The 144,179-nt window shown below is 42.3% G+C and overlaps 5 protein-coding genes and 1 long non-coding RNA gene across 8 annotated transcripts; 5 read left to right on the top strand and 1 right to left on the bottom strand.

Moving 5' to 3' along the window:
* Positions 1–2,933: 2,933 nt before the first annotated feature.
* On the top strand, positions 2,934–17,837 carry LOC142663906 (solute carrier family 25 member 16-like). Of its 2 annotated transcripts, XM_075842744.1 has the most exons (14): positions 2,934–2,981; positions 4,505–4,634; positions 5,489–5,581; positions 8,354–8,475; positions 8,848–8,911; positions 9,758–9,876; positions 10,758–10,824; positions 11,861–11,994; positions 12,114–12,177; positions 12,642–12,763; positions 14,457–14,523; positions 15,351–15,513; positions 16,175–16,243; positions 17,593–17,837. In XM_075842744.1, exons 2-14 carry the CDS (start codon positions 4,553–4,555, stop codon positions 17,756–17,758), a joined length of 1,332 nt encoding a protein of 443 aa, XP_075698859.1. In that variant the 5' UTR covers positions 2,934–2,981; positions 4,505–4,552; the 3' UTR covers positions 17,759–17,837. The 2 variants fall into 2 exon arrangements, with proteins under 2 accessions (XP_075698859.1, XP_075698860.1); XM_075842745.1 differs by lacking the exon at positions 5,489–5,581.
* A 13,390-nt stretch (positions 17,838–31,227) lies between these two features.
* Positions 31,228–42,809, top strand: LOC142663905 (solute carrier family 25 member 16-like). The gene is made up of 10 exons (XM_075842742.1): positions 31,228–31,253; positions 32,220–32,349; positions 33,570–33,662; positions 34,323–34,456; positions 34,777–34,840; positions 35,252–35,373; positions 36,461–36,527; positions 39,420–39,582; positions 40,828–40,896; positions 42,592–42,809. Exons 2-10 carry the CDS (start codon positions 32,268–32,270, stop codon positions 42,752–42,754), a joined length of 957 nt encoding a protein of 318 aa, XP_075698857.1. The 5' UTR covers positions 31,228–31,253; positions 32,220–32,267; the 3' UTR covers positions 42,755–42,809.
* Positions 42,810–46,390: 3,581 nt separating this feature from the next.
* Positions 46,391–53,288, top strand: POFUT4 (protein O-fucosyltransferase 4). The gene is made up of 3 exons (XM_075841657.1): positions 46,391–47,705; positions 49,229–49,854; positions 52,529–53,288. Exons 1-3 carry the CDS (start codon positions 46,743–46,745, stop codon positions 52,674–52,676), a joined length of 1,737 nt encoding a protein of 578 aa, XP_075697772.1. The 5' UTR covers positions 46,391–46,742; the 3' UTR covers positions 52,677–53,288.
* On the bottom strand, positions 52,670–60,358 carry LOC142663203 (uncharacterized). 2 transcript variants are annotated; one of them, XR_012851057.1, is made up of 3 exons: positions 60,024–60,358; positions 55,357–55,382; positions 52,670–52,946 (listed from the first exon to the last, which is right to left on the bottom strand). It is a non-coding gene; the product is annotated as an uncharacterized LOC142663203 (long non-coding RNA). The 2 variants fall into 2 exon arrangements; XR_012851056.1 differs by lacking the exon at positions 55,357–55,382.
* CHCHD1 (coiled-coil-helix-coiled-coil-helix domain containing 1) lies at positions 59,928–63,588 on the top strand. Its single transcript, XM_075841658.1, has 3 exons — positions 59,928–60,137; positions 61,233–61,351; positions 63,062–63,588. Exons 1-3 carry the CDS (start codon positions 60,002–60,004, stop codon positions 63,167–63,169), a joined length of 363 nt encoding a protein of 120 aa, XP_075697773.1. The 5' UTR covers positions 59,928–60,001; the 3' UTR covers positions 63,170–63,588.
* An 18,967-nt stretch (positions 63,589–82,555) lies between these two features.
* Positions 82,556–141,652, top strand: LOC142663903 (neurotrypsin-like). Its single transcript, XM_075842740.1, has 15 exons — positions 82,556–82,856; positions 97,449–97,494; positions 110,227–110,469; positions 110,764–110,902; positions 112,838–113,010; positions 113,160–113,307; positions 113,664–113,842; positions 113,937–114,078; positions 117,523–117,725; positions 119,429–119,570; positions 120,366–120,565; positions 126,388–126,466; positions 137,300–137,422; positions 138,521–138,798; positions 141,093–141,652. Exons 1-15 carry the CDS (start codon positions 82,785–82,787, stop codon positions 141,401–141,403), a joined length of 2,478 nt encoding a protein of 825 aa, XP_075698855.1. The 5' UTR covers positions 82,556–82,784; the 3' UTR covers positions 141,404–141,652.
* Positions 141,653–144,179: the final 2,527 nt, after the last annotated feature.

Below are 144,179 nucleotides of genomic sequence, written 5' to 3'. Positions count from 1 at the left end.
ATTTGTACTTGGTGTGTGATCATTATTATTCTCTTTGGTTATATATTTGATATTTTGTCTGCAGTTTTTTGATGAAAAGTTGGCGTGTCATTTTTAATGAAAATATTGCAGGAACCTCCTGTTAACAGTTATTTTCTAATAAAGCAAATATTGAAAGGTTATAAAAAAAAAAAGGGAATTGTTTCCCTAATGGGAGATGTCCTATTTCTGCTGACATTCTGCTACAACTGAGTTCAATTTGCTCTAAGGGCATGTGCACACACACTAATTACGTCCGTAATTTACGGACGTATTTCGGCCGCAAGTAGTGGACCGAACACAGTGCAGGGAGCCGGGCTCCTAGCATCATAGTTATGTACGATGCTAGGAGTCCCTGCCTCTCCGTGGAACTACTGTCCTGTACTGAAAACATGATTACAGTACGGGACAGTTGTCCGGCAGCGAGGCAGAGACTCCTAGCGTCGTACATAACTATGATGTTAGGAGCCCGGCTCCCTGCACTGAGTTCGGTCCGGAACTTGCGGCCGAAATACGTCCGTAAATTAAGGACGTAATTAGTGTGTGTGCACATACCCTAAATGTCGCCACTCTGACTGTTTTCTGCAGCATTTGCTCTTATGTTTTTTGGTGCATTACGTATTGAGGAGCTTTTACCTAGAAATAAAAAGGACGTTTCTGGCTTGTTTTTATCTCAGGTTCAGGTTAAAAACTATTTTATGGTTTTATTTATTGCAAAATCAAAAACGGACCAAGAAAAAAAAAAAGGTGCTTGGTTGTGTTTGAACAGGTTGAAAGGGTCTTTAGTTTGTCCAGTTCTTTTGTTAAAGAAGTTCTTATTCGTTAGACCAGTAGGTCCGGATTTACTTTTAATTCATCAGGATGGTGGTAAGCTTACACAGTTTCAGTTTCGGATGGTTTTGAGGAAATGTCTTGGGGAATTAGGCTTGCTTAATCATCATTTTTCCTCCCATTCTTTCCGTATAGGTGCAGCTACAGAAGCCTATAAAGCTGGTTTAGTCCCTCTGGTTTTTAAAAGAATGGGTAGATGGGATTCTAATTGTTTTCAGCATTATTTTAGACCATCTTTATCTCTTTTTTTAATTTCTACAGGTCAAAAGGTTGCTTGGATCGTTGCCCATTCTTTCATCTACTGGGCTGAATGCAGAGCAGAAGACAGACGCTATAGTACGAATTTATCCTTGGATCCAGCATTGATGAAAATTTATTGGAGAGGAATTGGGGGTTTAAAATGTGAAGGTTTAATCGTGCAAGTGATGTTAATGAGTCATTTGTATCCAGACCCAGATGTGATTATTATACATTTAGGGGGTAATGATGTAGGTAAAGAGAGTACTGTTCATTATTTTTTTTTTTAAACAAAGCTTAATGTGAATTAAACACCTCTGTCCTGGGGTTAAGATATTTGTTTCTGACATGATTACTCGCCTATTATGGCTACGATCTAGGGATCTAAAGTTTTGTGAAAAAATTTGTAAACGTGTTAATAGATATATGTTCCAATTTGTGCCTTCGATTGGTGGTTTTTCGTTTAGACAGATAGATCTGGAAGGTGGTGAGCCCGGTCTTTATAGGAAAGACGCTGTACATTTATCTGAGATTGGCCTGGATATTTTTAATCTCAACCTCCAGGCAATGATTCAACTTACTTTTGGTGGGATGGGGCCAGAGATGCCTTAGTGCATTCTGGCATTTTGGGGTAAGTCGCTCAGCATTTTGCATATATATTATTTATGGTAGGCTTGAGCTTATGTCTAAGCCAGGTTAATAATTCAGGTTGACATGTTTAATGGTTTTTTATTATGCAATGTTTTATGGTAATTTTAATAAAAGGCTGTGGCCAAAATAAATTTTTTACCACCGTTCCAGTGTGGTGTCTGTTTATTTAATTTATCTTTATTTTCTTAAAGTTGATTTAGTTTATTGTCATTAGTATGTTTTGTAGTCCCATCAAAGAACCCGGACCCTTTAAGAGGGTTCTACATGGGATTACAGACATCCCTGGTTTATAGATAGATAGGTTTGGCGGGTATTTTTCCTTCCGATATCAGGGCAGAATAAGAAGTTTGCCCGGTGATGTCTGTCATTGGGCCGCATCTGTGGCGTATGTGACAGGATAGTTTAGGGCCTTAGCGATAGTCAGGGATTGGTGAAGGAGGTGTGGTCAGGTGATTAGTTATGGCAGATATAAACCAGGAATATGCGGTGGTCTTGGTAGACCATCTGACATATTCCTGGAAGAAGTGTTTTTGCTGCCCCCGTCCGCCCTCCCTATTTTATATATTGTACTATCATGGCCTTTTGTTGAAAGGGGTAAGTCGCTCAGCATTTTGAGTGGACATATATATTATTAATGGTAGGCTTGAACTTATGGCTCAGCCAGGTTAATAATTCAGGTTCATATGTTTAATGTTTTTTTTATTATGCAATGTTTTATGGTAACTTTAATAAAAGGCTGTGGCCAAAATTTATTTTTTACCACCACTCCAGTGTCGTGTCTATTTATTTAATTTATCTTTATTTTGTTAAGGTTGATTTAGTTTATAGTCCTTGCATTTAGTTGATTTAGTTTATAGTATGCATGTTACAGTGTGAACAAGTGATATGTTGGATGAACAGTATATGTGTATAGCTATGCTGTATAAAGTATATTCTCACTGCTTCATCCATAGCGGTGTAAGTCTGTCTGGTAGGGAAGATTGCCTTATAACATAATGTGAAAGGTATAGGCTGATCAGTATAATTTTTTCATGTAAATATCCCTTTCATTTTAATGGATTATTTTTTGTATATACACAGTAGTATATAATGGGTTCAACTGCATGTAATTTCCAACAAAATGGCTGCTGGCAGGCCGTGTTCTAGAACCTAGCACAGCTCGTGATATTATGACATCATGGTTACACATGGTCACTGCTCTTGTTAACAATCTAATCAGATTAGTAGAGGTAATCGCTGGACAGGTACGTGACATGGTTTACTGGTGGTCAGTGACATATAAAGTGACATGTAGACTTATCAGATCATAATAAATCTTCGTTCCTGCCATTGACATAACTTTTTAGTAAAGCATAGTCATCAGTCTAGTCAATTTGCATGGGACTTTTACTAAGGCTTGGCATCCTTTGGATCTGAATATTTTTTTTAATGTAATGAACCTTTCATCATTGCAGTTTATTTATGTAACATTGCAAAAGGTGGACATGCCATATGGGCAGTCTGTACAGCTAAGCAGGGGCCCTATAGACACTCCAGTGAACATTTGTTAGTGAATGGAGAGGCGTTCTATAGCGATCACCTCACATTTGACAAATCAGCTGTTGGACAGTTTGGGCCCACATACGGTTTCTGTACAGGGGTCCTCTTCTGCCTATCTTTGCCACTGTGGTAATATATAGCAGTATATAATGCATGTATCTGCAGTGTATCCAGCAAAATGGCTGCTGGCAGACAGTGTTCTAGAACCTAGCACAGCTCGTGATATTCTGACATCATGGTTACACATGGTCACTGCTCGTGCTAGCAGTCTAATCAGAATAGTAATCGCTGGACTGGTACGTGACATGGGTACCTGCCCTGTATGTAACTCCTGCTGCTGGACATTATGGGAACTTAAATTCTGATATCATAGTAAACTTTGATTCTGCATTGACAGGACTTATTACAGCATAGTCAATACTCTAGTAAATTTACACTTGACATGTACTGTTTCTGTACAGGGGCCCTCTTCTGCCTAGGTCTGACACTGTGGTAATATATAGTAGTATATAATGGGTGTAACAAAATGGCTGTGTGATTATTGTGAAGTGGAAGCATCTAGGAGTAAGAACAGCTGAGCTCACATCAGCACAAGAACTGTGCATAAAGCCACCACTGGACTCTGCAGCAGTGAAAACGTCTTCTATGGAGTGATGAATCACATTTCACAATCTGGCAGTTTGATGGAAGGAGTCTGGGTTTGGCAGATGCCAGGACAATGCTACCTTTCCAGAATGGACAATGTCTACTGTAAAATTTGGTAGAGGGATAATGGTATGGGGCTGTTTTTCTTGTGGAAAGCCTTCCCATTCGAGTGGAGGCTATTATAGCCACAAAAGGGGCCCAACTTCATATTAACGTCCCTGGTTTTGTAAATGGATGTCCAACAAGCTCATATAGATGTGATAGGTGTCCACATACTTTCGGCCATATAGTATATCTAGCTCATATACTTTACATTGAGAATTGGTCTTTGAATGTGGATCCTTGGGAACCCTGGATAAATCTGTGCTTGCTAACGGATTCTTGTCCATATAGAAACTTTTTTTTTTTCTCTCTTTCTTTGCATTCAGTAATGGATATTGGTAAGATCCACGTTTTGCTTCTATCACTTATAGTTATGAATTAAGAGTTTATGTATTAACTTTACATGTTCTTCATTTCAAGATAATTAATAGTAACGTAATATATCTTGACCTCACCTTCTGCTGCTGTTATTATTTTCCAGTGGTTTTCTCTATATTTTCTGCGAATAAAACTTTGACTCTTTATTACAATGACTGCGGAGACAGCTAAATCTCCAAACAGAACACCATCATGTGGAGACTACTACCTTCGTCGCTCTTTTGTAGCGGGAGGTAAGACATTTGCCTATTTTAACAGATAATGACTGCATGTTTATATGCGCTTTAAGGGTCCTTTTACATGGGCCAATTATCGGGCAAACAAGCGTTCACAGAATGCCCATTCCTTAACATTGCCCTGTGTAAACTGGGCAACAATCAGCCGATAGCTTCTGCAGCAGAAAATATTATTGTTGTCGGCAGCACATCTCCCTGTGTAAACAGAAACGTGCTGCCGACATGATAGAAATGTATGGGGACAAGCGATCATAGTAACAATCACTCATCCCCATACATAGCTCCTTGTGAAAGGAGCAAATGATTGCGGATCAACGACCTGTCTCGTTTATCGGCGATCGTTGTTACGGCCAAAATGGGCCAGTGTAAAAGGACCCTAAGACATAGAAGGAGCCAAAATCAGTGGCCCATCGGCAACCGTTACATGTAAAAACAGTGGTGCCAAGAGAATATAGGAGAAATGTGTGATGACAGATCATTAAAAACATGATAGATCCATTCCACTATTCAAGTGAATAGTTATTTATGGGTTAACATCTTTCTGGAAAACTTTGTTGATCGCTAAGGTTCCCCCCAATAACTTTGACCGTTTCCCCACAAATGTGAAAGATCAGGATCACCATACCAGTGACAGCTACAGCGTAGCATCAACAGCTGCAGGACCCCCCAGTAACAATAACAGGAGCCCCAGCAACAGCAGCAAGAAACCTACTAACATCCTCAGGACCATTAGTAACAGCCACATGGCCCCAATAAATAAGACTACCCAGATAATGTATTAGGTTACAATAAAGTAAAAAAAAAACACAAAGTGAGATTTTCTTCTATATCCTGTTTTCCTTTTTATATAGGTATAGCAAGCTGCTGCGCAAAGACAGCTGTGGCACCGCTGGATAGGATCAAGATCCTGTTCCAGGGACAGAGTGTCCATTACCGGCACATGGGTAAAAACACTTCACACTGGAATTCATGATATTCACTCATTTTGGTTTCGTATTATAGAAACTTCTCATATTATTATGAATTGTACAAAGAAAGAAACTTTTAAATATTTAATGGTTGCGATGACCGGTGTCAATCCAACACTTGACCTAGTGGGGACCCTGCTGACATTCCTTGGGCTGGGCAGTCTGGCAAAGGAGAAGTATCCAATCGAAATGGGAAGTAACCTGACTGGGCATGCACTTCTTTAAAATGCAAAAACATAGGCACTTGCTGTTGACAGTAAAAATAGTTTGGTTTTACCAGCCTCCCAATGCAAATACTGGCTTGGCCAGTGTTTTATTGGCTTGGTGGCAACCACAAGTACCATACTAGTCAGTATAATCTATGCAATGCTAAATCCTTAAGTGTCAAGACGGATAAAAGTGTTCTGAGGGTATGTTCACACTGAGTGTTTTCGGCAGAAAGATCGAAAAGATCCTCCAAACATCTGTCCATTGATTTCAATGGGAAAACAGCGTTCTGTTCTAACGGGGCGTTTTTTACGCAGCCGCTTTTCAAAACGACCATGTAAAAAAATGGCCGCGAAAAAGAAGTGCATGTCACTTCTTCAGGCGTTTTTTGAGTAGTTTTTCCGAAAAACAGCTCCAAAAAACGCGACTTTGATTAAAAAACGCCTGAAAATCAGGAGCTGTTTTCCCTTGAAAACAGCTCTGTATTTTGAGATGTTTTTTATTTTGTGTGTGCACATACCCTAAGAGTAATACCTTATTGGCTGTATACCATTTCTCTTTGTCTTATGGATTGACTTTCCCAGCAATAGTCGGGTTTTCTTCTTTATAAAACACTACAGATAATATTTTGCAACCAAATTAATGTGGGTATTTCAGATAACTGCTTACTTTAGTGAATTTCAGGACAGAATAAATATAATTGGCTGCGCTGTTCTAGTGATTCCAATATATTTCAATTTTGTCCTATATGGAACATACAAGGTTCACACACTGGAGGAATCCCCGACCATAATCACGGATCCACGTGGGATTTTAATCACCATAGTGAATTCTTCCGTATGGTAAATCAGTTTTGGATGGAAATTTTCAGCCAAAAACTAAGCTTATTTTCCCGCTTAATGGTGGGCAGTTTTGCTTAGGGTTAAGTAACAGCAGCTTATTGGGTCAAGACCTTTGACCCACGCGACTGTGTTGCTGATGAAGAATTCTCTCTCTTCCCAGTGTCTGGAGAATTATTGGACTACAAATCCAATAATCCTCAAGTTTTATCTACTGTATATACAGTAAGAAGCGGTCCTGGGGTCTGGAGTCTTCTACTAACCTCGAGACTGGTCGGCTGATGTTTTCCACCATCCCTCCCCTAATTTTATCAGTCTTTTTGAAATATTTGTTATTATGTTTTATTTTACTGTTTTGTCACAGCTCTTTATTAGGGCATGCCCCCACGTGGCGGTTTTCCTCCGCAACTGTCCGCATCAATGCCTCACAGAATCTGCGTTGCAGATTCTGTGGCGGATCTGCCCAAAATGTGCAGTAAATTGATGCGGACTGGCCGTTGCGTATTGCAGTGAAAGTACTTCCCTTCTCTCTATCAGTGCAGGATAGAGAGAACGGACAGCACTTTCCCTAGTGAAAGTAAACAAATTTCATACTTACCGGCCGTTGTCTTGGTGACGCGTCCCTCTTTCGCCATCCAGCCCGACCTCCTTGGATGACGCGGCAGTCCATGTGACCGCTGCAGCCTGTGATTGGCTGCAGCCGTCACTTAGACTGAAACGTCATCCTGGGAAGCCGTACTGGAGAAAGAAGCAGGGAGTTCTCGGTAAGTATGAACTTCTATTTTTTGACAGGTTGCTGTATATTGGGATCGGTAGTCACTGTCCAGGGTGCTGAAACAGTTACTGCCGATCGCTTAACTCTTTCAGCACCCTGGACAGTGACTATTTACTTACGTCGCCTAGCAACGCTCCCGTAAATACGGGTGCACACACATAGTCACCCGTAATTACGTGAGCCCCATTGACTTCCTCAGTTTGGCTGTAGACCTAGAAATACATAGGTCCAGCCAGAATGAAGAAATGTCATGTTAAAAAAGCAATACGCATCCGCAGCACACATAACATGTGCATGACATCTGCGGACTTCATTGCGGAATTTAGAATCTCCATTGAAGTCAATGGAGAACTTCCGCAATGAGTCCGCAACCAGTCCGCCACTGGTCCGCAACATCCATTGTATGCTGCGGATACCAAATTCCGCACCGCAGCCTATGCTCCGCAGCGGAATTTTCAGCCTCGTCTAAAGGAAGCCTACTAAAAAGAAGTGGAAGGCAATGGAGAAACGGGTCCGCTGCGGATTAACGCTGCGGAGTGTCCGCAGAGGAATTCAAGAGCAATTCCGCCATGTGGGGCTTTGCCCTTAAAAGGAAGGGTAAGTCGCTCACTGCGTGAGTGGACAGGTAGTTAGTCCAAGATTAGGATGTTGGAGTTCTACTTAAATTAAAGGTGTTGTACTCAGTTGATCTATTTATCTGGTTAGAAAGTAGTCCGAGCTTATGGCGACTTTGTTGTATTTTTTAACCCAATTACTTTGTAATGAAGATGGTGAAGGTTTATTTATCTCTATTAATTCTCCACGTGTCTTATTTTTACTGTTAAGGTATTGGTAAAAACATTAAAGGTCATATTCGGTGTGATTTATAACCCCATGAGTATTTGCGTTTTTTGTTTATGTTTTGTACGATTTTACTCTATTTTACAGGAATGCTTTCCACCATCACTGCCGTGAAACAGACCGAGGGGCTCCTCGGATTCTACAAAGGGAATTCTGCAAGGTTCCCATATGATTCCAATCAGTTCTTGGCTTTTGATGGGTACAAAAAGGTATTTTCATGTTATACATTTTTTTCTTTTATTTCAGCAGGTGTTTAACAAGTTCTTTTCGTATAAGGAGATATGGACTCTCAAAGGCCTAATTGGAAGTCCCTAATATAGTTTTGTTCTGTGTTTTAAATGCCATTAAATTTCCTTATATGTAAGCATGAGCAGTCATGTAAGGCTCATGGGTTCTACCATTACTGGAGCTATGACGGATCCGTTGTGTAATGGATGCTAACTAGGTTCTATAAGAATATACAACCCATACTTCTTACTATAAAACAGATTTCCCTGTCATCTACTCTTGTTTCGATAAGTCCTTGATATGTCATTGTGGACATGTACTGATATGAAACAATACATTTGTTTCAATTACAGTTGATACAACACAAGACTGGGAAACTGGATCACGTGGATAAACTTGTGTCTGGATCTATGGCAGGTACCGTATTATATTAATATATTGCACAGTTATGAAGGCTACAAAATACTTTCAGGAATATGTGAGATGTTGTGAAGAGTGAAAACGATCTACACAATCTATACCCTGGTCATGTGACTACATCTACTGAATCTTCTCCTTTCTTAGGGTATGTTCACACGGCAGCGTCCGTAACGGCTGAAATTACGGGGCTGTTTTCAGGAGAAAACAGATCCGTAATTTCAGCCGTCATGGCATGTTGAGGCGCTATTTCGCTGCGTCCATTACTGACGTAAATGGAGCTGTTTTTCCATGGAGTCAATGGAAAACGGCTCCATTTACGTCTGAAGAAGTGACAAGGCACTTCTTTGACGCGGGCGTCTATTTACGCGCCGTCTTTTGACAGCGACGTGTAAATATACGCCTCGTGGGTACAGACCAACGTAAAACCCATTGCTTTCAATGGGCAGATGTTTGTCAACGCTTTCAAGCCGTATTTTCGGGCGTAATTCCACGTGTAAAACGTCCGAATTACGTCCGTAAGTCCGTAAATAAGCCGTGTGAACATACCCTTAGAGTTTCTTGAAGCAGCAAAAACTTGGTCTACATGGTGTGTGCAGGCCAAAATTCCTCCTGCAACCATCAGTCACACAGCACACCGTAGACCTGCTATGTAATAATACCTATTGTTGATCCACAATTACAGACATCTGTATCTTCTTGTTTGTCCATCTGTGTTATACTATTCCTTACATTGCAGCTCATTTATTGCTATTACAGGGGAACCCATGCTTTATAAGTGTCTGATAGTTGTCAGTATACTGCGTTATATTGTGGAACACTTGACCATTTTTGTTGGCTTTTCAGGTATTACTGCCGTGACCTGCCCAAATCCCCTAGATGTGGTCAGAGCAAGACTTGCCTTCCAGATTAAAGAAGAACAGCACAAAGGAGTAATTCATGCATTCAGGAGGATCTACACCAACGTATGTTCATTTCACAACTGTTGATTATCATTAATATTTGTCCAGGTATTTTGCTAGTCACATCATTGAGTTCATGGGTTTGTAGCAGAACCAAATGTCACAATGAGAGACAGCGTATATGAAGCTCTATTTATAATTTAGAACACGTCTCCGTCTATTGGGGCCTCACTGGCGAAAACATGGTAACACCTGGACTTTAACAGTGGTAAAATTCCATGCCAAAATGCTAAATATTTGCCACCTGGACCCTCCATATGATTGAAATTAGTCAAGAATGTTGTTAAAACCTATATTTGAATAAGAAAATACTATTTGCAGTCATTCAGCAATATCCAGCAGTTGAGGTTCAGTAGCTTTGTAAACTAGAGGAAGAGATCACACAGTCTTTCTGCTGTCTCCTGCTGCTTGCCATTCTTTACTTCTGGAGGCAAAAACTCCTCTAAAACGTGCATCATATCATCCACAGTGCCCAGTCATTTTAGTCACCCAGGCCCATCATGCAAGCTTTAGTGCCCAAATGTAGGGATCGCCACACTGTCCTATATCAGCCGGAATCCACAAGTACAGTGCCAAGTAAACTGCCAAGTGTGAACCATGAATACAGTGCCATACATTTTTTTACCCCGTTTTTTTAAGCAAATAGAGAACCAATTGCCACATTACTCTGCACTCCAGATCCATGCTAATAAAATGAGCTGCACCTCTACAATAACTGGGGGGGGTGGGGCGCCTCACAGCTGATGAAGCATTGGTTTGTGCTCCTTGATGTTAAATTTAGTAATTTTACCTAGAAAAAAAGCATTTACTGTAAACTCTCTGTCCATATAATGACACTTTATGATTACAAACTTTGTTTTAAACTATTATTCCACGTATCGCAGGAAGGAGGATTCCGTGGCTACTACAAAGGGCTTGGGCTCACACTCATTTCAATGGCTCCTTATGCAGGTATGTTGTTCTAATACTCTAAGTCAGAAGTGGCCAAACTTTTTCAGTATGAAATCTACTTTTTGTAGAGCTATGTGATCTACCGGGGGACCAGGGTCAGGCACATGTGGCATACATAGGACACTACTGCAATTTTTTGCACTTACTCCACAGCCATAGATTTTTAAAACATACCTGTGCTGTCCTTCTGCTCTGTACTAGAGTGTATATTAGCCATCATGGTGTAAGTGAGACCTACACAAGTTATCACTTGTTGAGGGTCACAAGTCTGTATATGCTACACCAATAAGCCTTTCACTACAAAAAGTTGGTGACTAGCCCACTAAAAACATCTACCTATGGCAGGGCAGTTTTTCTATTTCTCAACAAGAGTAAACACCTGAGGGTCTCACATCAAGATCTACTGGTCTCCTGGTAGATCACAAACACCCGTACAATGCGCAGAAACGGCATCCCTATTGTGTGCTTATGTGTGACAAGGCTGCCACCTGTACAATGTACAGATTGGTAGGGATGAGGACTGGCAATGTACGGACTGAGCGCCGCTGCTGTGTTTACATGCTGCGACAATCAGCCCTGGGGGACACTGCAGGGGGAGAAGATGGTTTTATTATACACACATTCAATTTAAACCCCTTTTATTCTTAATGAATATGAGGATTAACTAAAAAAAAATATATATATAATCCCAGACAATCCCTTCTAGTTTTAGGTTATTAGCCAAGTAGCAGATCATCATCATTTGTGTCCAGCTGTACAGAATAACACAAAACAATAAAAGATGCATGGACTTTCCAGCATTAGTCGTACCTTCTTCTTTATGTGAAACTAGAAATAATTTTTCAACCAAATTAATGTTGATATTTTACATCACTGCTAACCTTAATGATTTTCAGGACAGAAAGAAATATATGAGGCTGCGCTGTTCTAGTGATTACAAGATCTTTTACTTTGTCCTCTATGGAAGACACAAGGTTCACACACAAAATATTAGTTTTTTTGTTCATGTCTTGTACAATTTTACTCTAATTGACAGGAATACTATCCACCATCAGTGCTGGGAAACAGAACGAGGGGCAGCTCGGATTCTACAGTAGGAATATTGCAATCTTATTGAAGATCCTCCCATATAGTGCCATCCAGTTAATGGCTTTTGAGGAGTACAAAAAGGTATTTTCCTGTTAAACACTCGCTAAAACAAAATCAAAAACGTGTAACAGTTTTTTCTCATAGGGGGATGTCATTGTGGACATGTACGGATATGTAACATACATTTGTTTCAATTACAGTTGATAAAACACAAGACTGGGAAACTGGATCACATGGATAAGTTTGTGTCTGGATCTGTGGCAGGTATCGTATTATAATATTATATGGGACAGTTATGAAGGGTGTAAAATATTTTAGGGAATTTGTTAGACGTTGTGAAGGGTGAAGATGAGCTATACAATCTATACGTAGCGTAACTACCACTGTAGCAGCCATAGCGGTTGCTACGGGGCCCACGGCATGAGAGGTCCCGTGCCGCCAGGGGGCCCCCCATGCCCAAGGGCTCCGCTAGCAGCTGCTATGGCTGCTACAGCGGTAGCGACGCCACATTCAATAGAGTCTGCATCCTACGGATGCAAATGCTATTGAACATTATGACGGAGCAGAGAGGTATCTCCCTGCTCTGCCATAGGATACAGTATACTATTCCTTACATTACAGCTCAGTTAGAATGATATTATAGGGGAACCATGCTTTATAAGTGGGTGATAATTGTCAGTACACCTTGATATATCGTGAAACACTTGACCTATTTGTTGACTTTTCAGGCATTACCGCCATGATCTGCACATATCCCCTAGATGTGGTCAGAGCCCGACTTACCTTCCAGGTTAAAGGAGAAGATGAGTACAAAGGAGTAATACATGCATTTAGGAGCATCTACACCAATGTATGTTAATTTCACAACTGTTAATTAATATTAACCCCTTCCCGACATTTAACGTATGCCAACGTCATACCTGGGTAGATTACATATGGAGCGGCTCACAGGCTGAGCCTGCTCCATACAATGCGGATTTCAGCTGTATGTTACAGTCAACACTCCACAGTAATGAGCGGGACAATAGTGACCGGGGCATTTAAATAGTTAAAAAGAGAGGGCGACCCCCTTTAACAGCTTATTCCCCCCCCCCCCCCATGCAAACGTGGGGTGCCATTGGTTGTTATGGCAGCCTGGGGGCCAAATCAAGGCCAAGTATAGGATTTTCAGGCACGTATAAAAATGAGAGACAACAACTTTTAAGATCAAAAAGGTATAATCTTTGTATAAATAATGTCATATACAAAACACTATGGCAATAGCGCAAAATGTATCGCCCCATAATATGCTGAAGTCCTTTCTTTCAGACGAGCTGGTAAAACATCACTTTTTCAGGGTTAGAATCAGATGGACTTCTGTGGAGACCCACGTGGAGGATCATTCAGCGTTTTGGTTACGCCTAGTGCGACGTTTCGGGGGTCCTCCCTCTTTCTTAAGAACTTGAGAAAGGGGGAGTACCCCTTAAATGTCGCACCTACCGTAACCAAAACGCAGACTGATCCTCCACGTGGGTCTCTGCAGAAGTCCCTCAGATATGTCTTACCGGCTCATCTGAAAGAAAGGACTTCAGCATATGGGGTAATACCTTTTACACTTTTACGCTATTGCCATAGTGTTTTGTATATCAAAACGGGGAATTCCGTAAACATGAAGCGCAATAAACAATGGAGGAATCACTTTTTTTTATTTTCTACCCCACACAATTTTTTTCCCCGTTTCCTAGTACATTATATGGTACAATAAATGGTGCTACGAAAAACTACAACTCGTCCCGCAAAAATCAAGCCCTCATAGGACTATATCTATGGAAAAATTAAAAAGTTATGGCTTTTGGAATGTGGGGAGCAAAAAAATGAAATTGAAAATCTGAAAAATGGCTGCGGCGGGAAGGGGTTAATATTTGTCCAGATAAGCTTCTAGTCACATCATTGAGTCCATGAATTTGTAGCAGAACCATATGTCACAATGAGTGACTGTGCATATGAAGCTTTTTATATAATTTAGAACACGTCTTCTTCTACTGGGGCCTCACTGGCCAAAACATCGTATCACCTGGACTTTACCAGTGGTAAAATCCCATGCCAAAATGCTAAACATTTGCTACCGGGACCACCCATAAGATTTAAATGAGTCAATAATGTTGTTAAAACTTATTATTGAATAAGAAAATACTATTTGCAGTCATTCAGCAATATCCAGCAGTTGAGGTTCATTAGCTTTGTAAACTGGAGGACGCGATCACACAAGTATAGTGCCAGTTAAACTGCCCAGTGTGAGCAATAAATCCTGTGCCATGCCTTCCTTTTACCCTGGTGTCTCACGTAAATAGAGGACCACTTGCTGCATTACTCTGCGCTGCTGCTCCATGCTGATAACATGAGCTGCGCCTCTACAATAACTGGTTTGTGCTTCTAGACTTTAAATGTATGTTGAAATTAGTTATTTTACCTAGAAAAAATGTGTTTATTGTAAACCCTCTGTCCATATAATGACACTTTATGACTACAGTCTTTGTTTTAAACTATTATTCCACGTATTGCAGGAAGGAGGATTCCGTGGCTACTACAAAGGGCTTGTGCCCACAATAATTGGGATGGCTCCTTATGCAGGTATGTTATGACAAGTCTCTATATGCTTCATTAATAAGCCTTTCACTAGAAGGGATCCCACTGAAACACGAACCTATGAGGAGACAGTTTTTCTATTTCTCAACAAAAGGACACCCCTGAGGGTCTCACATCTTGATCTGCTGGCCTCCGTTCTGGGGTCTTCTACTATAGCAGAAAGCCGTACATTGCACAGAAAAGGTTTTCCCACTGCGCCTGTGTGTTTATGTTCTAATGTGTGACACGGCTGCAGGTTGGTAGGGATGAGGACTGGCAATGTACGGACTGAGCGCCACTGCAGTGTTTACATGACGTAACAATCAGCCCTGGGGTTTTGGTTTTTTCAATTTACTGTAAATTCCTTTTATTCTTGGGCTTCGTTCACATCTTTGCCAGGGTCACATTCCGACGTTCCGTCTGAGTTTTCCCTCGGAACGGGACCCTGATTGACACAGTCAGTAGACTACGTTATTGATTCTGTCAAAACGACGGAACCCTTGCACAACGGAAACCATTGGCAACGGATCCGCCACCATTGAAATCAATGGTGATGGAAACGGAAACCTATGGTTTCCGTTTGTGTCAGACAGGGCTCTGTTCCGACGGAAAGCTCAGACGGAACGTCGGAACGGAGCCCTGATGCAGATGTGAACGAAGCCTTAATGAATAGGAGGATTAACTATAAAAAATTATAATCCCAGTCAAACCCCTCACATTTTTGCCGAGCAGCAGAACATCACCATTTGTGTCCAGCTAAACTAGACCAGATATAACAATTAGCATTATAACTATTTGCACTTTACATGGTTTTTATTTTTATTTTTTTACAGGAATTTCCTTTTATACCTTTGAATCGCTGAAAACAAGTGGACTGGAAAACGCCCCAAAACTGCTTGGACAAGCATCTGCCGATAACCCGGATGTTCTACTATTGAAGACACCTATTAAGTTGCTGTTTGGTGGCCTTTCAGGAGCCATTTCCCAAACAATTGTGTAAGTGGTATCTCTATTTTATTTTAGTATGACATCCAAACAATAACTGGACAGTGAGGGGTCAGACTATCAAGGTACAGCCTTCTAGTAAAGCACCCAACATTGCCCTCATAAAAGCCTGAATTCTTTGTCACATGGATTCATGTCATGCATGAAGAGATTCTGCTCCACGTTGATATGGCAGATTTGTTGGCTCACCATGCATCTCATTTTCTACAACAGCCCTAAAGTGTCCACTGTAATGACATCTGGCGACTATACAGGCCACCGGACTACACTAAAGTCATTGTCATATTATGGAACCAGCTTGAGATTACACGTACTTGGTGACATGGTGCGTTATTCTGCCGGAAATGGCTTGCTGTGGACATTGAGGGGTGTTGGAGTGGGGGGCATATACTGGTCATTTGCAGAATTTGTACTTAAAAACTCATGTAGTAAGCAGCAGTCGTCATGTCACGCTCCCCAAATAGACCCAATGCATCAGGTTCCTGCCTTAAGACAGCTCTTATATAAGCAGCAGCTGCACTTACTACAGGATTTTTAAGGGAGAATTAAACCGCTACATCAGAAGAGACGACCACGGATCAGCGGTAACTGGGGAGGAGTTTCTATGGTCATTATTGCTAATAGAAATTTACTCTCATTTTTTGGCTTATAGTTACCCATGGGATGTTGCAAGACGTCGCATGCTATTAGCAGACATACTTCAACAAAATGAAAATTGCCAGTAAGTAATTAGTATAGAAATGACCTGCTAATGAATATATAGAAACACATTTATATGTGTAGTGTGTAAGCAGGTGTGCGCTGTGCTGGGAAATATAGTTCAGGGTGGCGGAGTTCCTCAAAGTGGCGAACCGCTCAGTGGTGTGGTAGTATTCATAAATGGACCCCTTCGTACTTCCCCAATGTGGCCAACCTTCTCCACTGTGATATACTTTGAGCTGTCCCTGCAGGACTTCCATTTCCTACAATAATAAATAATTTTCTTGAAAGAATCGAAAAGATCATAGAAAGAAACATATTCCCCAGAGCCCCAGAATAACACAATAACGCCACCAAGAATTCTTCAATTATTTAGGAGGTATTCCCTGATGTACGATATCTGCAGATCCTGCTTTCCAGCCAGTACACAACAAGTACATTTGGGTAGTAACCAAGTAAGAGTCACCCCTAGAGGAAAGCTGAGCTTTGTTGGTTGCTATAGGCAACAAGTCCATGTTTTCTATTAGGCCCTGTTCACACAGAGGTTTTTTGCAGGCAGAAAAAATTTGCCTCAGAATTTCCTTCAGGAATTTTGAGGCAGATTTTGACTTGCCTGCGCTTTTTACAGAGTTTTTCGGTGCATTTTCCACCCGTGGCCATTGAAGCTAATGCAAGGAATGCGGGCAAAAAAACTGCGAAAAACGCTCAAAAACTAGCGCCACAGGTTTTTTCTGCCTCCCATTGATTTCAATGGGAGGTCTGAGGTGGAAACTGTGGCTAGAAAGGACACGCTGCTGATTTATTTTTCCCATGAGCGGCCAAAAGGCGCCAGGGAAAAGAAAAACCTCTGTCTCCCATTAAAATCAATGGGGGGCGAATTAGGCCATTTTTTTGCCCTTATTCTTATGCAGTTTTCACGACAAAATCTGCCAAAAAACTCAGTGCAAACAGGGCCTTACACAGTTTTGATAAATAAGGCCGTGTCCATGTCAGAGAGTTTCATTAAGGCTTCATGCACACAGCCATATTACTTTATAGATTTCATGGGGCATTCACTGTACCTCCATATGCCTCCAATTTCACTCTGAGGCATACAGAAGTTTTTCATATAGAATGTGGCATGCTCCATCAGATGCCGTATATACAGAGGTATTCTCCCCCATATAAATGGCTCCCAACAGAGCCTGTATGGCAGCACACAGAGAACATACGGCTCCGTACTAGGGAGCTGCCATATGGGCACCGCGCACACAGCTCTGCTGTATTGGCATTATATATTTAATTTCCTTTGATATAGAAATTAGATTTGCAATGGTGCTCTAAGGTTGACTTTAAGATTGTTTCCATAATTTTTTTATTTCTTTTTCACAGGACCATGTTTCAAACCCTACGGTTCATCTACAGGGAACATGGAGTACGGCATGGACTGTACAGAGGCCTTTCCATCAGTTATATACGCTGTATACCTACCAATGCTGTGGCTTTTACCATCTTAGAATATATGCGCCAGCTTCTGCATTTAAACAAATCCAACTGATTTGCTGTTTTTATTTTTTCCGCAGCAAACAACTGTACATAGTGTAAATAGTTAATAAATCCAACTCCCCTTCCTAAAACTGCTATCATGGTGTGATTTTATAACGGAAAAAAGACTCATTCGATTTCTGATTTACTTAGAGTCAATTTTAACTTGCTGCCTCCTGAAATTCTCTGAAAGCTGGCACTGATGTAGTAGTTAACAGTAGTAACCTCGCCGGACACGTGGTACTGGCTTTCCACAGACGTGGTAGAGAACAGACACGGTGGACGAGAACTTACTTCATGTGTGGCCAAATACGCAAAACCACATGTCAGCATTTAACAAAGAAGATGGGATTACGGTTCTGTAGTTCCCCCTGTTATGTGCTACAGGATCAACTAAATATATTAGAAGGCGCGAACCTGCTACTCCCGTTGCCTCCCCTTACCAATAACCGCAGACACAGATTCTATTTCGGCAAGATTTTATGTGGCTTATGCAACTTTTTTTATAAAACAAACAAACTAAAATACATAAATCTGGAAGCCCAGCTCCTATCGTGACCAATCCCATGCCAGCCATGCTATACCTGCTGTCTAGCGGCTTACCATGCCCAGATACAACCTGCTGGCTTGCCGGGAACTTAGTAAATATCAAGTAGTGCTTGGGACAGACTAATTGCTTCAATCAAATCCTAACATATTGACCTGAGAAGTTTAATTCTCCAATCTCTCTCACCTACTTCTTGAAGGGGTTTATTTATTAAGACAAACTTTTATTATATTGAAAACGGCCTGGAAATAGTCTGATCACCGTCGGTCCAGCTTTAGAAGCCCCCAGCAATCATCTGTTGTCATAAGTGGAAGCGGTGGCTGGTCATGCATTTTCCCTACTGTTGGCGCTGCAGGAATACAGTATTACATGCCAAGCATTCAAACAAATGACCGACCATGTAATACATGGATGGGCCAGGTCCGCCAGGAAAAGCAAGGGGAATATAGGGCATATGGGTAGTGGATTTCTTCATGATACAAACCATTCCACATAGAATGATTACAAAGAGGCTGTATTTTCCTTTGTCTGTATATATAAAATGATAATATTGGGTATGGAGCACTCTTATATTTATATATAGATATAAACATATAAGATCATTGTCCTTACCGAGCACAACACCCTTTGCAGTTAGTGACCTGGAAAAAGTCAGGAGAACTTTGATTCGCATGGATAAAGCAATTTTTAAAGCTTTTCTAGTGACTCAAGCAGAAACGGATTTAGGTTGGTGAAAGCCCCAATCCATCTCTTAAACCAAGACCACCTGACCTCTTATAGCAGCCACGTATAGAAGAGGTGGCCCTGAATGTGCGTGGCACACTTCCCTAAAGTCTTTGAGAGTTACATTTCTATGTCTTGCTTGAGAAAGTCTCTACGCAGCTAAAACAGTCGTTGCTTTTATGACGGTATAAATAAAAGTTTAGCATTATTTGAAAGATTCCCAGTGCCTTGGACCACGCTTTTTTTTTTTTTCTACTTCAAAGGATAAAGTTACATTCATGTGTCCCCCCCACCTCTTCTCAACTATATAGGATTGAGGAACGCAATCGAATTACGCCTGAAAAAACGGCTCCATTACGCCAATAAACATCTGCCCATTGCTTGTAATGGGTTTTACGGTATTCTGTTCCCACAAGGTGTAATTTTACTCGTCGCTGTTAAACTACGGCGCATAAAAAGACGCCCGCGAAAAAGAAGTGCAGGACACTTCTTGGGATGTTTTTGGAGGTGTTTTTCATTGACTCCATTGAAAAACAGCTCCAAAAATGGACGTAAAATACGCGGTGAAAAACGAGAGTTGCTACAAAAACGTCTGAAAATCAGGAGCCATATTTTCAGACGTTTTTAGTCTAGAGTGTGAACATACTCTTATACTGTTCTCTTAAAATTAGCAGTGCCATAGTGGTATATCTGCCATGAATAAGAACACAGCTAGTATTCGAAACGCGTAGGCTTGGGCACTTGCCTCTTTGAAACCACCTCGATACTGCGTCTCTTCATACTTTATCTATTTTTCTATGCCAATAAAAGTGGGAACATTGATTCCTTTTTAAACCATAAGCACAGCGTTGGATCAAATCTTCTTTTTCTCCATAGTGGTATAGTTGTGTTTTCCTAGACATAGAATTTGGCAAGCCACACAGTATGTCCATGCTTAAATAAAGATCTTCTAACAGCTGAACATCCTACCCTCAGCTATTGCCATTAAGTGTCTGAAAGATTTTACAATAGTTGACAATTATTATTATTATTATTATTATTATGTCTATAGTCATAACAATTAAGTCAGAACAATTATTGTAATGTTTACTATTGCCTGAGAAAAATGCACACAGTAGGATAGGCAATACAATATTTCCCACAATATTTGTGGATTTCATTAGGAGAAAAGGAAGAGGGAAACTATAGTCAAAATATCTTCACGTGTTGCAGAAGAGACACAATAGTCCACTGCTTATTGGTTCTAGGCCCGAGGAAGCATAAGGGGGCCAGGGCGTCCCTGATAAATGTGGTTAGGGGTAGCAGGGGTTTAAAATGGCGCTGGCCGCATGGCCAACAGCGGCAGTAGGTCTGAGGGGGAGGAGAGTGAACTCTTTGTTCACCTGGGGATAGGTTGTAAAAAAGGGGAGTGATCGTGGGAGATCTAGATGCGCACATCAGTAATGAGCGATAGGGGAGGGGGTGCGGTGTTGGGGTTTATAAGGGCAGAGCAGAGGGAGGTAAAAACTGTATCAGGCCTGTATTTGCCGCAGAAACTTTTGAAACTTATTAGGGAGGGCAAGTACATAGATATTTTTTGACTTATCAAGAGAAGCGGTAGCGGCAAAGGAGGAGGGAATCGGTCAGTCAGATAGGAAACAGTGGAGGACTATTGTGGAGAAGATCATGGGGTTCCTAGTTTACGCCAGTTTATGGGTGGATTCCATGCCCGAACATTGCACCAACATGCTAAAGTACATGGAAGTGGTGGTTAATGCGCATGCTTTTTACAGGGGACCGGGCTGGTTGGAGTACGACAGGGCCTAGGAAAAAGATGCTAGGAAGTAAGGTGGGGTTAGGGAGAATAGAAGGGCTGTTCCATGCTCCACCAGTGGAAGGCATGGTGGTATCACTGTTGGGGTTGGTTCCCAAGAAAAAGGAGGGTAGGTACAGGATGATTCAGCACCTGTCTTACCCAAAAGGGGGGGGGGGGTCGGTCAATGATGCAATAGGGAAGGAAGTGAGCGAGATTCATTATCAGCCATTTGAGGCAGTGGTAGAAGGGGTAAGACGGTGTGGAAAGGGAGCATTGATATCCAAGGTAGATATTGAATCCGCCTTTATTTGTTACCATTGCATCCAGAGAGTTTTAAACACACGGGTGTCGTTTCAAGGGGAAGTTTTTTCTAGATAAATGTTTACCTATGGGTTGCGCCATTTAATGCGCGTATTTTGAAGTATTCAGTTCATTTTTGCATTGGTGTTTGCAGAGGGTGTGCAGGAGGGAGATAATTGCCCACTACCTTGATGATTTTTTGCTAATAGGGCCAGCAGGTTCATATACTTGCCAAGTAATGTTGCAAAAGTTTATATCCCTACTTCAAGATTTGGTGGTCCCCATAGCACAAGAGATGACAGTGGAGCCAGTAACAAAGTTGTAATTTCTAGGCATCTAAATAGACTCATTAGAAGGCCAATGTAGGTTACCTGTCAAAAAGGTGGAGGCATTGTTGGAGATAAGAGAGGTGAAAGCCAGCGGGAAGGTGACATTAAGATAGATACAGTCGCTGTTGGGTTCCATTAATTTTGCTTGTAGGGTGATTCCGATCTGCAAAGTATTCTCCAGACGTTTACAGTCGAGTACGGCAGGAGTGAAAGCAGGGCAACATAAAATTAGACTAACAAGGGCATGAAGAGAAGATCTGCAGGTATGGGAATGTTTCCTAGTGAACTTTGATGGAGTGCGGGTTTGGCTACAGGAACCATGCTCCAATCAGAAGTTGAGATTGTGCTCAAGACGCTTCATGATCAGTTGGTTTTGGATCCTTTTTGTGGTGTGCAGGGGTATGGCCAAACGGTTGGGCAGAAAAGGGGTGGTTGAGGAATATGACATTGCTTGAACCATTCCCAATAGTGGTAGCAGTGGAATTATGGAAGGAAAAGTTGAGGGACAGGTGGGAAATTTTTTGGACAGACAATATGAGTGTGGTGTCGGTGGTGAACAATCTATCCAGTAGTTTCCCCCTGGTGTTGGCACTATTAAGATATTTGGTAGGGAAGTACATGGAGTGGAATATCAACTTCAGGGCTGCACATGTCCCAGGGGTCAATAAATCGATTGCAGATGCCTTGTCAAGGGGGAAGTGGGAGGTATTTTTTTTAATTGGTACCAAATGCAGAGCGAACAGTATATGTGTGCCCTAATAATATTTGGCAGGTATGGACCCGATTAAAAAAAAAACAAATGGAAAAATCGTTGGTGCCAAGCACTTGGAAGACCTACATGAAAGAATGGAAGAAGTAGGAGGATTTCCGGAGAAACTAGGACGGGAGTCCGGTCCAGTGTTTGTGGAAGCTGCTGGGTAACATGTGGAGGGATGGGTCATGAAAAGGTAAGGCCGGCGGCAGTATGCTTTATTACAAAAGTAAGAGGGGAGGAGGACCCTACAAAGTTTTTGCAATAAGATGGGTGTTGAAAGGCTGGTCAAGGTCACAGGTCACAGCCACGAGGAGGAGACAAGAGGGAGCCCTTAGACTCCGGCAGAGTAAAGAAGCTTTGGGGGCGATCTGTAGGGACAGGCACGAAGTGCTACTATTTAACCCCTTGGAGACACAGACAGTTTTGGCCTCGTGGACACCGCCTATTTTTTCAAATCTGACATGTGTTAGTTACTTTATGTGGTAATAACTTTGGAATGCTTTTACTTATCCAAGCGATTCTGAGATTGTTTTCTCGCGACATATTGTACTTTAGGTTAGTGAAAAAATTTGATGATAAATTCAATATCTATTTATGAAAAACAGTAACATTTTGAGAAAATTTTGGAAAAATTACATTTAAATTTAGAAAAATGCTATCAGCATGTAAGATACAAAATACCACACAAAATAGTTACTAGTTTACATTTCCCATATGTTTACTTTATGATTGCATAATTTTTTGAACGTCCTTTTATTTTTCTAGGACATTACAAGGCTTAGAACTCTAGCATCACTTTCTCACATTTTCAAGAAAATGTCAAAAGACTATTTTTTCAGGGACCAGTTCAGTTCTGAAGAGGCTGTTAGGGACTTGTATATTAGAAAGTCCCCATAAATCACCCCATTTTAAAAACTGCACCCCTCAAAGTATTCAAAACAGCATTCAGAAAGTGTCTTAACCCTTTAGGCGTCTCACAGGAATTAAAGCAAAGTGGAGGTGAAATTTACAAATTTCATTTTTTTTTGCCGAAATTCATTTGTAATACATTTTTTCATGTAACGCAGAGGGTTTTACCAGAGAAACGCAACTCAATATTGATTACCCAGATTCTGCAGTTTTTAGAAATATCCCAAATGTGGTGCTAGTGTGCTAATGGACTGAAACACCGGCCTCAGAAGCAAAGAAGCACATAGTGTAATTTCTTTTTTTTAGAATATATTTTAGGCACCATGTCAGGTTTGAAAAGGTCTTGTGGTGCCAAAACATAGGAAAAACCCTCAAAAAGACACCATTTTGGAGACTACACCCCCAAGGAATAAATCTAGGGGTATAGTGAGCATTTTGATCCCAAAGTTTTTCTGCTAACGTTCTTTGAATTAAGCCATAAAAATTTAAATCTAAACTTTTTCAAATAAAACATACGTTTCCATTTTTACAAGAGACATAGGAGAAAAAACACCCCAACATTTGTAAAGCAATTTCTCCCGATTACGGCAATACCCCATATGTGGTCATAAACTGATGTTTGAACACACGGCAGCCCTAAAGAACGGAAGGAGCAGTATTTGGCTTTTGGAGCTCAAGTTTTGCTGGAATGGTTTTAGGTGCCATGTCGCATTTGCAAAGCCCCTGAGGGACAAAAACAGTGGAAACCCCCCAAAAGTGACCCCATTTTGGAAACTAAACACTCAAAGAATTTATTGAGGGGTATAGCGAGCATTTAGACCCAACAGGTTTTTGCTGAATTTAGTGGAATTAGGGCGTGAAAATGAATATCAACATTTTTTACATTAAAATGTTGCATTTTTTTATTTTCACAAGGGATAAAGAAGAAAAAGCACCCAAACATTTGTAAAGCAATTTCTCCTGAGTACGGAAATACCCCACATGTGGTCATAAACTGCTGTTTGGACACACGGCAGGGCTCAGAAAGGCAGGAGTGTTATTTGGCATGCAGAACTTGCTGATTTGATTTTTGGGTGCCATGTCGCATTTGCAAAGGTACCAAGGTACAGTGGAAACCCACAAGAAGCGACCCCATTTTAGAAACTACACCCCTCAAGGCATTTATCATTTGCCTGGACAAATGACCGGGTTCAGAATTGAAGAGCACCATGCGCATTTGAGGCCTATTTTGGTATTTTCACAGCATTGACCCACAATTGCAGGGCTCTGAGGTCAAATAGTAAAACAAACCCCCAAGTAGTGAACATTTTGACCCCACGTGTTTTTGCATTAGAAATTAATGCGTAGCGGATGGTGCAAAGTAAAAATTGCAATTTTCCACTGGTATGCCATTTTAGTGAACAATATGTTGTGCCCAGTTTGTGCCACTGAAGAAAAATACCTAATAAAATGTTAAAGCAGGTTCTCCTGGGTATGGCAATGCCATATATCTGGATGTAAACTGGTGTTTGGGCACACTGTAGGGCTCAGAAAGGTGGGAGCGCCATTTGGCTTTTGGAATTCAGATTTTGCTTGGCAGTTTTTCTGTTTGGGGTTATACTGGTATTTCAGTTTATAATGCGGGGGCATATGTAGACTGGGCAGAGTACATCAGGGTATAATAAGAGGGTATAATAATGTGGTAAATAAATAATAATTCACAGATGTGTGGCCAGTGTCCCACTGCTAAATGATGCCCGATCTTATTCGCTTTTGGAACGCTCTGCATATTTTACGTCACCATATTCTGAGAGCCAGAACTTTTTTATTTTTTCTCCACCGGAGCTGTGTAAGGGCTTATTTATTGCGGGACAATCTGTAGTTTTCATTGGTACTATTTTGAGGTACATGTGATTTTTTGATCATTTTTTATTCCACTTTTTGCCAAGCAAGGTGACCAAAAAGAAGCAATTCTCACAATGTTTTTTATTCTTTTTGTTTTTTTTTTTTTTTTACAGCGTTCACCGTGGGCTATAAATGACAATTTACTTTGTTCTGCGGGTCAATAAGAGTACGGCGATACCAAATGTATATAGTTTTTTTTATGTTTTGCAGCGTTTGCACAATAAAAATCACTTTTTAAAAAAAAAGAAATTATTTTTTGTGTCACGATTTTATTATGAGAGCCATAACTTTTTTATTTTTCATCAAAAAAGCTCTGTAAGGGGTCGTTTTTGCAGGACGGGTTGTAGTTTTTATTGTTACTATTTTGGGCTACATGCGACTCTTTGATCACTTTTTATTTTATGTTTTGTGAGGGGTAGTGACCACAAAAAAAAAGTGATTCTGTCACAGTTTTTTATTTCGTTTTTTTGCGGTGTTCACCGTGCGGGAAAAATACAATTATACCTTTACAGTTTGGGTCGTTACGGACGCGGTGATACTAAATATGTGTACTTTTTTAACTGGTTCCCGACCGCTGGCTGTATATTTACGGCCTGCGGTCAGGGTCCTTAAAACCCGAGCCATAGACTTTTTACGGCTCGGGTTTTAACTTGCTGCCCGCGCGATCGGGCAGCTGAATGTCCGGTCTCCGGCTGTTAGTGACTGCCGGGGACCCTGAGGAGAGGATAGAAGCAGCTTTCACTGCTTCTGTCTTCTCCGATGTGTTTTTACACAGCGTTCAATGAACGCTGTGTATAGGAATAGAGACAGCAGCAGCGGCGCTGTCTCTATTCCTCCCGGTGATCATGTGACTGGTCACATGATCGCCGGGTCCCGTTAGTGACAGACTGCTGCTGGGTCTTACAAGACCCAGCACAGCCCTATTAGTGACAATCGTCACTATGAGAGGGCTGATTTCCCCTGTAACTGGGGCTGCTGTGCAGCTCCAGTTACAGTGGAAAAGATGGTGTAAAAGAAAGAAAAAATATATATAAAGTTCCCCAAAGGTCTTTTTTGACCTTTGGGGGACAGACCATAGTAATAAAAAAATAATAAAGTAAAGTGCAAAAAAAAAAAAAATAATAAATACACATAAAATACCCACCCCAAAAAAACATGTTCCCCCCGCCAATCATTGTTGTAACGCTAGCGCTGACCCAATTACCCTAATATAGACATGTAATATATTAAAATTTACGGTAGACAATGACGATCACAAATAAAAGGTCTATTTTAGGTTAAAACTATATTATTACCCCAAAAAAATAGCTGAAACTTAAAAAAGCTTATTTTTTTACTATTATTTTCAAACTTTATGAATAAAAATTCTAAAATCGCAAAAAAGGTGTGCATAAAAACGATAAAAAATGAAACCTTATTTTCTGCTGGCTGCATTAATAATACCCCGGAACAGGAGTCCAGGATCCTCATGCCCTCGCCCTTTCCTCCTTTCCCTCCCTCTCTTGGGGCCTTTTCTATTCGTTCTTTTCCCCTGTCTAGGGTAATGTGCCTCTCCTTCTCCGCTTCAATTAAGTGGCCTCAATGTATGCTCTGATGCTTTGCTTATGAACTCATTTATGCTACTGACATATACTGAATAATGTCCTTGAATGGGGTTGTGATGCACATTTCTGATTTTGTTTTAGTGGGTTTTTGCTTTGGTCTTTGACCTTGTTTGTTTGTTAATTTACTGTGTGGAGGCCTTCCCTCCACTATGTCTTGTAACTCTGTGTACTGAAACTTAATAAAACTTTGAATAAGAAAAAAAAAAAAAAAATCAAACCTGCATTGTCTACGGAAAAAACGTCACAAAAATCACGTCGTTAGCCCAACAAATAAAAACGTTATAGCCATTTAACTAACACGTGCTAAAAATGGCTAAACGGTGTCTGGTCCTGAAGGCGAAAAAATAGCCCGGTCCTGAACTGGTTAAAGTTTTAACCGGTTACGGACTAGGCTGTTTTACAGCTAAATGACCAGAGAAAATGTCACAATTTTCCTATGCGCTCCTTTAGAGGATTATAACTCTGCAGGTGAATAAAGTTAATCTTTGAATTTTACACTCTTCTTAAAGGACAGATAGGGCTTTGTTTTAATGGCATTTGTCAGTATACATTATTTTTATTTTTTTCTCTAAAGTGGGAAAAATTGGAAAAAAATTCAAGAATTTAGCAATTGCGTCAGTTTATGCTAGCATTTTTTACACACAGTATAGACCACGTACAAAATTAATCTCCTTTCACATTCTTCCACTTCTCCCGTGCATGGTGATACCAAATATGTGTGCCTTATTCACTGTGTGGGCATGTGCCAGGGCTTGGCATAAAAGGAGGCTTTTTGGCCTTTTCGGTCAAGGAATTATGCACTTGATTTTATAGCCGCATACTGTTTTCTGGGGGGCCTAATGCTGGAGAAACATTAGAAACACCCCATAAATGACTTCATTCACGCAAGTAGACCCCACAAAGTTTTCTTCAAGGGGTTTATCATATTTTTAGAAAGTCTAGTTTTCTTCTGAAAGTTTCTTGAATAAGATAGAACAAAATAAAATGTGCATTTTTTAGCAAATGCGTCAGTTTAGGCTAGTATTTTTCACACACGGTATAGACCACGGACAAAATTCATCTCCTTTAACATTCTGACACTTCTCCTGTGCATGGGGATACCAGATATGTGGGCCTTATTATCACATAGAGATGTAGGAGGGCGGACGATAGAAGAAGCTTATTTCACAAATCGCCTTTTTTCAAAGTTTCTATAACACTTCCAAAATATCTGCTTTTGAAGCAGAGATCCCAAAATATTCATCTAGGGGTATAATGGGAATTCATTTTTTGGGGTTTCCTAAAATAAGAGATTGCAGGTTTATGCAAATGGAGCTCTCCAGCAGATGAACTTTAGAAAATATGCAAATATGACATCCACCCCCCACCCATTCCCTCCCTCACCCTTGGAGTAAAATCAGGGGAAAAATAAAAACGTAATGTAGGGCAAATATATTTTCAACTAATTAACTAAAATCTAATCATTCAGAACAGTGTGGTATTTTTTAAAACATGGGTGAATGCACAGGCCTGGTTGTGAGGGACATGAGGGACAGAAATATCGGGAATCTTTGCGGTGCCCGTCTTTTCTGCAGACGTGTCACTGGGGGTTACTTCTAGTTGGTGTTGGGGGAATCCGAGTGATGAAATGTCTTTCAGTCAGTCGCGTGACATCCTCAGCCTGGGGGCATTCTCTGGTGTCCTGAACGTCAAATATGAGGCCTTCAATAATTTTCTCCTGGTATATGTGTCTGCCTGTGTTTTTTTTTTTTTGTAGAGCACAAATGAGTTGTGGATGGCCACCTGTAACAGATAAATGGCCACTTTTTTGTACCAGGTTTTTGTTTTGTGTTTTACTAAATAGGGCTGTAAAACCTGGTCGCTTAAATCCACCCCCCCCCCCCCATGTACTTGTTATATTCGGACACGCTCACTGGTTTGTGCTTGTCCGATGTTGCCCCCCTTTCCCTCACTGCCACTGTTCCTGCGGTATGAATCATGCTTAGCACATACACATCTTTGAACTTGACCGCCAGCAATTCTTCAGATGCATAAGCATAGGAGTCCCCCTTTACCATGCGCTTCCCCACTAATTGCTGTGGGAAACCAATTCTGTTTTTGCGCATGGTACCACATGCCCCAGTCCTTGCAGCATGCAAATGCCTAAACAGGGGCACACTGGAATAAAAATGATCGCAGTACAGGTGGTACCCCTTGTGAAGCAGAGGCTGCATTATCTCCCACACGATCTTACTGCTGGTGGAAAGATCAGGGGGGCATCCAGGAACATTTATTGAGCGGTCCCGCCCTTCATAAATCCTGAAGGCGGTTATATATCCTGACCCGCTTTCGCACAGTTTATAAAGCTTAACGCCATATCTTGCCCTTTTGGAAGGTAGATATTGGCGAAAGCTAAGTCTGCCATGAAAGTTGAGGAGGGATTCGTCCACGCTTACATTCTGCTCAGGGGTGTAGAGTTGCAGAAATAAATTATTGAGGGAATTATTATCGGTCTTATTTTGAACAACCGATCCCGGTTTGCATCGGTTCTTGGGGGGGGGGCCTGAGCATTGTCAGTGAAGTGGAGGAACCTCATCATTGTCTCATAACGAGACCTGGGCATTACTGCAGAATATACTGGGGTGGCTTATGGAGGGCTTTTTGACAATACTCATATTTAGGGTGAACCCCCAAAAAAATTTAAATTCCTGCAAATTGGTGGGCGTCCAATCTCTGGCATGGGTGGATGAAGGCTTCTGCCTTATATATTGAGTGGCATATAAATTACTTTTGTGGACAATCATATTTAGGATGTCGTCAGTAATAAATAAATGGAAGTAATCCACAGTTATGCCAGGAGTGGCAGTAAATCCGTGGATTCTAGGCCCAAAAGATGAAGCGGGTGCCCATACAAGAGCCTGAACAGGAGGGACCAGGCTGTCCCGTGCTACAGCGCTACTAGGCCATGCGCTTTCATGTTCTACAGTTTCAACTGCGTCAGGGATAACGTCCCCTGAAGATGAACCTGAAGTGACGCTGTCATCGTCACAGCCCAAAACAGGTTCCATCTCTGACGCCATCTCTAAACGGTCTCCGACTCAGACCACAGCATGGCGTATGCCTCCTCAGCACTAAAATACTTCCTCTCCATAATGTCACTAACACTAAACAAACAATTATTTATTTTTTATTTTCTGATAAACACACAAACTAACTGGTATATATATCTACACTACCGCTAACAAAAAAATAAACCGCTATTGCTATATATATTATATAGATGTGGATATATATATAATTATATACTCCCTACCTGCCTATTCTAATAGAATAAAAGATAGAAAGGTAGATAGATAGATAGAAAAAAAGATAGATAGATAGATAGATAGATAGATTGTATAGATAGATAGAAATCTATCTATACAGAGAATGTTTTATAGTGTAACTGTATTTTTTTCACAGTATTATTCTGGCAGCAATTCTCTCAAGTCCCTTCTTCTCCTCACCTTGAAATAATGTGTGAGAAGAAGAAAAGAGGCAGGAGATTTGCTACCAGAAATGTCAAAATAAAAACAAACGTACTGTAAACTGCTCGTCCGTGCGTTCACTCTCACTTGCATCTAGTGTTACGACATAGATATATTAGGGATTTATTGAATTTCTACCTCCCTCACTTTTTTCCTCGGCTTCCTTGTCACTATACCCCAAGTTATAATCATCTAACTCTCATCCGTCGGCTCCTGCATTTATGTTCATTTTAACCCAATATAGCTTCTCTCCTTGTGTCCCTCCGCTGAATACACATAAACTTATACCCTTCATTATTTTTTTTTAATCAATAAAATAATCAATAAAATAAAGCATTTTACACTAAACACATATATATATATATATATATATATATATATATATATATATAAATTGTTACACTGTACATCATGCTTTTTGCTTTTAAAAGTTTTGAGATGAATGTTTTTAACTTCATTGTTTTCTTTATTATACGTCTGTTCACCTCTGATTGGCTGTTTCAACTGTCACTCAGGCGGCATTTTGGCGTTTTTTTAATGTTTATATACCAGACTGTTTGTGGTTCTTCATGTATTAGGTCTGATAAAGGCGCCAGTCCGGCGCTGAAACGCGTTACTTCAATAAATACTTTATCAATACCTAACCAATTTCTTTTCCACCCTCTGGATGAAGTAGCGCTTTTTGGCTTCCTCTATATATAAATATATATTTTCACATATATTTATACATACTTTTTCTCACACTGATTCACTATTGATACCTTGGATACCTTTATTCAATCTATTTCTCCACGGGGTTCAATAGTAAGATTAAATATCAAGGGGGATAGAGGGTATCCCTGACGGCTGCCATTACAAATGAGAAATTCTTCGGCGTTAAATCCCATATTGTATACCCTTGCAGTAGGAAGAGTATATAGGGATAGGATTGCTTACACAAATAAAAATGCAGAAAAAACTAATTTAATCAAAATATAATTTTATTTTACATAGAATAAATAATAGTTTAATCTGCATTTAATTTCCCAATAAAATGGCTGCTGGCAGGCCGTGTTCTAGAACCTAGCACAGCTCGTGATATTATGACATCATGGTTACACATGGTCACTGCTCTTGTTAACAATCTAATCAGATTAGTAGAGGTAATCGCTGGACAGGTACGTGACATGGTTTCTTGACCTGTCGCTCCAAGAGCGTGATATTATGGGAACTTCATTTATGATATCAGAAGCTTTGATTCTGCCATTGACATTACTTTTTATTACAGCATAGCCATTACTCTAGTAAATTTACATGGGACAGTTATAAAATCTCAGCTTCCTTTGGAGCTTAATGAAATTTTTTCATGCAAATGATCCTTTTATTATCACACTTTAATCATGAGATATTACAAGGGTGAGCATACAATATGGGCAGCCTGTGCAGATAAGAAAAGGGCCCTGTAGGCACACTAGAGAACCATATGTTAGCGCACTGGAGGCGCTCTATAGCAATCACTTCACACTTGACAAATCAGCTGTTGGACGGTTAAATAGGTTAAAAAAAAAAACACATGTCCATCAAGTCCAACCTGTCTCAGACTTCGAGGAACGCAAAAACCTATCCTGTGGGCAGTTGGACAATTTCCCTAGATCAATTTTGTATAAATTATTGCTAATTTAGTTATTACCCTTGATACCTACCATTTGTCAATAAATAGGCATACAGAGGAATATGTTGCAATAGACTCCCATGTTAAAAAAATATATATATATATATTTCTCCTCATGCTGAACATGCGTACTATGTAAGGTTACAGTTTGAGTTAGTGATAGGTTTGGCTGAACAATATAAGTGTATGGATATATATGTATGTACTATTTAATCTAGATCATATATATTATTGAGACTGGGTAACCGGAGTGTGGATCCTGGAGAAACTCCGGAGGAATCTGAACTTGTTTGATTATTATTGTCCATATATATTTACTCTTTGCATTCAGTAATGGATATTGGTAAGATCCATGTTTTGCTTCTATCACTTATAGTTATGTATTAGGATTTTATGTATTAACTTTACACGTTCTTCATTTCAAGATAATTAATAGTAAAGTAATATATCTTGACCTTTTATTATTTTCCAGTGGTTTTCTCTATATTTTCTGCGAATAAAACTTTGATTATTTGTTACAATGACTGCGGAGACAGCTAAATCTCCATATAGAACACCATCATGTGGAGATCACTACCTTCTTCGCTCTTTTGTGGCGGGAGGTAAGACATTTGCCTATTTTAACAGATAATGACTGTATGTTTATATCCGCTCTAAGGCCTTATTCACACGGACCTGTCCGTATTGCGCGTGCAAAAAACGCTGCATTTTGCGCGCGCAAAAGGTCAGTGTGGCATCAGCATATGGTGCGTGGCTGCGTGATTTTCGCGCAGCCGGCATCATTATGACACTCTGGGTTTCTGTTTTCATTCTTTTTTTTTACTATTGTAGCGTGCACCACACCAAGTTCTTCCGTGTGCCGTGCGCGATTTGCACGCACCCATTGACTTCAATAGGTGCGTGCTGCGCGAAACACGGCCAAATATAGGACATGTCGTGAGTTTTACGCAGCGCAGATGAGCAGATGGGACAAAGGTGTGATGACATATACGCTAAGTACAGAATGTTGAAAACATGGTAGACGGCTCCATCCCAATAACAAAATACATTGAGAATTTGCTGAATAGTTGGTAATGTGTTAACATCACAACCAGTTCCATTAGAGGGAATTTGCCCTGTTGGGGATGTAGTGGATGTGTAATATTATGGATTATATTAATTATTATTATTATTATTATTATTATGACAATGATTATACACTGTGTTAGTAATTTATTCGGCCCAGCCGGCCATTTCAGAGAAAAGACATCACTTAACTTTATTCTGTGCAATTAACAAGTGACCAGATATTATATCATAATAGTATAGGGCAGTGGTGGTGCATATTTCGAGAGGGTGAAGAAATTTGCAAAAATCTTGCAAATATTCTTGAGCGCTAAGGTACCCTGATAACTTTGACAGTGCCCCCAAACCACGACCGTGCAGAACCACCATATATACCAGTGTCAGCCACAGTGTACCCAATTACAGCAGCAGTAACCCCAGTAACAGCTACAGGACCCCCAATAAATATGACTCATTCACATTTTCCTCAGTTGGTATTACTTTCTAAGATGGAATTAAGTTTGGATACTTAGAATTTTTCCATCTTGGATAAATGCGCATTAGCCATATGTATTACCATTATAGAAAACAGTACTGTACCAGGCGTCAAAGTAGGAAAAAGGCCAACAAGAAATGCTTGGTGCCCGCTGTAGAGATTCTGGGAGCGCCCCAGGTCTACCAGGAAAATATTTGGATCACATCACTAGAATACATTTCTATATCTTACTTCCACACAAAGTGAGATTTTCTTCTATATCCTGTTTTCCTTTTTATCTAGGTATAGCAAGCTGCTGCGCAAAGACAGCTGTGGCACCGCTGGAGAGGATCAAGATCCTGTTCCAGGGACAGAGTGTCCATTACCGGCACATGGGTAAAAAGACTTCACACTGGAATTCATGATATTCACTCATTTTGGTTTCATATTATAGAAACTTCTCATATTATTATGAATTGTACGAAGAAAGAAACTTTTAAATATTTGATGGCAGCGATGACTTAAAACCACTCGTCTTATTTCTGAGCCTTGATCGCTCCTTCAGCTGAGGTTTAGCCATTATCAGTCAATTGGCTCCGGATGCACCAACTCTGTGTGCTGTGAGAAGATGTTGTCACATGAACTGACACCCCTGGTGCAAAAAAATAAAATAAAAAACATTATCTAGTATCGTGCTAGTCAGTACAATCTGTGTGATGCTATATACTTTAGTGTCAAAAATATTTTGCAGCCAAATTAATGTTGGTACAGATGCAGCCATCTTTATCTTGACTGATAACTTTCTGCAGCGTGATATCACACAACAAAGTCATTAAAAAAGTAAAGTTTCTCTACACTCTATTTAATGCGTCAAAAGTCAAGATAAAGATGATTACATCTGTATTTTAGATAACGGCTAACTTTTTTGACTTTCAAGACAGGAGGATATATATGAGGCTCTGCTGTTCTAGTGACTCCAATATGTTTTACTGCCCTCTAACACTGAATATTTGACTTTTTTGTTCATGTCTTGTACAATTTTACTTTAATTTACAGGAATACTATCCACCATTAGTGCCGTGAAACAGACTGAGGGGCTCCTCGGATTCTACAAAGGGAATGGCGCAATGTTAATGAGGATCTTCCCATATGGCGCCATTCAGTTCATGGCTTTTGATGAGTACAAAAAGGTATTTTCCTGGCATTTTTGCTTTATTTTTTAGCATGTGTTTAACAGTTTATTTTCCAATAAAGATATGTGAACTCTCAACGGCCTAATTAGAAGTCCCTAATATAGTCTATTGCTATGTATTAAACGCCTGTAAAAGTTCTAACTTACAATAGCAATGTGTGTTGTGTATAGATCATACTGGATTCTATGAAGAATATACAACCCATACTTCTTACTATAAAACAGATTTTCCTTTCATCTACCCCTGTTTCGATAAGTCCTTGATATGTCATTGTGGACATGTACTGATATGTAACAATACTTTTGTTTCAATTCCAGTTGATAAAACACAAGACTGGGAAACTGGATCACATGGATAAAATTGTGGCTGGATCTATGGCAGGTATCGTATTATATTAATATATTAGACAGTTATGAAGGCTGCAAAATATTTTCAGACTATACAATCTATACGCTGGTCATGTGACTACATCTACTGTCTCTTCTCCTTTCTTAGAATTTCTTGAAGCAGCAAAAACTTTGTCTACATGGTGTGTGCAGGCCAAAATTCCTCCTGCAACCATCAGTCACGCAGCACACTGTAGACCTGCTATGTAATAATACCTATTGTTTCCTTCTTTCTTGATCTACAATTACAGACATCTGTATCTTCTTGTTTGTCCATCTGTGTTATACTATTCCTTACATTGCAGCTCAGTTATTGCTATTACAGGGGAACCCATGCTTTATAAGTGTGTGATAGTTGTCAGTATACTGTGTTATATTGTGGAACACGTTTTTGTTGACTTTTCAGGCATTACCGCCGTGATTTTCACATATCCCCTAGATGTGGTCAGAGCCCGTCTTGCCTTCCAGGTTAAAGGAGAAGAACAGTACAAAGGAGTAATCCATGCATTTAGGAGCATCTACACCAATGTATGTTTATTTCACAACTGTTGACTATTCACATCATGTGTTTGTAACAGAACCCAATGTCCCAATGAGTGAGTGTGTATATGAAGCTTTTTAGATAGTTTAGCACACTGCTTCTTCTACTGTGTACAAAGGAAGAAAAATTTCAATCCAGCTCTAAGTTTGAAAGGAAAAATCTTCCACTTTATTGAAAAAACATTTAAAACTTACACAAGCAGAGAGGGTTGACGTGCCATGATTAAGACCGGGTGAATCGGTTGAAACACGTAGGCTCTGTGCATCCACCCCTCTGAGCTTGTGGAAGTTTTTCTTCCTTTACATCATGATTTAAACGAGTGCCACCTCGAGGATCCGTGCGCAATCTGGAATCAAAACGCCAAGACTTGTGAGCTGGAGAAAAACTTTTCCTTCTACAGGGTCCTCACTGGCGAAAACATGGTAACACCTGGACTTTAACAGTGGTAAAATTCCATGCCAAAATGCTAAATATTTGCTCCCTGGACCACCCATAAGATTAAAATGAGTCAATAATGTTGTTAAAACCTATAGTTGAATAAGAAAATACTATTTGCAGTCATTCAGCAATATCCAGCAGTTGAGGTTCAGTAGCTTTGTAAACTAGAGGAAGAGATCACACAGTCTTTCTGCTGTCTCCTGCTGCTTGCCATTCTTTACTTCTGGAGGCAAAAACTCCTCTAAAACGTGCATCATATCATCCACAGTGCCCAGTCATTTTAGTCACCCAGGCCCATCATGCAAGCTTTAGTGCCCAAATGTAGGGATCGCCACACTGTCCAATATCAGCCGGAATCCACAAGTACAGTGCCAAGTAAACTGCCCAGTGTGAGCCATGCATTCTTTTCACCCACAACTTCTCAAGCAAATAGAGGGCCACTTGCTGCGTGCCTCTGCGTTGCTGCTCCTAGCTAATAACTTGAGAAGCATTGTTTGGTTTGTGCTCCTAGACTTTAAATAAATGTTGAATTAAGATCTCTCACCTAGAAAATGTTTTTGTTGTAAACTCTCTGTCCATATAATGATACTTTACGACTACAATCTTTGTTTTAAACTATTCTTCCACATATCGCAGGAAGGAGGATTCCGCAGCTACTACAAAGGGCTTGTGCCAACACTCATTGGGATGGCTCCTTATGCAGGTATGTTGTTCTAATACTCTAAATCAGAAGTGGCCAAACTTTTTCAGTATGAAATCTACTTTTTGTAGAGCTATGTGATCTACCGGGGGACCAGGGTCAGGCACTTCCGTTCTGTCCTGCTCTGTACTAGAGTGTATATTAGCCATCATGGTGTATGTGAGACCCACAACAGTTATTATCACTGGTTGAGATTCACAAGACTCGATATGCTTCATCAATAAGGCCTTTCACTAGAAAAAACTGGTGATAAGCCCACTGAAACACGAACCTATGAGGAGGCAGTTTTTCTTTTTCTCAACAAGAGACCACACCTGAGGGTCTCACATCTTGATCTGCTGGCCTCCGTTCTGGGGTCTTCTAGTAGATCACAATCTACTATAGCAGAAAGACATACATTGCACAGAAATGGTTTCCCATATTTAATTTACTGTAAATTCCTTTTATTCTTAACCCCTTCCCTCCTCAGCCATTTTTCCGATTTTCACTTTTGATTTTTCCTCCCCACTTTCCAAAAGCTATCATTTTCTTCTTTTTCCGTCTATATAGCCATAGGAGGGCTTTTTTTTTTGCGGGACAAGTTGTCGTTTTTCATGGCACCATTTATTGTACCGCATAAAGTACTGGGAAGCTGAAAATAAATGATTTGTGGAGTGAAATGGGCAAAAAACAGCAATTGCCATTTTTTTGTGGGTTTTGTTTTTACGGCATCCATCAGGCGGTAAAAACGACATATTCACCTTATTCTACAGGTTGAAACGATTACGGCGATACCAAATTTATATGTTTTATCACTTTTAAAAAAAATAAACTATTTGCTAAATTATCTTTTGTGTCACCATATTTAGAGAGCCCTAACTGTTTTATTTTTCAATTAATTTAGCAATGTGAGGGCTTAAATTTTGCGTGGCGAGCTGTAGTTTTTACTGATACCATTGGGGTATATGCGATTTTTTTATCACTTTTTATTTCATTTTTTTGGAGCACTAAGGTGACCAAAAACCCTAAATTGCGTGTTTTATATATATATATATATATATATATATATATATATTTTATTTTTTTACGGCATTCACAGAACGAGTTAAACAACACTATATTGTGATAGTTCGGACTTACGGACACGGCGATACCAGTTATGTTAACTTTTATTTTTTTTAACATTGATTTAGGGAAAAAATTTGAAAAGTGGGATTTTTTTAACTTTTAATACTTTATTTTGTTTGGAACATAAAAAAAGACTTTATTTAATTGATTTTTACTTTTTTTTATTAGTCCCCCTAAGGCTGGGTTCACACGACCTATTTTCAGACGTAATGGAGGCGTTTTACGCCTCGAATTACGTCTGAAAAAACGTCTGCAATACGTCGGCAATGGGTGTTACGATGTACTGTGCCGACGACCTGTCATTTTACGCATCGCTGTCAAAACACGGCGCATAAAATTACAGCCTCGTCAAAAGAAGTGCAGGACACTTCCTGGGACGTTTTTGGAGCCGTTTTCTCATAGACTCTAATGAAAACAGCTCCAAAAACGGCCGTAAAAAATGCAGCGAAAACGCCGCGAAAAACGCGAGTTGCTTAAAAAACTTCTGAAAATCAGGGGCTGTTTTCCCTTGAAAATAGCTCCGTATTTTCAGACGTTTTTTGCGCTATCGTGTGAACATACCCTAAGGGACTTGAAGCAGAGATTGTTGGATCGCTTGCATGATATACTGCAATACTAATGTATTGCAGTATATCGTGATTCTGACTGTCTGCTATGAAGACCTGCCGGAGGCAGAGATTCAGAGGAGTACAAAGATGGCAGACCTGGGGGCCTCTGTGAGGCCCCCAGGCTGCCATAACAACCGTTGTTACCGGCCGATCGTGCAGCGGGAGTGCCCCCCTGATTCTAACACTTTAAATGCCGCGGGCGGAATCAAAGTGATCTTTGATTCCGCCCATTGCAGTGAGGTGTCGGCTGCCATCACCCGCTGTGTATGCCAGTGAGCTCACTCCATACTTCCCCTTAACACTTATCACCTACAGTTACGTGATATTGTGTTAAGGGGTTAATGAATATGAGAATTTAAGGGAACCTGTCACCAGCATTTCACCTATTAAACCAGCAATACCTGGTGGTAGTGGGTGAAAAATCTATTTTATGTAACCTATAATTATCTTCTTAGTCGGCTCTGTACCTTTAGTATTCAGTTTTTTAGTGTTCCCACACCGTATGCTAATGAGCATAAAAGTCATATCTTCGTTTAATAAGAGTCATATCTCCATTCCTCAAGCCTTTCCGAGTTAACCCCGCCTCCTTACTTTTTATTGACAGCTCCTCGCCTTCCCCCAGCACACACAAAATCCCATGCTTGCGCATGGATGTCCTGTACTGGTGCGTGCACACAACGGGACATCATAGCGACGCATGCGCAGTATCTAGATTTGAGGCCTGGACGAAGCAGCGAAGGGTGTCTGACAATGTGACATATCTTTGAGACATGACGGGCGCACGGACGCTATCTCAAATTAGATTTTGTCATCTAGGGCGGGCTAGTTTTCAGTGGGTGGCGGGCAGAAGAGGAACAAACAAGACTGCCCGATTATTACCATTAAAGGCGCAAAATGTTTGCAGACAGGTATTTATGGTTGGAGGAGGAGTTTAGGAGACGGGATAATGGCAATGAACTTTCGACAGGAGTGGCCAGCGAGGGGTGAGTAGAGATCAATAGGTGAAATGCTGGTGACAGGTTCACTTTAACTATAAAAAATTATAATCCCAGTCAAACCCCTTACATTTTTGCCGAGCAGCAGAACATCACCATTTGTGTCCAGCTAAACGAGACCAGATATAACAATTAGCATTATAACTATTTGCACTTTACATGGTTTTCATTTTTTTTTTTTACAGGACTTTCCTTTTATTCCTTCGAATCACTGAAAACAGCTGGACTGGAAAACGCCCCAAAACTGCTTGGACAACCATCTGCCGATAACCTGGATGTTCTAGTATTGAAGACACCTATTAACATGCTGTTTGGTGGCCTTTCAGGAGCCATTTCTCAAACAGTTGTGTAAGTGGTATCTCTATTTTATTTTAGTATGACATTCAAACATTAACTGGACTCTGCAGTGAGTGGTCAGCCTCATTGATTGTGACATGGATTCTACATGTTTATATGGTTTATATTGGCTCACCATGCATCTCATTTTTTTACTACATCCATAAAGCATCTATTGTAATGACTATACATATACGTCTGATTGTGGTGACTATACATATACGTCTGATTGTGGTGACTATACATATACGTCTGATTGTGGTGACTATACATTTACGTCTGATTGTGGTGACTATACATTTACGTCTGATTGTGGTGACTATACATATACGTCTGATTGTGGTGACTATACATAAACGTCTGATTGTGGTGACTATACATGCCACCGGACTACACTAAAGTCATTGTCATGTTATGGCACCAGCTTGAGATTACACATACTTTGATAACATGCATGTTATCCTGCTGGAAATATCTTGCTGTGGACATAGAGCGGTGGAGGGGACATATATTTGATTGCGATCTTCTTGTCAACTGTGGAATTTCCACAAAAAAACACATGTCGTAAGCAGCAGCCGTTATGTCACCTACTCCACATTGGCCCGACAGGGAAGATGTGCTATAGCAAGTGCACCAGAATTCTGGCGTAAATTGTGCAAAGAAAACTGAGGTACCTGACGTGCACCAGATTTGTTATGTGTTTTAGACATATTTTGCATCTAACTAGAAACTTCTTAAAGTGTCTAGTAGAAGGGCGTGTCTAAGTGGAGTGCTAAAATACGCCAAATTAATATTGACGTGCACCACAATTTTGTCAAAATACTGGAGTAAAGTAAGTCAACCAAGAGGTGGCGTAAGTTAGAGAAAAGTGACAGAACGCGCCACTTTGATCAATTTTGCACATCTTGTGCCTGACTCCTCTAGGTTTACTCTGTCTTTATTTTAAACAATATTAATAAATCTGCCCCAACGTGTCAGGTTCCTGGCTTAGAACAGCTTTTTTTATGAGCAGCAGTTGCCACTTACTACAGGATTATTCTAAAGGGATGCAAAATGGCCATGAAAAACTGAGTTGATCCAATTTTAATGGCCATTTTTTTTCACTGCGTGTGAATATAGCCTAAAAAAGCATTTTCAGAAGAGACGACCAATAAACAACAGTAAAGGGGGGGGGGGGTCATCTGTGGCCACTCGTTATGGACGCATCTGTGGTCATTATTATTATTTTTAAATGTATTCTTCCTTTTTGGCTTATAGTTATCCAGTGGATGTTGCAAGACGTCGCATGCAGTTAGCAGCAATGCTTCCAAAAAATGAAAAATGCCAGTAAGTGATTGGTATTGAAACAACCTGCTAATGAATATATAGAAACACGTTAATGTGTACACGTAAAGGGATGAGGTTGTGTATGTCTGTTCTGAAAGGGCTGAGAGCAACTAGGTCTTCATTACTATATTGAGAGCAGCAGGCTCTCATAAGGAGTACTGGAGTGAAATTGGGTATAAGCAGGTGTGTTCTGTGTTGGGGAATATAGCTCCGGGTGGCGGAGTTCTTCAGACTGTCGAACCGCTCAGGGGTATGGTAGTCTCCATAAATGTGTATATATGTACTTTCCCTGATTGGCCAACCTTCTCCACTGTGATATACTTTGAGCTGTCACAGCAGGACTTCCACTTACTACAATAATGAAGATTTTTTTTGAAAAAATCATAGCAGGAAAGTGTGAACATAATACCCATAGCCCCAGAACTACATACGAATGCTTCCTAGTAGTTTCTCTTGTTAGAAGAGTTTTATTAAAAGCGTGAAATAATTACGATGATACCAAAAAAAATAATACCATCAAACTTGATAGAATATCCTAAATATGAACTGGTTTCTATACTACTGGATATTATCATAGTTAGTACGGTTGAAAAAAGACACATGTCCATCGAGTTCAACCAAGGGATGGGAAAGGAAAATATTTTTAAGTTCATAAATGACCAAATTGTAATTATTTAGGAGGTATTCCCGGGTGAACACAGTGTTGCTGAAGTGCAAGTTTAGGTGAAGCACTCAGGAACAGTTGTCAGTCCCTGAGGGCAGGCGGGGATTTGGACAGCCTACTGCTGCGCATGCTACAGGCTTGTAGTTACACCAAGCACGCGGGAATAATCAGAGGTTCCCGAGTGCAAACGAAATAAAGCGCGTTCATGAAAACATTGAAAGCGACCACAAAGCCATACCATGGTCGGCCATCCCGACCACAGCCAGAGGAATGGGTTATGGTCGGATCTAAGGACAACCAGTAACAACAAAACTTCTGACAGAGGCGTGGAAATAAAATGTCTTTATAACAGGACATTTCAGAAAATAACATGCAATTGCACAAATGTAGAATTGCCTTTTATGGACACATTTAACTGTATTTTAGTTTGTGGGAAAACCCCTTTAAGGCTTCATGCACACAGCCATATTACTTTATATAATTCATGCGGCCTTCACTGTACCTCCATATGCCTCCCATTTCATTGCTCCTAAGGAACAATAGAGCCATACATACAGCTCTGTATGGCAGCACACAGAGGACATACAGCTCTCTACTAGGGAGCAGCAAGGCCTCCATGCACTGCTATACAGGCACAGCACATGCGGCTCTGCTGTATTGGCATGATATATTTTACTTTCTTTGGTATAGAAGTGAGATTTGCAATGGTGCTCTAAGGCTATGTTCACACAGCGGAATATGCTTGACGGGTCCCGCCGCACTATTATTACTACCGTCAGTATGAGAATTCCTACTTCAATGGGAGCTGCGGGTGGAATCCGCCTGAAGATCGGGACAGATGCTTCTTCTGTCCGCCAGCTGAAAAAAATGACTAGCGGGAAAAAGAAGCGTCCGTCTCACATTGAAATGAATGGGAGGCGGAATCTTGAGGAGGAATCCGCGGCGGATTCTGCCAAAAAATTCCTCTGTGTGAACATTGTCTAAGGTTGACTTTAAGGATGAATTTTAATTTTTCTGTTTCTTTTTCACAGGACCATGTTTCAAACCTTTAGTTTCATCTATAGAGAACATGGAGTACGGCATGGACTGTACAGAGGCCTTTCCATCAATTATTTGCGCTGTATACCATCTAATGCTGTGGCTTTTACCATCTACGAATTTATGCGCCAGCTTCTGCATTTAAACAAATCCTGATTTGTTTTTTTCTTTTGCCGCAGCAAACAACTGTAAATAGTTAATAAATCCAACTCCCCTTCCTAAAACTGCTATCATGGTGTGATTTTATAAAGAAAACGTCTCAGAATATACAGTAGGTTGAATTCACACACAGCATTTACTTGCGTTTTCAGTGGGATTTATTTTTTTTTTTAAAACCCACTGCAGCCAGATGTCGCGCTGGTAAAATTCCAGTCCGGTTATACTCCGCCGCCTGAACTAACATCTGGTGCGGAGAGGCGCTCCTGCATGCTGGGTGGTACTGTTACCGTGGCAACCATACGGAGCCCAGAGAGTATCGTACACGGGTCCAATTCTATTTTTTTTTTGTAGAATAGGAAATCATACAGTCTTCTAAATTGTTAAAAATTCCTCACATACCTTTATTATATCAGTGTAATAGCCTCCGTCTCTTCACGGTAGAATCATATAGCCCACAGATATGTCCTGCGTAATGCACCCATGGGCTAACTGACTGTGATTAAACATGGCGTCAGTCATGTGACCTCTCCACACACACATCATGTGACCCCTAGCATTCAGTTAGCAGCAAAGTTACGTGACATACATGTGTTGGGACAATTTAGAGGACACATCCAAGTGAATAGCGGTAATGGTGGAATTCTCGATGAACAACTACTTCACTCTGCGTCTATTCACTGTCTCTAGATGATTTTTAAAATGGCCGCCTGTCTCTATGGGATGTTGTCATGTTGTTAATAAAGTTAACTGTTGAAAAAAAATACACGCACACTCCGCTCTAACTCCGGTTCTGATGAACTGCGGGTGGTCCGGGTTTTGCGTCCGTAAGACAGCACCGTATTATTCTTGTCTGAAAGCGGCTTTACACATGAGACATGTTGCTGGTGTGTCTCCATGAAATAGATCCCAAATAATCTCTGAGGGACATGGATATCTTAGGCTCAATTCACACAACGTCTGTGGTGCACTGTCGGCATATACACTAGGAAAATCTTCTGACGTATACACTGATGTGTCCACAGACTTTAATAGGCAAATATATGCCAAAAGGGGTGTCCTTTTCACATTGATTTGGCTGGTATGAGTCAAGATCCCGCAGCCCCAACTGTATTGAAAGTGTAGTTCACTGTTGATAAAAAAAAATGAAACTCAGCACGGTTGGTGGAACCATTTTAAACAGTCCATGCGAATATTAGGGTATGTGCACACGATAGCAGGCATTTACGTGTTAAAAGACAGACTGTTTTCAAGAGAAAACAGCTGCCTCGTTTCACACGTAAAAGCTCCTCCTCGTATTATGCGAGGCGTCTGTGACGCTCGTAAATCTTGAGCTGCTCTTCATTGAGTTCAATGAAGAACGGCTCAAATTACGCTGCAAAGAAGTGCCCTGCATATAATGTATATAAGTGTCCTGCACTTCTTTGCCGAGGCAGTCAATTTACGCGTCGTCGTTTGACAGCTGTCAAACGACAACGCGTAAATGACAGGTTGTCGGCACAGTACGTCGGCAAACCCATTCAAATGAATGGGCAGATGTTTGCCGACGTATTGTAGCCCTATTTTCAGGCGTAAAACGAGGCATATTACGCCTCGTTTACGCCTGAAAATAGGTCGTGTGAACCCATCCTAAATCCTAAACGCAGTGGCCTACGTTTACTAATGCTGTCTATTAGTGGGGCTATGTTCAGACGGCTGTAAAATACGGAGCTGTCTCCAAGGGAAAACAGCCACTGATTTTCACAGCCGTTTTTAAAGCATCAAACTTTTTTGAAGTATTTTTTGGCTAAATTTTTGGACACAATGAAAAACGGCTCCAAAAAACGGGTCAAGAAGTGCACTTCTTTTTTACGTGTTTTTTTTAAATTCAAACGGCCCCTTAAAAATAACGCTCTGCCTTAACTAAATGCCTTTTTTCCCATTGAAATCAATGGGCAGATGTTTGGTGGCTTTCAGCTTCCGTTTTTTCAGGCATTTTTCAAGGCGTTTATGACCCGAAAAACGCCTTGAAAACACAGCGTGTGAACATACCCTTAGACATCATAAATTTAGACCAGGCAGTGACAAAATATGCCAAATTTATCAGTGTTGCATGCTGCGTGATAATCCTGCTGCATCTTTCATCACGTGTTAGACAACTATTCCTTATACCACCTTCGCTTATTTTACGCCAGAATAATGTGGCACATTTTTTGTGCGATTTCAGCCACACGACCTTTTCGATACACTTTAAGGGGGGATTAACACGAGCGTGTGCGTTTTGCGCACGCAAAAATGCGGCGTTTTGCGTGCGCAAAAGGCACTTAACAGCTCCGTGTGTCAGCAGCGTATGATGTGCGGCTGCGTGATTTTCGCGCAGCCGCCATCATTATGACACTCCGTTTGGATATTTGTAAACAGAAAAGCACATGGTGCTTTTGTTTACATTCATAGTTTGACTGCTGTTGCGCGAATCACGCTCGTCCCACGGAAGTGCTTCCATGTGCTGCGCGTGATTTTCACGTACCCATTGACTTCAATGGGTGCGTGATGCGTGAAATACGCACAAAGAATGGACATGTTGTGAGTTTTTCGCAGCGGACTCACGCTGCGTAAAAATCACGCAACTGTCTGCACGGCCCCATAGAATAATATAGGTCCGTGCGAAGCGCTTGAAAAGCACGTGTGTTGCACGGACGTATATCACGTTTGCCTGAATAAGCCCTAAGGCCTCGTTTACACGAGCGTGATATAGGTCCGTGCGATGCGTGTGCTTTTCACGCGTGTCGTACTGACCTATGTAAGTCTATGGGGGCATGCAGACAGTCCGTGAGTTTTGCTCAACGTGAGTCCGCTGAAAAAAACTCACGAAATGTGCTATATTTCTGCGCTGTTCGCTCATCACGCACCCATTGAAGTCAATGGGTGCGTGAAAATCGCGCAGGTCACACGAAAGCACTTCCGTGCGAACAGCGTGGTTCGCGCAACAGCTGTCAAACTATGAATGTAAACAGAAAAGCACCACGTGCTTTTCTGTTTACAAACATCCAAACGGAGTGTCATAATGATGGCGGCTGCGCGAGAATCTCGCAGCCGCGCATCATACGCTGATGACACACGGAGCTGTTAAGTGCCTTTTGCGCACGCAAAATGCCGTGTTTTTTGCGTGCGCAAAACGCACACGCTCGTGTAAACCAGGCCTAAGGAGTATTTTTCAACACATTCAAGACCCAGACACAATAGTAAATCTGCCCTAGCGTGTGTATGGTAAAGTGAGCCCTAGGCACTGAGGCTAGGTAAAAAAACAAAACAAAAAACAACATAAAAATAAAAAAGAAATAAAGCATTTTATTGATGAAAAGGAAAAACTGGAAAACGCATGAGGTATTTATTATCCGGCAGCAATAGAGTTAAATAATTACTAAGGTTTTCGGGGGGCTTCTAAGCCCTCATTTCCCATTTATGCAGTAAATGAATAAGCAGTCATTCCATTTATTCTCCATCTGTCCTGAAAAAACCCCCCAAAAAAACAAAACACAAAATAACGTATCATAGATGAACTTGGAGACAGCGCAGAACTGCAAAAAGAACAATCTGGCAGTAAAAGGGTTAAACAACGATTGTGTTTCGTGGCTTTGAAAATCAACAATGGGTTCCATGCTGGGGTCTGACATGCTGGTTGTGGGTCAGTCGCTACTCTTCTGTCTCCTGAGACAGCACTCCCCTTCCCCCCCTTACAAGTCAGCCATGTGACTGTGATGTCATTCTTCCAAGCAGCAACTCTATGCAGCCACATAGACAAGAGGCAGCAGTTCCAGTAACATGTAACTTCCTGCTGGAGCTCAGTGTCCATATGTAACACCCTGCAATCCACACAGACACATACAGGCTGATTGATGCAACCCGGCAGCAAAAAGGAAATCTGACGGTGTGGACATGGAACCTTTGTGCATGTGGACTACTGGTAGGATGACATATATACCCTATATTCTGTGGTGACAGCCGTTTCATGCATGCATACCTGAAAGAGCCGTGGATTGTAACCAATATGAGATGTTGCAGTGTTTTCTGCGCTCACCGGATGGTGCAGCAATATCGCTCTAGAACCAGGAGTTCCCATTCTTCTTCAAGACACACCTGGTACCTTATCACAGGGAGTATATTCTGTTTGCTGACTTGTACCTATGCTATTACCGACAATGAGCAATGGGACAGTCCTGAATATCTGGATATAGCAGACGGAGAAAGAGTGCGGATGGATTCAGCAATGGATGACACATCTCCCGACCTTCGGCATGGACATCCCGTATATAATGACCAACTCCCAGAGGGAGTCACTATGGAGCAAAATATAGCATCAATGCCTGGACAATGGGAACAGTCGTCCTTCCAGCCATCCAGCGCTTTCTCCACTGCCGGCCTAGGCGCAGTGATGGTGGACTCTTACCGTGGTCCAGGTAACAGTGACACCAGAAGCAACAAAGAGTTGCCCATTCTTCTGTGGTGGAGTGAGAACCTGTTCCCTCACTTTCCTGGGAACACAGAGCGCGTCGACTGTCCTCTAAGTTCCTGCGTGGTGACAAAAGATAAGAGAGTGAAACTTCACAAACGGACTAAATCGATCATTTTCTATGGAACAGACTTTAGAGCATATGAAGCTCCGCTGCCCAGGTTGCCTCACCAGACATGGGCACTGTTTCATGAGGAATCTCCTATGAATAACTATGTTTTGTCCCATTTGCCCGGTATTCAGCTCTTTAACTACACTGCCACGTTCAGACGAGAGTCGGATTACCCCCTCACCTTGCAGTGGCTGCCCACAATTGGCTACTTACAGAACCCAGCAGTGTCTGTAGCAGAAAAAAACAAGTGGCGTGAAAAGGGGTATGCCCCCATATTGTATATGCAGTCCCACTGTGATGTTCCGTCGGACAGAGACCGTTATGTGAAAGAGTTAATGAAGTACATCCAGGTAAGCATTGGAAAATGATCTGTCATGACATTTATACATCCGTGATTGTCTATCATACAGTTTTGTATTCTCTTGTTAAAGAATCTCCAGGCCAAAAATTCAAATACAATTTTTACCTAGAGATGGATTTTTTTTTTTTTAAGTATTTTTGTTATATTATTGATCAGTCAGTTCATGACCCTACACACTGTGCAGACACGAAAGGTATCATAAACTCAAAGCAGGTAGTGTCAGAGGTGGGAGGTGCAGCCAACTTTGAGAGGTCCAAAATAACTTCTTGAGCAACGTGTCTCTATTGGATGGGTCCTGTAAGGCTGGATTCACACATACAGATTTTGATTGTTTCTTGAGCCAAATATCAGTCTTTCCATTATACTGTTCCTTCTTTTTGGATCCACTTCCTGCTTTGGCACAAAAAACTGCCACAAAATGTGTAATTCCAGCCTTATCCTTCCACTTGGATCTACTTTAGGCTTTAGCTAAAAAAAAATCTGCAGCGAAAGGGCTCACACACGTGTGTACGGAGACTGTAGTACGAAACTGCTATGCAGGCTCCATCAATCTTCTAGGAGTATACCTTTGTACGTACAGCATGCGAAGCAACACGGCACTATTTTTTTTCTGTGTGATTAAGAAATCCAACAGAAAAAAAATCTTCGTATGCCTCCATCTGAATTTGGATGTAGTTAGGGCTTATTTACACGAGCGTGTTAAACGTCCGTGGGACGGCCGTTGAAACAGCGGCCATCCCACGGACCTATGTAATTCAATGTGGCCGTTCACACAGCCGTTGTTTCAACGGACCGTGTGAAGGCTCCGTGCGAAAATAGGACATGTCCGTTCTTTTCGCGCATCACGCATCCCTCCATAGACTCTCAACTATGAGGGATGCGTGACATCGCGTCCCGCAGCGCTGAGCACGGATGCACCTCGAACGTGAAAAACTGCAGTTTTTCACGTCCGAGATGTGCAGCGTTCGTGTGAATTAGGCCTTAAAGACTTTATGGTCCTCCTTTGTATGGCCATATAGGCTGTATACAGTTATGGGCCTGTCCTAAATATGACGTATCCAATGGAAACCTGACTAATGGTTTACTTTATTTGCAGTATGTTTTTGTTTGCCGATTCACTAAACAACCTTTCAGTTATCATCCAAATAAAAATTATACATGGACTTTCTTGTTCTGAAGTGCAAAATGGATTCTGAATGAGTAGGATTCCATACCATAACAGTGTGTAATGTATGTTTGTGCCTATAGGGTTTAGGGTTAGCCCTCATCTAAGACCTCAAGTCCACGGATGTGTATAGGGCTCACACTCTATTTGGAGGGGTATGGGGTCGTTACTGTACCTCCGTATGCCTAGGATTTCATACAGAGGTTCTTTTTTTATCACATTTCATACTAATCCAACATGTTCTATCGGGTGCTGTATCGTATTCTTCCCTATAAGAATTGCCTGTTGGCTAACAATTATGTATATCTTTGAACTCAGTTAATTTTTTTTATATATATATTTGTCAGATTGACTCCTATGGTCAGTGTTTGAAGAACCGCCAATTCCCAAGCAAGAGACTTGAGGACACTTCAACAGCCACCACAGAAGATCCAGAGTTCATAGCATTAACTGTAAGATACAAGTTCCACTTGGCAATGGAAAATGCAATATGTGCTGATTATATGACAGAGAAGCTATGGCGCCCTATGCACATAGGGACAATTCCAATTTACAGGGGATCCCCTTCTGTTAAGGACTGGATGCCTAACAACCATTCTATTATTTTAATTGACGACTTTGCAACACCAGAGGACCTGGCAGAATTCATAATTTCTTTGGACAAGGATGATGAATCATACCTCAAATATTTGGACTACAAAAAAGCTGGTGGAATAACAAATAGGCTACTGCTGGCCAGTATGGAAAACCGAGAATGGGGGGTGAATGATATGACTGCACCAAACTACCTCAATGGTTTTGAATGCTTTGTGTGTGATAAGGAGAACGCTAGAGTCAAGGCTGAGAAGAAACATAAGAAGACCCAGGGCAAAAGTCCGGCTCCAGTGCCACACGTTGCTGGGTATAATCACATGGGATGTCCCATGCCTGTGCCTGGTATAGGAAATGCTGATGAGCAACCAGAAGATGACAGGTAATCCGTTATTAAAATCAACCGCTGAGTAGAAGAAACGTGCAGCAAATATTTAGATCTCAAGGAAGCTCTTATTAGACAAAAGAGAAGGCAAATTTCCTCCAAGTAAGGTGTCTGTCTGATAGCGGTCCGTCAAAATTTGCCTCTAAGGCCTTGTTCACATCTGTGTTCCCCATTCCGTCATTCTGCTCCGTCAGAGGAGCAGAACAAGGGAAAAATTGGAAGCGCTGGTTCCGTTGCACACCAGCCCCCACCCGGTGACCGACGGAACCCATTGACTTTGACTTCCACCGGGAGGTTCATCTGCTTTACTGGAAACAATAGCGCAGCATGCTACACTACTGTTTCCGGTAATTTCTGCAAGGGTGGCCCGTAATAGAGACTCCAACGCATATGTGAATGGTCCAGCGAAAATAAAAACTATTTATTACTTTGTTTTTGTGAAATCAGGAAATTTTCAAATAAACTTTTATTTTTCAAATCTGCGCGGATTGCACTGTCGCATGGACCTGGAAGTTCGGAGCGGCCCTTCTTGCTGTGACGCGTCGACACAGGCTCCGTGGGAAGGCTTCTCCTCTCTTTGCGTCACGTCATGCAAGGGCTGGCTGCTTGGCTCAATTCATCAGCTAAGCCAGCCCCCTTCTCGGTCTCTGAATCTGCCGTGACGGTGGAGGCGTTTGGCTTGGCTGCTGAATTGAGTTTTCAGGGACTGAAAACCTGCAATCCATGCAGTATTGAAAATTCAAGTATATTAGAAAATGTCTTTATTTCACAAAAGCAAAGTAATAGTTTTTCTTTTCGTCAGACAACCCCTTTAAGTCAAGATAAAATTGCTCCTTTTTGGACACCTCATCTGCCTGAGAACAACACTCTGTGCAGATACACATATGCGAGAGCATTGTGCCTTGTATTTCCCCCGTCATGCAAGTTGTCAGGTGATTCTGGCATGATTCTTCTATCGCATCAGTGTAGTATTGCTGTTGGTTCCCAAAACCAATTTCCTTGTGATGAAATCTCCTATGGTTAACTTTTCCATGTGATGTCAGGACAAGGGTTTTACTACATGGTTGACAATAGCTCTGACCATTGATAACCGCACGGATTTTACTTGCTCTACTTTTATTTATAAATCACATGCACCGTGTCTCGATAGATAGTCTATAGATAGATAGCAGAATGCAGTTGCTGTTTATAGCTGCAATCTGTCAACATAATATTTATACAAGCTTATTCAATATCGTGAAGACATCTGTTTTCTACAAATGGAGAAAAACTTACATCTGAGGTTCATACGGTTATTATATCATAGACATCCGTTTTAATCTGAGAGCTACGAGTCCGGCTCCCAAGACCCAGTCAAACAGCTATTGTCAGACAGCTGTGCATTTGCGCTGTAATGTAGTATTACATTGTGGTCATTCAGATTAATATCTGACCATGTAATACATGGACGTCCTAAGTCCGCAGGAGCCACTACTTGAAAGTGGCCTTCCACACTGGGTCGTAGAGGGGGGGGGGGGGGGCTAGAGACAACACGTTTGCATACTCTTACTAGTGCATATTGAAGTACTAGAGGAGGGTCTCACGATTGGGACCCCCCTATAAAAGTCAGAGTGTAGAGCTGCTGCAAATAGGGGTTCTCCCTCTGGATTTTGATGGGCTCCATTCCTTTTTTAGCATTGTTAGGGTATGTGCACACGCTAACTGCATTTACGGCTGAAATGACGGAGCTGTTTTCAGGAGAAAACAGCTCCATCATTTGAGACGTAAATTGCTCGTACTCGCCTTTTGCGAGGCGTCAATTACGGCCGTAATTTGGAGCTGTTCTTCATTGGAATCAATGAAAAACGGCTCAAATTACGTCCAAAGAAGTGTCCTGCACTTTGACGAGGCTGTTATTTTACGCGCCGTCTTTTGACAGCGACACGTAAATTACTGGTCGTCGGCACATTTTCATTCTTTTTACTACAGTAGCGCGAATCACGCGCGGTACCTGGAAGTGCTTCCGTGTGCCATTTGCACGCACCCATTGAATTCAATGGGTGCGTGCTGCGCGAAACACGGGCAAGTATAGGACATGTCGTGAGTTTTAGGCAGTGGACATACGCTGCGTGAAAATCACTGACCGTCTGAACGGCCCCATTCACTTACATAGGTCCGTGCGACACGTGTGAAAATCACGCGCGTATCACGGACGTATAGCACGTTCGTGTGAATAAGGCCTTAGATAGCTGTTCGCCATACGCTCGTTTGGCCAACAACTATTCCTCTGAACGCCTCCATATACATGTAAGCTCGGCAAGATGGAAAAAAGCTCTGGTAGCGGCTTGTCTTCTGCAGCAACAAATAATCAGGCATGTTGAAATCTGACATATCCAATCCTTCCTTCCCCCAACATCGGAGGCAGATTCGGGACACACACATTAGGTCTTTGTACTGTATTAGGTGAACATTTTATTTTCTTCTTTAAGAAAAATGGGGTGTAACGTGATTAACCTAGGCAACATTTCCATAATAATTTTATATATCGGAACATTATTTTTCCCACTATTGTATATATATTTTTGTAGGTCTGTGTTGTCTTCATAAAATTCCAGCCGTCAGTTCTTATTATTGAGCTTTGGTTTATGCATTTTATACTAAAAATCCATCTTTTCTTTTTTGTTTTATTTAGCTGGAAGCAGATGTGGCTGCAAGATTACTGGCAAAGTTTTGATCAAGGAGAGGCACTTGCTGCCATGATTCTACAAAATGAAACCAGTCAGGATAAATTTTGGGATTTCATGCATGAAATGTATATAAAGAGAAACCTGAATCATTGATGACTTGATCTATTTTATACATTTTTATGACACTTGCCTGATATTTTTTTATACCAAAAATAAAACAATTCTTGAAAGACTTTCACTACCATGACACATTTCAGTTCTTCTATAGAAGGATCTTGCACCTCCATAGTATTTTTTTTCATCTGTGTGCCAAAGAATTTTATTTAAAAATCTTGAACTTTAATAGATGTTTTAGGAGATTTTGATGATGCCTCTTTGAAATGTCATGCTCAGCACTTTTCCTTTTTCGTTTACAAGCGTTTCCTGTTACCAAAAACAATATAAACATGTCCATTAACCAAAATCAGTGATTATATTGTTGTAAGTTGTTACAGGCTGTATATTTGACATATGAAGAGATGAGAAAACCTACTGATTTGCCATTATGATGACATCATTAGTACGTGTTCTAAAAACAAACCAAAAACCTGCACCCCCTACAGGATCATTCATGTCACTATGTTAAAGGGTATGTTCACCCTTAGGGGGGATTCACACGAGCGTGTATTCGGTCCGTGCGGGCCGCGTGGTTTTCACTCGGCACGCATGGACCAATACAAGTCTATGGGGCAGTACAGACAGTCCGTGCTTTTTGCGCAGCGTTTGTCTGCTGCGCAAAAAGCGCGACAGGTTCAATAACTCTGCGTATTTCGCGCATCACGCACCCATTGAAGTCAATGGGTGCGTGAAAATCACGCGCACCACACGGAAGCACTTCCGTGGGACGAGCGTGATTCGCGCAACAGCAGTGAAAAGGATGAATGAAAACAGAAAAGCACCACGTGCTTTTCTGTTTCCGAACATCCAAACGGAGTGTCTTTGCGATGAGCGAAGCCGGACAAGCGTACCGAACTTCACCGGGTTCGGCCAAACTCGGCAAAAAAATTATCGGTACGCGACGTCAGGAGATAGTCACTGTCCATGGTGCTGAAAGAGTTAAACTGTTTCAGCACCATGGACCGTGACTTCCGATCCCAATATACATGAACCTGTAGAAAAAAAACGAAGTTCTGACTTACCGAGAACTCCCGGTGTCTTCCTCCAGTCTGACCTCCCGGGATGACAATTAAGTCCAAGTGACAGCTCCAGCCAATCACAGGCCAAGCACAGGCTGCAGCGGTCACATGGACTGGCGCGTCATCCAGGGAGGTGGGGCCCGATGTCAAGAGAGGCGCGTCACCAAGGACGCGTCACCAAGGAAACGGCCGGGAAGTTCTCTGTAAGTACGAACTTTTTCTTTTTTTTTCTACAGGTTTTGCGATATTGTGTTCGGCATTCACTGTCGAGGGTGCTGAAAGAGTTAGCTCTTTCAGCACCTTGGACAGTGACGGCCATCGACTAGCCTCATCTCTATGATGGCGGCTGCGCGAAAATCACGCAGCCGCGCATCAGACACGGATGACACACGCAGCTGTCAAATGTTTTTTGTGCGCGCAAAACGCTGCGTTGTTTGCGCGCGCAAAAACGCAACGCTCGTGTGAATCTGCCCTTATAGAGACAACTGTCAGAAAATAGTATTGGTGGGGGTCAGGGAGGGCCTAACCACACAAGGAGTTAATGACTAGCACCATGGCTCTTAAGCTCCCGACAGGCCTCCCTTTACTCAGATTCATAGGGTATAATGGCCTCTCGCCTGCAGCCTCTTAGTTGTAGCGATCTGTGGGGTTTCCAGCTACGCACCCACCCTTAAAGTATCTACTAATGTGTCTCTGACATTTTTTATGCATAAAGTTGCACACACACTTTAGTCTTCCAAACAGCGCTAGAAAGAGAACAGCAGTAGTTTGTTTGACTTCTACTGGCACTACCTTCACTTTTCCGGAATATCGCTTCATCTTAAAAGGAGTATCTACCTATGCAACCAATTCTTTTATTGGGCTAATGCATCTAAAATTAAAAAAATTAAGCAACTTTGCAAATACTATTGATTAAATATCTATTACCGTTTTTGTGTCTACAGCTCCTAGGCTGACTTCCCTTGGTTACAGACTACAAACAAAAACCTTGTGTAGTCCGATCCTGCATTCAAACTGGCTTCCATCTGTCCCCTACGTCTTGTAACCTACCAGAGGAACATTCGCCAGAAGTAGGGGACAGATGAAGGTGAGTATGACTGCAGCATCGGACAACACAGGGTTTGTTTGTAGTGTGTTACCATGGGAACACATAGGTCTGCATAGTAACTGTACACAGAAAATGATAGGAGATTTTTAATGAAGACTATTTTCAAAGTTGCATAATTTTGTAGTTCAGATGCATTGGAGTAACAAAAAGAAAAATTGGTTGCAAAGGTATTCATCCTTTAAAGCAGTATTAGGATTGCAAGATTGTACCAATTTTGAAAAAGTATAGGAGTTAAATGAGTTTTATTTATATAAAACATAAATAAATGTCCCGTACTGTTTTCAGTACGGGACAGTATTCCCGCGGGGAGGCAAGGACACCTAGCGTCATACATAACTGTGATGCTAGGAGCCCGGCTCCCTGAACTGTGTTCATTACGGGAAATGCGGCCAACATGCGGTCCGTATATCACGGACCGAACACGGTCGTGTGCATAGGGCTTTAATATAACTGGTATTGCTGCGTCTGTAAAAGTCTGAACTATTACATTATAGCGTTATTTAACCCACTCGGTGAACAGCGTAAAAAAAAAAATATATAGAACACTCACATTTCTGGTTTTTGGTCACCTTCGCGCTAAACAAATGGAAAAAAAATGATTGAAAAGTCGCATGCTATCAATGAAGACTACAGCTCGCCCCGCAAAAAAAAAAGCCCTCACATCACTCAATCAACGGAAAAATGAAAAAGTTATAGCTCTCAGAATATGGTGACACAAAACAATTTTTTTTAACAAATACTTTAAAAAATAAAAAAAAAAGTATTAAACATAAAAAACCATAAATTTTTGGTATCGCCGCAATCGTGTTAACCCGTAGAAGGCTAACATGTCATTTATACTACCTGATGGATGCCGTAAAAACAAACATCCCCCCCCCCCCCAAAAAAAAACTTTTTGTTCTTTGCCAATTTCACCCCACAAATATTTTGTTTTCAGTTTCCCAGTACATTATGCGGTACAATAAATGGTGCCATGAAAAACTACAACATGTCCCGCGAAAAACAAGCCCTCATAGGACTATGTAAACGAAAAAATAAGGGGTTAAACTGCCAGTTTATAATAACAAACATGTTACAATGTTACAGAATATGGAATGTGTTGGATAATAAATAAAATATTGAATAAAAGCTGAGGTTTTGAGTTGGGTTTTTGGATAACACCAGTATACACGTATGATAAATGTCCACCATGAACGTGTGGTGGACTGTTATATGGTATTAGCAAGGTATGACTGCGGACCTAATGTCAGAAGAAACCAAGAGCGAAGAGTGAGCGCTCTCAAAACCGGAGAACATAGAAGAACAGTCACAAACTTTACTGCCAAAATAACTGACTTCTGTTCTCATTTTTAATGTTATACGGAGTACAGGAGAAAAATTAGCAAACGTTTAAAATGTTACCATGAACCTCAACCCCCGATAAAGCTTAGCCATATTACTGCCTCTAGCACTGATTTATTGGGTCCTGGAAATGAAAAAAAAAATTCAACATTTCCATGTAGAGACCTTCAGCGGTCCGTTACATTCTTTTGTTTTAGTGGGGGCTTAGCACAGAATAAAATAGAGCTTCTGCTTAACATTTGATTCCATGATCAAGGTCATTTAAAGGGAATGAAATTAATTTGACAGTTCATGAAAAGGATATTTAAACAGGTTTTCCAGTTTGGGGGCTTTTTGTTATACTCGTGACCGATCCACAGTATATGATCGTGGGGATCCGACACCCAGATCCCACATGATTGGCTGTTCTGGCTACCTCAGGGTGCCGGAAGCTATGTAGGCCTCGGTGCCGGAAGCAGAAATCTTCAACCACCGTATAGCGCCCGTGCTGCAAGACTGCAGCTCTGCTCCAATTGAAGTGAATAGGAGCAGAGCTGCAATAACCCAACACGGCTGTTATACTGTGACTGGAGCCTTCTGCTTCCAGCACCAACCCCTGCCTAGCTTCCGATGCCCTGAACAGCTGATCGGTGCGGGGTCCGGGTGTCGGACCCCCACCAATCATATACTGATGGCCTGGCCTGTGGATAGGTCATTAGTATAACAAAGAGTTCCCAAACTGGACAACCCCTTTAATGTACAGATGTAATGGGAGATATGAGCATGTTGTGGCCCGATCCTATTTTTTGACTGATTTATAAACCCTTTAATTGCTGTCAGACGTTCTACAATATCTGTTACAAGCTGTATGACGCTAGACAGTCTTGTGTTTTATTAAAATTCCTTCCGAGCTCTTGGCTCTTGCCCCTATATAGGGATGATGTCAGTATATTCATGAGACACTGTCTAGAGGATTTTCCATTAGCTAATGATATTTAAAGTCAAAGTCAAATGTCCATCGCTAGACACATTTTAACCCATTCTGTCCCGATAGTCTCAAAAATATACAAAGGGAATGGTCAAAGATGCAGTCAGGCTACACTTGATTTCTTTTGTCTTTGAAAAACTGTAGGCACACTAAGGTACAGTATTATGGATCTGTACAATGTGTATGGCCCATACTGTACATCTGGGGGCCTCTCATATTATACATATGTTGTGTTTGCGCACATTTAGTATGTGGTCTAAATTGCCACTGTCGTGAGTGTCATGTCATTAACCCCTTCCTTCTCCATGACATATAACTGTAATGGGCTCCAAGTACTTGGTGCTCCTAGACAAATACATGTATCACGGTGATCCTATGGGCAACGGAACATCTGCGATTCCACCGTAACAGCAAGAGAAACTCCCCTTATTAATCTTCCGTTAACTCCGGCATTGCGATTACGGGTAGTGATGATTTTATAGTGACAACTCCAGGCGTAACAAAGGTCAGATTGCCTGTTAGGTAACGCCTTAAAGTGAATATCCACCCTCGAACACTATTTTGTATTTATTTATTTAAATAGGTCTAACATTCTGTGCTGATTCCCTTCTTATATCTCATATCTTCATAAAAATCAAAACTCCATTTTTGTAATACAGAGCTATAATGACGGGGGCTAAGGAGCTGAGGAGAGACACGCATGCACAGCACTGAAGCCTGTCGTACTCACCCACAGGTTAGGCCAAGTTCACACTTGTTGTATAATCCAATACTCTGATCCGTTTTTAGATCAGAATAAAAATAAAAACTGATTTGTTAAAAATCCCATTGAAATCAATGGGATTTTTAATTGCATCTTGTTACGTCCGTCATCCGTTTATTGGACTGAGATAAAAGTGTAAAGTACAGGACTTTTTATCCATTAAAAAAACGGATGCCTAAGGAAGTAAATACTGTCCGTAAATACAGATACGTAGTCATCCGTAAGTTATACGTGTATATACGGAACGATATCTGCAAATACGGTCAATAATGCATCTGTATTTGATCCGTATATACGGATCCGTGTAAAAAAAGAGGGAGGCTGCAAATGATGTCACCAACATGTTGCATAGCAATGCTTCAATAAATACGGACAGTTTACGGATGAACATCTGTAGCCGTCCGTATTTACAGAAGCGCCCATAGGCTTCTATGGGAGTAATTACGGACAAGAATACGACGGGTTCTATAATTTTTTCATCCGTAAAAATACTGAAAGGTGTCCGTGGCCAATAGAAATGAATGGGTCCGTAATTACGGATGAAATATACGGTCTTGTGCATGGCGCCTTAACGGATAGGTTATTTTTATCATTATCAATGTAAAGCGCATACAAATGAATCGTAATCTGTTTGCATCTTTTATTTTGATTTCAATGGGATTTTCAATGGATCGATTTTCAACTTAAAACGTCTGAAAATCAGGAGCGGTTTTCCCTTGAAAAAAGCTCCGTATTTTCAGACGTTTTTTATTTCGTTTGTGCACATGCCCTTATTCTGATCTAAAACGGATCGGAGTATTGGATAATACAATGTAAGGGCTTAATTAGACGAACGTGTAATACGTCCGTGCAAAGCGTTTTTTTCACGCGCCTCGCACAGACCTATATTAGCTTATGGGGCCGTTCAGACTGTCCGTGAGTTTCATGCAGCGTGTGTCCGCTGCGTAAAACTCACGACATGTCCAATACTTGTGCGTTGTTCGCGCATCACGCACCCATTGAAGTCAATGGGTTCGTCAAAATCATGCGCAGCACGCGGAAGCACTTCCATGGGACACGCGTGATTTGCGCAACAGCAGTAAAAAGTATGAATGCAAAAAAGAAAAGCACCACATGCTTTTCTGTTTACAAACATACAAACAGAGTGTCATAATGATGGCGGCTGCGCGAAAATCACGCAGCCGCACATCATATGGTGATGACACACGGAGCGGTTATGGACCTTTTGCACGCGCAAAACGCACACGCTCATGTAAATCAGGCCTCAGTGTGAGCTTTGACAAGGTTTCAGAAAACTTGATCTATTGCACAGAGTAGTTTGAATGGCCATTTAGCCTCAATAGCAACACCAATACATTTAGACCCCTGCATTAAAGGGATTGGTGGGGGTCCGACTCTCGCCACCCCCGCCGACTAGCAGAAAATAGCCACTTATGTTTACTTGTTTTGCCGACATCTTTTGTATTTATGAATTATGTCATTCACCATGATGATGATTTCCTTCTGCTTTGATGTTATTGATGATTGGGACAGTTTAAACGGATACCATTTTTCGCCTATGGACGCCACTATTAGGCATCCGTTCAACATATCTGTCGCCGATAGACCATAATGGTCTACGTTTAAAAGCCTATGATGTATACGTTAAATGTATACTTGTGACGTATGCCATAAAGTGGCATACGTCACCCATAGGCTCCCACTACCGCTGATATACGACTGAGGACAGAAGACCTTTTTGGCCTCCATCGGGCTAATGGAGCTTTCCTGATTTACATAATAAACGGACATCACAAATGTGATGTGAACAGGGTCTTATAAATAATCTGCAACAATGTAAAATAAAATGCAAGTGAATGGGGTTGAAAATGTCAGCGTGCAATACAAAATGGTGAAATTCCGAATTTCCCCCGGTGATTCGTGACAAAATTCGCCGCCTCTGAACTGAAGGAGCGCAGTAAGCAGGCAGCTGATAGGATGAACTAATGACTGACAGCAGCCGGGCCTCATCAGCTCCTCCTACCAGTGAGGAGACGCCGCTGACGTCATCTGAAGGGGCAGAGACACGACGCAGCGCTTACGTCACTTCCCCTCCCATAGTCCTTTGCCGTGGCCTTGGCTGTCATGGCGTCCCATGGTAACTTACTGAACGAGAAGGTGGCCAGGCTGGTTAGTCGACGACATGGGAAGCCCGCGCTGCAGCCTCGGCGACCGCTGGCACTTGCTGACGCAGTGGCTAACCGGAAATACAAGGTTGGAGGTACGTGGAGCGCTATCAAGGCTCGTGTCATGTGAGGGCAGCGCGCCCATTACTCCCCATAATAACTAACGTCCGCCCATCACATCTCTCACTATAGTAAAGCACTCCCCTGCATTATTTACTTGTCTGGCTTTATTCAAAAGTTTCTCTGCAATTTCTTGGAAAGCTGAGTGACAACCAATATGGCCTCAGTTTCTACAGCGTGTCACTCAGCTTTCCTGGAGTCCTGAACAGCTAGTATGCATAGTTATACTGCCATGTGGTAGCGAGGGTTGTTTCGCTGTATAGCCCTGCAAACCTGCCTTTCAGGAATCCTGGCAAAGTTAGGTGATCTACCTGTGAGGGACATTTAAAGGGAGCTGTCTAATCAACCCCCTTAAAAATATCAATAATGATGTCACATCGGGGGTCCCCTGTCATATTTAACCTGCATGGTGATGGGTGTAAAAAAACCTCAATCGCTGTTTTTGGTCACCTCATCTCCCACAAAAAAATGGAATAAAGCGTTTTTAAAAAGTCTCATGTACCCCAAAGTGGCACCAATAGAAACTACAACTTGACACACACAAAAAAATAGCCCTCAATCGACTAAAAAATAAAAAAGCTATGGCTCTCAGAATATAACAAACAATATGTTTAACAATTAGTCTTTTCCTTGTAAAAGTAGTAAAACATTAAAAAAAAAGCTACTTACACTTGGTATCACCGTAATTGTATTGACCTGCAAAATAAAATGAATGCGCAGTTTTTGTCGCACGGTGAACGATTTAAAAACGAAACCCCCAAAAAATAGAGGAATCGCTGTTTTTTTTTTACTATTCCATCCCACAAATAATTTTCCAGTTTCACAGTACATTATATGGTATAATAAATGGTGCTGTGAAAATTATGTGTAAGCCAAAGCCAAGACTGGGTCCTCCACATGGAGAAAATATAATATAAATATTTATACTTATTCTCTTTTTTTTTTTTTTGCATCCACTCGTAATTTTTCCTTTAAAATACTGATGCAAAATACTGAACAAATCTGCAATATGTGAATGAGGCCTTATACTACTCATAGTGTTTCTAGCATCGTATGTGTTTGTTTTACAGAGGCAACCTGCATAAGTGAAATGTCTGTATTGATGGCGTGCTGGAAAGAAAACGCCTTCAGTGACACAGCGTGTTCAAATGCAGTCAAGGTTTTCTATGACTGTATTGCCCGAGAACAGGTATCTGTTGTTTTTTTTTTGTGCTTTGGAGTGATGGAGAGTGGACTGTGACTACAGGCATTGCGTGTTCACATACACCACGTAGACAAGGCATACAATCCTTAATCCCTCTGTACCTCGAGGCCCGTTTACACTGGACAATCCTTTTTTTTTTTTTTTTATCAACTATAAAGCTATGTTTAGGGGTATGTTCACACGCAGTGTTTTCAGACGTAATTCGGGCCCTTTATGCCTCAAATTACGCCTGAAAAAACGGCACCATTACGCCTCCAAACATCTACCCACTGCTTGCAATGGGATTTACGGTGTTCTGTTCCCACGAGGCATAATTTTAAAGAAGTGCAGGTCATTTCTTGGGAGCTTTTGGAGCCGTTTTTTATTGACTCCATTGAAAAACAGCTCCAAAAACGGCCATAAAATAGGCCGCGAAAAACGCGAGTTGCTACAAAAACGTCTGACAATCAGGAGCTGTTTTCGCTTTAAAACATCTAGTATTTTCAGACGTTTTTGAGTTTGTGTGTGATCATACCCTTATTGTTGATCAACATCACTTGTGCATACCTAAAATCTGTCATTGACATAGGTATAATAGCCATGCTGCTTGTAGGGATGTTTACAGTGCCTAGTAAGCTGAGAGCTGTTACTAGGCAACTACTCCATGCCAAGGCTTATTACTTAACATAGTACAACGTCTGCATGTATCCTGTGCTTTGCCCACTAATGGGCATCAGGAAAGCCAAAGGGAATTTTTTGTTTGTGCAACTCCCTAGTACAGAGGAACTTCTGCAACATGGTAATAGTTCTCTACAAACTTTAATATTCATGTTAAAACACTTCATGTAACGGTTTTCTCACCATAATAATTTATGACCTAATGATAAGGGGAATGGAGAGCAGGACGCCAATGGGCTATCTGTCTATTGAAATGACTTATGGGAACAACATTTAGTGATTTCTGTCAGTCCTAAACAAGGAATACGTTCACCAGAGCTTCAGAAACCGCTAAATGTGTATATACCCTGTAGTCCGCAGTCAAAACGCAGTAGTCTCCATAACGCCCACTCGTTTCAGTGTGTAGAGATCATGTACGACCTGCTCTAGACCAGCGAAAGGAACTAAAAACTGCACAATTCTCAGCATCTCTAGAATGGAGAGCAATTTTAGAAAGCTGCACTCTGACCCAAGTTTAGCCTGTGAGGAACGGTTATGGTTATGTTTAGGATCACACTTAGGGCCCATTCACACGAATGTGAATCTCGTCTGTGTGCTGTGCATGGAAATCACGCACAGCACACAGACCCATTGATTTCAATGGGGTCATTCACACATGCAGGAGTTTTTACGCAGCGAGAATCCACTGCGTGATCTCACTGCATGCTCTATATTCGTGCGTTTTCACGCACCTACGCGCCCATTGAAGTCTATGGGTGCGTGAAAACCATGCACCGCACATGGCTGTACATCCATGTGCAGTGCGTGATTTGCGCATCAATTCCATTACAAAAAAAGTGCGTGAAAAACGCATGCCACTCGCAAAGCACGCTAATGCATAACGCACACGGAGCTGATTTATGCGCGGTTTCTGTCACACTCGTGTGAATGGTAATTAATTGGTAAATAATGCAAATAACCAAGAGTGTTTTATTATGTAATAAAATGCAGGTTTTATGAAAGAATTTGAAGAGTATTTTGTTTGTACTTTTTTTGTAGAAAGCTCGGAAATTAGGTGCCACAGATGAAAAACCTGCAGGCTGGATGCCGCCACAGCAAGTAAACAAACTGCTTAGAAAATATCCAAATGTCAAACACGAGATCTAGAATATAAACTTGACTTGCAAGTGAATCAACAGAATGAAGACCTGCCGTGGTCCCAGACATGAAACGATGATTTTACATTGTCCGCGAGAACAGTTCCTGGAGCTGCCGTTATCCAACTTCAGTGCTAGAAAATATTGATGGCGGCCACTGATACAGAAGCCGGCATCTTCTTGTTTCTGCTCGATTTTTAGGGGCCTCCATGTACGTTTTTGTTGTAATAACAAAAGAAAAATAGTTTAATGTGAATGTGCAGAGGTCTATTTATGCAATGATTATTGTATGTTACAGGTCTGAGAATTCCTGTAGTAAAGCTCTTTTTATGGAAAGGCTTAGGGGAAGTCGAGCGTTTCTATGCACACATTTGGGGATGAGTGAAAATACCTTTAACAAGCAATAAAGGCTTGTTTACACTGTAACAATGTGTGTGTGGTTTGTCTTATTTCTACATATTGGATACACTTACTACGTGTATTAGAGATATTTATTATTTTTTTGGATGCAAAATCTCAGGCAGTTTGATAAGTGGATAATAAAGAGCGTAGAAGTATATGGGTATATTCACACTCGTAAGATTTATTGCAGACTTTTCTGCGACGGACCCATGCATTTGAGTAATGGAACGGATTTTAACTCTAACCTGTGACCGCACCCCTGGAGCGGGCTTTCCACGCGATGGACAGGAAAACGGAGAAGATAAAAGTTGTCACACTTCTCCACACTCCCAGTTTGTCTCCTGTCCTCCCGATGGGATAGCCTGGGAAAAGCTAAAAAAGCTCAAGTAACTAAGGACACACTTAGGGCTGCAGACTTCCATGGAGTTTACCTTTTATTGAGGCTTGTCTGGTTGCATAAGTGTATTTTGAGAGCAGCAGATGGGCTGGCCGCCTCTCTCCTGGGCGGCACTTCCCTAGTTTAGAGATGGCAGGTTGGGCAGTGCTCTGACCTCCTCTTGGGGGGGGGGATTTCTTCCCCCTAGGGCCATGGTCATTGCGCCTGCAGTGCATGTTTCTCAGCCAGAACGTTTGGCTCGGCATACATGGCTGGAGGAAGGAAATACAGGTCACTTTTCAGTTGAAAAAATCTGCCGCGTGTGAATAGATCCTAAGACTTTCCTTCCTTATCGATCCACTCCTGCGTTTTGGCTAAAAAACCCCCACAAAAAAACAGTAATAACAAGCTGTCACAGCAGGACTCACCCCTCCCTTGACATAGTAGTCAATACAAGACTTGTGCTCTCCCCTCACAATGTAGTCACAGCAGGAGTCAGAGCATATATGTACCATGCTCTGTACAATCTTGTTTTATATGCCTGATGAGGACTCTGGTACAGGGTTGAAACACATTGCCGTTTATCACTTTTAAAACCTCTCTGTCACTGAGTTTTAATAAAAGCTTTATTTTTATGACTAAGGCATCATTTACACGAGCGTAATATACGCGCATGCTATTCACGCGTGTCGTACGCTCCTATATTAGTCTATGGGGCAGTGCAGACAGTTTGTGAGTTTTGCGCAGCGCGAGTGCGTTGCGTAAAACTCATGACATGTCCTTTCTTTGTGCGCTGTTCACGCATCACGCACCCATTGAAGTCAATGGGTGCGTGAAAACAAAGCAGGTCCCACGGAAGCACTTCCGTGCGAACTGCGTGGTTCGCGCAACAGCTGTCAAACTGAATGTAAACAGAAAAGCACCACGTGCTTTTCTGTTTGCAAACATTCCAACGGAGTGTCATAATGATGGCGGCTGCGCGAAAATCACGCAGCCACGCAACATACACTGATGACACACGCAGCTGTTAAGTGCCTTTTGCGCACGCAAAATGCCGTGTTTTTTGCGTGTGCAAAACGCACACGCTCGTGTAAATCAGGCCTAAAGCTGTTACATAGACATCAGACACAGGAGCGCCTCCACCAGGAGTTTTCATCCTTGTTCTTCCTAACTAGCTGTACCATCGGCTTAGGTCGTTTTCTACCTGATGTCCAACTCCTGAGGCTTTGCAAACTGTGGATCTCTCGATTGCAGTGATCTGCTAAATGTCTGAAAATTTTGTTGTGCCGACCATCCTGCACAATCCAGTTGGTTACCACTATTTACCCACGTATACCACTATTGTTATTTTACGCAACGGATCCCAACGATAATTACCTTAGAGGAGCGCCTTTTTCTTTTGCTTTCCATCACTAGTTGTTGCCATGGGTGAAAGGGCTGATTTATCAGTTGCAAAAATGGATGATTATTGGCTTCCTGGCCAAGAGTGGCAGTATTTCTCAAACAGCACAGTTTGTGAACAGTTCATGTGCTGCTGTTGTGATAGTGTATCGCGAGTGGATAAATAGCACCATTGGGAATAACCAAGGTGGAAACTGCGGAGCACCACGTGCCATCGATGTGAGAGGTGAACATCTGCTACGAAGGTGCGCGGGGGCCAAACGTCACGTTATAGTGGAGCAGCTCACCGTGAAAATCAACCAGGGGGCTAACAGACGTGTCTAAAACAGTTCAGCAAACCCTACTGCGTATGTGGCTCCGGAGCATACAGATAGTTACTGCTCCTATGCTAACAATAGTGGGAAGAAAAAGGCTTCAATTTGCACGGCAGCATCAGAATTGGACCATCGATGTTTGGCAAAGGGTTGCCTTCTCGGATGAGTCACATTTTCTGCTTCATCGATCGGATGGACATTGGTGTGTCAGGCGAGAACAAAGACCCTGCAACCATTGCTGGAAGAACACAAGCTGGGGGCAGCAGCATTATGGTCTGGGGAATTTTTTCATGGCATTCTCTGGGCGCACTCATCCATGTCGAAGGCACTCTGAACCGGTTTGGGTATGAATCCATCGTTGCAGATCACGTCCACCTATACATGCTGTTTGTCTTCCCAGGGGCAGATGGAATCTTCCAGCAAGACAATGCGACATATGACACGGCTAGAAATGTCTGACAGTGGTTGGAAGAGCACGACCAAGACCCCCAAGTACTTCCCTGGCCCCCTAATTCACCAGACTTGAACCTAATGGAGCATCTGTGGGACCACCACAATCGTCGTGTTCGCTCTATGGACGCTCCCCCATGCACCCTCCAGCAAATGTGGGATGCACTGCAGTCAGCATGACGCCAGATACCTGAGACAACCGACCAGCACCTTATTGAGTCACTCCCAGCCCGTCTAGCTGCTGCCCGTGCTGCACACGGCGGTTACTCTGGATATTAGCTGGCGGTCATAATAATGTGACTCGGCTGTGTACAAGTTATTGGTGTTTAAAAATTCTGCACTGCTGTTTTATCATTTTGTTTCTGAGAAAACTGGGTAACCTTGTCTACACCGCTCCCTCAGGGTTTGTCAGATTCTTCATATTACTCTATAGCATATTTATCTCCCAGGAGTCTGGGAATACGGGATGACCACCCCTGTTGTACTGGAAATTTAGGTCGTCATTCAGCTTTCCCAGAAACGGGTAGGGCTATAAAACAGCAGTAGAGAATTTTTAACTGTACCAGACGATGGCAAATCAAGGACTTGTATACGGGTTTTAGATCTTTGTATACAGGTTTTAGTACTTTTATAACGGCCTCAGTTGTTTTAGGTGCTTGTTAAAGGGGTTGTACGAAATCAGAAAAAAGGGTCTTGTTTGTCTCAGAACAGTGCTACTATGGGCGGTTTCTGGTATTACAACTGAGTTCCATTCACATGAATAGGGCTTCTTTCTAGAAGAAGAAAAAAAAACTGACTTTTTTTTTAAAACTTCAAACCCCTTCAGACCCCCTGCATACAGAATGGAAATGCTGCGGATTTGTGCATGGAAAATCTGCAGTGGATTACAGTACCTCCCACGTGAATGAGATTTTAACAAAACATTTTCTGCACAGATATCCAAGGATGCTGCAGATTTTCAAATCCACAGCATGCACATTCTGTTGTGGATGTTCACAGTGGATTTCACCCTTTTTAATGTAGAAGGGGTGAAATCCGCTGTGAATCTGCACCAAAATACGCAACATCCCCAAGAAACTTGCTACGTGTTTGGGGACCCTTAAACCCGAGAGATAATGCACCACTCTACAGGAGAGTGGGCTCAAATTCTTTTAAAGGAATAACCCCAAAAAATTAATGTTAAAAATAAACAAGATATATTTTCCCCCAATGTTTGTCAGTCTGCAGGATTATCTACTTCTTCCAGAAACAAGAAGTCTTGCAGAAATCTTGGTGAGAATACAGGGGTTAGTCTCCTATTGATCTGTTCCATTTTCAGCTGAGGAGGTGGTGGGGCTTAACAATAATTTTATTGTACAAAAGGCGGGAGGGAGAACTCCAGCTAGGTTTCTTAGGCTATGTAAACATCATGTTTATGGCCTATGTTTAACCTAAATGCCGGGAAAGACTCCCAATGTCTATGTTAAACATAGGCTGTGATGGATGCCTTAAAGGGGTTTTCCCATAAGAGAAATTTATGACATATCCACAGGATGTCATAAATGTCAGATAGATGCGGGTCCCAGAGGTGGGACCCGCATCTATCTCCAGAACAGGGCCCCCTAAACCCCGTTCTACTGGTCTGTGTTGCGTCTGAATGAGGTAAATTCCGACCATGAAAAAGGTTATATGGTCGTGAGTTACGTAAACCGCGTAGCTCGTTTTCGTAACTCCTGACCATATAACCAGGAGGTGGCTGGGAGATCAGACAAAGCTAGAACGGGATTTAGGGGACCCCATTCTAGGTCAGAGGTCGGACCCGCATCTATCTGACATTTATGACATATCCTGTGGATATGTCATCAATGTCTCTCATGGGAAAACCCCTTTAACAATGGCATCCTTCACCGCAGAGTATAATTCTTTTATGCGTATTCTCATCACGCATTTCATGACGTATGTTTAACAGATACAATTATAGTCCATGGGCGGCGGGTTATTAGGCTTCCATTTAATGCAGACTTCGCCCATAGACTAAAATGATATCTGTTTAATGTATACGTCATGAAACTGATATTTCCATTAGCGATTATATTGTTTTGTATGACACCTTTTTATAATTGTACCTGTTATTTATTTAAACTGTAATAAACGTAGTGAAGAAAAGCTCATGGCTTATACGGTATACCTGTGACATATGCCATACAGTGGCATTTGTTACCCATTACCTTCGTATTAAGAAAAGGATACTTCACGGCATATACTTTTTTTTTTTTCCTCTCCAGGATCCCTCAGGATGGAAAAGGGTAGTAGTGTTTCCTGACATACCTACTATAAGGCCCCATGCACACGACCATACTTTCATCTATCCTGAAATACTGTCCGTAAATATGGATCCATAGGCATCCGTATACGGGAGGGTGTCCGTAAATATGGTCCGTATTGCATCTGTATTCCATCCGTATATACACGGATCCGTACAAAAAGAGGGAGGTTGCAAATGATGTCATCAACATGTTGCCTAGCAATGCTTCTGTAAATACAGAAGGTTTACAGATGCACATCAGTAGCCGTCCATATTTACGGAAGCTCCCATAGACGTCTATGGAAGAGTCCTTGCCGTAGTGAATGGGTCCGTAATTACTGTCTGGTGCATGGGCCAAAATTCCACTGTGGCTCTAACTGCATCTCAACCGCAACGTGTGATTGGACCCTCAAGAACATGGGAACTACACAGTTCCCATTCAACAAATAAGTTTGGCCACTGATGTTTGATTTACACCAAAAAAGTGCACCCCAAGGGAGCCAATATAGCTATCAATGGTAGCAGTCAGACAGTTACTCCATGTCCCATAAAGGGAAAAAGAAAAAACAGACTGCACAACAGGATTCTGGAGCATAGTAACATTCATGGCTGGAGGAGGTCTGCGTTAAATATCCTACACATTCTATTTTAAAGGGCTCTAAGGCTGGATTCACACGAGCACATTACGTCCGCAATGGACGTATTTCGGCCGGAAGTCTCGGACCGAACACAGTGCAGGGAGCCGGGCTCCTAGCATCATAGATATGTACGACTCTAGGAGTCCCTGCCTCGCTGCCGGACAACTGTCCCGTACTGTAATCATGTTTTCAGTACGGGACAGTAGTTCCACGAAACTATGATGCTAGGAGCCCGGCTCCCTGCAGTGTGTTCGGTCCGGGACTTCCGGCCGAAATACGTCCGTCCATTATGGACGTAATGTGCTCGTGTGAATCCAGCCTAAAAGAGAAAAAAAAAGATCACCTAGGGACGGATGTTTTAAAAGATGAGACCATTAATGAGCTCACCTATGGTGGTTGTGCTAATTCAGGCGCAACCCTGATGTCAGCGAGGTATGAAATTCCAGATGGTCTGCTACAGCGAAGGTCCAAACCGGCAAGAGACTAATTTCCTGGACTTGGATTTATCACCTAAGAGCAGCACCAATTTATTGTTAATTTTGTGGCTTATAAACCCTAAACCCTTAGGGTATGTTGAAACGCAAAAACGTCTGAAAATACAGAGTGGTTTTCAAGGGAAAACAGCTCCTGATTTTCAGACGTTTTTTGAGCAACTCGCAGCTATTCTATGGCCGTTTTTGGAGCTGTTTTCAATAATCTATGAAAAACGGCTCGAAAAACGTCCCAAGAAATGTCCTGCACTTCTTTTTCATTGTCGTTTTTTTACGCGGCCGTTTTTCAAAACGGCCACGTAAACAAAACGGCCCGTCGGAACAGAACACCAGTTTTGCCATTGAAATCAATGGGCACATGTTTGCAGGCGTTCCGCTTCCGATTTTTCGGGTGTTTACGGCCCGAAAAATGGCCGAAAATAAGCCTTGTGAACATACCCTTATTTTATAAGGCATCTGTGTTGTAAATGTTCTATTATTTAGGAGCAACTACTACCACAATGATTCATCATCATCCTCTTGTACTCATGTGACTCCATGAAATAGGGAACCCAAAGTTCAACCCATATTATCCCATTGCAAGGAATTGAAGTAGCTGCACAATGCGAACGTTCGTAAATGACCCCCAATTGTCTCGCCAGAATGAACAGCAAAGGTTAGATGTCAACTGTTCTTCATGAGTGTGAGTCATTCTAGTGCAGCTTCAGAAAGAAAATCTGAAAGTCTGCACTTTGTGCATACGGTAATAACTAAAGCCTACTGTCTTCTGCTTGTGAAAAAGAAATATAGTGTAGACAGATGGCTGTATAAAATGTTCATGTTCTATATTTAATGATGAAATACCGCAAGACGCATTCTTGTGACACATAACTTAAATATCCTCGTAGCTGTGGCTTTATGTAAAAAATATGGCATTGATTCCGACATCAGCCCTACATTAACTCTTTCATTTGAATATATTACTAACCTGCTTCCTCCGTGACCATTTTAGGAAGAGGAATTATTTATTATTAATTTACACGCCGTAACAATTTGCGGAATTGCGGACGGAAAATACGCAGCAGAATACAGTAGCAGCAAAGTGGGTGTGAATGAGCAAATGTCATCCACACGCTGTGGAAAATGTCAGTCCTGAAGTTTACCCGCGGTGCGTATTTTTTGTTCTGCAGCATGTCAATTCCTGCTGTGGAAAGTGGGCGGAATCCCAACTTGAATAAAAACGCCGCAAAATACGCACTATTTTCTGCAATAAAAAACACAGGAATTGGTGCGGTCTTTCCGCAGCGGAATGTCTGCTAGTTTTTGCAGAAATGCCGCAGAGATTTTCTGCAATTATTTTTTATTTTTTTAAAGAAAGGAATAGGTCCATCAATGGATTCAATTGATTTTGTCATCTGTTTGCTTCAACCAACACAACAAGCTCTGCAATGAATTTTTCCTGCAGCTTACTGATGACTAAACTGATGGCAACGTTTAGAATTAGGCTGGGTTCACACGAGCATGTTACGTCCGTAATGGACGGAACGTATTTCGGCCGCAAGTCCCGGACCGAACACAGTGCAGGGAGCCGGGCTCCTAGCATCATAGTTATGTACGACGCTAGGAACAATAAAACGCACTACAAACAATGTTTTATTTCTTTTTGGCCTTTTGGTGTGATTTTTGGGTCCGTGCCGTTTGTTTTTCTAAAGGGTTCTCTATAACAGTGATCCCCAACCACCCGGCCGTGGACCAATACCGGGCCGTGGATCATTTGGTACCGGGCCGCAATATCTGGTATCCGCCCCGATGGCCTCAGGAAATTTCGGCCGAAAATCGCACCAAACTGGTGCAGTTTTTCGCCCGGGATGTCAGCTGCGGAAAACTGCTGAGCATTAGCCGGCCTTCTAGCAGGCTGTCCTCCTGGGATGACGTTTCATCCCAGGAGACTGATGCAGCGGCGGTCACATGGGATGAAACATCCCAGGAGGCCGTCCCTCTAACGTCATGCAGGCCGGCCTCCTGTGATGATGTTTCATCCCATGTGACAGCCGCTGGTCCCAGTTCCAACTGCATCTGCATCCTTAGGATGCTGATACAGTTGAATTGAATGCTGGAGCAAGGAGTGACGGCCCCTTGCCCCAGCATTTACACTGCCGTGAGCGGCTCGGCGCAGGCAGGTGCGATGTTGTGACGTCATCGCACCTGCCTACGCCAAGTCACTCATAGCACAGACCGGAGGAGAAGGATCCTCCACCCGTTGTGGGAAGGGGATAGGTAAGTAATTATGTTATTATTTTTTATTAGGCACATATAGGGGCATTATACTGGGTATAGGGGAGGGGGGCTGATATGGTGGCAGCTATTGGGGCATTTTACTCTATGGGGCAGCTAACGGTGGCATTATGGTGGGGGCAGCTATGGGGGGCATTATACTGTGAGGGGGCAGCTATGGGGAGCATTATACTGTGTGGGGGAAGCTATGGGGAGCATAATACTATGGGGGCATTATATTGTGTGGGGGAAGCTATGGGGGAGCATTATACTGTGTTGGGGCATTATACCGTGGAGGCAGCTATGGGGGCATTATACTGTGGGGGCATCCATGGGGACTGTTGGGCAAGGCGGCTGGGCATAGACATGTGCGCAGGGGTCTGGTGGTGCTGGGGAGAGGAAGGGGGGCCCAAGCTGAATTCTTGCACCAGGGCCCATGAGCCTTTAGCTACACCCTGCTGCTATTTGTTGTGGGTTTTACCTCCCCATTGAATTCACTGAGGAAAACACGCAACAAATAAGCAGCGTTTACACAAATACAATTGACATGCTGCGGAATAAAATTCTGCACCGCAGGTCCATTTCTGAGCGTTTTTTCCGCTCCATATTTACGCAGCGCGTGGATGGGAACTGTTTTATCTCATCCACTTTGCTGCTACTGCATTATGCTGCAGATTTTTAAGCCAAAACCAGGAACGGAACCTAAAGAGAAGAAATGTATAAAAAAAAAGGCGTTGTGTTACATTGTTAGTACGGTTGAAAAAAGACACATATCCATCAAGTTCAACCAAGGGATGGGAAAAGGGAAGGGAAACATTTCTACACATAGGAACTAATATTTTTTTGTTCTAGGAAATGATCTAAGCCTTTTTTAAAGCCATCTACTGTCCCTGCTGTGACGGCTCCTGCGGTGACTATTCCATAAATTCACCGTTCTCACAGTAAAGAAGGCTTGCCGCCTCTGCAGGTTGAACCTTTTTTTCTCCAGACTGAGGGAGTGCCCCCTTGTTTTTTGAGGGGATTTTACATGGAACAGGATTTCACCATATTTTTGGGATGTGCCATTAATATATTTATATAAATTAATCATGTCCCCTCTTAGTCGTCTTTTTTCAAGGCTAAATAGGTTTAATTATTTTAATCTTTCCTCATAACTTAGATTCTCCATGCCCCTTATTAGCTTCGTTGCTCTTCTTTGTATTTTTTCCAACTCCAGGGCATCCTTTCTATGAACTGGAGCCCAGAACTGAACTGCATATTCTAGATGAGGCCTCACTTAGGCCCCATGCACACGAACGTGTTTTTGCGTCCGCAATTCCCCCGAAAATCCACGGGAGAATTGCGGACCCATTCATTTCTATGGGCCCATACACACTATCCGTGTTTTCACGGGTCCCCGCATGTCCGCAAATCCGTGCCGCACAAACTCAGGACATGTCTTATTACGGCCCGCAAATTCGATGCGGACATGACCATAGAAGTTAATGGGCCCGTGGAAAATGCGGGTACACCTCCGTGTGTCAACCGCAGTTTGCGGATTTGCGGAAGTGTTGCTAGGCGACGACCGGGAATGTGTTCTGTCGTCATCCTGTTTTACCTAGGCTTTTTTTTTTTATCTGCATTTTGCGGATTACATATGGATGAACTGCGGATTACATACGGATGAACTGTGGAGGACATTTCACGGAACACGGTCCTGGAATTTGCGGACCAGAAAAACACTACGGTCGTGTGAATGAGGCCTAATGCTTTGTAAAGTGGTAATATTACATCCCTGTCCCGCGAGTCCATTCCTCTTTTAATACAAGACAATATCTTGCTGGCCTTTGAAGCAGCTGATTGACATTGCATGCTGTTATTTAGTTTATTATCTACAAGTATACCCAGATCCTTCTCAACAAGTGACTCCCCCAGTGTAGCTACCCCTAGGACATATGATGCATGCAGATTGTTGGTACCCAGATACATAACTTTACATTTATCTACATTAAACCTCATTTGCCAAGTGGACGCCCAAACACTTAGGGTATGTTCACACGGCCTATTTACGGACGTAATTCGCGCGTTTTTGCCCCAAATTACGTCCAAAAATAGCGCCTCAATAGCGTTGACAAACATCTGCCCATTGAAAGCAATGGGCAGACGTTTGTCTGTTCACACGAGGCGTAATTTACACGCCGCTGTCAAATGACGGCGCGTAAATAGACGCCCGCGTCAAAGAAGTGACCTGTCACTTCTTTGTCCGTAATTGGAGCCGTTATTCATTGACTCCAATGAATAGCAGCGCCAATTACGTCCGTAATTGACGCGGCGTTCAAGCGCCTGCACATGCCGTTACGGCTGAAATTACGGGGATGTTTTCAGGCTGAAACATTGCCGTAATTTCAGCCGTTACGGACGTCCTCGTGTGAACATACCCTCGGTGTGTTCAAATCAGCTTGTAATTTCCAAACTTCTTCCATAGACTGAACTATATTACATAGCTTGGTGTCAACTGCTAAAATAGAAATAGTACTATTAATCCCATCCTCTATATCAGTAATAAATAAGTTGAATAATAGGGGTCCCAGCACTGAACCCTGGGGTACACCACTTATAACCGGTGACCATTCAGAGAAGGAATCATTGACCACAACTCTCTGGATACGGTCCTTGAGCCAATTCTCAATCCAATTACAAACTATACTATCTAAACCTATAGTCCTTAATTTACTCATTAGACGTCTATAAGGGACAGTGTCAAATGCCTTTGCAAAGACCAAAAACACTAAATCCACAGCGGCCCCTCTGTCTAGACTTCTGCTCACCTCTTCATAAAAACATATCCGGTTAGTTTGACAGCTTCAGTCCTTAGTAAAACCGTGCTGGCTGTCACTTATAATACTATTTATTGTCACATAATTCTGTATATAGTCCCTCAATAGCCCCTCAAACATTTTCACCACGATGGATGTTAAAGAGGCTCTGTCACCACATTATAAATGCCCTATCTTGTACATAATCTCATCGGCGCTGTAATGTAGATTACAGCAGTGTTTTTTTTATTTAGAAAAATTATCATTTTTGATGGAGTTATGACCTATTTTAGCTTTATGCTAATGAGTTTCTTAATACCCAACTGGGCGTGTTTTACTTTTTGACAAAGTGGGCTTTGTGGAGAGACGTGTATGACACTGACCAATCAGTGACCAATCAGCGTCATACACTTCTCCCCATTCATTTACACAGCACACAGTGATCATACTAGATCACTATGTGCAGCCACATACAAACACATTAACGTTACAGAAGTGTCCTGACCGTTAATAGACATCACTATCAGCCAGGACGGGATGTCTATTCACAATCCTGACACTTCACTATTGTTTGTGTGTGATTTACAGCACCTCAAGCGTAATCTCGCAAGATTACGCTGTAAATGACAGCCCAGCGTGATCTCGATGTGCTGTGCTGTAAATCGCACACAAACGTTAGCGAAGTGGCAGGATTCTGAATAGACATCACGTCCTGGCTGGTAGTGATGCCTATTCACTGTCAGGAAACTTCAGTAACGTTAATGTGTGTATGTGGCTGCACATAGTGATCTAGTAAGATCACTGTGTGCTGTGTAAATGAATAGAGAGAAGTGTATGACTCTGGTTGGTTAGCATCATACACTTCTCCCCACAATGCCCACTTGGTCAAAAAGTAAAACACGCCCAGTTGGGCATTAAGAAAGTCATAGGCATAAAGTTAAAATAGGTCGTAACTCCACCAAAAATTAACATTTTTCTAAATAAAAAACACTGCTGTAATCTACATTACAGCGCCGATCACATCATGTACAATATAGGCCACTTATAATGTGGTGACAGAGCCCCTTTAAGCTTACTGGTCCATAATTACCCCAGGAAAACCTAGAGCCTTTTTTGAAAATAGGCCAGTCCCTTGGCACTATACCTGTCACTAGAGAATCTCTAAATACTATGAAGAGGGGGGGGGGGGACGAAAATAACTGAACTAAGCTCTTTAAGAACTCTAGGGTGTAACCCATCTGGTCCCATCTGTGGCTGATACCGTGCTGTAACGGCAGGGAACGGAACTAGCGCCGATCCCTGCCATTAACCCCTTAGATGCCACGATCAAAAGCGATCGTGGCATCTTAGCTGTTTATAGCGATCGGCATCAACTGACAGCTCTCCTGGATCCTATTCTGGTTTTGGCTTAAAAAATGAATGCTAAATCTGCAGCAAATTTGCATTGTGTGAACAAGGCCTTAGGCTTGTAATAGACATTCAATTATTTTTATCCAAAAGTTTTTTTCATCCAATAGTTAAGATGACTGATTTGCCTATAAAAAAAAAATCATTACCCTCTCCAGATTAAGGCCAGGGTCACACACAGAGGGGCAGATTTACTAATACTGTCTTAAGATTTAGAGAGGAACGTATGAATGGCTTTACGTCAGTATTATGCTGATAAGACGCAAATTATGGCACACACTATATTTGCACTATAATTTGCAAAATTTTTGCATTCACTCATGGCATGTTAGAAAAAAAAAATAGAGGGTTGGGCTTAACTGAAGGGGCTCAACAGATTTACTATAATTTACGCCAGAGACTGGCATAAGTTATAGAGGAAATCTACGCCAGCTCGTAGCTGGAGTAGATTTCACTCTTTGTAGCATGGACAGCCCCAGATGCAGACTATTACGTCATAGCATTAACAGGATACTGTGTTTGCAGACACCGTTTTAAAGCAGTGATAGCTTAACGCTATCACTGCTTCAAGGCCAGGACCGGAGCTAGCCTCCGATCTGGCCGATTAACCCCTTAGATGCAGCACCCAAAAGCGAGTTCTGCATCTATGGTGTTTACAAGCAGATCGGAACCCCGCAATGAAATCACGGGGTTCCGATGACTGCTCCGGCAGACCGGAGGCCTTACAATGGCCTCCTGTCTGTCAAGTACGGAAGCCTGCTAGGTCCCGCCCAGAGTGGGGGCCTAAAAGGCGCATGGCTGCAGTAACAAGATGGCGCAGGCTCAGAAGCTGAGCCTGCGTTATCAGCCGCCAGTGTCAGCTGTGGCTGACACCATGCTGTAATGGCAGGGAACGGAACTAGCGCCGATCCCTGCCATTAACCCCTTATATGACGCGATCAAAAGCGATTGCGGCATCTTAGTTGTTTTTAGCGATCGACACGATGTGATTGTGAGGATGCTGATCATTGCTATAAGAATCGGAGGCCTAACAATTGCCTCCTGGTCTGCCACGTACGATAGCCTAATAGGCCCCGCACAGAGACATGACCTAATAGGCTTGCTGTCAGTGAATGACCTACAGCTCTAATGCATTGCACTACGTGGGTAGTGCAATGCATTATAGTAAAGATCAGAGCTGCAGGCCCTCCAGTCCCCTACTGGGACAAAAAAATATTATTTATTTACTGCATTATTATGCCCAGATACATTACAAACTGAAATACCAGCAAAACCCCAAACAGAACAACTGCCAAGCTAAATCAAATCCAAATGGCGCTCCCTTTCTTACATAGTTACATAGTTTGTACGGTTGAAAAAAGACACATGTCCATCAAGTTCAACCAAGGGATGGGAAAGGGGAACCCTAAAGTGTGCCCAAACACCAATTTACGGCCACATATATGGCATCAGCATACCCGGGAGCACCAGCTTAGCAGCTTATGAGGTGTGTGTCTTCGGTGGCACACACTGGGCACTACATATTGTGCACTAAAATGGCATATCAGTGGAAAAATTGCAATTTGCACTTTACACCATCCGCTGCGCATTAATTGCTAATGAAAAAACACCTGTGGTGGGCAAAATGCCTTATAGGGTGTAGTTTCCAAAATAGGGGTCACTACTTGTGGGTTTGTTTTACTCCCTGAAATTGTGGGCCAATGCTGAATAGACCTCAAATGCGCATGTTGCTCTTCACTTCTGAGCTCTGTCATATGTCCAGGCAAATGATAAATGCCTTGAGGGGTGTAGTTTTCAAAATGGGGTCACTTCTTGGCGGCTTCCACTGTACTCTGGTACCTTTAGGGTTTTAAAAACATGGCGCCCAAAAACCAATCCAGCAAAATCTGCATGCCAAATAGCGCTCCTGCCATTCTCAGCCCTGCCATGTGTCCAATCAGCAGTTTATGACCACATGTGGGGTATTTCTGTACTCTGCAGAAATTACTTTACAAATGTTCGGGTGCTTTTTGTCCTTTATCCCTTGTAAAAATAAAAAAAATTACTTTTTTGTGGAAAAAATCTTGATATTAATTTTTACGCCCTTATTCCAATAAATTCTGCAAAAGGCCAGTGGGGTCTAAATGCTAAGTATACCCCTAGATAGATTACTTTACTTTAAGGGGTGTAGTTTCCCAAATAGGGTAACATTTAGGGGGTTCCTACTGTTTTGGCCCCGCGGACACTTTGCAAATGTGAAATGGCACCTGAAAACCATTCCAGCTAAATTTGAGCTCCAAATGGTTCTCCTTCCCTTCTGAGTCCTACTGTGTTTCCAAACAGCAGTTTATGACCACTTATGGGGTATTGCCGTAATCGGGAGAAATAGCTTTTAAAATGTTGGGGTGTTTTTTCTACTTTCTTTTTTCTCCTGAATGAGCCCTAATGGAGGTTATACTGTATTGTCACCCAGGTTATCCAGATGTCTGCTGAAAAGTGACCTCTACACAACAGAAAGTGTCAGCCTATTGTGGACTCGGTAGCCAATGTGAAGATGGCAAGATTTCAGGATTGTTTTAAATATAGATCGTAACATGGAAAATTAAAGCTGTAAAGAAAATGTAAGAAATATGTTTAATATAAAAACTTGATTTGAACAAAAGGTAATTTTCTGACGATACCTTCTCTTTAAGGGTATATTCAAATGCAGCAGATTTGTTGGAGAAATGTCTGTGACTAAAAATCAGTTTCATGTAAATAGGGTTGTTTCTGCAGCATGTGCATGGATTTCTGCAAATCCCATTAAGATAAATGGGACAGTTGCAGAAATTTCTGCAACAAATCTGCCGCATGTGAATATAGCCTAAGGCCTTATTCAGACAAGCGTATTTCACGTCTGTGTGCAGTCCATTTAAAATATGGACAGCACACGGACTCGTACAATTCAATGGGGCTATTCACATGTCCGTGATTTTTTCACGCAGCATGTGTGGTCGTTGTGTGAAACTCACTGCATGTTCAATTTCGGTCCGTTTTTGCAGACCACGTTGCCCATTAAAGTCAATGAGTGTATGAAAAACATGGACAGCACACGGACGACATCTGTGTGCTGCCTGTGTATTTCACGCACTAGTTGCTAAAGAAATAATGAGAAAAAAAAAAACAGGAACACTGATACCACACGGAAATGAAATGCTCTATGTTTTTTTGCAGGCGCAAAACGGACACACTTGTCTGAATAAGGCCTAAGAAAGAGAGGAATCGATCTTTTAATTAGTTGACAGAAAAAAGTTATTTATGTCCTGTTGCTTTTAGGGTACGAACGCACACAGCGTATTCAGGGCGGATACACTGTGTTAAGCTGCGCAGCTTATCTGCCCTGAACACCGCAGGGATTGCCGTCCGAAATCCCACACCACAATGTGGTGCGTTATTTCGGGCGTACATTCCGCTGCGTAAATGATCACACATACTTACCCCCTCCCTCCTCTGACCTCTGCTCCGGCCTCCCTGGATGACGTTGCAGACCAATGTGACGCTGCAGGGAACTCTGAGTAAGTATAACTTTATTTAAAAAAAATTTTGCTTGCGCTTTTTGCGGCGCATCGCTGTGATTCCGCTGCAAATATCACAACACACACTGTGTTTAAAGAGGCTCTGTCACCAGATTTTGCAACCCCTATCTGCTATTGCAGCAGATAGGCGCTGCAATGTAGATTACAGTAACGTTTTTATTTTTAAAAAACGAGCATTTTTGGCCAACTTATGACCATTTTTTTATTTATGCAAATGAGGCTTTCAAAAGTACAACTGGGCGTGTTGAAAAGTAAAAGTACAACTGGGCGTGTATTATGTGCGTACATCGGGGCGTTTTTACTTCTTTTACTAGCTGGGTGTTCTGACGAGAAGTATCATCCACTTCTCTTCAGAACACCCAGCTTCTGGCAGATCACGCTGTGACGTCACTTCTCCAGGTCCTGCATCGTGTCAGACGAGCGAGGACACATCGGCACCAGAGGCTACAGTTGATTCTGCAGCAGCATCAGCGTTTGCAGGTAAGTAGCTACATCGACTTACCTGCACACGCCGATGCTGCTGCAGAATCATCTGTAGCCTCTGGTGCCGATGTGTCCTCGCTCGTCCGACACGATGCAGGACCTGTGAGTGACGTCACAGCGTGATCTCTCGAGAACACGGCTGTGTCTGCACTGCCAGAAGCTGGGCGTTGTGAAGAGAAGTGGATGATACTTCTCGTCAGAACGCCCAGCTAGTAAAAGTAGTAAACACGCCCCGATGTACGCACATAATACACGCCCACTTGGACTTTTACTTTTCAACACGCCCAGTTGTACTTTTGCAAGCCTCATTTGCATAACTACAAAAATGGTCATAACTTGGCCAAAAATGCTCGTTTTTTAAAAATAAAAACGTTACTGTAATCTACATTGCAGTGCCTATCTGCTGCAATAGCAGATAGGGGTTTCAAAATCTGGTGACAGAGCCTCTTTAAGCACCCCGTTGAATTCAATGGGTAAACCTGCAATAGAAGAGCTGCGTGTCCACAGCATTAATTGACATGCTGCAGTTGAAGTAACCGCACCGCAGGTCAATTTATGTGCGTTTTTACGGCGGCATATTTCTGCAGTGTGGGGACGAGATTTGTTGGAATCTCACACACCGCTGCTACTGTAGTACGCTGCAGATTTTCTGCAATTCGTTATGCTGTGTATGTGTTCCTACCCATAAAGCGCCAACATACTCTACAGATATGGACAGAGATTGTCACCATTCACATCGGTCCCCATTAGGCTGGGTTCACACGAGCATGTTTGGTCTGTAAAGGATGGAACGTATTTTGGCCGCAAGTCCCAGACCCTACACACTGCAGGGAGTCGGGCTGCTAGCATCATAGTTATGTACGACGCTAGGAGTCCCTGCCTCTCTGTGGAACTACTGTCCCGTACTGAAAACATGATTACAGTACGGGACAGTTGTCCTGCAGCGAGGCAGGGACTCCTAGCGTCGTACATAACTATGATGCTAGGAGCACGGCTCCCTACAGTGTGTTCGGTCTGGGACTTGCGGCCGAAATACGTTCCGTCCTTTACGGACGTAACATGCTCGTCTGAACCCAGCCTTAGGGCTCACAATCAACTCCACTATCTCAGACACACAAACTATGGCCAATTTACTTATTATTATGTTTTTCAAGTGTGGAAGGAGACCTTACACAGCCAAAACCTGCACCACCAAAGTGAGAACATGCAAACTCCATTCAGATGTTGTGCTCGGTTGGATTTGAATCCAGGACCCCAGTGCTGCAAGGCAACAGTGCCAACCACCGAGCCCCCTTGCTATGTAGACAGCGAAACTTAGCTTGTCAGTCAATAGAGTCGATCCAATTCCTCAAACCACCCGGATTTAAAAAAAAAAAAAAATATGACTAAATAGAAACGCTAAGAGACTGAATTTTTAATAAAGTGGCTGAGTGGTTGGCATTGTAGCGCTGGGGTTCTGGGTTGGAATCTGACCATGGATGACATCTGCATGGGGTTTGTATGTTCTGTTTGCATGGGTTTTCTCCCCCCTCCCCAAAAACACAGTGAAGTTGGCCCTAATGTGTGTGCCAGATATAGGGAAATTAGATAGTGAGCCCCAATGAGGACAGCTACTGATATGACTTATCTCAGTACAGCACTGCAGAATATGTCGGTGCCATATAACCAACAGAAAATAAATAATCCTGTTTTCATTTTTCTAGATTACCTTATAACATAAAAAAACAAAAACATTCAAGTGAATGGGTCTGAGTTGCAATACCAAAAACACACCTTGGTTAAAAGTGGCACTTTTTTGGAGGGGGCAGAACCCTTTTAAGTAGAAGAAAAACATTGTCACAGCTAGTCACTATTCAGCGTATTCTTACTATTCAGTGTATTATTTTTTTCCCCTGTGAGTGCTGGTGAAACCTTTGCTCCCTGTAAGAAAGTCATTTACAATTTCCAACCACCTACTAAGAAAACAATGATTCACACCTCTTTGTCGACTGCAGATATACAGTAGTAAAAGCGCAGAATGCGATGCCATAGAACATAAATCTCTTCAATGTCATGTTGAATAAACCATGTTTCAAAATATGTTGTTCATTTTTCGCTTCATGTGATCTGTATCCTAGATGACATTGTTAACCATTTCAAGGGCACTTATTGTTCGGTAAACACAGATCATTGCCTTTACTCTAACCTGACATCATTGGCTTGAAATAACCCATCACAATGGAATTCAGAGCGTCCTACTCCAGAGATAATTAAAATTGTCAGATAGGGCGCATCTGCCAGGGCGGGTGTGATGGAATTGTGTAGGAAAATACTATGTAAAGCATGTATCCTTTATATAGCATCAACAGGGCTTGTTTGTTTTGCTGTGCCTTGTGTATTATTGTTTGTTATATTGCAAGTTGTTGTACAATATTATGTGTATTTATTAATACAGACTCATGTATTTTGTTAAAAGAGGGTGGGGTAGAGGGATAGGAGTGAAGAATAAGGGTGGGACAGAAGAAAAAGGAGTTGATTGACTGAGACCTACAGTAGGAGAGTGGGTGGAGGGAGATGTGAGCTGAGATCCTGGTACATTCACACACACACTCTGCTAGCCTGCACTTGTCTATTAGCTACCTGGATGATGATTACAACTCCCAGCAGTCACACAATGCAGCAATAGTACAGTATCCACTACTACTCCTACAGTCTTCCTACTTCAATGAAGAGCAGACAGCTGACCCTGCCACAGAGAAGAGATAGGAGAGAAAGCAGCTGCATCCCACTTAGTCACCATGAGACCTGTGGACTTCCATGGAGTGCTAGTCATTCTCATGTGCATCTGCCTTGCATTTGGAGATCACCAGGTAGGAATTTCTGACCGTCCCTATCTCCTCTTTATAGGTCACAGGTTGCTCACTATCAGTTTGTCAGACTTTGTCCTACTAATAAGACAATCTGTGTAGCTTTGTATTAATATACTATTACCTAGTCATCCATGGGAAGGCTATGCTATCACTGGTGTAAGTCAGCATTCTGCTGCAATGTGTTCCTTCATACTGTATTACACACAAAGCAGCAGCACTGCAGTAACTGCACAAAGTATAATGGCATTTCAGGGCCAAATTCATTTGGAAATTGATGGTGACTATGTAACAGGATTTCCAGGGAGACTGTACATACAATGCATATGTCAGGGATGGGTTTGATTATGTAAACTCCGCAGTCATGTTAAAGCACTCAGATAAAATAATATCAGGCTCATTTGAAGGGGATCCATGTATGAGTTCTCTAGGAAATAGTGATTTAGTCTGGAGAATAAATGTTAACATATAAAATGTGGGATTGTAAATGTGACTGAACAACTTTAATTCCATTGTTGCAACAAGTGTCGGTATCCGCAATAAAAACCCTTTGTTCCCATACGCAATTATGTTTGTTAAAGATTCTGCTATATAGCTCTGTTGTTTACACAAAGACACATATTCTTCTTTTATAAGGATTAGTGCCAGGCAGACTGAAGATACATGAATGACCCCACCGCCATAACAGCCAAAGTGCGTCCATTAACAGTGCCATCAGAGTGATTCCCATCAATAGTGCCAGCAGACTCCCCCCCCCCCCCATAAACAATAGTGCCAGCAAAGCCCCCCATAAACAGTACTGCCAGCAGAATACTTTCTTCACACTTCCATGGAAATAAATGATACAATTCTGTCTGCCTGCATCTGCCACAAGGGGGAGCACACTGCATACATATTTATAATGTGCTTGATGACAATGGGAACAGTGGGGCAGATTTACTATGACGGTCGTAAGTTTGGACAGCTCAGAATGAGACTAGATGGGCCACATTTATTACAATGGCTCATGCTGGATGATAAATTTGGTGCACCTTTAAACACTTCTGTCCAACTTTATACCACCGCTTGTTCGGCTAATTTGAAACCAAAAATTTGGCTCAATCTGGTGCATATTAAGCCACGCCCCGTTCCTGCTAAGCCACGTTCCCTTCCCAGACAAGTTACAAACATCTATTCTTTTTGCCGCATTTAATTGAAAAATGTGTTTAAACTGACCAGCGCCAAAAAGAAAGTGCCATTAAGGCCGGAATTCTGGCGCAATAACAATAGAAAATCTGCCGCAATAGAAATATGTATGCAGCAAGCTCCCCCTAGTGGCAGTTGCCAGCAGCAATTGCGGGAGACCTCTCTGCCCTGACAGCAGTCTGGGGCTTTGCCCCTATTTTAGAAGAGTCCTGGACAATCTGGGTGAGTAGTCTGTAGAATAGTTTTTCATCCTGATATCTAGACTACAGGACAGTTAATGGGTTAATGTGACTGCGTCTTTAAGGCCGGGTTCCCACGTAGCGTAAACGCAGCAGAATTTCCGCAACTGAATTCTGTGCGGAAATTCCACAGCGTTTACAATAGCAGCAAAATGCCCATGCTGCAGAAAAAAAAACGCAGAGTAAATGTTCATTGAACAGGGGTGCGGAATTCCGCAGCATGTCAATTTATGCTGTGTTTACATTGATTTTCCGCTGTGGGTTTTCACCATTGAATTAAATGGGGTTACAAAACCCGCAACAGAAAGCCATGTGCTGCGACTTTTGCGGCGTATTTGCAGCGTTTACGCTGCAAAAATTGCAACGCCAGAAAAAACCCCAAAAAACATACTTACCCAGAAAGCACTCCTTCGTGCAGTCCGGCCTCCTGGGGTGATGTTGTATCCTATGTGACTGCTGCAGCCAATCACAAGCTGCAGCGTCACATGGCCTGAAAAGTCATCCATGGTGGACGTCAGAGGAGGGAGGGGGTAAGTATGTACGCTTAAAGAGGCTCTGTCACCACATTATAAGTGCCATATCTTCTACATAATGAGATCGGCGCTGTAATGTAGATAACAGCAGTGGTTTTTATTTAGAAAAACGATAATTTTCACCAAGTTATGAGTGATTTTAGATTTATGCTAATGACTTTCTTAATAGACAACTGGGCGCGTTTTTACTTTTGACCAAGTGGGCGTTGTAAAGAGAAGTGTATGAGGCTGACCAATCAGCGTCATACACTTCTCTCCATTCATGTACAATGCACATAGTGATCCTGCGTTGTTCACTATGTGCAGTCACATACACACACATTAACGTTACTGAAGTGTCCTGACAGTGAATAGAGATCGTTTCCAGCCAGGACGCAATGTCTATTCAGAACCCCGACAAAATTGAGCCAAAAACTGCAACAAAACTGTGTGTGATCAAGGCCTTACTATGCATATATATCGTGCACTGGGGAGGAATAACAAGCCTAGAATAGATGTACACTAGTTAGAAAAAATGATTGTATATTTTCAGGTTGTATTTTTCCTTCACACTAGTGGTTTGGCTTCTCCAACCCTGGCGATCATCTGGCATTGCCAGGAGAAAACCTTGTCTGGTTATACATTTCCCCTGTAGTGTATGCTGCAGGGGAAATGTCGCATTACATGCTGAGGCCTTATTCACACGAAAACGCTGCGTTTTTTGCGCGTTGCAGTTGTGTGTGTCATCAGTATGTGCTGCGTGGCTGCGTGATTTTAACGCATATGCCATGCTTATGACACTCTTGTTTTTATGTTTTCACGCGCGTATCACGGACGTAATACACGTTCGTGTGAATAAGGCCTGATTATACAACTGAATGGCCATCCATGTAATGCATATACACACTGGGACCAATAAAACAGGAGCCGCCCTAAAAGAATGGTTTTCGTTTCTGCTCATAGAGGGCACATGGATGACTTTAAATTGGTGTAACAGTCACTTTGCATATTACGTCAGAACTGATGTAGTCTAAGCGACCGATGTGGCCATGACTTTGGACTACCACTTCCCCACAGTGGCAACACGGGGGAAGCGGTAGTCTAGGACCCTCCATACACTGTGCTGCCCCAGCGCCTGTAATTAAAAGTCAGCACACTGTGAGTAAGTAAAGCAGACAGCATGTCCACTACCTTGTGAAGCCAGAAGATGAGTAACCGTGGAACAGAGAAAAGGTGAGTATTTATTTTGATGCCACCAATGCTTAATATACTCTATGGGGGCACAGAAAGACTGTCCAGTTCTTGGAATAGATTGCTTCTTTCATCGGCCACATGGTTAATAAGGAATTATTTGCAAGTCTCCACCCACTACCTTAAAGGTGTTGTCTAGTCCCTAACAATTGATGGTCTATCCTCAGGATAGGCCATCAATATCTGATCTGTCAGGGTCTGACTGCTGTGGCCCCAGCCAATCAGCTGATTTGAAGGGGCCGCAGTGTTCGTACGAGCGCTGCATTCCCTTCATTCCGGTCACACTGAATCGCTGACACCCTTTTAGCAGCAGTTCATAGTATTACAGTCTTCTCCCTTTGAAGTGAGTGGGAGAAGGCTGTAATACTGTGAACTGCCACTACAAGTGTGTCGGCAATTCACAGTGTGAGCAGTAAAGGAAATGAAGGTGAAGCAGCGCTGGTACGAGTTCCGTAGTCCCTTCAAAGCAACTGATCGGCAGGGTTCCCGGCAGTCGGCACCTGACCGATCAGATATTGGTGGTCTATCCCGAGGAAAGGAAAGGCCATCATTTTTTAGGGACTGGACAACCCCTTTAAAATTTGGAATAAGCCCTGTGTTTTGGTATTTGTGATGTGATAACATGCACATATTACAGTACTTTCTATGATGTAAGCACTTCCAAGGTAAGCATATAGTATGTACTGAACACCATAGATAATCATAAATTAAAATCTTTGCCTTGGAGAGTAAAGGCCCTTTTACACCGGCCAATTATCGGGCAAACGAGCGATCACAGATCAGGGCAACAATCAGCCGATGAACGAGCAAACGCTTGTTCATCGGCTGATTGTATAGTTTATGCAGCATTAAATATTATCATTGTCTGCAGCACATCACCCTGTGTAAACTGGGAGACGCGCTGCCGACATGATAGAAAAGTATGGGGACGAGTGATCCTAGTAACAAGCGCTCGTCCCCATACATTGTATGGAGCAATTGAGCGCCGATCAATGAGCTGTCTCGTTAGATGGCGCTCGTTTACACGTCAGGCCATGTAATAGGAACCCAAGTGCACAGAGCAGACTGCAAATACACACACAGTGCAGTTTTAAAAAGACTCCTCCATTGGTCTCAGGTTTTTATGGGGTTTTGTATTTATAGAAAACTCTGCAATAAAATCATGTAAGTTCATACCTGTCATAACTTCTATTCTGCCTTCAGCACAGGGTCACTATACAAAGTGTTTATAGACATGACTTTCGCATACTTCACATTGGAGACACAACTACATGATAGCAGAGGAGGACATTCTGTTTGTTGACTTTACAATTACGATATGGACTAAAATGACCCTGTTCTTGAGATAAACGTTGAGTCACAATAGAAAGGAAGAACTCTGGAAACACTGGAGGGTTGCAGAGTCTTGGACAAAGTTTTCGTTCAATAAAAAAAAAAAGAACCATAATGTAATATTCTTAAGCTACCAGAAGTATTGTGTGATCTTTGCTGAATCAGTCAGAATTCGTCAGTGAGATCAAAAAAACATCATGATATTAACGCTAACCTAGTAAGTTACTATAGATGTTATCAGTACGGTTTACTCTATAAGGGAGACTTGTGTCACAAAAAAAGGTGCAACTGTTTTGGTCAGGATCCATGTGGGTGAAATCTTTTATGGTTGCTTCATGCCTGCCGCTGGTTAAAATCCATTGTTTACGTGCAGGACATTATCTGAGTGTTAAAAGGACAAAGGGACTGGCATATCTGTCAACGTTGTATTGTCAAAGAAACAATAGTTGTTAGTTGGTCCTTTATGAGCTATTCAAAGCCAAGTTTTACTGTTTATCAAAATTTCTAAGCAAATTACCCCAAGTCAAAAGGATTTCAAAGAAGTGCCACAAGGCTACCATCCTTTAAAAATTGCTCAACTAACATCATATTACAATGTGCCCTGGCATTTTCTTGATTCATCTTTGACCTCTGGGTCAGGGTGGTGGGTGCCTTCTTCATTCACACCTTACTGGAGTGGTTCCCTCCAGAAGACAATGGCAGACCAAATAAATTTTGAACAGTTCAGTTTTATTGATCACAACTGCAATAAGCAGTGGCACATAAAGGGTAACGGGTATAACTCTTAAAGAGGCACAATATGCTTCATGGTTACAATACGCAAAAGAGGCACACAATCTTGGCAGTTGCAGTTCACAAGAAGCGGCTCTCTTGTTCTAGGTGGCATTTCCCAAGGGTTTTTCACTTGGTTACATTCCCCTGCATCTCAAGGATCCTTTATTTCTCGTCCAATAGGCCATCTCACTCCAGGACTATAGATCACACCCAGGTCTACTTATAAAGACTCAGTCACCATGAGAATAAGGCAGCTTTATCCCAGGGCTCTGACTCTCAAGCGCTCTTTCCACGCTACCCGTCCCACTGACTATTCCACCCAGTACAGTGTAATACAGGAGTGCGCTTGGCCATGTTTCAGGCCTACAGGGCAGCGCATCAGCATCACATGCACATCTAATAGACAGCATCCGGCTCTTCCTGGGCCTAGTCAATCCGCTGTACCTCCATGTACCTGAGGGTCTAGAAAACTCACTACAGCTTTATAGCCTGGTGGTGCTGCAGAGTATCGCGACCTTCCATTCTAGACGACCTGCAAGAAAACAGGTTGACAAACACATAACATATGTACATGGTATAAACAAATGAACACCTGAGCCGTCTCTCAGTAAAACTGTGCAGTCCTCTTAAAGTGGCAACTGTTTATAAAAAGCTTACCTTCACAGTCCATAGGCTGTAAATGGGGGTACTCGGTTCACCTTACAAGCTCTATCATTAGGAATTGTGGTTGTATGAGGGGGGGGGGGGAGTGCATACCTCCATTTTTTGGGAATAGAAAAAAGATACATGAACTGTGTCTTAATAACAGAGCAGGCCTACAACAGTGCCCTTGCAACAAGAGACAACCTGCAACAATGCCCTTATAACAGTGACCGCTTAAAACAGTGCAAATTTACAACAGTACCCTTTTAACTGAGGCGGTCTTCCAACATCACACCCAATAGGGTATGTTCCCACACACAGGATACGCTGGAGATTTTCTGAAACAGAAAATCTGCAGTGGAATCTAAAAAGAAACACTGGTAAATCAGTCACAGAAATCCGTACCAATTAGTAAATTTTTGCTGCGCATATTGCGGCAGAAGTGCTGCGTTTTTTCCCCACAGAGGTTTAACCTGCAGTTTTAGTGTCAAGCATTCATTATATCAAAGTATATGTGCATCTGCGGATACCCAGCGGTTCTTACTGCGTTTCTGCTGTGTAAATGCTGTACGAAAAATGCAAAATCAGCAGCACATCACAAATCCCAGAAGCATAGGGAAAGAAATTTCACTGTGTACAAGCTTGATGCAAGCGGTGTCGAGCTGTAGCCACGCCAACTCCAATTTAACGACAATATCTGGAAAAACCGCATCACATGTTCTTGAAATAGTAAAGCAAAAAACCTTTTATTTCACCATAACGTAGCTATGTTATGGTGAAATAAAAGGCTTTTTTTGCTTTACTACTTCATAAAATGCTATATAAACTGCAACAACACAAATCTGTTGCAGAATTTATGCTCGATATTCAAATATTTTTGCCAAATAAGCAGCATCTCCGCATATAAATTGACATTCGGCTGAATTAAAAGTCGCACCGCAGAACAATTTCTGCACGACTTTTCTGCATTTTTTTCCGGCATGAGATTTTTTTAATTAATTCAATTTGCTACTTCTGTAAATGCTGCCGAATTTCCGCACAGAATTCCATTGTGGAAATCCCGCAGTATTTATGCTACATGGGAACCCGGCCTAACACGACCAGTCTGCAGCAAAGAGAGAGAAAGAAGTCTGCAAGAAATGCATGGCCTGGGGCACCACACATAGCCCCAAGGATACACATACCATAGTTGAGATATATGTCTAATAAGGTCAGGCTCACTGTGTTAATGGTAAAGTAATGTGGCAAATATCTAATAATTTTTACATAAATGTGCATAGATATTTTTAGGGAAAAGGTAGAACCTTTTTGGAATAAATTATTTAGCATTTTTGAATTAAGCACAGTGATCATTGGTAGAGGGGGGATGTTTGTTGTTCTGTATGTGGGAAGACCGGACGCTCAGAGAACCCACCTATGTCTGCAAAATGTACATCATTGCAGCCTATCTGCCCACTTTAGATGTCAAAACCTGGCAATCCTTTTTTACAATAATTGGGGAGAAATAGTAAAGACAATTCTCCTTCAGAAATATAATTTTGTATTGATTTCTAAGTTGTGATAGTTGTGCGGAAATGAAGACAATCCAGTTCTTTACCACCTCAAACCCAAATATGCTGAGATCTGGTGGGTGATCAGCTATACTAAAGGAGTACTGGTGATACGAGTATAAGGGTATGTTCACACGGCCTATTTACGGACGTAATTCGGGCGTTTTTGCCCCGAATTACGTCTGAAAATAGCGCCTCAATAGCGTTGACAAACATCTGCCCATTGAAAGCAATGGGCAGACGTTTGTCTGTTCACACGAGGCATAATTTACGCGCCGCTGTCAAAAGACGGCGCGTAAATAGACGCCCGCGTCAAAGAAGTGACCTGTCACTTCTTTGGCCGTAATTGGAGCCGTTATTCATTGACTCCAATGAATAGCAGCGCCAATTACGCCCGTAATGGACGCGGCGTTCAAGCGCCTGCACATGCCGTTACGGCTGAAATTACGGGGATGTTTTCAGGCTGAAACATCCCCGTAATTTCAGCCGTTACGGACGCCCTCGTGTGAACATACCCTAAATGTTCACACACAAACTCAAAAATGTCTGGAAATACAGAGCTGTTTTCAAGGGAAAAACAGCTCCTGATTTTCAGACGTCTCTTGAGCAACTCGTGTTTTTTTCCTGCGTTTTTACGACACTATGAAAAACGACTCAGGAAGTGACATGCTCCGTGTTTTTACGCGGCGTCTTTTTATTCGCCTTTTTAAAATAGCGGTGTAAAAAACTTCATTTGAACAAAACGCCGTCTTTCCCATTGATTTCAATGGGAAGCTGTTTGTTGGCGTTTCAGTAGTGTTTTTACAGGCGTATTTCGAGGCATTTACGCCCCAAATTACGCCTGAAAACACTGAGTGTGGACATACCCTTAGACAGGATCAGATTGCACCCACACTCGTTAATGCAGAGCAAATACCTACAGAAAATTGTTGTAGTCTGTTCGTTTCTCTGCAAAAATCATGTATGGCCAGCTTCACTAGTGTCAGATAGACATTACTGCTAAAATCTGATGAAAAAATATTAAGCATGTAGAATTAGTTATGGGACATTAGTGAGGGTCTCCAACCAGTAGCTTTCTGAGTTATGGAGAAATTGATGCTAGGACCAGCTGTACCAACTACATTAATCTAGAGCCTGGGTTCCTAATCTGTGGTACAATAGCGGGTACTGGCAATGTCCTCATGCTGTGCTTTTGTATAGAACAGTGTATGATCATACTGTAGGGTGTGCGTTGATCTCATTTAAAGGGGCTCTGTCACCAGTTTATAACTGCCCTATCTTCTACCTAATCTAATAGGCGCTTTAATGTAGATAAGTAATGTGTTTTTTTTACAAAGTTATGAGCATTTTAAGTGTTATGCAAACTTGTTCTTAATGCCCAAATTTATAATGACCAATCAGCGTCATACATTTCTCTTCATTCATGTCCAGCTGAATCCACAGCACAGCGTGATTGGTCATTATAAATTTGGGCATTAAGAACAAATTTGCATAACATGCCTATGGCATGTCATGCTCAGGAAAAGAATTTCAAGAATCTGACTAGGTGGTATCGATGCCCTCTGATCCTACACAAAATGTTTCCTGATGTGTCTGATATTTGATGGCGTTGAGGCATGGAGACCGGAACAATTCTACATATCTGGTGGTTATGCAAGGTCCTTCAGACTTTCTGGAAAGCTGTATTTGATATTTAGGCCTTGGTTGAGAGATCTCCCATGGTGCCCACTCCTCAGATTGTCCTCTTATCCCTGATTCCTGGTCCCTTACCGGGGATAAAAAGGGGATTATTCTGACACTTCCTGACGGCGACTCGAACTGTCATCCCCAGGCATTGGAAGTCCACTGAGCCCCCCACAATCAAAGAATGGGTTGTGAAGATGGATCTTCTACAGAGAATGGAAACATTGATGGTGGAAGATGGAGATCACGCCACTCGAATTATGCTCCTATGGCAGGCATGGCCTTCCTTTAAATCGGGCCCACATTTAGCTACTTTTAAAAATTAACCTTATTGGTCCTCCAACATGTACGGTGACATTATAGATGTGACTTACATCTGATATTGGGATGGTTTCCCCCATTTTGGTTCCCTTCTCCATTTTTTTACCCCTTCTTTCTCTCTTTCATTCTTCATTTCTTTCTAACTTATGTTATTTTTATTATTTGGGTATTCCTACCTCATTATTTTCTTACTTCTGATAATTTATATAGAATTTTCTAATGCTGCCAAGATAACAATTTACTCTTATGTGCTGATTTGTGGGCTGAATTGTTTATACTCTTCTTTTGAATAATCATACTAGTTCAATACTGAAATTACTTCGTATATATTGATTTGTATGTATCTGTTCTTTTTTTTTGTGCTTGAAAATCTGTAAATAAAAATCTGATTATGATTAAAAAAAAAATGCCTATTAGATTAGGTAGAAGATAGGGCAGTTATAAACTGGTGACAGAGTCTCTGTAAATGAGATCAACGCACACCCTACAATATGATCATACATTTTTCTATACAAAAGCACAGCATGAGGACATTGCGAGTACCCCCTATTGTACCACAGATTAGGAACCCAGGCTCTAGATTATTGTAGTTGGTACAACTGGTCCTAGCATCAATTTCTCCATAACTCAGAGGGTATGTTCACACGAGGTCATTATGTCCGTAATTGCCGGACGTATTTCGGCCGCAAGTCCCGGACCGAACACACTGCAGGGAGCCGGGCTCCTAGCATCATAGTTATGTACAATGCTAGGATTCCCTGCCTCGCTGCAGGACAACTGTCCCGTACTGTAATCATGTTTTCAGTACGGGACAGTTGTCCTGCAGCGAGGCAAGGACTCCTAGCATCGCGCATAACTATGATGCTAGAAGCCCGGCTCCCTGCACTGTGTTTGGTCCGGTACTTGCGGCCGAAATACGTCCGTCAATTACGGACGTAATAACCTCGTGTGAACATACCCAGACAGCTACTGATTGGAGACGCTCACTAATGTCCCATATTTTTTTTCTCGTTTCCCACTACATTATATGTTACAAAAAATGGTGCTGTTAAAATCTACACCTCGTCCTCCAAAAAACAAGCCCTCATATGGTAATATTGATGGAAAAATAAAAAAGTTATGGCTTTTGGAAGGTGAGGAGAAAAAAACGAAAATTTAAATCTGAAAGTTGTTTACGACGGGAAGGGGTTTTAAACGGGGTCTTTCCGTTATACACATTTAAGACATATAAATAGGATTCCACATGAATATTTGAACACTAGAAATTTGAACAGGGGTCCTGGTTCACCCTTTGCAGTGGTAAGGGGGCAGCACATGCATCCTTTATTTTAGTTAACAGGAGATGCGGAAACAGTTTATCTCTCGTCATTATCACCTATCTGCTCCAAGGAACATTGAATGTAATATGCCGCCCTTGGTTGGAGTCAGGAACCGCAACTGAGGCCACTACAATTTTTAGAATAAACTATAGCCTGCTAATAGAGGACATTGAACTTGCTGTATTTTTTAGATGGTCCCTGTAGGTAACAGTAGTAATACAGTTATTCACCTTACATACAAGAATTTCATTCTAGTTACTGTTTAATATATTCTTAGAATATATATATTCTAAGAGTCCCCCCTAAGGCGGAGGCATTATATATATATATATATATATATATATATATATATATATATATACACACACACATTTACCACCATAGTACTTCCAGGAACACTTTTAACCAGACTTCCAGTAGGTCACAAGCTGCAATATTTAGACAGGGCTTTCTACACCCTCTCACCCTGATGCTATTTTTCTGTAATGTCATTTTATTGTATTTAAAACCTGTTTCAATATACTAAACACTAAATTATGCTAAAAAATATGCCCCCGAGCCCAGATCTTGGGTGCTGCATGTGTTTTATCATATGATTGCTTTTGTTTGTACTTCTGTAGCCTCACTGTGTTGTACCAGAACAGGTCTCTCTGGTTTCTAACTGTATATTAGCTCCCTCCTGTATATTAATTCATGATTTATTGCTCTTTGGTACATATAACTTTGCATCTTCAACTGAGTTTTGCAGTAATTTGTAAATTAAATTATTGATTAATTATTGAAGAACATGGTCGTGCATAAAAAGGTGAATCTGTTGCACAATGAACAGTAAGGGCATGGCCAGACGTGGCGTATTTCTGCAGACACTGTCCGCATCAATGCCGCACATAATCTGCGTTGCAGATTCCTTTGTGCCTTTGCCTAAAATGTGAAGGAAATTGCTGCGGATTAGTCGTTGCGGATTCACATGAAGAGAACATCCTGCTCTCTTTTAGAACATTCCATCTCAGTCTGGCTATAGACCTCGAAACACATAGGTCCAGCCAGAATGAAGAAATATCCTGTTCGTAAAACCAATCCGCAACGCAACACACATAACATCTGCGGATTTCATTGCGGAATTTTGAAACTCCATTGAAGTCAATCGAGAAATTCCGCAACAAGTCCGCAACAGCCAGTGTATGCTGCGGACACCAAATTCCGCACCGCAGCCTATGGTCCGCAGCGGAGTTTTCCGCCACATCTGCACGAACCTAACTAAAAAGGTGTGGAAACCAATGGAGAAAATGTCCGCTGCGGATTTTCACAGCAATTTCCACAGCAATTCAGCCACATCTGTCCGTGCCCTAAAACTCCCTCATTGACCATTCTGTTACTTTAGATGATATCCAATGTACTATGCATGAAAATGAGTGTAGCCCCAACATGTATGTATATTCTCTAGGCATGTGCCTGGTTTGGGATAAAGGGCTTTTCTGCTTTGGACAATCCCTTTTTGATCGAAGGTGGAACTCCCTCTGGTGGAACTCTCAAAACATAGGGTATGTTCACACGAGGTCATTACGTCCGTAATTGACGGACGTATTTTGGCCGCAAGTACCGGACCGAACACAGTGCAGGGAGCCGGGCTCCTAGCATCATAGTTATGTACGACGCTAGGAGCCCCTGCCTCGCTGCCGGACAACTGTCTCGTACTGAAAACATGATTACAGTACGGGACAGTTGTCCTGCAGCGAGGCAGGGACTCCTAGCATCGTACATAACTATGATGCTAGGAGCCCGGCTCCCTGCGCTGTGTTCGGTCCGGTACCTGCGGCCGAAATACCGTCAATTACGGACGTAATGACCTCGTGTGAACATACCCATAGGCTTTAACTTGTGGGAAAACCCAGCAGCAAGTGATCAATACCCCTGAAAGGCCACAACAAGGGAAATGAAACATTGCATTGTAGGCATTGAAATAAATGAGCTGTTTATGTAATGCACAGACTTGTCAGGTCCTCCAGAGTAAGGGTATGTTCACATGGCCGTAAATGCCCGAAAAACGGCCGAAAAATCGGAAGCCGCTTTTTTAACCTGGCCGTTTTTTAAAACGGCCCCGAAAAAGAAGTGCAGGTCACTTCTTGGGACATTTTTGGAGCCGTTTTTCATTGACTCTATAGAAAACAGCTCCAAAAATGGGCGTAAGAAACGCAGCGAAAATCGCGAGTGGCTTAAAAAACATCTGAAAGTCAGGACCTGTTTTCCCTTGGCTAATATATGAGGGTCCTGCACGGGAAACTTCCCTCTATCAATTCAAACTTCTCTAAGGCCAGGATCGCACACGCAGGTTTGATAAGGTTTTTGTGGCAGTTTTTGACTCCGTACTTTGAGCGACACTATCTAGATGTGCAGTATGTGGCATTATCAACATGTGCAGTATGTGGCATTATTTACATGGGCAGTGTGTGGCATTATCTGCAGGGGGCATGTGGCACTATCTACAGGTAGGAGTGTATGGCACTCTCTACAGCGGGCATTGTGGCACTATTTACAGGGAGCACTTTCTACAGGGGCAGTGTTTGGCACTATCTAAAAGGGACACTATGGCACTATCTACAGGGGGCAGTGTGGGGCACTGTATCTAAGGGGCACTAAGTGTGGCACTATCTATGCCGGTTTTTACTCTACCAGTATGGGTCAGCACATATCCTCTAGCCTAGCCTTTTTTTTTTAGAGCTAGTAATAAGAAGGGCTAGGCTGGTGGATAAGTGCAGACCAATACTCCTAGCGTAAAAACCAGGGGGTAGCGTGGCGAAAATAGCTTGATTTGGAAACCCTTTAAAAATCTGGTGTTTGCCCTTGTTATAGGGTATTTGAATTATAGTTTTTCTAAACCAGATACTTTCTTTACTGATTCATTCCGCTCTTCTGACATTATTTGATAATCGATGTGTGCAGTGCTTAGTGACATAGCGTAAACAGGAATTAGCGTTTGACAATATAATCAGATAGAAGAGCAGTGCAGCTTCAGGGAATTCAGATTCCCTGCCATTCCACCAATACACAGGGGAAGATGTATAAAAACTATAGGAAAAGTCAAGTAAAAGTAAAGCTTTGCTTGTATTGGCTGCTACAGGTAATAGCTAATATTCTGACATGTCCCCTGCCTACTGCTCTATAGATAGAACGCAGGCTTCTATACAATTGGAATTCCTCAGAGCCATGCAGCATTTTTACAATATCCATACAATACAGTAATAAATGAGTATATCTTCACCTTTGGTGAGCCTTTGCTCTAACCTGGAGTGCATCAGGCTGCTCTGTATATTATCTGCATTTTTCAGGAACCTCTCAAGTAATTTGCCCATGGCACATGATTACGCTTGACATACCTTCACATTACTTTGATGCAAATGCAAAAGATATAGGTCGGTCATTTCACTTCACTAGTTGTAATGGCTTAAAAATAAAATGTAGAAAAAAAATACATACAGTATTTTTGCAGGAAAAATAAAAAAATATAACCGGCGCTATGTATAAATCAAGTAATTTTAATGTGAAATTTTAAAATTTCTCAACATTTAATATGCAAAAAATGTTTAACACTGTATAAGAAACAAGTTGCACAAGAGACCACAATTTGTTGCCATACATTTCCATGCTCAGATTTGATTCACATATTGCAATGACTAGATAATGCTGCTTTTATGTATATGAGTGAGTATATGCTCCATTCCTAATTGTCATCTATAATAATGTTACCTTTATCTGACTGGAATATATTTTCTATTTTGCAAATTCCTAGGATATCGTAAATTCCCTCCAAACCCAAAAGCACCTGCGCCCTACAGGTAAGGACATGACCCTGCCCTGAGTCACTGCTAACGTTCTGATTTCACAATGCTGAGTCTGATCTTCTAGGTTATTTACTTTTTTCTTATTGTTTGACTTATTGCAGAAGTAATAAAATAGCAATACTTCTGTAGTGTGCAGTAAGCCTATGTTCACACAAGGTGGATTTGCTGTGAATAAAAAACAAAAGACGTAGCAAATGTGCAACAAAATCCGGATTGAAATTTCACACTATACTCAATTGGATTTTGGCGCAGATATAATCCCCCACCTTTTGGGTCAGTTCACACGTTGCGTAAATACTGCAGATTTTCCGCAATGGAATTTGTTGCGTTAAATCCGCAGCATAATGCAGTAGCAGAAAAAGTGGATGAGATAGAAGAAATCTCATCCACACGCTGCGTAAATAGTGAGCAGAAAAACTGCTCAGAAATGTACACGAGGTGTGGAGTTTTATGCCACAGTAAGTCAGTTGTATTTGCGTAAATGCTGCTTATTTGTTGCGGGTTTCCCCTATTGAATTCAATGGGAAGGTAAAACCTGCAACAAATAGTAAAAAACAGCGCTCAGGAAAAAAAAAATCTTATACTTACCCAGAAGTCTGAGTTTCTTCCTCTAGGACTTTTCATCTTATGTGACCGCTGCAGCCAATCACAGCCTGTAGCGGCAGTCACATGGGATGAATCTTCATCCGAGGAGGCTGGCCTGGATGACGTCAAGAGAGCCGGCCTCCTGGGATGACAATTTATCCTATGTGACCGCCGCTGCAGCCTGAATTTCAGAGCATTTTTTTCGCTCAGTATTTACGCAGAGTGTGGATGAGATTTGTTTTATCTCATCCGCTTTGCTGCTACTGCATTTGCTGCGGATTTTCCGCAACTAATTCCATTGTGGAAAAACAGCAGTATTTGCGCAACGTGTGAACTGACCGTAATGGCGGCCCATTTTAAACTTTTCTATGGGGCCCTTTGTCTGGTACGTACGCCACTGGTTGTCAATTTTAGGTGCAATTTTTTTAAGCTATAATCCTAATGTGGTTTTTACTACAGATTGTATATGTATTTATTTTTTTAATAAAAAGGATCCATAATAGCATACTTTTTTAGCCAATTTTTGTTTTATTGTGGCATGATATCAATATTTTACTAACTATACTAGTATATATACACACACACACACACACACACACTGTAAGGGCATGACCACACGTGGCGGATTTCCTCCGCAACTGTCCGCATCAATGCCGCACAGAATCTGCGTTGCAGATTCTGCTGCGGATCTGCACAAAATGTGCAGTAAATTGATGCGGACTAGCTGCTGCGGACTGCGGTAAAAGTGCTTCCCTTCTCTGTATCAGTGCAGGATAGAGAGAAGTGACAGCACTTTCCCTAGTGAAAGTAAACAAATTTCATACTTACCGGCCGTTGTCTTGGTGACGCGTCCCTCCTTCGGCATCCAGCCCGACCTCCCTGGATGACGCGGCAGTCCATGTGACCGCTGCAGCCTGTTATTAGCCTGTGATTGGCTGCAGCCGTCACTTAGACTGAAACGTCATCCTGGGAGGCCGGACTGGAGACAGAAGCAGGGAGTTCTCGGTAAGTATGAACTTCATTTTTTTTTACAGATAGATGTATATTGGGATCGGTAGTCACTGTCCCGGGTGCAGAAACAGTTACTGCCGATCGCTTAACTCTTTCAGCACCCTGGACAGTGACTATTTACAGACGTCTCCTAGCAACTCTCCCGTCATTACGGGAGCCCCATTGACTTCCTCAGTCTGGCTGTAGACCTAGAAATACATAGGTCCAGCCAGAATGAAGAAATGTCAAGTTAAAAAAGCAAGACGGATCCGCAGCACACATAACATGTGCATGACAGCTGCGGACTTCATTGCGGAAATTAGAATCTCCATTGAAGTCAATGGAGAAATTCCGCCATGAGTCCGCCACTGCTCCGCAACAGACAGAGCATGCTGCGGACACCAAATTCCGCTCCGCAGCCTATGCTCCGCAGCGGAATTTTACGCATCGTCTAAACGAACACTGCTAAATTAAAGTGTAAGTCAATGGACAAACGGCTCCGCTGCGGATTAACGCTGCGGAGTGTCCGCAGCGGAATTTAAGTGAAATTCCGCCACGTGTGAACCCAGCCTTACTGTTGTGCCACTTGTGTCAAGATTTTTTTTTTTACATGTTCCATCTATCAACCCTGGTTAAAAATACAACCTTCAAATGTATGCTCCTCACAAGTAGCAAATATAGCTTATACCCACAGGGATCGTAAATGTGCCAGGTCTATATAGATGGAATCAGCTGCTACATGTGATCTCATGAGCACAAACCTAAATACATGTATTCACAGCAGGGGCATATACGCAGGATTTTGTTGAGGGGGCTTCATGGCCATACTTGCATTCTATAATGCAAGGGTACATATATATATATACACACACACACACACACACACACACACATACACACATTTCTGCACACACATATTCATACACCATACCTCCCAACATTCAACGATCATAGCGAGGGACAACTTTTCTTTGCAAATTATTTTACGTTAAGCCACATCTCTAACCCCGCCCAATTCCTGTCCATACACGCCCAGCTCCCTTTGTACCCCGCGCAGTAATGCCTAATGCGCACCACCGTGGCTTTTTTGTCAGTGTGTCATCAATTTTGCGGATAGCACACGGCACCATTCATTTCTATGGCCCTAAGAACACGACCGTGATGCTCATAGATTCGTGTGGCACCGCAAATACTCAGGACATGTCATTTTTCTGTCCGTATTTGCGACACAGACTCGCCCATCGTGCATGATCGCCCTTGCAATTTGTTTTGCAGATCCATGAATACTGATGACACACGGATGCACTATGGAAGGTTTTTTTCAGACAAATGGACCGTAATGGATCCATGGTTTTGTGGACCGCAAGATTACTACGGTGCTTTTCTTTGAGCAACAAACTTTAAATATGGCTCCTTTGGGACCCACGCACTTTCATAGTGCCCTTTTTGTATGGCACATAGTAATAGTGTTCCCACACGGTGATGATACCTCATTAGTGCCCCTGCACAGTAATTATGCCCTCTTAGTGAACCCACACAGTATCCTGCCCCCATAGTAACCCTATACAGTATCATGCTCCTATACTGTATCATACCCCCAGAGTGCCTCCCACACAGTATAATGCCCCCATAGTGCCCCCTCACAGTATATTGCCCTATACACATTATAATGCCCTCAAAGTTCCCCTCCACACAGTATAATGCCCCCATAGTGCCTCCCCACACACTATAATTCCACCAGAGTGCCACCCACACAGTATAATGACCCGATACACAGTATTATGCCCCCATAGTGCCAACCACACATTTTATTGCCCCCATAGTACCCCTCACACAGTATAGTGCCCACCTGGTGCCTCCCCACACAGTGTAATGCCCCCATAGTGGCTTCCCATACAGTATAATGCCTACATAGTGCCTCCCCACAGGGTGTCCAACACACAGTATAATTGCCCCGTAGCACCTCCTAAAAATAATAAAATAAATACTCACCTAGCCCCATTCCAATCATGAATGGAGGAGAACCCTCTGCAGGTCTCTTGCGGTCTGTGCTATGTGTGCAATGATGTCACTGCATAGCGCCTGTCTGTGTCAAGCCACTTGCATCAGGCGCACACGGTGAATGGTGGAGAAGGGAGTTGACGGCTCCTAGTTCCACCATTGTATTTACCTGTATCTGCATCCTGAGAATGCATATTGTCACGTAGGGTTCGTGGACCCACTGGGCCATACCGCCCAGGCGGTATGGCAGCTGGCCAACAGGGCACAGGTCACAGTCTATAGTTTGTATAGGGTACTTGTGGCAGCTCGGACAGTAGCAAGGCAGGCTCGGCTTTGACTAGACAGCAGGTAGATGTCAGGCGTGAAGTAGCAGGACAGCCGTAGAATACGGAACAGCATGACTACAGCTCAGCATGGCACTTGACCATGATAGCACAGGATACAGAAACAGGGAACACTGGGAACAGGAGAACACTAGGAGACCATTTGCTTAGACAAACTAGGATACAACAAACAACGCTCAGGCATTGAAGCAAGGGGCTGGACCCTTCTTATAGTCCAGGGCATTCATGGGCTGATTACACAATAAAGTCCGTCCCTACGGGACCCGGCCGACGTGAGTGGAAGTGAGCGCTGGCGTCTCCTGAGGAGGAGACTGGGGCCAGCGCTTGAAGACCCATGGCTGCGGCCGTCAGGAGGGGAGTGAACCTGGTGGCCCACAGCCACGGACATTACACAGATACAGTTGAAACCGGGATATGCCGCCGGCCTCCTGGTACAGCCATGCATCACCCAGAATCCGGGACTGTCCCGCTGAATCTGGGATGGTTAGGAGGCCTGACACACTGGACACACATACACACGTACCACATACCTAGTCTGCTGGACTTATCTAACAGAGGAGGGTGGGCACAGTAAGACAGGACTGCGTCATGCCCTTTGGGTTGTGTAATGCTCCCGCGGTCTTCCAGAATTTCCTTAATGAGATTTTAAGAGACTACCTGGAGGTATTTCTTGTAGTGTACCTTGATGACATACTTGTGTTTTCCAAGGACTGGGCCTCCCACATTGAGCATGTCAGGAAGGTGCTCCAGGCCCTTCGGGAAAACAAACTCTTTGCTAAATCCGAAAAATGTGTGTTTGGGATGCAGGAGATACCATTTTTGGGTCAAATCCTCACTCCTGATGAATTCCGCATGGACCCTGCCAAGGTTCAGGCTGTGGCTGAATGGGTCCAACCCGCCTCCCTGAAGGCGTTACAGTGCTTCCTGGGGTTTGCTAATTATTACAGGAGATTTATTGCTAACTTCTCGGTCATCGCTAAGCCTCTTACGGATGTTACTCGCAAAGGTGCTGATCTCCTCCACTGGCCTCCGGAGGCGGTCCAGGCTTTTGAGATCCTTAAGAAGTGCTTTATCTCTGCCCCAGTGCTGATTCAGCCTAACTAAATGGAGCCATTTATCGTGGAGGTTGACGCCTCCGAGGTGGGAGTGGGTGCTGTCTTGTCCCAGGGTACCAGGTCCCTCACCCATCTCCGTCCCTGTGCCTACTTCTCCAGAAAGTTCTCGCCAACTTAGAGTAACTATGACGTGGGCAACCGCAAACTCTTAGCCATTAAATGGGCATTTGAAGAATGGCGCCACTTTTTGGAGGGGGCTAGGCACCAGGTAACTGTCCTTACCAACCATAAGAATCTGGTTTTCCTAGAATCTGCCCGGAGGCTAAACCCGAGACAAGCTCGATGGGCATTGTTTTTTACTAGATTTAACTTTGTGGTCACCTATAGGGCTGGGTCTAAAAATATTAAAGCTGATGCACTGTCGCGTAGTTTCATGGCCAGCCCTCCTTCGGAGGAAGATCCTGCTTGTATTTTGCCCCCAGGTATAATCATATCCTCTGTTGATTCTGACTTAGTCTCCGAAATTGCGGCTGATTAAGGTTCAGCTCCCGGGAACCTTCCGGAGAACAAGCTGTTTGTTTCCCTGCAATTCAGACTAAGGGTACTCAGGGAAAATCATGACTCTGCACTATCTGGCCACCCAGGCATCCTGGGTACTAAGCACCTCATTGCTAGAAACTATTGCTGGCCTGGGTTGCCTAAAGACGTTAAGGCCTACGTCGCCGCTTGTGAAATTTGTGCTAGGTCCAAGACTCCCAGGTCCCGACCAGTGGGCTTACTATGTTGTTTGCCCATTCCCCAGAGACCTTGGACCCATATCTCCATGGATTTTATCACCGATCTGCCTCCATCTCAAGGCAAGTCGGTGGTGTGGGTTGTAGTAGACCGCTTCAGTAAAATGTGCCACTTTTTGCCCCTCAAGAAACTACCCAATGCCAAGACGTTAGCTACCATGTTTGTCAAACACATCCTGCGTCTCCATGGGGTTCCTGTTAATATTGTTTCTGACAGTGGGGTACAATTTGTTTCATTGTTTTGGAGAGCTTTCTGTAAAAAGTTGGAGATTGATCTGTCCTTCTCCTCGGCCTTCCATCCTGAAACTAATGGCCAAACTGAGAGGACAAATCAGTCTTTAGAACAATATTTAAGGTGTTTTATCTCCAACTGTCAATATGATTGGGTCTCCTTCATTCCCCTCGCCGAATTTTCCCTTAATAACCGGGTCAATAACTCGTGGGGGTCTCCCCCTTTTTCTGTAATTTTGGGTTTAATCCACGGTTCTCCTCCGTTTCACCTGGTGGTTCCAACAATCCTGAGGTAGATGTAGTTCACCGGGAACTGTGCACAGTCTGGGCCCAGGTTCAGAAGAACCTAGAGGCGTCCCAGAGCATACAAAAGACTCAGGCAGATAGAAGACGTTCTGCTAACCCCTTGTTTGTGGTCGGGGATCTGGTGTGGCTATCTTTAAAAAATTTGCGTCTTAAAGTTCCGTCCAAAAAATGTGCTCCCCAGTATATAGGGCCGTACAAGGTCATTGAGGTCCTTAACCCTATCTCCTTCCGGCTGGAGTTACCCCTGTCTTTTCAAATACACGACGTGTTTCATGCCTCCCTCCTGAAACGCTGCTCCCCGTCCTTGGCTACCTCGAGGAAACCTCGGGTCCCTGTTCTCACCCCTGAAGGGGTAGAATTCGAGGTGGCCAAAATTGTGGATAGCAGGATGGTCCAGGGCTCCCTCCAGTACCTGGTCCATTGGAGAGGATAAGGGCCTGAGGAGAGGACTTGCGTACCCGCCCGGGATGTTCACGCTGGGGTATTGCTCAGGAGGTTCCATCTTCGGTTCCCCAATAAGCCAGGTCCATCTAGGAAGGGTCCAGTGGCCCCTCATAAAAGGGGGGGTACTGTAAAGGATTTGCCTGACACAGCTTATGTGTCAACGCCCGTGGTTAATCAGTCTGCATCTGCTCCTAGGTCTGATAGAGTGACTCCATCAGCTACCACTCAGGCTGGTAGGCTGAGGAGTGGGAGAACCTATCACAGCCTGGCCAGACGGAGCTAGCTCCCGCCCTTTGTCTATTTATACCTTCATTTCCTGCTCTTCCTTGCCTGTGATTCTGTCTGGTTTCCTGGCTCTGCTGTTCCTGCTTGTACTACTGACCCCTGCTTCAAATTGACCCTGGCTTTACTACTACTCTCCTGCTCTGCGTTTGGTACCTCGTACACTCCTGGTTTGACTTGGCTCGTTGACTACTCTTGTCCGTGGGCAACTGCCCCATTTCCCGTAGCTTCTGAGTACCCTTGTCTGTTTGTCTCTCGTGCACGTATTGAGCGTACCGACCGTCGCCCAGTTGTACGCCGTCGCCTAGGACGGGTCGTGCAAATAGGCAGGGACTGAGTGGCGTGTAGATTAGGGCTCACCTGTCTGTCTCCTTACCCCGTCATTACAGTACATTTATTTTATTTAACTTAGCTTGGACCATATCTACATTCAGCCAAATCAGTATATTAACTGATATATTATCAGCACTGGCACCAGCTACATCAGCTGCTCTTTCTTCTGTTGTATATACAGAGCTAAATAACACATTTAGTAACTCTGCCTTCTCTTGATCCCCTGTGACCAACTCCCCATTACCACTATCTAGGGGTCCTACGTGTTCAGACCTTGGCTTTTTTGCATTTACATACTTGAAGAATTTTTGGGGATTTGTTTTACTATCATTGGCCACCTGGCTTTCATTTTGTATTTTTGCGGATTTTATTACCTTTTTACAGATTTTATTAAGCTCTTTATAATTTACAAAGGCTACAGCTGTATCCTCAGATTTGTATTTTTTAAATGCCCTTTTTTTTGTCATGTATTGCCTTATTACGGAAGGTGTAAGCCATGTGGGGTTTAATTTGAGTCCTTTATACTTGTTACCTATAAGAAAAAAATTTGCACTATAATTACCCAAAGTAGATTTGAAAAACTCCCATTTATCATTTGTCCCATTATTGAACATTCGTTCTTCCCAGTCTATATCCTGAATTGCAGCCCTCATCCTGGGGAAATTGGCTTTCTTAAAATTAAGTGTATTTGCCCTCGCTACCTGTGTTTGTTTTTTACAGTATATGTAAAATATACAGTAACTATATTGTGATCACTGTTACCGAGCTTTTCACGAACATTGATATTCCCCACAAGCTCTGCATTATTAGAAATGACCAGATCCAACAGAGCTTCACCCCTAGTCGGGTCTTCCACACACTGGCCCATAAAATTCTCCTGCAACAGGTTGAGGAAATTTCCCACCTTTGCAGTTGAAGCCGAACCATGACACCAATTAATATTCTGGTAATTAAAATCTCCCATTATCACTACTGTACCCGCCTGTGCAGCCCGCTCCATCTGTTTATATAGCTGACCTTCCATCTCAGTTATATTGGGGGGTCTATAGATCACACCAACAGTAATTTTTTCAGTGTTTACCTCCCTTTCTAGTTCCACCCACAAGGTTTCAATCTCCTCACAATCTTCACCCACTATTGTCTCTTCCACACTCGCCTTCTTATCACTTCTCACATACAGACATACATCACCGCCTTCATATCACTTCTCACATACAGACATACACCACTGCCTTTCCTATTTGTCTTGTCTTTCCGAAAGCCTTCTTGTAAAACCCTGTAGATTTACAGCACAGCCATGAGAAGAGTCTAGCCATGTTTCAGCAACACCAACTATATCTATATTTTCTTCCAGTATCAAGGCCTTCAGCTCCCCCATTTTGCCTGTTAGACTTCTGGCATTTGTGAACATACACTTTAACTTTTATTTAAATTTTTCACTCTCAGTATCAGAAATGTGATTATTTGACATTAAAATAAAAATGACCAAATAATTTTCATTGCTGTTTTGTAACAAAAGGATCTCCTTATCCTGTTGTCTAGTCCTCTCCCCACAGTCTATTTCTCCCCCCCACCAATATAGTCTGACTCCTCTCTAGCCTGACTACCCCTTTATTTTCTACATTAACCTCCCTCCTCAGCCCTAGTTTAAATACTCCACCACCCCAGCTAGAATTCTCTCCCCCAGCACAGCAGACCCCTTTCCATTTAGGTGCAAATCATCTGCAGAATACAGTTTGTACCCCAATGAAAAGTCATGTGGGTGAGAAAAATGAAAATGCGTCACTCACACGTTTGTATTTCTTCTGAACATCTTGGCAAAGATAAAAAGCAAAACAGGGAGGACAGCAAGTTGTAGGTTACAGCCTGTTTTGCGCTTGAGACAGCGCTTCTTCTGACCCCACATGATATTGCAAGACTTTCTCTTTTCATGCTGAGCACCACCCAAAGTTTGTTTGACCAGGAAACCCTGACTCCATTTGCATCTACATACCGGTCTTTGGAAACAAAGAGTGGTGCCAACTTTCCTCTATTGTGCCCAATGAAATGTCAGCCCAGTGCTCTAGGGACCCAAAGCCTTCTCCTCTACACCAAGACTTAAAGAGGCTCTGTCACCAGATTTTGCAACCCCTATCTGCTATTGCAGCAGATCGGCGCTGCAATGTAGATTACAGTAACGTTTTTATTTTTTAAAAACGAGCATTTTTGGCCAAGTTATGACCATTTTTGTATTTATGCAAATGAGGCTTGCAAAAGTACAACTGGGCGTGTTTACAGTAAAAGTACAACTGGGCGTGTATTATGTGTGTACATCGGGGCGTTTTTACATCTTTTACTAGCTGGGCGTTAGGAATGGGAGTGTATGATGCTGACGAATCAGCATCATCCACTTCTGTTCGTTAACACACAGCTTCTGGCAGTGCAGACACACAGCGTGTTCTCGAGAGATCACGCTGTGACGTCACTCACTTCCTGCCCCAGGTCCTGCATCGTGTCGGCCACATCGGCACCAGAGGCTACAGTTGATTCTGCAGCAGCATCAGCGTTTGCAGGTAAGTAGCTACATCGACTTACCTGCAAACGCCGATGCTGCTGCAGAATCAACTGTAGCCTCTGGTGCCGATGTGTCCTCGCTCGTCCGACACGATGCAGGACCTGGGGCAGGAAGTGAGTGACGACACAGCGTGATCTCTCGAGAACACACTGTGTCTGTGCACTGCCAGAAGCTGGGCGTTCTGAAGAGAAGTGGATGATACTTCTCGTCAGAACGCCCAGCTAGTAAAAGTAGTAAACACGCCCCGATGTACACACATAATACATGCCCAGTTGGACTTTTACTGTAAACACGCCCAGTTGGACTTTAGCAAGCCTCATTTGCATAAATACAAAAATAGTCATAACTTGGCCAAAAATGCTCGTTTTTAAAAAATAAAAACGTTACTCTTATCTACATTGCAGCGCCGATCTGCTGCAATAGCAGATAGGGGTTGCAAAATCTGGTGACAGAGCCTCTTTAAGCCATGCATTTAACTCCCCGAGCTCCCACTGTTTTTCCGCTTGTAATAATTGAAGTCCCCCAGGCAGTACTCCATTAAGCGTTCTAACATGCTGGGAGCATCTGTCAGGCCAAATGCCATTCAGTTAAATTCAAATAACCCAAGGGGGGTGATGAATGCCGTTTTCTCCTTGTCTTCCTTCTTCATGGGCATCTGCCAGCCTATGGAAATTTGTGCTCGAACACTTCTAATTCTAGCCAGAACCCCTGCAATTGGAATAGGCAGACTATTGGCCGCTGTTAACTATATCCAGGGAGCCTCTAAACTCTTTTGACTATGGAACTGTTCTTGAAACAACTGATACATCATGGTAGTAACCTCTGAACCAGTGTAATTTAGGCACGGACCTTTACTCCGCGGCTTGGCCCTCAGCAGCGAGTGACCATTTTAAATGTGGCTAGTCGCGTCTGGGGTAACGCTCCGCCCTGCACTCCCTTGCAAAGTGACACGGCTGGTCACACTGCCAACAGAGTCGCAGCCCCACTTGTGCTGGTCGGGATGGTCGAGGTTGCTTATTTGGTCTGTCGGCGCTGATCCTTAACTGAGCTACCTCTGTCTTCAACTCTTGTATAGCTTGTCGTACATCTTGGGGCGAAGTCTTGGAGTGCTGCTCTGGGTCGTTCTGTCAGGGATCATTACTATGTATATTGTTTGAAAAATATTATCCTCACACATATGTATATACATTTCAGTTCTTTGTGTAATATACTGATATATATAACAAGTTCTTTGTTCATGTTGGACACACCTATGGAAGACACCGCCCCCTGGAATGCAAGAAGAGTGAGTCTGAGAAACTGGTGGGGGCTTGGGCACTCACACATCTCTGGGGAGGAGGCATGTGTCTCTTTCTGTGTTTCTTTGTTCTGAATAAAAGGTTTTCAGGCTTCCTCCTGGCTGAGAGAGGGAAGCTGTGTACCAAACATATTTGGCTGGTTTACTTCTTCCAGGCATGCCTTCAGCTTTCAATTTACAGAGGTGGTTATTCAGTGTGAAATACGGACTTGACAGTTCAGTCATACTTTGGGCAGGTTCCGGGGGACCCGCCCACTGTATGGCAATTCTGGCCTCCCCTGACTCTTCTCGGTGTAACACGAGGGCCTCGTCACTTCACCCATGGTGGTCGCAGGAGCGGCCCACACAAATTCTCGCAAGGGTCTTCTGGGTGTGCGGCTGCCCAATCCAGACATAAATTGGTCACGTACTATCCTGTCTGGCTCTGGCAATACTGCACAACCTGCTGGATCCTTTTTCACCAGGCAACTCCACATGCCTTGTAACCCCACCGCGAATTGTTGGAGTGATTCTTCATTCTTCTGTACACTCGTATAACATTTTTTGCACAGGTCAGCTTCCGAAGTGCTATCTTCGTATAAAGACTCTAATTAGTGGACGATAGTTTCTAACGTTCTGCGTTGATCCGTCGGTAGGACTAGTACTTCTCTTCTGGCATCCCCTTCTAGGGAGTTAAGGGCTAGATCTGCTTGGTGTACTGGAGGTACCTGGAGCAACCGGGCGGCCGTGCGCAGTCTGCCAAGTCTGTTGTAGGGACATTCTTCCCATCACATTTGGGGATGTTCATCAATGCAGCCCCCATAGGGATCACCACCGTGGCTAGTGTAGATGAATCGCTACTGCTGTAAATAGCCATGCCTTTTGATTCGCATCTTGCCGAATACGCCAAATGTAATAGGTGCAAATTTGCTAACGTGATAGAAAAGTCGACACAGGCTTTTGACACAACTGTTTACTGTAGTACAACGGCAAATATTTCCTTCCAATTTGAATCAGATAGGTAAACTGATGTTCCAGAGATTATGTGGTCATGATAACTAAATGCCTTTTTACATGGGTCAATGATCGAGCAAATGAGCACTCTTATGAACGCCCGTTCCAGATCATAATTTACTGTGTTAACAGGGCAACGATTAGCCGACGTGCAAGCAAACGCATTCATCAACTAATTGCTGGCTGTTTGTTGCCATCGCATTATTTTAACATTCGTTTTTCACCATACATTCCGACCATTGCGCCATCTAAATGGAACTAAACAAGTGCCAAACTACATGCTATATCGTTCCAAGCTCTTGCCCAACTATGTTACTATTTCCACATACAGTAATTTTATGGACAAGCCGCTTACATTGAAGTAGTTTGCCTATTAGCCAAGTAGTTATGCAACCCTGACCGTTAAACTTGGAAACACCTTGCTTTTTTTTTTTTCTCCTCATTATTTTCATTATTTAGAATTTTCAGAAATTAATAATAACAAAACTATTTAATGAAACTTTTATGTCCTACGCAGGTTACAACCTCTGCTCTGATGGAGTAGATTATCTGGGTTATTACAATGGTTCAATTTCCGTGACGGAGTCTGGCTCAGACTGTCTGAACTGGGTCGAATTTCCTGACTATATGAAACAATATCCAGGGCGTGGACTTGGTTATCACAACTACTGCAGGAATCCAGATGGAGGGAATACACCGTGGTGTTTTTACCGCCAGCACTCAGGAATGATTAGCTGGGGTCACTGTGACTGCAGCCAGGGTATGCGTATGGCACACGGCTACTAAATGTATGCACTGTAAAAATATAAATCTTGTGGTTTCACAATAGTTTAAGCGCACCTATTTATTAGAGACAGAAATTCAAGTCGGTCATTTTGTTGACTGAAACCAAAGGCTTGATAATTTCGCATATCAATTTAACCTGATCAACATACAAAATACTCATTAAAAAAGCATATCCCATTTTTTTTTTTTAAAAACTTCATGAATGAAAACAAATGAGTCCTCCCTTCCTACCTCATAAAATGTCTCAATCATGTCATACTCCTTACAGGTGCTATTCGCCTGCTGGATGACCATTCTTCCCGCGCTGGTGGAGTGCAGCTCTATTTAAAAGGGGTTTGGGGAACCATATGTACTGACCACTGGACAGATTGGGATGCAAGTGTGGTTTGCAGACAGCTTGGAATCAGGTCAGTTTGAGGGACTGGTATTTTGTGCATGACTGTAATTTGCCAACATAAAACATGCCTATGGGTTGCTCCGTAGGTGCTCCTCACTTCAATTCGACAATAAGGCTGAATGCACACGATGCGTATTACCAGTTTTTGCCAAGGATATTTGCGTTTAGCAAATCCGTAGTGTAATACAGTACCGGCAAAATAAAGGAGATTTCAAGAAATCTCATGAAAATGTTGCGTTTTTTTTTTTTCGTAAATTGACCTGCGGTGCATATTTTAAAATCTAGTTCCAAAGAAAAACACACCAAAACCTGCAGCATAAAAACGCACCGATTTACGCATCAAATTGAAAAAAAAAAAACGCACCGAAAAATGCACTATTAGGTGCGGTTTTTACCTCCAAATTTCCTGTGTTTTCCGGCGGTTTTAATGCATATTTTCTGCAGAAAAATATGCAACATATGCATGCAGCCTAAAAATGATTTTTAGACCATGGTGCAATGAAGTAGAACATGACACATCTAAATAGAGCCAGCTTTCACGCTAAATGTTTATTGATATGGCTAGATCATTCCTTTTACTGAACCAAATATACACTGCTAGGGGATCGAAAGTAATTGCCCTTGTTAGTTCTGTTATTATTGTCAATGCACTGGCAAATTGTTCTGTAGCACTGTTTTAGGATACACCAGTCTACACATTAAAGGGGTTATCTTGGATTGTAAAATTGATGGCCTATCCTTTGGAATAGGCCATCAATATTAAATCGGTGGGGGTTGAACTCTCGGCAAACCCGGTGATCAGCTGTTTTGAAGCTTCCGCGGTGCTTTTGTGGGCGCTGCAGTCTCTTCGTTGTTTACATAGGGTTCAATCTTGTTTGTACTTTCACACGCTGTTACTTTCAGAGCGGCTGTGCAAGGTATTCCACACTGTATCATTCACTTGAATAGGACAACGCTGCAATAACGCACACAGACGATATGAAAGTAATGGCGTGTGAAAGTACAAACCGGTATAAAACCTAGGTAAAAAATAAAGAGACTGCAGCGATCGTACAAGCGGCGGAGGTACCGAGAATCGGACTCCCACCGTTTTAATATTGAGGATAGGCCATCATTTTTAAAACCCAAGATAATTCCTTTAAGTGAGAAAGATGGTAAAAAAAATACATACCACAATCCATGATTGAAAGGGTTCATACTGACCCTTTTGTATTCTTTACGAAACATTTTCCTTCTTTTTCTAGTTATCCAGTCCTTTGGTAAAATATCAATAGATGTTAAAGGGGTTAAAAAAAAAGAGGCCACTGAATTTTCTGAAGAGTCGTGGTACCTTCATTCTGATAATAAGCAAGTGTCCTGGGGTTGGGCCAGGGTTGGGACAGGCCCATCAGAGTACCAGAGATTCTCCAGTGGGCCTAGGTTCTGACACAAGAATGGGCTCCACAGCTCCAGCAGAAGACAACCCCATTTGAAGCTGATTTTGGAACCAATCACTTGACATTAGAGTCTCATCTTGTTGGTTGACTCACAGATAACCTATTAGACCTTATTGATGATATGTCCTGTGTGTGCAAAGATACCAATAAAAATTACCATGCACTTAAAACTGGATGTGCACATATAGATGGAGGGTGGGTCCTCAAAATAATCTCCTTGCACGGGCCCAAGAGCCCCTAGTTTCATGCTGGTTGGACCCCCATAAATCAAAAATTGATGGCCTAGCCTAAGGACATGCCATGAATGCATTAGTTCCAGAAAATCCTGCAAAATATAAAGGAGACATGATAGTATATACATATAGTCAGACAAATTCCTAAAAGGGAAATTTCGGGGAATTTTTTAAAATTTTGGATATAAGATGTTTAGTGTAACTTCTGGTCATCACTGTAGTTGTATCTGTTTTGGTACATGTGGAAGCCATAAATTCTACTAATGATTTTACCAGTGAAATTGGCGCAGCCAAAAACATCCCTGATTATGCTTCATGGACAACCCCTGTACATCTGGAATCTGCCAATTGCCGAGGGGATGAGAAAGCCTTACTACACTGCCGCTACAGCCAGGGCAAAGGTTGCAGCAATAGAGAGATGGCTGCCATTACCTGCTCTCCTCCTGAAGGTAAATTTTTAACATTTGTATATCCTTACCGTAAATTTCCTAGCATAATTCAGACACCTGCCTCTTGACGCTGCACTCCTGAAACCTGTCTCTAAGGTTACTAATCACCACTACTAATAAGATCTTATTTTTCATTCTCTGAAGAGCAGGTTTAAAGCCCCCTCTTCGTCTGGTGGGAGGAAAGGACTGGTTTGAGGGGCGCGTCGAAGTGTTTTTTAAGGGTCAGTGGGGAACAATTTGTGATGATCACTGGGATGACAAAGATGCTGAAGTTATATGCAGACAACTAGGATTTAAGTGAGTACCGTCTACTCTATAATATGTTGCCACATGAATTGTTATACTAGTTGTTGTACATGATCCTCGTAATAACCTCTGAATAGACAGATGTTGTGTTTTGTGTGATGTTTCCTCCAAAACAAAATTTATTTTTTTAGTTGAACTACTCTATAAATAACTATTCACGTGTCGCTGACTCCTGAAGCCCCGCTGATCAGCTGTAATTGTTGGGGTAGGCTACGGCTGGCTACACATTTCCCATGCTGCAGGAGCTCTGGCTCTTCCTTGACAACCATGTGCCATAATAGGTCATATGTACCAGGATTGTCTTTATGAGACTATCCCTTTAAAAGCCATTGGACTTTATATTTCAGTGGAAAGCCTAAAGCCTGGGTATGGGCTCACTACGGACAAGGCAATGGTCCCATATTGCTTGATGAAGTAGAGTGTTTGGGCAATGAGTCTTCGCTAGATTTCTGTCAGAAGAATGATTGGGGACATCACAACTGTGACCATATTGAAGATGCTGGGGTTTCCTGTAATCCTTTTATAGGTAGGTTAGTTTTGGTTTGATAGGATAACTGTGACAAGTTTGCAATAAGTAATTTGTGAGTATTTAAGGTACCTATATTTTATGCCTTCTACAGATGGTGCTGTAAGATTATCTGGTGGTCAAAATGCAGCTGAAGGACGTGTGGAAATATATTACAATAGAGATTGGGGAACTGTATGTGATGATGGTTGGACAGAACGTAATGCCCAGGTGGTTTGCAGACAGTTGGGCTTCAGGTATTGAAAAATTTTGTTTAAATAATTAAAGTGGTCGTATACAGGGACCGGAGCAAGACAAGGGGCAATTATTGGCAAGGACATTATTGTTTCTACTGAAGAAGGCCAACAGGTGTAACCCTGATGCAAAATATGTAACAGGCCCCCTTCAACTATCATAGGCTATGTATAATACTCAGGGGCGTAACTAGGAAAGACTGGGCCCCATAGCAAACTTTTGACTGGGGCCCCCCCTCTGCTGGGTATCACACAACCCCCCCCCCCTTGTAGATAGTGCCTCCCTATAGATTCCACCACATAGCGCCCCCTATAGATAGCACCATACACAGCCCCCTGCAGATAACGCCATACAGCCCCCCTGTAGATAACGCCATACAGACCCCCTCTGTAGATAACGCCATACAGCCCCCCTGTAGATAACGCCATACAGTCCCCCCTGTAGAGAACGCCATACAGCCCCCCCTGTAGATAACGCCATATAGCCCCCCCCCCCCCAAAAAAAAACGTCCTATAGTTTGTCCTACAAAAGACATGCATCCCCTATCCACAGGATAGGGGGTACATGTGTGATCGCTGGCAGTGATAAGGAGAACGGGGGACCGAAAGTCCCCCGAAGTTCTCCATGACTAACCTCGGACTTCCGGCGTCTGCGCAGTTCAATAAAAATGAAAGGAGCGCTGGTCACGCATGCGCACAAGCACGACCGGCGCTCCATTCATTTCTACGGAGCTGCCGACACAGACCCCGGAAGTCCAAGGTTTGTCATGGAGAACTTAGGGGGGACTTTCGGTCCCCCGTTCTCCTCATCGCTGCCAGCGATCACACATGTATCCCCTATCCTGTGGATAGGGGATACATGTCTTTATGTAGGAACAACCCCTTCAGTGGCGTCGCGCTGTAGCAGCCATAGCGGCTGCTAGCGGAGCCTGCGGCCATGGGAGGGGGCCGTGCCGGCGGGTGGCACAGGCCCCCTCATGCTGCAGGCCCTGTAGAAGTCGCTACGGCTGCTATAGCGGTAGTTACGCCACTTCGTATAGGTTTGTACGGCGTAAAACTACAGCTCCCAGCATGGCCGGAACAATGGTAAGGATATGCTGGGAGATGCGGTTTCACAAAAAAAATCCTAGCACCATCATCTCGCTGCAGACCATACAGTGACTACAATACTGATTAGAGGCAGAATAAACATTTACATTAAGTGACTCACCGGTGACGTCTCAGATTCTAGTTCTTTTCTTCTCCCTCCGGTTCAGACATCTATGATGGATTTCTCCCGGCCATGACCCATTTCTGCAGTTTTCCGTTTAGATGTCTTCAGCTTCTCACTATTAAAACATTTCTGCACCTATAAACAAAGTTACAATTCTCAACACATCTAAATATAACTGTCACAAACACACACACACACACACACACACACACACACACATACACACACACACACACACACACACACACACACACCGTGCCCCCTGTAGATAGTGACCTACATAGAAGCCCCTGTAGATAGTGCCCACATATGGACTCCAGAGCTGCAAGGCAATAGTGCTAACCACTGAGCCACCGTGCTGCCCTACATATAGCTTCCCCTATAGTTAGTGCTCCACGTATAGCCCACCTCTGTATATAGTGTCTCACATATAGCTCCCCCTGTATATAGTGTCCCACATATAGCCCACCCCTGTAGACTGTGCACTACATATAGCCACCCTGTTGCTAGTGCCCCACAGGTAACCCACCCCTGTATATAGTGTCCCACATATAGACCCCCCTGTATATAGTGGCCCACATATAGACCCCCCTGTATATAGTGGCCCACATATGGACCCCCCCTGTATATAGTGGCCAACATATAGAGCCCCCTGTATATAATGGCCCACGTATAGAGCCCCCTGTATATAATGGCCCACACCCCCACATCTAGACCCCCCCTGTAGCTACTGCCCCACACATAGACCCCCTATATATAATAGCCCACATAAAGATGACCCCCCCCCCCACCACCCCCCACTATAGATAATGCCATTCACATTTTTATGAGGGAAAAAAAACAAAAACTTGCCATACTCACATTCTCCGGTTCCCACGCTGTTCACTGGCGATGCAGACATGCTCTCTTCTGAGCATGTCTGCAGGAGCTGAACGAGCGTCCTCCAATGACGCTGATTGGCGGGGCAGAATGACTTGCCCCGCCAATCAGCACCTTCCAAGCATGGAAGCGGCGCGATGATGTCATCGCGCCGCTAGCCAATCAGTGTCATTGTAAGGCACTGGATGGTCAGGCACGGAACATGCCCGGCCATTCAGTGCTAATACATGTATTTGGCTGCCGCTAGCACTGGGGCCCCCTCCGGTGCTAGCGACACCTACAGGCATGAGAGGGCCTGTGTAAGGCTCGGCGTCGCGGGCCCCACAGTAGCGACGCTACCGCTGTAGTAGCCATAACGCCTCAAGCCCCGGGCCCCGTAGCAGCCGCTACTGCTGCTACCGCGGTAGTTACGCCACTGATAATACTAGTGTCCTCTTATTTGGCAAAGAGGCCGTTGGGCCCCCTAAGCACCAAGGCCCGGGTGTGACAGCAACCCCTGCACCCCCTGTATTTATGCCCCTACGACCAGATGATCATAGCATGGAAAAATTATCACGACTATCCCACAGAAAGACACAGACAATCATTCTTTGCCAAAAAGTCTTGGTATTAATGTATTGGTAGTATAATGTTTGTAGGTAGTTCTACTGTACCAAAGGCAATGTCCTCCTGCATGCTTTCAGCAGGCCAACATTTGCCACCTCCCTTATTAGTTGTGTATTTTATTATTGCTTGTCTTTAAAAAGTGTTGCTATCTTTTTATTATTATTTTTTTAAATTGGTATATGCAGTTATAATAGTTACGACAAGAAACGGCAGGTCGACATGCACCGTTGGTGCAATACTGCTATTTAGGACTACAAGTGATGTAGTACAGTGGCTTTAATGCAACGACTGCTACATATGTACCCCCTATAACTTATACTTCTGCAACACCCAATTTTAAGGCTACGTTAGAATGGACTAATAAATGGATTTAGGATGGAAGATGAGATTTTAATTTATTTTTAAAAAAGTTTTTGTTCACACTTTAAAATGTTTTACTGTATATAACATGTTTGAAAATGTTTATATTGTGGGTATTATGTAGTTTTCTTGTCGTGGGTAGTTATCAGAGGTGTAGCTACAGGGGGTGCAGATATAGCAGTCGAACTCATAAGCTTTTCTGACGAATACAAAGACACCAGTATTATAAATCGCACATGGTAGGGGATTACCAGATTTTGCATTGGGGCCCAGGATCTTCAAGCTACGCCTCTGGCAGTTTTTGTTATGATTCAGCCTGACTAGATGTGTTGAGATACATGATAATTGATCTGACTAATATATTAACTCATTATCAAATACCCTTTTAGTGGTCCCTCCAGCTTGGCACCAAAGGCAGAGTTTGGACCTGGAGACGGGTTGATTTTTCTGGATGATGTGGCTTGTACAGGCACGGAGCGCTCTCTAGTGGAATGTTCACATAGTAGCTGGGGCCAGCACGACTGCTCTCATTCTGAAGATGTTGGCATCCGGTGCTCAAATGACAGCAATGACATCATTGAAACACCACCTGGTAATAACCTAGTTTATCTGAATCAGCCGGGCACACACTATAGAGTTTCTTTCTTATAAAACATACACATTGCCATGGAATTCATATTTCACCAGCGGAAATCTCTATATTTTTTGGCATGTTCCGGATTGCCAGGATTGCAGTTTACTGTATAATTATTTGTAGTATCATTAACATAAGATAGATAGATGTATACATAGCAGATGATCAAAATTTTACGGTATTAATATTATTGATTTATATAGCTTCAACATTTCCTGTAACGCGGAAATATAGTTTAGACTAGATACATTAGGTGAGAGCACTAGATTAGATTAAAATGATCTATTCATACTTCAATGCTAAATATTTATATAGATATCTTCTCCAACAAGGGAGGGGTGGGGATAAACAAGGTCCGCACATCCAATTTTTACAGTGATCTATTGCTGCTGAGCAAAAATATAAAAATTTAACAGGAGGTTCTTAGTACACATTTTGATCAAACTGTATAAATCTACTTGCAACTTCATAGCGACCTCTTTTAAGTGGGTCCCTACTCTATTAGATGTGGTAGAGAATTAGCCAACCAATGCCGCCGCACTTTATATAGATCTCTTCTATTGCACAAACATATACACTGACAAAAAATACAAATCTAGAAACCCTCAATAATATAACAATTCTTGGTTCCTGAAAATGGCAGATTAGGGCCCCATGCACACGAACGTGTTTTTGCGTCCGCAATTCCCTCGAAAATCCACGAGAGAATTGCGGACCCATTCATTTCTATGGGCCCATACACACTATCCGTGTTTTCACGGGTCCCCGCATGTCCGCAAATCCGTGCCGCACAAACTCAGGACATGTCTTATTACGGCCCGCAAATTCGATGCGGACATGCCCATAGAAGTCAATGGGCCCGTGGAAAATGCGGGTACACCTCCGTGTGTCAACCGCAGTTTGCGGATTTGCGGAAGTGTTGCTAGGCGACGACCGGGAATGAGTTCTGTCGTCATCCTGTTTTACCTAGGATTTATTTTTTTTTTTATGCGGATTACATACGGATGAACTGCGGATTACATACGGATGAACTGCGGAGGACATTACACGGAACACGGTCCTGGAATTTGCGGACCAGAAAAACACTACGGTCGTGTGCATGAGGCCTTAGGGTCCATGCATATGGCACGTCCATATGCTTGGCCCCTATAGGGCAGCACTCTGTATGTCGCTGTATGGTCCCTCTGTATGATCCCTCTGTACTGCGCCATACTCTCCTCTAGAAGCAATGATTTGATTATTCCACAATCTATCTTCTTATACGTTTTTTATAAATCTGTGAGAAAAAAAAACAACCCCTATGTGTATGAAGTTGGAGGCACACAGAGGTACTATACAGTATGGACCCACAGATTTTAATGAGCACCGTATTACAGATCCATACAACATGGATTTGTAATATGGTCATGTGCATGAAAAATACAGTCCGATACCGCACTATGTATGTTACTCTGTAAAGATGTACAAACTGCACCACTGTTGTTCTGAGTGGTACCATTTTCGTTCAGTATTTATGTATTATGAATTCAGTATTTGTTACGTATGAGTTCCATATGAGTTTTGCAAGCTATGGGTGCCTTCTTACAATCTGCACAACAGGGATAAGTAATGCAGCCATGCACATGAGCCATAAAGGGATTTTAATGTTGTGACATTTTTAGGGCCCCCTGTTCGGCTGATGGATGGGGAAAGTACCAAGGAAGGCAGGGTGGAGGTGTTCCTGAATGGAGAGTGGGGCAGCGTGTGCGATGATGGATGGACTGACAGGGATGCTGTTGTCGTATGTCGACAGCTAGGACACAGGTGAATATATCCTTCCTCTGTTCATACATGATAACTGCATGTTTTGTTACTTTTTTTTCTTCCGTTTATAATTCTCCTGCAATTCCAGAATTTTTGCACATCATATTTGAAACACAGTAGTAAAAATGTCCTATCTGGACTGAACTTATACAACTGTTTATTTTAATCGTTCATTGCTGAAAACTGGCCTGCCCTAAATGCCAAAATCCCATCTAAGATGATAGCGAGCATGCGCCCATCATGTATGGTCTGATACCTTTCCCTGCTACATCCAGGCCTCAAATCTAGTTACTGTGCATGCGCCGCTATGGTGACCCGTTGTGCGCACGCACCAGAACAGGACATCGTTGCGCAAGCACGGGCATTCGTGTGTGCTGGAGGGAGGCGAGTAGCTGTCAATCAAATGTAAGGAGGCGGGGTTAACTCGGAAAGGCTTGAGGAATGAAGATATGACTCTTTTATGCTCATTAGCATAGGCCACGGGAACATTAAAAATCTGAATACTAAAGGTACAGAGCCGACTAAGAAGATAATTATAGGTTACATAAAATTTATTTTTCACCCACTTCCGCCAGGTATTGCTGGTTTAATAGGTGAAATGCTGGTGACAGGTTCCCTTTAAGGGTTTCTGAAAAGTTGGGTAACAACCTCTGATACTACATTGGTGTCCACTAATGGTTGTCACCCAGAATTGTCCGTGTACAACCCAGCAAAACAGAACAAGTTACCACCATCTGACTGAAGTGCATATTTGGAAGTATGACATAAAGTGTGTCATGCATTTTTTTTTTTTAGGGGCCCTGCAAAGGCAAGAACGATGGCTTATTTTGGAGAAGGTCAAGGGCCAATTCACTTGGATAATGTAGAGTGCAATGGTACAGAAAACACATTAGCAGAATGCAAGAAGCAGGACAGTGGGATACACAACTGCTGGCACAGCGAAGATGCTGGAGTTATATGTGACTATGTAGAGAAGAAAATCAGTGGCCTCACAGGTATATTATATAAAGTATATTGTGGATTTATTTTCAATTATATAGCAAATTGTATTCAAATAACTCCGATGAAGCATGTAGCATTGTGGCTTGTCTACATTCTGCTGGGAACTAGTGTTTGAACCTGCCCTTGTATCAGTAAGCATAGCCTTTCTCTGGGATTTTAAATAACTCCGATGATTTATCCATTCATCCTATCATTAAGCAATATTTAGGACGCATAAAGGCTAGACTCTAAAAACAATATATGCCATACAATGACCAGCACCATGTCATACAACTCCAGAGTTGTGATGGTATCGTTTTTCATTGATTTCTATTGAGTTTGACAGATTGTAGTTAGTTTGATATAATGGTCAACTTATGGTGCTATATTATGGATATATTATCTCATCAGGACAACCCCTGTCCAAATGTCTTGTAAAGGCATATGGGTAACCCTACTCCATTAGCCAAAGTGGAGAGTCACTGCAGGGGAAATGTATGGTCAGATTGTGCTGAGCGCAGGGGGTTATAAAGCTTTTGCCGCATCAGCTTTAATATTGAAACGGGTTGTCATATTGAGACAACCGCCTTAAGTCATCCACACTTATCATTGAACGAATCAATACAATCCTATTGTTAAGTGCATCAGGTCCGTTTTTGCACGCTCGTCATCTTCCAGCTATTAATCAGAAGCTGGGGCTGTTGCTGAGACGACTGATGCGCAGATGATTCATCCGTGCAGGTTAGATGACCATACTGTTGTGAGCCACTAAGGCTCGTTTGGAGAGAGCGACCTGATTGGTCTGCCTCTTTTTTTAGAATCCCTGGCATCAACATTAGGGTGTCGGTAATAGCATATGAATGTGTTCTCAGTGTAGGATCACGTGTTACCAGCCTGGTCTTGTGTTTTTTCAGCAATGTCTTATATTTCCTCAGTCATAGTTTGCTTCAGTGTCTGGTCTTGTTTAGTTGTTCAGTTTTAGTCTGTCTCAATTGTTCCTTGTTCTACTTGCCTTGTTTCCCTGTGTTTTGGTTCTGTTAGTTTTGTTTTCATTGCCTCTGATTCCTAGTGTTTTCCTGGTGTTGTGTTAGGGACAGTGTCTGCAGATTAGGGACAGTGTCAGTGTGGGTTACCTGATGATTGTGTCACTGCTCATAGATAGATTCAGAGATAGATATAGGGCGAGCTAGAGTTATAGTCCGCTTGTTACCATCACCCCTCATTCGATTGTTACCAACAATCAACTGTTTCATTACCCATCATCAATTTGTTCCCATCATCTGTCTGACATCATCATCATCCGTTACCATCCCTATTTTCAATCGGTAGGTTCCTGTTTCTTGTCCTGTTGCCTTCTAGTATTGTGATCCGTTCTTTATATTTCCTTTTCCTCAGATAGTCCAGTTGGCTCACAATTCAGCCCTACTATAAGTCCTGGGGGTAACTGAGTAGCGGGAGACACTGCTAGTCCCCGGGACAGGGGATTGCTAGAGGTCAAGCCCATTTCTGCCATCTTGTGTCCAGCCGGTGTCATTACACCTATGGAGAGTGACTGCAATGTGAGATATATGCGGGTCCCACCTCTGGAACTCGCACCTATCTCTAGAACGGGATCCCCTAAACCCCGTTCCATATTTTTTTGCTCCCACTGCCTCCCGGCCACTTCCTGACTATATGGTCGGGAGTTGCGAAAACAGCGTAGTAATGAATGGCAGTTACGGAAGCAGCGTAGTATTCGAGATACGCTGTTTCCTTCTCCATTAAATCACACGAGTCAGTTGGAGCACTGAGGGGTAAAACGTGGTTTACGGGGCCCCGTTCTAAAGATAGGTGCTGGTCTCAGAGGTGGGATCCGCATCTATCTGACATTTATGATAAATCCTGTGGATATGTCATAAATGTCCCTGATAGAAAAATCCCTTTAAGTCAAACACTGGCCATATATTTCAGATATCTGTGATCCCGCTCATTTGACCGACAACTATTCCTTTTGACCCCACTATACATATACACGCTCGGCTTGTGCATGCGATCTCAGTAGGGAGAAGGCGTGAACAACAAACATGCCCGACCCTTCTATCGCCTGACATCTGCTGTTAGGGGAGAGTCAGGGCATTGCTATACACGTTAGATGGTGAAATCGGCGGGTTCAGCTGACATTATTCTGTATGGCCTCCTTTAGTCTTAATTTGTCTGTACATTTTAGATAGCATTACCCTGACATCTCCATAAATATTCATGCATGTCTGTTGCCATATAGATAAAGGGAAGTCATTTGGCTTTGCTTATCTCTCATGGCGAACAAAGGTTTGGGAATTTTTCAAAGTTTAAACATGCACAATCCTAGTTTCGCCAACAGCTGATGTCAGCGCACAGTTAAGTTTCCCCTGTACACATTAAACTGATATTGAATTCTGTAGATCTGCAAACTATTTTCTAATGTTTATTATCGTTAAACCCATTTTTACTCCACTAATGCTGATCATAATTTTTTTTTAATGGCAAGTCCATGTCAATCAGCACACTTGCTTCCTATACCTTAGAACAAGATTCAGGGCATCATGTACAGGTAAAGCACATGACTTTATTGTGTGTCACCTGTACAAGCGTGCATTCGAAAACCACGTTACAAAACCATGATAACACAGAGCGCGTTTTTCGCCGCAAAATTCTCAGTCTTGCACCACAGTACTGCAGCAGCCCAGAAAGATTGGCTGTGCACCGGAGAAGTTTTTACTGACTGCCCCTGTAGGTCAGCTGTAGTAACTGCAACCATTGGACATATGCTGCCTACAAAAATAAATATACAATTTATTGTATATATAATACTGCCAAACAGACACAAACTTCCATATCCTGTCACACCTAGGCCCTGGCCCACGAAGACCTATAGTTTGAATATGGCCCTGACCCCTAGAACCTCAATGAAAATAAAATAAAACTTGCCTCACTTTACTTACTTTAAAGTAAACATCAAGCGGATTTGAAACAGGAGTGTATAGAATAGGACAATTCAAGGCCCTCGGTTCGGATCCAGACTGTGGATGCCAGCTGTCTGGACCCCTGCACTCAATTGTATCTGCGCCTTAGGATGCATATACAATTGATCTGCCTCACTTATCGCTGGCGGGTGCAAGGATGCAGGCAGCATGATGATGTCATTGTACCACCTGCGCCATTCTGCTGGAGTAGGCCTGGTCAAAAGAGACCAGGTCGGCATCGCTGGATGGCAGTGTGTGAACAGGGACAGTTGAGTTTGTAGCTGTTTTGCACTTTCTACAGGGGGCAATGTGTGTGGCACTTTCTACAGGAGGATTTTTTGTGGCACTTGCTACAGGGGGCACTGTGTGTGTCATTTTCTACAGTGGGTGCTGTGCGGCACTATGTACAGGTGGCAATGTATGGTACTCTCTAGAGGGGGCACTGTGTGGCACTATCTACAAGTGGCATTTCGTGGCACTATTTACAGGGGTGCACTGTGTGACACTACAGGGGGCACTGTGTAGCACTATCAAGTTTGAGCACTGTGTGCCATTGTCTACAGGGGGCAATGTATGGCACTATCTACAGGGAACAGTGTGTGGCATTGTCTACAGGGGGCAGTGTGGGGCACTATCTACAGGTGGCAAATAAGCCTTGTAATTCTGCCACGGATCCACAGGTCGGATTTTCCAAAGGCAAATCTGACCTGTGTGAACATAGCCTTGCTATTGATGTTCGGCTCGGTCCCTCACCTGACGGAAAACGCATGTAAATGGACCGTCACTAAAAGTACTTGAGTACCCCTTACAAAGCGATTTAAAGATGAGATATTCAATAATCATATGAAGGTCACAATGTATCTTGGACAACATAATTAAATTGGCACATTGCTGTTTCATTTAGCTAGTCTATGTTAAGATGTTAATACGCGTAAGATTTTTTTTTCACATCTTAAAACTCATGTATGAATTACTTGGTAATGCCAATATAGTCCTAAATATTAGAATAAAAATGTAACCTCCAACTCCTTCAGATAATTGTCCTCTCCTTCTTCTCCCTTGATTAACAATGCTATAGAGATGTTTCCCTGGGATCCCAAACATTTCTAAGATGCAGCCTGTCAAAACATTGAATTGTGCATGTAGTGATGACCCTTTGCAGTGACTCCGAACATTCTCCTACTGAGAGGGGGGTGGACAATTTGAAGCGGGTTTAGAAACCCTTTTAATGAATATGTAACTAAGGCAACCTCTGAAGCAACATTTGCCATGAGAAATATTCTTTTGGGATTGAACATTGAAGTCAGCCTTTGCGGCTTCACACATTCCAACTATTTACACATTTTTATTGTGGTAAACCCAGCTACCACGCGTTTCTTTAAGAAACCATTGGGAATTGACAATATGAGGTGATCTGTTTTTTCCTGGTTAATCATGGCAGAGTAATTGGAGAAAATACCCAATTTAGCTGCTACATATGTAAATAATGGGGCTAATAAACATAAATATGGCTAATGTGAATAAGTCGGATATATGCACTTTGTCCCATAACATATATTTGACACCCCAAATAGAAGCTTTGGTTGGCACCATGCTCAATGAAGAAAAAATGAGGCACCAATAGTTGTGAGATCACATTCCATCCCTTTCATTGGTTGCATTACAGCGGACAGAGAAACAAAGAGAATAGACTGTGGATCTCCGTAATGTTGTGTGACACCCTGTCATGTGCTGATGATATAAAGTAGTGAATAACCCAGTTACAGCTATTGTTAGCTTAATCCCTTAGTATAATAACTCATGGTGGTTTAATGAGAGAGTTTCAAAATATAAAAATGGAATGTCAATTTTAGGCTTGTGTGCTATATGGGGAGAGTAGGCTGATTTCATGGAAACAATGGATGGATGGATCTATTAGTATTTTTTTGTAGTGTAGGAGGATTCCGGAGGACCCAGAGGAAACCCACTGATATGGGCAGTTATCATGAACCGACCATATAGGCTTTGTCTCCAAAATCTGAAAACGTCTCCAAATATCCTTAGGTATATTTTAATAGTAATTCCAGTCATAAGTAACACCAAGTAAAATAAAAGAAAATCCTAAATTTAGCTCCATTTTTTTCTTTCTTTCTTTTCCCTACTCCCATCATGCTGCTAAATACTGCATGTTGCTTGATTTTGCAAATAGAGTGGGGGAAGGGAAGTGACAACATGTTTGAGAAAATCTGTCTCAGAAAAGTGAGTGTCAGTTCGACAGTTAGCCAGACAAACTAGTAAAAATACTTTACTGTATTAATTACTGTGCTTTATGATTGTACAAGAATTGACGACTAGTTTTGATGCCCTATGTTGTATTCTATACAAGGCGACATGATGTTCAAATTAGTTAAAGGGGTTGTCTGGTTTGGAAAACCCATTCTGAGTTAAGTCTTTTATTTGGGACCTCGATCAATGAGCCGCAGCACAGAACATTTCTTTCTCTGGAAGACCTGGCACATACAGATATCCCTTTAATTTAATAGGCTCCATATAATGCTTTATTTGTTTTGTGGTGATAGTGCAGGAAAATGGAACACGTTCTGCTGGGTTACCCCACAGTTTACAGCTGATCGCTGGTGGTCCCGACAACTGGGCACATCATAATCATCTTATCATTGGAGAAACCTTCAACAAAAAATTATTGGCAGAGCAGGAAAACCTCTGTAAATTGACATGGCCTAGATTACGGTCTGTTTTCTCCCTTCAGTTCTGTTATATCATAACTAAAGAGCTATTTTAGAAACTTAGATTAAAAGAATATGCTATGACGTTTACATGTGTATTAATTAATTATACGTGTCTTGAATCTTGACTAGATGCTGTATCTGCCATGTGTGGCACAAGTCTAGTGTCCAGAAGAAAGAAGAGAATTGTCGGTGGAACCAAATCCATGAGGTATTAAATGTAACCCCCTGTGTAAAATAGGTGCCCTTTTATTTTCGACGAGAGTCTTTCCACCCCCTTGAAAGGCTTGACAGTTGCCAAAAAGACTGTGTCTAAAACATCTGTATGTGTTTATGTAATTCTTACAGCACTTCTGTACATGGAATAAATAGCTTTCATTTCATACTAAACATGGTCAAAATGAAGACTCAGTACATTGTAAGACGATGCTATGGTTGGATAATATAATAATTGGTTACTTGTATTCTCTCCATTTGGTGATGCATGTTACAATGTATTTTAATTCATCACATTATTACAATTAGATAAAATCTCGAATTGCTGTGGTGACATTTACTTGTTATTTTTTCCTAAACTGTTATGCTATTTTTCTTTTACAGCCTGGAGGCAATGTCTTTAGAATACACTAATTTATTTGTCCATAAATTATATACTGTGTACACACTGTGGATTGCTATTTAAAGAAAACTAATACAGCTCCTGATTATCAGATTTACAAAGCCGCCTCATTTGGGGCGCTGATGCACAGAGAGGCGTAATACAAGGACTGGGACCTCCCGCGGTAGATCAGGATTGGAGTTAAAGCTCCATAGGCTTGTACTATGCTCTAACTCCATTTCTGATATACCGCAGGAGGTCTGGGTGTTGCGTCCATATTACGGGCACAAAAAAATCATCTGTATTTTCAAAAAGGACTCTAGGTCTTCCCCGGGTAGTTATAGACCAGTAAGCTTAACATCCATCGTGGGGAAAATGTTTGAGGGGCTATTGAGGGACTATATACAGGATTATGTGACAAAAAATAGCATTATAAGTGACAGCCAGCACGGTTTTACTAAGGACAGAAGTTGTCAAACTAACCTAATCTGTTTTTATGAAGAGGTGAGCAGAAGCCTAGACAGAGGGGCCGCTGTGCATTTAGTGTTTTTGGACTTTGCAAAGGCATTTGACACTGTCCCTCATAGACGTCTAATGGGTAAATTAAGGACTATAGGTTTAGAAAATATAGTTTATAATTGGATTGAGAATTGGCTCAAGGACCGTATCCAGAGAGTTGTGGTCAATGATTCCTACTCTGAATGGTCCCAGGTTGAGGAAATGTCTCCCCTTTGCAGTTGAAGCCGAACCATGACACCAATTAATATCCCGGAAATTAAAATCTCCCATTATCACTACAGTACCAGCCTGTGCAGCCTGCTCCATCTCTTTATATAGCTGACCTTCCATCTCCTCAGTTATATAGGCTGGTCTATAGATTACACCAAAAGTAATTTTTTCAGTGTTTACCTCCCTTTCTAGTTCCACCAACAAGGTTTCAACCTCCTCACAGTATTCACCCACTATTGTCTCTTTCACACTCACCTTTGTTTTGTTCTGTGCAGGGAACTGCAGCACGGCCCCATTAACTTGAATGGAGCAGAATTGCCGTTCCTTTCACAGCAGGTGGCCGAGAGTGGCACTGTCAGTGCTAAACCAGCACTGTGGCCCCTTCATTCTCAGGATCAGTGGGGGATACCAGATACTGGACCTCCACCATTTAGAAAGTGATTCCAGCACTTTCTGTGATAGAAATAACCCTTGAATAAGCCACATAGATGGTATTTTCCTGATGGCAAATGTCGTCAATTAGCATCAAGTAGCCTCCGTTCTGTTAAAAATGTGTTTTTTTTGGGGGAGCAGTAAAATATTCCCTACTATACCTGATGCTCTGTTGTTTTTAAAATTGATATCAATGGAGAGAGGGATGAAAACCGAAAGCATCTGTTATGCGTTCCATTTAGAAAAGTTAAAAAAGTAAGCGTGACACTAATCTATAATTTTTCCACACTTTATAATTTCTGAATAGTGATCTTTTTACCCGGCATAAAGGTATTTTTTTAGATGGCCAACATTTACGGCAAATCCTGCTAGCATGAACAAAGCCTTAAAGGGAACCTGTCACCAGCATTTCACCTATTGAACTCTGCTCACCCTTCGCTGGCCGCTGATGTACAAAAGTTTATTGCCGTTATCCCCTCTTCTAAACTCCTCCGACTGTAAATAACGGTCTGCAAACATTTTGCACTTTTATGGTAATAATTAGTCAGTCTCCTTCGTTCCTCTTCCTATGCCCGACCACTGCCGAAAACAGGCGCGCCCTGAATGCCAAAATCTCATCTAAGATAGCGCGCATGCACGCGTCATGTGTGGCCAGACATCCATTCCCTGCTTCTTCCGGGCCTCAAATCTAGTTACTTCGCATGCGCCACTATGGTGTCCTGTTGTGCGCACGCACCAGATCAGGACATCGATGTGCAAGCATGAGATTTTGTGTATGCTGGGGGAAGGCGAGGAGCTGTCAATCAAAAGTAAGGAAGCGGGTTAAACAATGAAAGGCTTGAGGGATGAAGATATGATCTTTTTATTCTCATTAGCATACGGCACGGGAACACTAAATAATGGAATACTAAAGCTACTGAGCTACTTAGAAGATAATTATAGATTACAGAAAAAAAAATATTTCACCCACTTCCACCAGGTATTGCTGGTTTAATAGGTGAAATAACTGAACTTCCTGGATGACCTGCAATCTGTGGGGGTTATTTTTATCAGAACATGTTCTGTACAGATAAAGCAGAGCATGTTATGTACAGATACTGTACTAGCAGGGGTTGCTGGGAGATGTTGGCACAAAAGCCTGCATTATTGTCAATGTATCTCTGGATGACATCTGGTGAATCAGAATTGGCACAAGATAATTAGAGCAATGTAGATTATAAGAGACGTTAAGCCATCCACCAGCCTAGACCATCAGGGAAGCTGGCAGCGATCCCTCCACTACCGTTAATCAACATAGAATTCCAAAACTAGACTAAAATAGTTTTTCCTGTTTTTTAAACATGGATGTGTTGTTGTTTTGTATCAATAAACTTTTTATTAAGTTTTGAGAAATAGGAAATGCACAATGTACTCCAACATGGAGCATTCATGAAATAAAGAAATAAAGAAAAGTAAAATTACAATGAAATTTGCAATTAAAGACTGCAGATATATGTTACAACAGTAGACAGTTATAATCCAATATAAATAGCATGTAACCCAGCAAAAGGATTGTATGGCATTGAGAAATGGGAGGTTGTGGCCGGCCACTAGAGGGCGCTGTGAGGTTAGTACATCGACAGTGTTTTGTGTGTGGAGTGATATTCAAGAGAGGTCTAGTGAGGAAGTGTCTGGAGAGAGGTCTGAGAAGCACTGGACAGGAAGAGACAGAGACTGGACTGAGAGAGCTGTAGCAAGTAAGGAAGACATTGTGACTCAGATAACTGTAAAAGATAAAGAGCATTCTGGCCAGCAGCAGAGCATAAGTAATGTGAAGTATCAGACACGCATTTTCTGGAGTTCCAAGTTAAGGAGATCCGGCTGAGTTAAGAAGAGAGTGTTTAGAGCAAGAAGCTGAAGACGCCATTTTGAGCATAAGGTAACATAGAGCCATTAAGTGCCGGATCATCAGAGAGTGCATTGTATTACATTGCCGGACCTCAAAGATCACATTACACTAAACCTGGAAGCTAAGAGACTTTATTATCCTAAGGCACCGGATAAAGAGAACATATTTTAATCATTACGGATTATAAGAGACTGTGTTATATTGAAGTGCCGGATAAAAGCAGAGACTGTATTGTTCACCGAGCACCAGTTATATTTTGCCTAGAGCTCAAGTTTTTGACTGTTGTCATATTTTCTGCATGTTCAGTAAAGACAAAACGAATATAATCCCGGTGTCAGTAATTATTGTCCTTAAAGTCATATTACAACTTGGCGTAGTCGGCAGGATGGATGCAGATACAATGGACGAGACAACATTATCATCCAGTGTGACCCATCCAATGATACCGGTGGGAGCCCTCTTAAATCATTTGCCAAAGTTTAATGGATCTGATCTATTGTTGGAAGATTGGAGTGAACGGCTGGAAGGAGCGGCACGGCTCTGTAATGTCGCTCCACATTTAAAAGTAGAATTGGCGCTAAGTACCTTAGAAGGAGAAGCTAGGAAAACCGTTTTGTTACAGCCAGCACGACACCGACAAACCTTCGAACAAATTCGGCAGCTATTAGATGATGTGTATGGGGATACGTCCTCTGAGGGCATGATAAGGAAGCGATTCTTTGCCCGCCAGCAGAAAGAAGAAGAGACACTGGCGCAGTTTGCAAATGGATTACAGGAAATAATGGCAATGTTGCAACGTAAAGAAGAACAATCAGCCGGGTCCTTTACCAATGTACACGTAGTATTGCGGGATCAGTTTGTAATAGGTCTCAAGAATCCACCGTTAAGGAGAACTCTGAAGGAAAAGTTAAAGAAAGAACCAGATATGACGATTCATCAATTATTGACGGAAGCTATCGCATTGGAAAAAGAGGAATCGGCCAGCACTGATACGGTGGTCAGGCAAGCAGAAATTGTAACCAAGAAGAACCCCGACATGGAGGCAAGGATGGAGTCATTGGAAGGTGCCATGAGAGAGTTGAAAGCCGCTATTACTAATAAGCCTGACCCTGGAACTCCAGTTCGATACTCACAAGAGAGACAGTCGTTTGCAGATAGGAGGAATCAAGGTAGGAATGCTCCAGACCCTACCATCTGCTATAATTGTGGCCGAGCAGGACACATTGCTAGAAATTGCATGCGTTCTCACTATCAGAGCAATCGCAGGAATTTAAACTAGAACGACCTGTAGTTGAGGGGCAAACTACAGGGGAGTCCACGGATACATGCCCTGCGTTAGATGCTACAGATATAGTGGGGGAATGTCCCGTCGTCGTAGCAAAATTCAATGGCGTTGAGTTGTCATGTTTAATCGATACTGGATCTCAAGTGACCACTATGGATAAAGTTGTGTTTGAAACTTATTTCCCTTCCTTGTTATGTGAGAAGAGTGACACTTGGATAAGACTCAAGGCAGCTAATAGTTTACCTATCCCTATCCTGGGAGTTATACAAATGGACATTTCAATATGGAATCGTGATTTGAACAAAAAGGGGGTTATCAGAGTAGAAAAAGCTATGGACTCTGAAATTCCCGTGATTCTAGGAATGAATATATTGCGGGACTTAGATGGAGTAATGTCACAAGAGCTGGGCCCAAAATACTGGAAACAAATACCCACTCAACGACCTTCTCAAATGGCTTTACAGCGCACTTTAAAACATTGTCGCATTAATGGAGAACTGTTAAATTGGCCTGGAAGGGTAGGACTGGTTAAAATACCAGCCTCTCGAAGTATACAAGTACCAGCAGGCCATGAAATGTTGTTACCCTTGCCGGTGGGTACTAATAAAGTGTTAAAGGGCACCACTGTGTTAATTGAATCAGCTCTGCAGAAAGAAGGAGTAGCCGTGGCCCGGTCGATATGCAAGGTACAGGCTGGACAAGTATTATTACGAGTGGTTAATATCACGAAACAAAATGTAACCTTATTTCCCCGGGAACTAGTAGCTGAAGTGTTTCCGGTGAGGGAGGAACAGGTGGAAAGCCGTTCAGATTGGCAAGTGAGTTATCCTTGTGAAAGTGTAGCTGTGGTTACAGTGTGTCGAGCCACCACTCAAGCTAATGACACCATTGGGAGGCGATTACTGGAGCAAATACCTTTAGAAGGAACGGATTTGACTACCAGACAAATAGATGAAGTGGCGGGAGTGTTAGGAGAGCACTCCAAGGCTTTTTCCAAGAATGAAGCAGACTTTGGGTTGACAACAACTTTAGAACATGAAATACATACGGGAAATGCTCACCCGGTACGAGAACGATACCGTACCATTCCGCCCGCTTTTTATCAAGAAGCCAAAGTGTTGCTAAAACGCATGCTAGACAGTCATGTTATCCGACCCAGTAAAAGTCCATGGGCTTCTCCCATAGTATTAGTAAAGAAGAAAGATGGAAGCTTGCGGTTCTGTGTAGATTACCGGCGATTGAATGCCTGCACCGTCAGAGATGCATACCCTTTACCACGAATAGAAGACTCTTTGCTGGCTTTGGGTAAGGCCAAATACTTCTCTACCCTGGATTTGGCCAGTGGGTACTGGCAAGTACCAGTTGCAGAAGAAGATCGAGAAAAGACTGCATTCATCACCCCTATGGGGTTATACGAATTTTTGAGAATGCCGTTCGGTCTAACCAATGCACCAGCTACATTTCAGCGCTTGATGGAAGTTTGTTTGGGAGATTTAAACTTTGAATGTTTGCTCATCTACCTAGATGACATCATTATCTTCTCAGCCACTTTCACAGAACATTTGGAAAGATTGAAAGTGGTACTTACGCGTATCGAAGAACATGGTCTAAAACTAAAACCGGGCAAATGTCACTTGTTTAAAGAAAGAATTGAGTACCTGGGACACGTGGTTACTAGAGACGGTGTACAACCAATGGATGCCAAAGTACGAGCCGTGCAACAATGGCCGGTACCAAAGACAGTAACAGAGCTTAGAAGTTTCCTAGGACTGATTGGATATTACAGACGGTTCATACAGAATTTTGCTAAGGTGGCTGCTCCCCTATATGTGTTACTGAATGGAACCAAACCGGGAGTCGATCATAAGAGAAGTATCACTTGGGGAATAGAGGCTGAACAAGCCTTCCAAGAGTTAAAAAGACGACTAACTGGTGCTCCTGTCTTGGCGTATGCAGATTACTCTCTACCATTTGTTTTGTGTACCGATGGAAGTTTAAAAGGATTAGGAGCTGTTCTTTCTCAAGTGCAGAATGGACGGGAACGTGTCATTGCTTATGCCAGTCGGACGCTGAGAGATGGGGAAAAGAATCCGGACAACTATAGCTCATTCCGGTTGGAACTTTTGGCAGTCGTATGGGCGGTTACCGAGCGATTTGCAGATATCTTGCTGGGCGCAGAGTGTGTGTTATGGACTGACAATAATCCATTGGTTCATTTAGACTCGGCCAAATTGGGTGCTATGGAGCAACGTTGGCGAGCACGACTTAGCAAATTTAAATTTACTGTGAAGTACCGCCCAGGACGAGCTAATGGGAATGCAGATGCCCTGTCCCGTAATCCAGTAGATTTGCCTGAAGGACTGACTGAAGAGGAGTTAGAGGAAACAGAGACTCCTAATTTCCTTGCCAATGAAGTACATGATCAGATGCCAGGTGAGAATATTCAAAGTGCTCCGGTGCATACTGTGGAGCCCATAAGAGAAACCATCGATCAATGGACTGCTGAAGAATGGAAGAAACAGCAGTTGCAAGATATTCAAATTCGGACTGTAAGAAGATGGGTGCTAGAGAGATACCGACCCAATCAACGAGAGCGATTGCGATTGTCTGGAGTGGGACAGAGAATATATCGCCAACGAGATAGATTGGCAGTAAAACAAGGGATATTGTACAGCCGAGTATTCCTACCGACCATGGAAGGACCCGTCTGGCAAGCTGTGTTGCCGGAGCGAGAGTTAGAAAGTACGGTTAAGTGGATGCATGAGAAAAAGGGGCATTATGGTCCTGAAAAGACTTTCCGTTGGTTGCAACAATTCTACTATCATCCTTTGCTGTTTGCAGTGGCACAGAAAGTGTGTCAGAACTGTAGAAATTGCACCCTGGCCAGAGCGGCTGAACAACAAGCTCCGGTGGGGCATATACAGACGCATTATCCATTACAGTTGGTCATGATGGACTATTTGACAGTAGATGAGTCTTTACAAGGGTACAGATATTTATTGGTTGTGATAGACCACTTCACCAAATTCACAGTGGCCGTACCTACCAGAGATCAAACGGCTGAATCTGCGGCACAGGGATTGTGGACTCATTTCATCTTACCCTATGGATGTCCTTCACAGCTTCACTCTGATCAAGGAGCTTGTTTTGAGGGGCGAGTAATAGAAGAATTATGCAGATTGTACCAGATTAAAAAGACCCGCACGACCCCGTATCACCCTCAGGGGAACGGGGCCTGTGAAAGGATGAATCGGACCATATTGCAGTTGTTGCGAACACTGGAGAAACAAAAAAAAGAGAGATGGCCTGACTACATTGCAGAATTAATCTGGATCTATAATAACACTGTACATGCCACTACTGGATATTCTCCTTTTCTGTTAATGTTCGGAAGAAATGGACGATGTCCCCTAAATTTAATGATGCCTATCCCGGAAGAACAAGAAGAGTGGATTCCGCAGACCTGGATGTGGGGTCATCGACGCAAGGTACAAGAAATGTATAATTTAGTGGCGCAGAGACTGGGGCCTCATGATCTTACAGTAAATCAGAAATTGAAGGAACTACCTTTGCAAGTGGGTGATAGAGTAATCGTGCGAAACCAGGGTGCAAGAAGAGCAGGAAAGCTGCAATGGAAGTGGGAAACCTTGGCGTATGAGGTGGTGCGTCAGCCCAATCCATATATTCCTGTATTTGTGATCAAGCCGGAGGGTAGTAGTGGCCCTTTGAAAACCGTACACAGAAATATGCTGAGACCCTGCACATTTATAAGTCGTGAACCAGAAGCAAACACTAGAGATCCTCCTGTTGCAACACCCGTTCCCATAGATGAAGGTTGGTGGAGTCCGCCGGTTCAAGTACCAGAGAGACAAGAAAGTACCAGTGAAGTACAAGAAGAGAATGTTACTCCTGTGGAAGAAGAGTTGTCACAGGTACGTCATTCTCAGCGATCCAATTTTGGAAGACTTCCTTCTAGGTTTGAAGGATTTGTGACGCCACAGCAAGTTGCCGGGACGGCAACTGATAAACCTGGGGGAAAAGATGTAACCCAGCAAAAGGATTGTATGGCATTGAGAAATGGGAGGTTGTGGCCGGCCACTAGAGGGCGCTGTGAGGTTAGTACATCGACAGTGTTTTGTGTGTGGAGTGATATTCAAGAGAGGTCTAGTGAGGAAGTGTCTGGAGAGAGGTCTGAGAAGCACTGGACAGGAAGAGACAGAGACTGGACTGAGAGAGCTGTAGCAAGTAAGGAAGACATTGTGACTCAGATAACTGTAAAAGATAAAGAGCATTCTGGCCAGCAGCAGAGCATAAGTAATGTGAAGTATCAGACACGCATTTTCTGGAGTTCCAAGTTAAGGAGATCCGGCTGAGTTAAGAAGAGAGTGTTTAGAGCAAGAAGCTGAAGACGCCATTTTGAGCATAAGGTAACATAGAGCCATTAAGTGCCGGATCATCAGAGAGTGCATTGTATTACATTGCCGGACCTCAAAGATCACATTACACTAAACCTGGAAGCTAAGAGACTTTATTATCCTAAGGCACCGGATAAAGAGAACATATTTTAATCATTACGGATTATAAGAGACTGTGTTATATTGAAGTGCCGGATAAAAGCAGAGACTGTATTGTTCACCGAGCACCAGTTATATTTTGCCTAGAGCTCAAGTTTTTGACTGTTGTCATATTTTCTGCATGTTCAGTAAAGACAAAACGAATATAATCCCGGTGTCAGTAATTATTGTCCTTAAAGTCATATTACAAGCATACAAATGAAAATGATGACTTAACCAAAGTTTCGTGGGGAGCTTTAAATAAAGACAATACCCGAACCGGGTATGAGCTATAAATACTAGAGGAGGATTGTGGGCAGTGGAGAGAGGCTATATGGGTAGAGCTATTGTTCTTATACAACGTCCAATAATGCCACTGAAGATTAAATCTATCTAAAGCATGTGCTCTAATAGCCCAGGCTTTTTCCATCTGGTACGAGAAATTAATCTGGTTTAATAGTTCCGCCTCTGAGATTGCGTCAGCGCATTTCCATTTACGGGCAATCATGAGTCTTGCGGCCTAGAGAATATGACAAACATGGGATGTGTTTTATAGTCCAATGCCTCCTCTAAAAATTATAGTATTAGTAGTAGTAATATTTTTTTTTTTATATGACGTCTAATGAAAGATACAATATAATTACAAAGCGATGTATTTCTCATCCATTCGGAAGGAATTGCTTAGACACTTTCTTATGGCAATGAGTTAAATAATTCCTAGACTTTGGAGATCTCTCGCACCACCTACCGGAGATCAATCAGCTGACTCAGATACCCAGATACCTATTCCTTTCAGCTCACCTGGCTCCCCTTGTTCTCTTTCAGGAGCTATTTTAGGATCCATTCCTGGATAATGGAAATTTAACTCTTCTGTTACCTTAATTTAATGTGCTCGGGATTTAGAAAATCCTGAGTTTATCGATATTACCATTTCTGCTGTCCACTCCGTTCCTTTTTTATCCATTACCTATTCCTATTCCTCCTCCCCTTATTCCCCTATGTTTCGTGTTTGGTATTTTCTTTAAGTGTTCTGTAAGGTCCCATGCACACGACCGTAAAAAATCTCCGTAATTGCGTACCATAATACGGTTCTTAATTACGGACCCACCCAGTTCTATTGGCCGCGCACAACTTACCGTATTGCTACGGATAGGTGTCCGTGCCGTAGAACTGTGCCGAAAATTATGGAGCATGTCCTACTTTTCGATTTGTATTAGCCATGCTCCCATACTTTGTATGGGAGCACGGCCCAAAAATGCATCCCGTGGCCGGCCGTGCTCGCAATCGTGGGCCGTGATTACGGGCACGGCTGTGTCCATGAGGCGTTCAGAATGATAGTTTCTGTATAATGTTCTCATACAAGAAAGGAACTTAGATATTCAAATTTGGTGCAAAACTTTATTTACCGTTGTATTTTTTGTACAACATTGCCTTGTTTTACATTGATGTTCATCTTGTACTCATTACTTTAATGTGTCTGCTTTGAACAATTCTTAAATAAACTTATAATGAACCATAAAAGTGATTATATTTAATTATTTTACCATTTCTTCCTGCAGGGGTGGCTGGCCGTGGCAGGCATCGCTGCGGCTCAAGGGATTCCGCAAAGAAACACGTCTACTATGTGGAGCTACACTTATTAGCAGTTGCTGGGCTCTAACAGCTGCTCACTGTTTTAAGAGGTTAGAGAGTTGTGCCTGTATTTATTATGCACGCAAAGTAGGTATGTACTCGGGGCAGCAAAAAGTGGACTCATGTCCTTAGGAATGGTGTCTGAGCTTAGAGAAATGTGATGAAGTCCTACTAAAAAAAAAAAGACCAAGGCTATAATGTCTGAAAAGTTAGGAAGCAGCCCAACTGTCCAGTTTGCATAATATTTTTGGGTGTTGTCATAAAAAAAATGGTGCAATGCAAATAGGAAGGTATTGCATCATTTGTAGGATGCATTAAAACTTTGCGAGAGAAACAAGTGGGCTTTGTGCTAAAGAATGCTCGTTGCCGATAATTGCCCTGTGTAAACAGGGCAGCGATCAGCGGATGAACGAGCAAACACTCAATCATCTGCTGGTCGTATCGTTTTAAGAAAGTAAAATATTAGCGCTGTCGGCAGCTCATCTCCCGGTGTAAACAGGGAGACGCGCTGCCGACATGATAACGTAATGGGGACGAGTGATCGGAGTAACAACTGCTCGTCCCCATCCATAGCTCCGTGTGACTGGAGCAAACAAGCGCCAATCAATGATATCTCATAATAGGGCCTTCAATCATCGCTTGGACTGTAACTAACTCTGCTAAGACCTCACACCAGCAATGATCCGCCAGCTGAAAAAATAAAAGATATGCTCACATGTTTCCATCTCTTTTATATGTGTGGGTTGGGAGTGCCAGGGCACCAGGACTCTACTGATGTCATGACAAACTGGTGTGCAGCCCTGGGTAGAATGCAAACACATACTTCTCATGCTTCTTCTACATAGTTTAATTAGATGGGTAGTGCCAAACAGTGGTAACAGTACCAAATCACGATGCTACACAAAGAAACCAAGAATACTAACACTGCCAATATGTTTCATGCTATAATGTGATGCAGCACAATAAGACTTTGCAGCCGGGACCACCCAAATCAACAGGCATTGCTACATCTGGCCTACCCTAGTACCATGGCAAAGCTTCTGTTTACCTATGATTACATAGTCATTATGCACAGCCATTGCAGATATTTGTAAAGATATGATACTATGATATATAATGCTTCGTTCATTTTTATATATGGTTTCCAGGTTTGGTGACAAGGCTCACAAATACTCACTGAGAGTCGGTGATTACCACATTGGAGTAGAAGATGATTTTGAGCGTGAGCTGCCAGTGCAGAAGATTGTTGTACATAAGAAGTACCACAATGGCAGCAATGACAATGACATTGCATTGGTCAGATTACAGGGAAAGGAAGATCATTGCATGTCATTTAGTTATCACGTCCTGCCAATATGTCTTCCAGAAAGAAAGGGGTCATCTGTGTACAAGAAGCTTTGCTTCATTTCTGGATGGGGCGACACAGGTATTTCTATCTGTTGTATGATTATTATATCTATACCTTATTACTGTATGTTATATCATATATATATATATATATATATATATATATATATATATATATATATATATATATATTACCTTATCCATGGAGCATATATGAATGTTATACACAGGAATTACATTTAGTCATTGACCACTATGGTAGCAGTTTATAAATGTATATACAAAACAGAGTCAAAGTCCACTTTTTTGGTGACCGGTTGCTACATTCACATAGTTTTTGGTCAGTTTACTAATGTTTGCTGCAACACTGATATCTATTCAGGATCATTGTTTGGTGTAGCTCCAAATAACCAACAATTCTGACTTTAAGATCCTAGTATTTGAATAAGAGTTTAATGGTTATGTTTTTTAAAGATCACGCTATAGGGAAAAAGGAAACAAAGCGCACATAGTGCATGAGCCTGTATTAGGTGAGAACAAAAGGAAAAAAGTGGTCAATTGTGCTGACCTGATGTTGTTATGCTCGGAGCATAACATCCCAAGGTGCGTGTCCAAGTTAGACTTAGGTAGAGACAGTTGCAGCCCAAATTCCGGTTTGAAGATTGGTAAAAATCCACTATGTAGATCCAGGAGATAGGGAGATAAAAAATGGAATATCCGAGGGTGCAGCTGTACTGGAAATTGCTTTTATTTGTACAACAACAACAACAATGTGTTTCAAGGCCGTACCGGCCTCTTCGTCAGGTTAGGTACAAGTGTTAGGTCTATTCATGATGACTGTGCATTTATAGCTGGCCTAGGAATCAGTACCGGGTTAGGTTACAGGTCAAAGGTCAAAGGTCAATTGTGTAAGCAAGGTACGGCAGTGAGGTATAAAAATTATTCATTTAAAAACAAAACAGTTTTTCATTCATATTAGAGGTATAGACAAAGATACAAAACAAGGATCGTAGGTTCAAAAATATGAATAAGCATTTTTTACAGAATGATAATAATATAAAAATAATAATAATAAATAATGATTAAAAAACATTAATGACAATATTGACAATAATGATTAAAAAACATTAATGATTAAAAAATGATTAAAAGAGGCTCTGTCACCAGATTTTCAAACCCCTATCTCGTATTGCAGCAGATCGGCGCTGCAATGTAGATTACAGTAACGTTTTTCTTTTTCAAAAATGAGCATTTTTGGCCAAGTTATGAGCCTTTCTTAAGTACAACTGGGCGTGTTTAAAGTTAAGTCCAAGTGGGCGTGTATTGTGTGTGTACATCTGGGCGTTTTTACTTGTTTTACTAGCTGGGCGTTGTGAATGGAAGTGTATGATGCTGACGAATCAGCATCATCCACTTCTCTTCGTTAACACCTAGCTTCTGGCAGTTCAGACACACAGCGTGTTCTCGAGAGATCACGCTGTGACGTCACTTCCTGCCCCAGGTCCTGCATCGTGTCGGACGAGCGAGGACACATCGGCACCAGGCGACAGTTGATTCTGCAGCATAAATATAAAAATGCTCATAACTTGGCCAAAAATGCTCGTTTTAAAAAAAAAAAAACGTTACTGTAATCTACATTGCAGCGCCTATCTGCTGCAATACGAGATAGGGGTTTGAAAATCTGGTGACAGAGCCTCTTTAAGTATTTATCTGAGCATATCCAGACTCCTACCTAAACTAAGGGTGATGTGAGCATAAATCTTTAGTGTAAATTGTATGCAATACGTAACCCAAAGTATGAGGATACCCAGTCACACCTTTTGTTAACAGATGCATAAAATCAAGTATGCAGCCGTGCAATCCCCATAGACAAAATCTCCACTCAGCTGCAAGTTATTTAGATGTTTGGGTTGGAAGAACTTGACTGTCCCATACAGAGCCCTATCCTCAATTCTATTTACAAGCTTTGGGATGAATTGCAAGCCAGAATTTACTGCCCAACAATGACCGAATGACATCACTAATGATCTTATGGCTGATGTTTTTTTTTGCAAATCCCTGCAAAAAATCCAGTGATGATTAAAAAACACACATACAGTATGTATGCGATATTCAGTGCTCGTGTATTTTTGGCCATGTAGTGCACATGCAGAGATATATGGCTCCAATTTTCATAATTTTCCCATTAAGATTTTTAAATAATTGCCACATTGATGGCTCCATATGGTAATTTCTTAAACGCTAAAGTATGAATGATGTGAATTGGACAGAGCGTCTAACAGATATAATTTACAAAAGGGGTCAGTCTGGTGACAGACTCACTTTAAAAGTTTAAATATATCTTTTACTAATAATGTCACTTTCATGTCATAGGTACCTCCTATTCCAAGACACTTCTGGAGGGTGCAGTTCCAATCCTTCCTAAAGAGAAATGTATATTTCGTTACAAAGGGAAGTTTACTAATAGGATGATCTGTGCCGGAAATTTGTCTGAAGATAATCGAGTAGATAGTTGTCAAGGAGACAGTGGAGGTCCTCTCATGTGCCAAAATGCCAATGGACAATGGGTAATAGTAGGAATAACTTCTTGGGGCTATGGATGTGGTCGAAAGGAATATCCTGGAGTATATACCAAGGTCACCAGATTTATCCCTTGGATCAAGAGAGTTACGAAGCTGAATTGAGACTAAAACTAAAATACAATCTTCATTCATTGTGAATTATATGACTCGTGTTGAAAACACAAAACTTTTTACCATGAGATTCATCTTGGAACAATATGTGTTCTACAACATGCCTTAATTCCATGTATAGCCCTTTAATGTATAAAGAAACAAAGCTGTGAAATGTCTCCATGTTGAGTCTTTGTAACTGTAATAAAAATATTGTGTGCAGTCCTACATTTCCCTGCTATGATACCTACCAGGATCGCAATAAAGAAAACTTTTTTCATAAGAACTTCGGGTGAGTGCCGCTTCTAAAATTTAATTTGGAGTATGATTTTCACAGGGATAAGATTTTCATGACAACATCACATACCTAGGACTGTAATCTGGGCAGCAAACACTTTAAAGCAGGTTCTATGGCAGCCATATGGTTCACCTAAATTAAAAAGTTATCCACATCATTTAACTTTTACAAAAACCTGATTTATTTGTAAGTATAAAATAGTGAAAAGTATGGTATCATTGGAGGGTATGTGCATTATTGAGACATGGCGCAGCTTGCATTTTTATGGAAGGGTTGGGAGATGTCACTGTCAACGAAGCAAGAGTCTGCCCGACAGCTATTTATTGTATATGGCCACCATTAGGGTTCACACACGGCAGATTTGTTGCAGCAATTTCTGAGACTTTCCCATTCATCTGAATGGGGTTTGCAGAACTCCATACGCATATTGAAGAAACAACCAAATTCGGATTTATGGAAATGATTTTCAGTTGTAGAAATTTCTGCAACAAATCTGCGGCAAGTGAAGATACCCTTAGGCTGTGTATCCATAGACGTTCTAACTTGACAACTGAACTGGTCAGCCAAAGAAAATTGTGTTTAGGTTGCAAAAACAAAAGGTCAGAGATCTGGCGCAAGGCACATCAGGATTATAGACTTCTTAATCAGATGATCTGATGAAAGGACTGGTACGTTCTTGAATCGTGTTATCTCAATAAAACCCTTAAAACGACTAAGTCTGATATTCTGATGAGCCTGGCGCCAGATTACTGAACTGCTTCTTTGAAACCTATACACAACCTATTCCCCTCCAGTGGAAATTTATCCAAAGGGGTAGCGGAGGAGTGCAATATTGCAAGCCCCATTTCAGTCAGAGATGTCATATTTTTCTTAAAGTAAATTTAGGTGAAAGACATTTTAAAAAAAGTAATACAACCAGGCTTATTATGTCTCAAGTAAAAAAAAATAATGACAGACCTATTAGGAAACCTATAAGATACTTAAAGGTAAACATCTCAGTGAGGGCTATTACAAAAATGCCAAGGATGTGGTCACGTGGTGGCCAATCAGACTGGGAGACGCCATAACTTACATACACCACATAGTGAATAGGCAACAATAAATGGGGATTTGGTGTGCCATGCACCCAATAAGATGTTAAATGTGAACCTACCCCATCTCCAGTAAGCCCTTTATCCTATTAGAAAACTTAAGCTGGCCATACATTAGGGATTTCAGAGGGCTGTTTTCTGAACAAATTGTTGATGCTTGGTCTATGATGATGGTCGTTTTGGACAACAAAGCCATAAGTTAGTACAACATATCACCAATCAATCTCTGCCTTGATCTGTTGCCTGGTCTGGGTTTCCATTGATGGGATGCAGATCTGTCGTTTGGCATGAATGACTGCACTCGACAATAATTACAAAAATCCAACAGGGTAAATGAACTTTTCCACCGATATCTGCCTTTGGTCAGCATTTGTTACTTTTGTTCTTGTCAGGTAAAGTCACTGACGGTTAGTACAAAATACTCTATATTAGCCTTTTTGGCTGACCAAAATTTCTAGTGTGTGGCCAGCTTAAAGAGCTTAAAAACCCAGCACTTCGTTAACGTTTCTGTGGTACTTACAGCAGAGCAAAGCGTAATCTCCCTGTAACCTGTCATTTACAGAGTGATCTCGCAAGATTACGCTTTGCTCTGCTGTAAGTACCACAGAAACGTTAACGAAGTGCAGGGATTGTGAATAGACATCCCGTCCTGTCTGGAAGGAATGTCTATTCACTGTCTATGCTGGGTTAGCAAGAAAAAGGAGTCTCCACGGGCGCTGCTGCACTTCAATTAACAAATCAATACATGAGTAATGATGAGTGATACGAGATTAAATAATAGAGATTTATTAATATAATGAGGCTACGCGTTTCAATGCCGTACTGGCATCTTCATCAGGCCATTAAAAATCATACAAAGTTCACTGTTTAAATAACCATACTATTAAGTAAAAAAAACCGCCAATGTGACCGAGGTCAGAGTGCTCCAATGACGTCATAGGTCAAGGTTTGGATCTAAAATATAAATATTCGCAAAAGCAATGAGTAGTTAGACATATAAAAGAAGGAAAACAATATCTTGCAATAATAAAAGAAAAAACAGTAAGTATCCGCAAAAATGACATAATAATATGATGAAGCACATTTAAACTAAAACACGGCGTACAAAACATCCAAAAGGATGCTAAACATAGAGACATCCATTAGGATGCCAGAGAAACATCCATTTGGATGTCAAAGGACCCAAACATCCATTTGGATGCGTAAGTTAATAAACATCCATTTGGATGCAACAGAAACATCCATTTGGACTCAAAGAGCAGCAGCTTTCATTTGGGTACACACAATGCATCTATTTAGATGCTAAATGAGAGGACATCAATAAGGTGTCCAACTAAACAGACTACAGCGAATGTACAATTATATATACAGTAAGATGAAGCAGCAACAGATAGATTAA

This window comes from Rhinoderma darwinii, chromosome 11 (assembly GCF_050947455.1).
Source record: "Rhinoderma darwinii isolate aRhiDar2 chromosome 11, aRhiDar2.hap1, whole genome shotgun sequence".
NCBI lineage: Eukaryota > Metazoa > Chordata > Amphibia > Anura > Rhinodermatidae > Rhinoderma > Rhinoderma darwinii.
This window is presented reverse-complemented; position numbering and strand designations above follow the sequence as displayed.

Excerpts from the sequence above, each read along its gene's own strand:
- LOC142663906 (XM_075842744.1), top strand. The coding sequence starts at position 4,553 with ATGACTGCGGAGACAGCTAAATCTCCAAACAGAACACCATCATGTGGA. Across the intron at positions 11,995-12,113 it reads CTTTTGAGGAGTACAAAAAG|TTGATAAAACACAAGACTGG; the intron begins GTATTTTCCTGT and ends TTTCAATTACAG. Across the intron at positions 16,244-17,592 it reads CAACAAAATGAAAATTGCCA|GACCATGTTTCAAACCCTAC; the intron begins GTAAGTAATTAG and ends TCTTTTTCACAG.
- LOC142663905 (XM_075842742.1), top strand. The coding sequence starts at position 32,268 with ATGACTGCGGAGACAGCTAAATCTCCATATAGAACACCATCATGTGGA. Across the intron at positions 35,374-36,460 it reads TTAGGAGCATCTACACCAAT|GAAGGAGGATTCCGCAGCTA; the intron begins GTATGTTTATTT and ends CACATATCGCAG. Across the intron at positions 39,583-40,827 it reads GCCATTTCTCAAACAGTTGT|TTATCCAGTGGATGTTGCAA; the intron begins GTAAGTGGTATC and ends TTTGGCTTATAG.
- POFUT4 (XM_075841657.1), top strand. The coding sequence starts at position 46,743 with ATGCATGCATACCTGAAAGAGCCGTGGATTGTAACCAATATGAGATGT. Across the intron at positions 47,706-49,228 it reads AGTTAATGAAGTACATCCAG|ATTGACTCCTATGGTCAGTG; the intron begins GTAAGCATTGGA and ends TATATTTGTCAG. Across the intron at positions 49,855-52,528 it reads GAGCAACCAGAAGATGACAG|CTGGAAGCAGATGTGGCTGC; the intron begins GTAATCCGTTAT and ends TGTTTTATTTAG.
- CHCHD1 (XM_075841658.1), top strand. The coding sequence starts at position 60,002 with ATGGCGTCCCATGGTAACTTACTGAACGAGAAGGTGGCCAGGCTGGTT. Across the intron at positions 60,138-61,232 it reads CCGGAAATACAAGGTTGGAG|AGGCAACCTGCATAAGTGAA; the intron begins GTACGTGGAGCG and ends TTTGTTTTACAG. Across the intron at positions 61,352-63,061 it reads ACTGTATTGCCCGAGAACAG|AAAGCTCGGAAATTAGGTGC; the intron begins GTATCTGTTGTT and ends CTTTTTTTGTAG.
- LOC142663903 (XM_075842740.1), top strand. The coding sequence starts at position 82,785 with ATGAGACCTGTGGACTTCCATGGAGTGCTAGTCATTCTCATGTGCATC. Across the intron at positions 97,495-110,226 it reads AAAGCACCTGCGCCCTACAG|GTTACAACCTCTGCTCTGAT; the intron begins GTAAGGACATGA and ends TGTCCTACGCAG. Across the intron at positions 114,079-117,522 it reads TGCAGACAGTTGGGCTTCAG|TGGTCCCTCCAGCTTGGCAC; the intron begins GTATTGAAAAAT and ends ATACCCTTTTAG.